At 41.5% G+C, this 120663-nt stretch overlaps 3 protein-coding genes across 3 annotated transcripts; 1 reads left to right on the forward strand and 2 right to left on the reverse strand.

Moving 5' to 3' along the window:
* Positions 1–8035: 8035 nt before the first annotated feature.
* HPSE (heparanase) lies at positions 8036–56340 on the reverse strand. The gene is made up of 12 exons (XM_063425343.1): positions 55789–56340; positions 49367–49512; positions 40092–40220; positions 37574–37747; positions 36176–36347; positions 17315–17362; positions 14652–14745; positions 14188–14294; positions 11960–12074; positions 11142–11269; positions 9829–9972; positions 8036–8363 (listed from the first exon to the last, which is right to left on the reverse strand). The coding sequence occupies exons 1-12, from the start codon at positions 55977–55979 to the stop codon at positions 8204–8206; spliced, it is 1608 nt and encodes a 535-aa protein (XP_063281413.1). The 5' UTR covers positions 55980–56340; the 3' UTR covers positions 8036–8203.
* Positions 56341–66221: 9881 nt separating this feature from the next.
* Positions 66222–109782, reverse strand: HELQ (helicase, POLQ like). The gene is made up of 19 exons (XM_063458743.1): positions 109673–109782; positions 98991–99503; positions 96266–97088; positions 92117–92295; positions 91066–91266; positions 89515–89587; positions 88355–88452; positions 86971–87069; positions 84297–84442; positions 81156–81395; positions 80813–80954; positions 79823–79927; positions 79119–79332; positions 73724–73881; positions 73197–73295; positions 70389–70562; positions 69794–69907; positions 68645–68779; positions 66222–66425 (listed from the first exon to the last, which is right to left on the reverse strand). Exons 2-19 carry the CDS (start codon positions 99162–99164, stop codon positions 66315–66317), a joined length of 3285 nt encoding a protein of 1094 aa, XP_063314813.1. The 5' UTR covers positions 99165–99503; positions 109673–109782; the 3' UTR covers positions 66222–66314.
* Positions 109783–110270: 488 nt separating this feature from the next.
* On the forward strand, positions 110271–118587 carry MRPS18C (mitochondrial ribosomal protein S18C). Its single transcript, XM_063425344.1, has 6 exons — positions 110271–110475; positions 110859–110905; positions 111517–111600; positions 115467–115524; positions 118335–118394; positions 118477–118587. The coding sequence occupies exons 1-6, from the start codon at positions 110373–110375 to the stop codon at positions 118539–118541; spliced, it is 417 nt and encodes a 138-aa protein (XP_063281414.1). The 5' UTR covers positions 110271–110372; the 3' UTR covers positions 118542–118587.
* Positions 118588–120663: the final 2076 nt, after the last annotated feature.

Genomic DNA, 120663 nt, shown 5'->3' on the forward strand with positions numbered 1-120663 from the left:
TCTGCTTACAAAGATGTGCTGTGTTTATAGTGAATGAAGACTTGGTGGCAACAGGCACTGAGGTTCCAGTGAGAATAGTAAGGTGAATACTAAACTCAGAAGATTTCCATGCCAGAACTCCAAGACGTACAACACTACTGACTCAAAAGCACAAGAAACGTCGGCTCCAATATGCTCAAAATCATATAAATAAGCCACAGCAGTTTGGGGATTCTGTTCTGTGGAGCGATAAAACAAAACTGGAACTTTTCATTCAAATGGATCAGTGGTATGTCTGGTGGAAGAGGAATGGAGCATACACTGAAAAGAACACTCTGCCTATAGTTAAAAGATACTTTAGGCACCCAGGCCACTTCAGCTCATTGAAGTGGTCTGGGTGCAGTGTCTCAGGTCCTTTAACCCCTTAAGGACCAAACTTCTGGAATAAAAGGGAATCATGACATGTCATGTGTCCTTAAGTGGTTAACCCTGCAAAAGGTCATAAATGCAGTTTTTAACCCCTTCAGGACCGGCCTGTTTTTGCGATGTTTGTACGTTAAGGACCAGAGCAGTTTTAACACCTTTGTGGTGTTTGTGTTTAGCTGTAATTTTCCGCTCTCTCATTTACGGTTCCCATACAAGTTATATATTGTTTTTTTCACGACAAGAAGGGCTTTCTTTACATACCAGTATTTATATTATGTCATATATTGTATTTAAAAAAAATAATGAAATATAGTGAAAAAAAAAAAAAAAAAACATGTTTTTGGACTTTTACTTGAAAAATCTTTTACTTATCTACAAAAGCTAATGAAAAAAACTGCTAAATAGATTCAAAATTTTGTCCCGAGTTTAAAAACACCCAGTGTTTACATGCTTTATTGCTTTTTTTTGCAAGTTATAGGCCTATAAATACAAGTAGGAAATTGCTGTTTCAATATATATATATTTTAAATGTATCAATAGTGACCTTGTAACACCGTTATCTATCATAAATCCCTGAAACACACCTAACATGTACATATTTTTTTAAAGTAGACAACCCAGGGTATTCAAAATTGGGTATGTCCAGTTTTTTTTAGTAGCCACTTAGTCACAAACACTGGCCAAAGTTAGCATTTATATTTGTTTGTGTGTTAAAAATGCAAGAAACGCTAACTTTGGCCGGTGTTTGTGACTAAGTGGCTACTAAAAAAGGCTGAACATACCCCATTTGCAATACCTTGGGTTGTCTTCTTTTGTAAATGGTATGCCATCATGGGGCTAATTCTCATTCCTTGGCTACCATACGCTGTCAAAGGCAACCTAACCAATCTGACAAATTTCAATAAAAAAAATCAAGCCTTATATTTGACCCTGTAACTTTCACAAACACTATAAAACCTCTACATGTGGGGTACTGTTATACTCAGGAGACTTCGCTGAACACAAATATTAGTGTATCAGAACAGTAAAATATATCACAGCAATAATATCCTCAGTGAAAGAGCTGTTTGTGTGTGAAAAATGCAAAAAACTTCACTTTCACTGACAATATCATCGCTGTGATATGTTTTACTGTTTTGAAACACTAATATTTGTGTTCAGCGAAGTCTCCCGAGTAAAACAGTACCCCCATGTACAGGATTTAGGGTGTCATAGAAAGTTACAGGGTTAAGCACAGTGCTAGCAAATTAAATTATCTGGACTTTTGGCCTGGGTTGGCAGGCAGGTCCCTCAAATTGCAATCATTAAAATTACTTAATTAGGTAAAAATATTACATAAATATGCACGTAGAATTTTAATATATATACATATTTATATATTTGACGTCTACGTGTATATTTATGAAATTATTAATGTAATTTTGTATGTGGACATATGTATATTTCGTATTATTTTTATTTATTTATTTATACATAGATATATATATCATTACATTCTAAGTGTATTTTGATATAAATATATATATATCAATATCAAAATACTGTTAGAATAAAATTGAATATATATATATAATTTTTTTTTAATTATTAAAAATTATTTTTATTTTTTGTTATTTATTTTTATTAACATATTATTTGTATTTTATAATAATATATATATACCATATATATAGTTATTATATATATTGTATATATTCGTGTGTAATTTAAATATAAGTGTATTTTTATATTAATATACGTATATATAAATATAAAAATACACTTAGTGTGACATTATATATATGATACATATACATATATTATATATAGATATAATACATGTATATATATCATATATATATACACATATTATAATTTTTTTTACACTGATTTTTTTGTTTTACACTTTATTTAATGATTTTTTACTTGCAGGGAGACTGCCTGTCAGCACAGACAGTCCCCCTGCAGGCAGATACACAGACCCCTATTGCGGTCATGTGATCGAGTGATCACATGGCCGTGGGGTCCTGATCTGCCGAGGGGGGACTGCCCGGGCAGACAGGCAGTCCCCCTGGACCGGGAGGAGAGCTGATCGCCGCCGTGGGACCGACGGCGATCAGGTAAGTAGCCCAAAACCGTTATGACGGTTCAGGACCGTCAGCGGTCCAAACGCACGTTTTACCGCTGACGGTCCTGAACCGTCAGCGGTCCTGAAGGGGTTAATAAATTGCAATAATTATATTTGATGGTTGACTCCACCTCTAGTGGCTGTCTACTAGACTTCATTGTGGTTAGGCGACTTTTGGTCAACTGGCGCTAAACGTCCTAACGCTATGCATAAGGACATCCAGCGTCATGGAAAACCCCATAGAAAAGCATTATACATGCTTTCCTATGGGGAAAACAATAATGCAAGCGCGACCATCGCCGTGAGGAGCGGAGGCGGATCCTGAACCATGGTCAAGGGACATCAGCTCTGGAATCAGGTAAGTGACAGAAGGTACAACGAAGGGGGGCATTATAGTTTCCCTTTAATCATGGTGGTGGCTCGGTAATGCTCTGGAGCTACTTTGCATCCTCTGGCACTGGAAACCTGCAGCGTGTGGAAGGCAATTCATTGAAGTATCAGGAGATTCTCTGAGAAAATGTCATGCCGTCTATGAGGAAGCTGAAGCTTGGGCACCATTGGACCTTCCAACAAGACAATGATCCAAAGCATATATCAAATGCCATAAAGGCTTTTGCAGAAGTAGTCCTGGAAAATTCTACAGTGGCCATCACAGTTACCTAACTTGATCCCCATAGAAAATCTCTGGTGGGATTTAAAGAAGGAAATTGCAGCATGCAAACCAAAGAATATTACTGAAGATTAGTGAAGATTCCTCAGAAGCGCTGCTGGAAGCTGGTGTCTGGCTATGCATCTCGTTTGCAACACGTCAGAAATGTAAAAGGGTGCTCTACGGCGATGCTTGCCATGAAGGGAATAAATAATTTTGAGACTGGAGAAGTCATAAGTTACATTTTCAGGTGAATCTGAGGAAATACATTTGTTGTGTTGAGCTATTTCATTTGCTTTTGTTTGATTGTTCATTGCAAACAGCTAAAAGTCTGTAAATTTTGACAATAAACCTGATTTTCAATGAGGTTTGAATAATTTTGATTACAACTGTATATGGAGAGGAGGCAAGATGTCTTGTCACCCATAGAATTTGAAAAAGGAGCTCTTTGCCCAATAAATGGTGCGATACACATTAATGCTTCTTAAAGGACCACTATAGTGCCAGGAAAACATACTCGTTTTCCTGGCACTATAGTGCTCTGAGGGTGCCCCCACCCGCCCGGCTCTGGAAAGGGGAAAAGGGGTAAAACGTACCTTTTTCCAGCGCTGGGCGGGGAGCTTTCCTCCTCCTCTTCTCCGCCCCGTCGGCTGAATGCGCACGCGCGGCAAGAGCTGCGCGCGCATTCAGCCGGTCGCATAGGAAAGCATTTACAATGCTTTCCAATGGACGCTTGCGTGCTCTCACTGTGATTTTCACAGTGAGAATCACGCAAGTGCCTCTAGCGGCTGTCAGTGAGACAGCCACTAGAGGATTAGGGGGAAGGCCTTAACCAATTTATAAACATAGCAGTTTCTCTGAAACTGCTATGTTTATAAAAAAAAAATGGGTTAACCCTAGCTGGACCTGGCACCCAGACCACTTCATTAAGCTGAAGTGGTCTGGGTGCCTAGAGTGGTCCTTTAAAAATGTGAAAGTTAATCTTGGTATGATGCAATATGTCCAACAACCCAATTCAGCAGACACCAATAGCAAACATTATATGGAAAAATGTCACCCATAGATTTTTTCAAAAGGAGCTCTTTGCCCAATAAATATTGACATATTCATTAATGCTTCTTAAAACACACAGGTGCACACTCTCAATGACAGACACACAGTCTCACTGATTTGAAACACATACACTGACAGACACTAACACACTGACAGATACAGACATTTATACACACTAACAAAAAATTTGTATTTATTTTTTTAGGCCCATCCAGCCTTCTGTCACACATTATGTAGGAGAGCTGGTGACAGTTCTCTCCCTGGGAGCCAGTGGTGATATTCCCCATGCAGCATTCCAGTTCCTCACTGCTCCATTCGTCCATACATCATATTCTAGCATCACTAGAGAGGGAGCAGTGAGGAACTGAAAACACCATGGCGCTCTCTTTTCCCGAAATATTTCAGGCGGAGTAGGCACCTGCCATCTGGGGTAAGCAGGTGCCAACTCTACATTACTGAATAAGTGCAGTTTCAGGGGTGTCCTAAGGTGGCCAACTGGCCACCTCTTGAGCCCCCTGTGACAGGCCATTGTCCCCCTCCTCGCGGCACCACCTTCTGGCTCTAGGGCATGGTGTACCCCATGCACCCACCTAGGACCGGTCATGCCAGCTGGTGAAAAGTTGTTTTTCAAAACAGTAAATAAAAAAAATTAAAAAGGCAAATAACCGGTGTGCAAATTCTTACCTTATGTACGCTCCTTAAAAAATGTGTGTGCACTCGCACAACCGTACACCTTAGAAGGAACAGTGCCTCCTACTATACCAATTGAATGTTAAGTTAGATGGGCTACAGCAGAAGATTACTAAACACAGGTAAATGAGGCTACATTAAAACAAAGGTACAGAGTGTGCGATCAGAAATTGGCATGAACTGCATGAAACCATGGAGTCTGGTTCCCCTGACCTTAGTTTGTCGATGTAGCGTTACCTGGTCCTTCCTCCCAAACTCACTTCATGAGAGTTTAAGCTGTGGGTCATACTGCATTTATTTCTGCTGTTGACCACTATAACAAGATGCCGTTTTTTTGTTTATCAGTAACGGCATAATTTTTGCAAGGCACTTACTGTGACCCCATTCTGGCAACAACATTCACTCTGTCACGTGGGTTAAGATGGAAGTTCGGAATGCAGGACACTGGGAAATAAAGGGCAAACCTGAAGGCAAAGTCCATTCAAAGGCCAAAAGTCCAAGTGGCAACTTTCAAATACATTTAAACAGGCAAGAGGTCAAAGATTCAAAAGGGCAGTATGTCCGATGTGAATATACACAGGGTCAAATCTAAAATACACAGGCATGGGGAAAAAGGCCAAAGGTAATAACAGGAATATAGCACAGAATACACTTGAAACACACTGGAAGTAACAGAATGACTGAGCAACTTGCTTAGATCATCCTGTGCTTGAGCCCCTGTTTAGGCAACACCTCCTCCCACCAGACTTCATGTACTACCCCGAACTCTCAGCGTGAGCTGGGATTGAGGCCATGCCCAAGGTGGCAGAGAATGCACCAATCTGTGTGCATGCTCAAGCTTCACCACTTTGTGACAACTAGGACTCTGCTGCCCTGGATGGAGTAAGGGATCGCCACAAAGCTTTTATCTGAGCTCTGTGTGTAGGAATGTGACAGTTCTTGAATACAGTTTCTCTCCTCTTTGAAGGTCCTCGTGTCAAAGCCACTATGAGGGCTAGCAATAGACCTACCGGTACTCTTACTTTGTATTTTCTTATTTCGTATTTAGTAAACAGTTTTTAGACTCTTGGAATCAGGACACTGATGCCATCGTGAATAGAGGTGTGAAAGCTTATTGTTATAATGGGCAACTATTATACATCCATTTGCATTAGGAATACAAATCTGTATTCCTAACACTATAGTGCCCTCTGCCCCACCCCCTATGGCACATAAGGGGTTAAATAACCTATTATTTACTCACTCAATTCAAGTGCCGATCTCCCTCTAAGCTGGGTCGGTGCTCCGCATCCGCCAACTTAATCTGATGGAGGACCTAATATGCACGCACGGCGAATGCATTAGTCCCTTCCCGTAAGAAAGCATTCAATCAATTAGAGGTATTTAGGGGCCCAGAGTCTAGTAAACTCCAGGAAGCATCTCTAGTGGCTGTGTGGTAGAGAGCCACTAGAGGCTGTCATAGTAGTTAAAAAAAAAAAAAAGATAATGCATTGTTTTACATAACTGGACTAAGGGGGGCAGGGACAGTGCACCCAGACAACTTCAATAAGATGAAAGAGGTCTGGGTACCTATAGTGTTTCCTTTCTTTTACTGATCCAAGCTTCTGCTGTATTTAAGCAGAAGACTGAAGGAGGTGTGGTTCTAAAATTGTTTGGTGCCGAGGCTTTCTGGGCACCATAACCACTACAGTGGACTGTAGTGGTTACGGTGGTTGGAGTGTTCTTTTAAGAAACATTTGTAACCACTCCTGTAGCATCACGTGTGTCCGTGTTGCAAAATGATGAATTTGTTATTTGTTATATCCATATTGGAGTATGGTCACTTACCTTTCTGGATGAAAATGGCTATTCATAAAGACCCCTTTACTTTCTGATCATGGAACACGTTGCTAGGAAAGTTCTACGGTATGCACACATTTTTCACACAGACTCTGGAGACTTAAAATGAACACTCACCTTTTTGTATGTGACAATACCATGATCATGAGATTTAACGGTTAAATTAATGGCATTTGTTAGAATACATTTGCAAGAATCAACTAAATTCCTTAAATTTTGAGAATCACCATAATTTTTATTTCCTTTATTGGTAATCATTATATTCCACATTCTTGGCCTGATTGTCCATTTTTGTATAAAGTAAAGTACATGTAACAGAGAAGAGTTATTAGTCATCATTACACTGCAGAAGTACCATAAATACATGTAAACTGTCTGAAGGAGAAACTCTGGAATGCATGTTAGGAAAAAAACAACACACCATAGCACAAATCATTGGGCAATTTGCTGTTTAAGATTAAAAAAAAGAAAAAGAAAAAAAAAGAACAATGCAGCCATGCCTCTGTTTAGTATAACACACTATTTAATAGTTAACCTCCCTTCCAGTAGCCCCCTGCAGCCAGCACCTTTAAACCTTGTTCCTTCATAATTAATCACCTGCAGTGATACTTCCAGAATTTGTTTTGCTATTAGTTTTCAGTTGTCCCTGTACAAACTGCATCCTTGTATTCTTCAATAATTCTATATCAAATTACTTGCTCAGAAACAGGCATCCTTTTTTCTGACTTCTCACACTATATCAGTCCAACAAAATGAAGGATGGAAGCAGTCCACACAGTGTATCCTCCTTTAGGATTAGAATATCCCAGATGTGCATTGGGATTCATGATAAAAGAAAAACAAACTAGTGAACTGCAGCCTGGAATCAGATTCTGGTTTGTGGAAAGGACAATATACCACATCCAAACAGCAAAACTATAACTAGTGTTCGGACAAATCTATCGAAACACTTGATAAATTGGCCTCTTCAATTCATGGAGTTCCTTAAATCTAGTGCAGTCTATTATTCCCCACACCAAACATCCTCCACACTTGCAGCGGTTATCAGTGGCACCAAAAAGATCAAGATGAGCATACTAAAAGTGGGCACAGGTTTCTGGATGCCTGTAGGGCATAAACCCCTGTACATGTTTATATTATTGCCCATATCAAAATAACTGCAACCCTGATTTGCCTGTACGTCAAACTCTCTGATCAAAAGCTTTGAAATAATATTTATGGATAGCAGGTTTTTTTTGTTTTTTTTTTTCAATCTCATTATTTAGAAGAAGATTAGAGGAATGCTTTATGGATTTAAAGTTACAATGTTGCCACTGTAATGAAGGTGGGATCTTCCAGTTGATTTAAAGCTTGCACCCTGGCATATTTTCTGATATCTCCTGATTTCGTCCAGATGAGGACCATATCAATGTGATATGGTTTGCAGTGATATTTTCATTGTAACAGACTTTCTGAATCCCCTATAGGCATGCGCTTGCTTTGGCGTTCTTCACAACAAAGAAACCAAAGCTGAGAGGAGGAAGGACAAGCTGTGAGCCAGGCTTTAGTGGTTTTCCATTTAATGCAGGAAGTGTTCTGTCATCAACCATCTGCAACACTTCTCCATTCAGCAAGACCGATCTGAAGAAGACATTTTTTAAATATTTTTTTTTAATAAATCATGTGTACATTAGTCATTCTATCATCATTCCTCTTCTGTCTTTCCATCACCATCCAGACATTAAATACCTTCTAATCTCCCATACCCTGGCATGTAACATGAAGAAAGTGAGGAATTCTGGTGTATCACAACTGCAAACTACCAAGTCTAATATACCTTCACATGAAAATGTCTAATTGGAAACATTGAAACAGTGTGTAAAGTGCCAAAATCGGAAAATATATAGGAAAAATAGCCACGGTGATTTCCTGTGTCGACTAATTAAAATCAAAACAGTAAATGTGATGATTAAACAACAATTTTGATTTATATAAAATATGGAACTCAAAGCCCAAACTGTAAAACGAGACTGGTCTTTTCACAAATAGTGGTGGAGCTGCAGAGAAGATACAAATGGAGTAAAGGGACAAAGCCTATAACACAGTGTAAATCAAAATGTTGTCTGTCCCATTCTCTCAGCTGAAACATATTTTAGATATCTGCTAGTTTTATTGCCCGGAAATGTCTCATTTTGGTATGTTTAGGCTGTAGGAAGCGTGTTTTTAACTTTGTTTCTGTATATAATAATTAAAATACATTACATCTGCATTATTATATACATATTTGTATTTTTATCCATGGTTTATTCATGAAGATATAGTTGTGTTTGTTTCAAGGATTTAAGTTTATTTCCCATTCTTGTTCCAGACCATTACCTTTTATCTCAGGACGAAGACCCCAGCCTACTTTAACATTTCTTATCGCCTACACTACAACCTTTGATTTCCCCTCTTACCATCCAAACACATCTTCTACATGACAATCAATCTATTTTCCCAAAATCTTGGCTGTCACTTGTGAGATCAATGCGAACAAAAATGTGCTTGATAGAGTATATAATACCATCCAGTCTTCTTGAGAAGGTGAAAAGGATTATATAATTAAAAGAAGTTCTAGATTGATAAATACATAAACATCATGAATGATTAGATGGACAATTTGACAAACCATTTTAAATGTAATTAAAGGAATACTTTCAGCACCATAACCACTACATTATGCTGTAGTGATCATGGTTGCAAGAGTACACTGTCACCACTCTCCCCCTCCCCCCCCCATTGAAAGCAGTCAAACTGTTTTAGGACGGTATTACTTCTTACTTTGGGGCCACTCTTTGCCTCTGCTATTAATCAGCATGCCTGTAGCTTTCTGTCTGAGTCAAGCCTGACACTCTCAGCCAATGAGCTGGTCTTGCACTACACAGAGAGCTAGTGGAAGCTTCCAAGCAGGAGCCTCCAGCTCTTTGTGGGAAGCAGTGTAGGCAGGGAGCAGCACCCAGTGTATCCCAGGTAAGAGGTCAAGTCATTCTAAAATCTAAACTACGAACAATGGTGGTACTCTTGGTACCATAACCACTACACAGCACTCAGATTAAATTATACTTACGTAGAAAGTAGCCCTTCTTCTCCAGGTAAAAGCATATATTCATCCACACCCTTTCCAGATAAGATACTTGGCAGTATCATGTGCTGTGCGCCATTGTGCAAATTAATGGCAAACAGAGTAACATCACCTCCTGTGTACGTTGGGCTGTGGGGAAGGGCAGAAGCAAATTTTAGTATTAAAATGTAAAATTATTTTAATTTCATATGACCAATCTTGAAGTAAACACAAATTATTTTGATTGAATAAAAAGGGATTTAATGCAGAAGCGCATCATGGTTATGATGTGACATTGCTGTCACAAAAGAGCTTTATGATTCCTATTGTACTCATGGTGCTAAGGTTTTAAGGCGGATGCTAGAAGGAAGAGGTGCTATAAATTTTGCTTGTGCAAAAAAACAAAAAACTAAAACACAAAAGAGCACTGCTTGTCTAAAAAACAACACCAGCTGAGCTATGCACTGTGTGAGACCATCGCAAAGAGCGCTATGAAAGGTCATGCTTGGAATATATTAAAACACTGATGTCTCATGATAAAGACCAATGGAACCCTAAACCGAAGGTCTTCCACCGTTTGGCAGAGCTGATCTATAGATTATCTGACTCTGCTAGCATAAACATAATATTTCCAGAAGATTATTTTCATCTAACCAATCCATAGTAATATGTAGCTGGAATTACTGCTTGAGCATATGGCATGTTCTGAGGACCGATCTAGCCATCTTGAAAGTAAATCACAATGTACCAACCCATAGAAGCAGTTGGTTATAAAATAAAGAAATCTAAATTATTAAGTGCTGAACATGTGAATCTGTGGTTTCCTCAATTAAGCTATAAACTTGCATCATCCCATTGTGCATGTTAGTGAAATACAGTGCATAGGTGCCTACAATTCAGATTTTGCCAGGACAGCCGCATTTTGAGGCGGTCTCAGCAAAAAAAAAAATTGGACCACATTCTCTACATTCTCAAATCTGCCCAGCAGCTTCAGCTGTGCCCATGCATGGTCTGCCTTGCGGGTGGAATGCATCAGTTAGAGGCGGTCCCATTACTTTACAGGTAGATACGCCCTTTCCACAGGTGATCTGACCCCTTGCAGGCAAGGTAGCAGCCTGTTAATTTGCCTGTTCACCTCCAGGTAATATTGGAAGGTATGGTAGTATTTGAATTGCTGGACAGGAGATGGCTTGCTATTTCTGGCCTTGAGGGGCTCATGGTCACATGCATTTCGTGATGCTGCGAAGAAAATGTCTAGTGGTAGAAGCAATACTATACTGATGTTGATACAAACAGGTAATGTCTGACAATAAGCTTACTTGTCAGTGTTTGTGCAATGCATGTACACTCGAAGCATCCGGTCATAGTTATTCCTAGGACTGCTTAACTGGGCATTCAGAACAACGGGTCCAACCAGCTTCTTAAACAGCAGTGATAGCCAATAATCCTAATTAAAACACAAACCTTTGTTAACATTTAATGTAATTAATTTACATTTCTTTATAACATAGGTTTCCATTGTGTTAGCCAAATATTACATTTTGGTTTCTATATGTATGCAAAAAAAAAAATCTAACTCTGTATATCTGTGATTTAGCTCACTTGTTCTGTGTTCAGTGATGCATTTATTACAGACATGCAAAACAATAGAAATGGAAAACCAGCACTCAGAACTTCCAAAAATGTCCTGAATCCAGCAGATGGACTTTCTCAATATAGAACGTATGACCTACTTTTACTAAAATGTACAGTATAAACACTGAATATGTACACAAACACACAAGAATATCTAAAGCAGGGATAGGCAGTCTTTGGCAATCCAGATATTGTGGACTACATTTCCCCTGATGCTTTCCCAGTAATATGGCTGTAAGAACATTGTTGGAAATTGAACGCACTAAGAATATGCAAACATGGATGCCAAAAATTCCAATCACAGGGATCAGCCAAGTATGTATTTGTGCACCTCGCCAAAACTCTTCCTTTGGGGAAAATAAACAAGCCTCCTGTGAATCCCAGTATTAGGAAACTGGGACATTAGGAAATTATACACACATTACACCAAAGACATGTTCAATAGTTAGTATATTTACATCATCTAATGTCACTTTACATCAACGTTTCTGTAGTAACTCACAGGTAAAGGCTCGAAATTGGAATCCACCAGATTATATGATCCTGCTCCAAATAGTGCCTGCCTCATGACCACATCAATTCCAAGCTGAGCAGATACTCCCAGTTTATCTAGCCACCTAATGAATTAGAAAATGAAAGTCTGATAGTGCAGTTACATCTTACATTGAGACACAAGACTACATTGTTCAAACTACAAAGGTTACACTCTCTACAAGGAGAAGGCCAATACAAGGATAGCAGTTCTTAATTTGGACCTGCAATAAATAGTGAATGGCCCTTAAAAGAAAATAGTCATGATTTTTTTTATTATAAATAAAAAATTATATACATTATAGTCTCTGTATGTATTTTGTAATGCATACATATACTGCTCTCTAGCTCTTCTTCTAGCTTAGCCTTGCTTATGGGGTCAGCCATCTTGCTTATCTGCATGCAGCTAATGAAGAGCTAGTATGTGTTCATGGTTGAAGTCATCCTGCCAAAGTGCCAGGCACCTCAAAAATGCACTGTCTGAAACTTTCAGACCTTCAAATTGTGCAAAGTTTTAGAAAACAAGAGGAATTAGTGTAGCATTAACCAAAGTGGCTGATACTCATCGGCACAGAGAAAAGTTATATAAACTAAAAAGAGTCGTTAACAAAATGTATTCATTACAAAATACTATTTAACAAGGCTATAGACCACACAATATTTTATTTTCAGAAACACAAAAAACGACAACAGTCTTCCTACAATGACGTGTATATATGTGTGGGCTTTGCTCTACTCATGTTTTCTGGGTATGGGCCTGCGTAGCCTCAGAACGCTAGGAGTGTTGTGATGACTCCTGTCAACTGCCAAAAGTACCTTCAATGGTGATGTGAGTGTCAGAACTGGACCATGGAGCAACAGAAGAAGGTTGCCTGTTCTGATTAATCATTTTTTCTGTTATATTAGGTGGATGGCCAGGTGCGTGTGCGTCATTAACCTAAGAAAGAGATAGTAGCAGGATGCACTATTGGATAAAGGCAGATTTGTGGAGGCAGTGTTATGTTCTGACCAATATTCTGGTGGGAAACCTTGGGTCCTGGCATTCATATGGATGCGACTTTGACACGTACTACCTACCTAAAGATTTGTGTAGACCATCTACACCACTTCATGACAAAGGTGTTCCCTGTTAGCAGTGTCCTCTTTCAGCATGATAATGCACCCTGCCACACTTCAAAAATTGTTCAGGAATGGTTTGAGGAACATGACGAAGAGTTCAAGGTGCTGCCCTGGCCTCCAAATTCCCAGGATGTCAATCTGACTGAGAGCCTCCCTCCTCTGGCAGTCCCTACATTGACTTCCCGTAAAATATAGGACTTAATTTAAGATCCTGATACTTGATGACGAATATCTACACAATGCTGCTCCAACTTACGTATCCTCATTAACACATAAATATCTAGGCCCCTCCTCTGCTGGAGATATATGTCTAACCTCTGTTCGAACTCCTACCTCTGATGCTCGCCTTAAAGACTTCTATAGGACTGCACCGTTCCTATGGTACGCCCTTCTCTTCTCTGTTAGACTTTCATTCAGTCTCCACTCCTTCAAAAAAATCTTTGAAAACATACTTCTTCAGGAGACTTTTCAATTAAACTGTGAACAGCTGTTCCTCCCCGCAGCCTGATTCCTCTCCTGCAACTGTCATCAAAACAAAAAACTAAGCCCTCAGTGAATACTTTCCTAGCAACCTACTTTTCTACCCTCCTCTTACCTTTTGTGTCACTATACCCCACTCTCTCTAGCATGTAAGCTCCGTCCCTATGTTCTTGTGTGTCAAACTCGTCTGGTTACAAACACGTGTCTGTTAGTCCACCCATTGTACAGCGCTACGGAATTTGTTGGTGCTTTTTAAATAATAATAATAATAATAATAATAATAATAATAATAATAATAATAATGTGCTGGAAAACCATATCCATGGATGACAAAGTAATTTAAAGTATCAGCTGCTAATGTCTTCGTGCCAGATATGACACGACATGTTCAGAGGCCTAGTTGAGCCTACGCCTTAACTCATCAGAGCGGTTTTGGCAGCATGAGAAGGACCTACACGCTATTAGGCATGTGGCTGATTAGTGTATAAATACATTCACACACACACACACACAAACCTCTGTACATATAGCTTCTGCTCTGACACAGGTATTATTAATGTTTTTTTAGATTTAAGTATTACACTGTGAAGTTGCACTTACATGAAGCCATCAATATATGTATTAGACAATCCAGGAGACCCGCCACCATAGGCTGAACTGGTTTCTCCCAACCATACACGTTTTCCAGGAACAGTTTCATTAACAATCTGTAGAAAACAAAGTGTAGAATAACATGAAGGTACATTTTAGGCACCATAACCACTACAGTGCTCTATAGGGTGGCTTGACTTCTTACCTGGTCTCCAGCAGGTGCCGTTCCTTGCCCCGTCTACAGCCCAGTGAAAGCCGAAAGCTCCTAAAAGCTCTCCTAAGCCAAGCTATCAACCAATGAGGTAATCCTCTGCACCGTCTGGCTTAGTTCAGCGATGAGAGAGTCTGGCTCTCACTAAGCTGTATTGCAGATTGGTAGCGGCACCTGGCAGAAACCAGTTAAAAACTAGTCTAAACTATTCTAAAACGGATAGAGTACGTACTTGAAAATAAATAAAACAAAAATAAAATACCTTGAATACATCTTGTATTTCAGAGATGAGAGAGTCCAGTATATTTGCACTGAGAAAGTCGCTCTTGGAAGCAGTTCGTCCATCAACATAATAACTGTGTATTGCAGAGGTGAAAAATGAATAAAGCAAATGCTTCTTAATGTTTATTACATGAGTAAAACAGTTTGCAAGCAACAAGTCTCTCCGGTTCACTGCAGGATATTAGTTTAACTGGTAGAGTAATAAAATAATCAAACTTTCTATAAAACTGTAGCTCCTCAGATGATGTAGAGCTTCCGCCTGCTGCTCACATCAAAGTAAGACTGTATAAGGGGCGCTTTAATTTATGACTGTGTAAGTGGTGTAATAATTCAGGACCAAGTCATACCATAGCCAGCCCTACAACTATTTTACAGTTTACCCTAGCATAAAAATAGCAAGAGGAGATAAATGTGTGCAGAGCGAAATCCACACACTATTCCAGTCCAGCTCAATTATATATTGCTAGGGATTCTGGTCCATCGCTACTTGGGGGAAGGAAAGAGTTGGACAGGAGAGGTAATGGATGCCAAGCACCGAAATCTGTTTCATGGGGAAGGAGGTAAAATACAAATAAGCCTGTATTTTCTATGTATGGAATTCAGATACTGATAACATATGCAATTATATTTAAAAAAACAAACAAACCTGAGTTGCCATTATTTTTATTAGTTTAAGGAGATCGTAAAACACGATAAGTACCTGCAAATGAAATATCTATTTCATCTATTCATGTTCATTATCATGTTGTTATATGTCTGCAATAAGTTAATAAAATGACAAAAAAAATGAATTTAGGAATATCTGTCAATTTTAGCAGATATACCTATATAGCTTAGTAAATGTAATCGCAGTTGTGATAAAAGGTTTGAGGACATGGTTCTGCCTAGTGCAGCAAAAAAAAAAACTCTATATATATTCCACGATCCTGCACTCACATTTGTAGTATAAGTGCCATGGTGCTCATTCAGCCAAATCAACATAAATCTCCATGAAGAAATACACACGCTGGGCTTTTTGAAGAAAATTATTCGTCTTTATTCATAACACACGGGTTACAGCAAATCAACGTTTCAGTCCATCATAGGACTTTTATCATAACACCCGTGTGTTCTGAATAAAGACAAATAATTTTCTCCAAAAAGCCCAGCATGTGCCTTTCTTCGTGGAGATATATATATATATGTCACTGTGCATAAATGTGTATGTCTCATTCAGTATCTCTGTCCACATGGGTATGCAGTTGCTCTTTGTGTGGATTAATGTGTCTATATGTATTGCGCTTCAGTGTTTTTATAAGTCTACTGATGTGAATGAAGGTGAATGTATGTGTATCAGTCTGTGCATGAGTGAATGTTCATTTGATTTGTTCATTTTTGTGTATGTCTGCAAGAATATGTCTTTGTGATTGTTCATAGGTCTCAGTATGACTATGTATATATACACACACCTTTGTACGAGGGTCTCTGCATTATTTATTTTAGGGATTAAAGGAACACTCCAATCACTGCAGCATGCCAGAAGTGCCCTGACGTTCCCTCCCCCACTCGAAGTAGTCAAACCATTTTGTAATCGATTGATTTTTTATGTGGGATCTGCTGGACACTGCTCCCCGGCTCCAATACAGATAATGAAGCAGGAGCTTCTGTTAGCTCTCCTGATTGAAGTTCTGCAGCAGTGTGTGTATACATACAGATGTAAAAAACAGATACAATTCCCACAGTCCTGCCGCCCCTCCACCACACCTGAGCTGGATCAAGGAAAACCACCGACCACCAAATAAACGGCAGCTGTAGAGTCTAGCATCCCACACCAAGTTACACCCCACACCCCAAGCACTAAAACCAAGACAGAGACAGAAAGCCGAGGGGAACCATGACAGAAGCCAAAACCGCAGACCCAAATCTCATTACGATACATACCAAGCACCACAACAAACAGTGGGTCCGACAACCCAACAAGTAACACCTGCTTCTGCGCAAGTCCTATATATGCAACAATTTGACGAACTACTGTCTATCTGCCTGTACCCCACCCTTTTCTTTCTGTACCCCATTCACATTGATGACTACCAAAAATAAAGAATGTTTAAAAAAAAAAAAAAAAAAAAACAATTTGTATCTTGTAATATCTTGTAATAAAACTGAATTTTTTAATGACAAGCTTTCAGGAGAACCTCCCTTTCAAGTCTGAAGCATTTCTGAGCAAAATTAAAGTGTACCATTTTCTGCAGTCTGCTTGTTTGTTTTTTTTTTTCTCCCTCTCCCCCCTCACTCTGATCTTCAGAAAGATATTTATGACCCTTTGCAAGAATGTCGTCTATTTTCTATCAAACCTATGTCTTATCTGCACTCATGTTGCTTAAACCCCTGTATCACAACTCAACTTTGAATTCTATGTGTCATCTTGCTCAGAAATGCTCCAGACTTGAGAAAGGCAGGTTCTCCCAAAAGCTTGTTAAATTCTGTTAGTCCGATAAAAAATATATTACAAGACACGAATTGCATCAGTTTTTTACATCTACATCACTGGACTAATATGGCTACAATCTCTACTTACATACATATAATTATACACACGCTATACAGCTCTTCAGAATACGCTAACATGACAAAATAATAAAATAGCATACTATAAATACTTACTGGTGCCAGGTCACAGAATCTATTATTTTACCTCCCGTTCTTAAAAAGCTGCAAAGAAATAAACAAAGAGGGATGTAAATGACAGAAATGTGAGCACCATATTGTCCTACTTTTAATAATGAGGGATTGTCACACAGCTAATGTTTTGGGAATAATACAATATGTGTCCATGGGGGAAAGTTTTGTTAAACATACAAAGTGATCACATTTAAGCTGTAAAGAGCAATCAAATATGCAATCTTTTACAAGTATAGTAGGTTCACATAATGATTCAGTAAAGGAGCACTATAGACACCTCAATATTAATTAGAAAATAAAAGGTTGTTGAAATAGCAGGGTTGGGCGTTTTAGATTACAGGTCTGGGCCCCCTTTACATTTCATTAAATAACTCTTTACACACGTCAAATCCAGTACCAAGACAGTCTCTTCTGAGCAACCCAATCCGCCTCTCTGATGTCTTAAGACTTTTTGACATTTGTCCATTAAATGCTTCTCAGAGGCTAGTATTCCAAATAACAGCAACTCCCGTAATGCATCAATTAAAAGCTTTTTACAGAGAATTGAATCTATTGCTTCTCTGTGAAATGCATGATTGAATGTTCAAAGTCCTCATGCAATGTGTGGGGACATCAAGAACTGAGCCCAACTTGTTTCTTACAGGGGAAGCAGCACCTAATGGCTGCCAGTGTAACAGCCACTAGAGGTGTGTTGAGCCCCTCAATGTAAACGCTGCTGTATCTCCTAAACTTCGTCTCACCTTATAATGGTTCTTATGTAGAATATTATTATTTTTAGAATGTCACAACAGACTTTAATACAACTTTGAGAAACTGGCACTTGTAACTCTGATACAACTGTAAAACTATTTAAAGGGACACTCCACTACTCTAAAGCACTTCAGTTTGGTGAAGAACTTTTGAGGTTAATTTCATGTCCCTCAAGGCTTATTTTATTAAAATAAAAAAAGAAATCACTTTTAAATCTTCTTAGTAACATCACCTGGCTGTCAAGTAGATAACCTTGTAGGGTTTCCTCCCTCCCTCCCTTTGAATTGTAGTAAAGTGATGTAATTGACGGCTTCTCATAGAGAGGCAACTGACTAGCCACAAATCACTAATAATTTTACACATACCTGCAATCAGGAAGGTGGAAATGGTCATGAAAACAAAGGGATGACATCCTGGTTGGCCGATCTCTTACTGACAGGACCATGGGGAAAGAGCTGCTGAAGACCATTCTGCATGACCCTAGTGTCTCCTTCACAGTGCAAGTCCATCTGATGATGTGTTTATGCTGTCATGCCCCTGTCTCTGGACAGTTCCCTGGCGTCCCTGGATGTGGGACACCAGGAAACTACATTGTTGGCTGTGGGGTGCAGTAATCTAAAATAAACCCTTAAATAACATCATATACTTATTTTAAATAGAGTGTCCCTCTAATCAAAGCGAACATTTACACCCCATCTCCATCTATTTATTTTGATGGAAAGGACTAGACACAGGGCCGGATTAACATAGGGGCTGATGGAGCTCCAGGCCCAGGCCCAGGCGCATGGAATAGGCCCATTGATTTTTTTTTCCCAAAATCAATTATTATTATTATTTTATTTTTTTTACACACTACCTGGGTGGTATTTGAGACTGCCTGGCCGTGCCGAATATGATGTCATATTCCAGCTCCCGGCATCACTCTGGGTGGTGCGCGAGGGAGCTGAGCAGAGCGCTCAGGGGAAAGTGCTCCCCCGCCAGCGCCGCCCACCCTGCAGCCCCACGGAGAGGGAGAAACCCCCCCCCCCCCAGCATTCCTAAAGGTAAGGAGGCTGGGGGGTTAAATAAAAAAAAAAAAAAGAGAGTGTGTGTCTGTTAGTGTGTGTCAGTTAGTGTGTTTGAGTGTGCTTGCCTGTTAGTGTGTGCGTCTGTTAGTGAGTGGGTGTGTGTCTGTTAGTGAGTGGGTGTGTGTCTGTTAGTGAGTATGTGTGTGTATTTAGAATGCAGGGCAGGGGGGTGGGGGTGGCGCCAGAGTTTTGTCCTGCCTAGGGCAGCATAAAACCAGGATACACCACTGACTGAGACTCTGTGATACATAGGGAGAGTGTGATACATAGCCTCAGTGTCCTCATGTCTCACAGTGTCCCCTAGTAACATGGGGACACTGGGAGACATGGGGACACTGGGAGACAGAGATACTGGGAGCAATCCATCTATACAGCAGAATCAAACTGTAAGTAGTTTTAGGTGATTTCACTGAATTTTCTCTACTCCTTGTGAGTTACATAATGTGATGTCATGCATACATAATTAGTTATGCAAATTAGTAAGGGCTGTATTTTTTCCAAGAAATGTGGCAACCCTAACTACTCTTCACATTCTCTTGCTTAAGAATGGAAACTTAAGAGGGATATATGTGTAACGGGGTTTTGGGGATGCCCCCTAGTATCTTTGGGGTCCTTAAACCTAGTTAATTCACTATGCCTGACAGGCGGATCCTGAGCCTCCGCTATCTGGGAGCTGGGGTACATGTCTGCGGCAGCGCCTCCACCCAGTGGAACATCTGGGGTAGGGATGTGGGGTCCCACTGGGAACATACTTGGTGCAATAAGACTGACACAGCCTAACTGGAACTAACTTTATATGGTAAATAGCAATTGAACCGACACACATAGGAAAATACAATGGCGTAACAGATAACAATGCAAATGTGGATTTTCCCCACTCACCCACCAGCACACCTGTGTCCCACCCCCTGATCTTCGCCCTAGCGGCCGTTGGTGCACATAGGAGAGTTGGGGCCCTAATAAGTCCTGCTCCACAGAGTCACTGACACAGCCTCAGATGTGTAATGTCTGTACGGGACCTCAGAGTCTTTACTGTGAGTGAGAAGACAGGTGCCCTGTGGTGATACAGGGAGAGGTTTGGCTTACCCTCACAACACAATTAACCAGGTAGTCAGTAGCAGTCTCCTCTCACTGGATTCACCAAACGTCTGGGCTCAATGCTTGTCTTTGCCAGCAGGTCCCTCTCTCATCTGGTGTGATCTTGGGTGAAACAAGTTCTCTCTGCCAGGTTGCATCTCTTTTTACAGTCTCTCACATGTCCTCCATTTCAGCTCAGCATGTCAGCCTTCTAGAATCCTTTTAGGCCCTCCTTCCCCAGAGCTGTGCAGGAAAACCTCCCAGGAACTGATGATGCCACACTCCTCCCACTGATTTCAGCAAGTCATGTGATCAATGCTCAATGTTTTATTAACAACATACTGGGGCCATGTGCCATCTACTGGGCATTTCAGATAATGCAGTCTGTGTAACTTCACAGGGTTACATGCTCCCCCTTGAAAATACTTGCCTTCCACTGGCAAGTCCAAGCCAGGGAGCTTAACAAAAATTCAACAGAGAAAGGTTTAGCATACCTACAGTACAGTTAGCACAGTAACATCCTAGCTAGCTAGTTATTTAGGGTAAAGAGTCACTAACATTTACCACTTCAGCTAGTGCATGTAGGAAAATGGCCATTTTAGATGCGGCTTGTGTCAGCGGGGCATAACTGGGCTCTCCTATATTGTCATAAACTAGGGTCCTAGGGGGTTGCCGCACTCTGGTGCTGTGTCTCAGTTCTCGCTGGGGGAGAGGATCTTGGGACATCAACTGTGGAACTTCGACTCCTGCCCTCGAAGTAGAGTCTCTAAGGGAAGTTCCAGGCACAAAACATGGACTTTCTGGATTCAACCTTGGAGAACTTAGTGACCCAGGAGAGGTTCCGGGACTTTGTGAAACCACAGGAGTTAAAGGAGGCAATTGCTCTGTTTCTTCAGCGGGTGATGACCACCACTGATCCTCTGCACTGGGAGTCCCCGGGGGCTCCTCTGCCCCATTTCTAGGACTCTCTGTTGGGTTTTCCTCCAGTTCTTCACTACTCTCTTCCTCTTCATCAGCATACACAACTGGAAGCAGATGGTTTCTATGCCAAGCCTTTATTCGGCCCCCCGGGCCCCTAATGTTGTACAATGGTAGTCCTTCCAGTTTGGACACAACCTCAAACAGGGTATCCTTCCATCTGTCAGCCAGTTTTTGTTTTCCAGGCACACCTAGATTCCGGAGAAGAACTTTATCCCCTGCTTGAATCTCCCGATATCTCACCTTAGCATCATATCTTCTTTTGTTCCATTCTTCCATTTTTGCTGCTGCTTGGGTGGCCAACTCAAAGGCCCGATGAAGGTTTTGTTTGAGGTTCCTCACATATTGAAAGTGTGAAGTTGAATCTGTTCCATCAGGAGACACTCCCAAACGGACATCTATCGGCAATCGAGCTTCTCTTCCGAACATTAGGAAATAGGGTGAGAACCCTGTAGATTCATGCCTTGTACAGTTGTATGCGTGGACCATGGCTTCCACATGTTTACTCCAAGACCGCTTCTCGACTTGCTTGAGAGTCCCTAGCATATCTAGGAGGGTCCTATTGAACCGTTCTGGCTGTGCATCACCCTCCGGATGATAAGGTGTGGTTCTGGACTTCTGCACATGCCCAACAGCTCCTTGATCAACTTACTCTCAAAGTCTCTACCTTGATCAGAGTGTATCCGATTGGGTAATCCATAGTGAATAAAATACTTCTGCCAAAGGACTTTGGCTACAGTCACAGCCTTTTGATCTAGTGGGGAAGGCTTGAGCATATCTGGTGAAATGGTCCGTTACCACCAGCACATTTCCAATTCCCGCTGTATCGTTCTCAATGCAGAGATAGTCCATGCACACAAGATCCATGGGTCCCGCACTTTTCAGATGACCCATAGGGGCAGCTCTCACAGGCAGGGTCTTCCTCTGGATACACCTCCTGCATGTCTTTACATGTTGCTCGACATGTTCCCTCATGCGAGGCCAATAGAACCGATCTTGTACTAGGCCATAGGTCTTGTCCACCCCGAGATGCCCATGTTGATCGTGGAGAGCTCTCAGGACCATGCCACGGTATCTGTGCGGTAGTACCAATTGTTTTCTATCGGGTGATCATGATACTTCACGACCCTATAGAGTACTCCATCTTCGAGATGTAGTCGGCTCCATTCTCTTCGGTATAATTCTCTTTGACTCACAGGTAGAGAAGTCAGCAATTTAGGATTCTCAGTCTTTATTGCTCTGATAACTATCCCAATATACCAGTCCTGCGCTTGAGCCTTCCTCTTGTCTTCTGTGGTTATACTGGGCCACTGTTGAAGCATGATTGGAGCATGGAACACCTCAGGCACAGCTTCTGGAGAGTGGCTAATGGAGTCTATCCCCCTTAGCTCGGCAAATTCTTCTTGACTCTCGGCCACCACATACATCTGACAAAAGGCTCCTTCCCCCGGCCCAGGGATCTCTTCCCACTCCTCTTCTTCTTGGTGAGGAGGGAGTCTAGGTCTGCGGGACAGGGCATCTGCGCTGGTATTCTTGGGCCCAGGCTTGTACTTCAGGCAGAAACTGTAGCTTGACAAGGCAGCCAACCACCTATGTCCTGTGGCATCCAGCTTAGCTGTAGTCTGGATGTAGGTAAGTGGATTGTTGTCAGTCCTTACTTCGAATGTTGCTCCATACAAATAGTCATGCAGCTTATCCACGATGGCCCACTTGAGTGCCAGAAATTCCAATTTATGGACTGGATAGTTTTTCTCAGCACCTGTAAGACTTCTACTTATGTAAGCCACCGGCCTCAATCCTTCTGGATAACTTTGGTGCAGTACACCCCCTAGGCCTTCCATGCTGGCATCCACATGGAGGATATATGGTTTCTCAGGGTCTGCATAGGCTAAGACAGGAGCTTCTGTAAGTCTCTTCTTCAGTATCAGAAAGGCATCTTCACATCCTGAAGTCCATTTCTCTCCAAAGGGGTCTTTAGGATATGGTGCCTTAACACCCTTTACGTCAGAGGTAATCTTCAGCAGGTCAGGTAACTCTCGAGCAATCTTTGAGTAGTCTTTCACGAACCTTCGGTAGTAACCACAGAATCCGAGAAAGGACCACAACTCACTGATGTTATTTGGTCTTGGCCAATTCAACACTGCTTCAATTTTAGCAGGATCTGTGGCTACTCCTTCAGCGGAGACTATGTGCCCCACATAAGTGACAGAGTTCTGGGCAAATCGGCATTTGTCCACTGATAGATTCAGGCCTTCAGCTTGCAGTCGATCCAACACCTTTAGCAATCTTTGTTCATGCTCCTCTGGTGTCTTCCCGAAAACAATTAGGTCATCTAGATACACTAAACACTCTTTGGGATTCATATCCCCCACAGTTTTCTCCATCAGCCTCTGAAAAGTAGCAGGAGCTCCTGTGATTCCCTGTGGCATTCTGGTAAACTGGAAGAACCCCAAGGGGCAGATGAAAGCTGTCTTTTCCTGATCCTCCTTCTTCATAGGTACCTGATAATATCCAGACCTCAAGTCAAGCACACTGAACCACTGGCTGCCAGATAGGGCGTTCAGAAGATCCTCTATCCGGGGCAAAGTGTACTGATCTGGCACAGTTCTCTTGTTCAGAGTACGGTAGTCCACACATAGCCGAACTGAACCATTCTTTTTCCTCACTACCACAATAGGTGAGGCATAGGGGCTCCGGGACTCTGTGATGATGCCTGCTCCTTCCATCTGTTGGAGTATGTCCCGGACATCTTCCACATCTCGAGGGGGTATTCTTCTTGACCTTTCTCTGAAGGGAGTAGGATCAGCAAGTCTTATAGCATGGGTGGCACTCTTAGAACACCCCACGTCCATCTCTGCTCTGGAGAACACTCCCTCTCGGGTGGCCAGTTTTGAACGAAGGCTGTCTTTCCACTGCTGTGGTAGGGGAGAATCTTCTAGATCAAAATCTAAAGGTGCTTTCACATAATCCTTCTGTTCTGCACTCACAGACATGATGGACGAAACTTGATCTAAAAGGTGTATTACACCAATCGTTTGATGACGATCAATCCGGATTTCCGTGGGGGTTAAATTCTGTACCATCACAGGAAAGCTCCGACACCACCTTTTTCGCCAATCTTTTATCTCAGGTATGAGAGTCCACCCCTTCTTCTGATCCTCTTCAGGCAGAGACTCAATAAGGTATTGTCCAGTTCCCCCCAACATTTCATGGTGCATTGAGGCTATGGCTCGTAAGGTTTTAGTCTCACCAGGCTTCACAAATGCAGGTTCTGTTCCTGAATAGTGGCACAACCCTGGTTTTGTTTCAAGGGCTAGTCGTCGACACTCTTTTCCTAGGACAGGGCTGACCTCCATCAGTCGGTCTAGGGAGACATCTCCCACTTCTGTCAGATAGGCCCTGAATACATCCTGTACCATCTTTGCATTAGTACCCAATATTATTGGGGCACACACTTTCTTGGCTGCAGGGCATATCAAAGCTTCCAGCTCCATAGGACATATCATCCCGGTATTTAACTGGGGAATAGTTATGGTCACTTTTATGCATCTCTCCACAGGTTGAGCTTGCGACCCAACGCCCCATAGCTGAAACTCTCCTGCAGGTTCCATAGGAATGTGTTTCAAATGACGTTCATAGAAGTCTCTGTAGATAATGGTGACTTGAGAACCTGTATCTAGCAATGCTGAAGCATGAATTCCTTCCACTTGTATGTGTATCAAAGATTTAGGCCCAATCTTGGCCCCTACAGATAGACTATGTGTAGGCCGGGTCTTCCTTCGCTTGTAAGACCTGGTCATTTGAGTCTCCACGAGCTCGGTTGCCAGCACCTCCACATCCACCTCCATGGAATTCGCAGGGCACTCCCGCTGAAAATGCCCTGACTTTCCACATTTAAAGCAGTCCCCTCGGCGGGGTGAATCCTCAGGAAACAGCTTTTTCTGAGTCTTCCTGTGTTGCCCCCCACTTCCAGGGGGTAAAACTGCTCTCTCTGGTGGTGATTTGCATAAGAGCTCCAATTCAGCCACCTTCTTCCTAAGAGCTGACAGTTCTGTATCCTCTTTCTCCTTCTGTAGGGGTGGACACGTCTGGTCTTCCATTCTCCTAGCTGTATTTATTAATGTGGAATAAGGCAGAACTTTATCATCCAATTTGGCTCTCAGCAGAATCATAACTGGATTATTGGTCAAACCACCTCTCTGAATTTGCTTAGATAGCCGAGCATCCAACTCAGGGGCAGTGACTGCTCCTTTATGGAATAACTTTCCAAGCGATAGTTGTAACCGGTTGATATAGTCAGTGGCTTTTTCATGCTCCTTCTGCTTAGTGGCTAGGAACTTAACCAACAGATCATCCAAATCTTCTGATTTCCCATAAGCATCCTGTAAAACTTGTAGATAGTCGTGCACAGTAGCTTGCCCATTTACTCCCTTGTACAGTCTTATCATGTCTGTAGCGGGAAAACGAAGACTCTCCACCAACCGCTGTTTCTTTATGGTATCCGTACAAGACCATTCCTCCAACAACTGCATAGCATTATCCTTCCAGACCTCAAAAGGTTCTTCTCCTGCAGGAACAGGCTGATTCCCAGAAAACACCTTTAGTTTGCGGTAACTATGGGTGTGGTTTGCCGTCACTATGGCTTCTGAGAGTTTCTGTAGTATGTCCGATACATCACTACCTCCTGTAGGCAGGGTGTGTACTTCAGGGTTGTCTGGTTTCAGTAATGCTGTAGGTGGATGAGATTCTACTTTAGGAGTAATCATCCCCTGCCCTCTAGGAGGATGGGCAGCTTGTTTAGGAATGGCTCCGGCCTTTCCGGAGATGGGGGTCAGGAGCTTAGAATAATTTTCTGTGACATAATCTTTCCGTTCTAATTTAAAGGGTTGTTGCAGTGAGGCCTTTTCTTTCTTATCAAGGAGAGCGTACACTAAGGAGCATCCTTCATCCGGGGCTCCATATAAATGAATGTTGGTAGGCATCTCGTGGTCTCCCAAGTCCGTATGACAATATATTAACATGTAAGTTTGGCCTTCAGAATCCTGCAGGATATCCCTGACGGTCGCCATTTCTATTCCCAGTCGAATTTCTATACACAAGATGACGTGATTCATCTCACAGCAGGATGGGACTTTGCATAACATCACAGCTTGCTGTAATGGTACATTTCTTTTCTGGGCCCACTCTTTTGCAAAGTAGGGAGTGGCCTGAGGACTTAACCTATTCTCACTGGTTGTACCCCAATTCATCTCAGCAGCGCCTCCATATGTAACGGGGTTTTGGGGATGCCCCCTAGTGTCTTTGGGGTCCTTAAACCTAGTTAATTCACTATGCCTGACAGGCGGATCCTGAGCCTCCGCTATCTGGGAGCTGGGGTACATGTCTGCGGCAGCGCCTCCACCCAGTGGAACATCCGGGGTAGGGATGTGGGGTCCCACTGGGAACATACTTGGTGCAATAAGACTGACACAGCCTAACTGGAACTAACTTTATATGGTAAATAGCAATTGAACCGACACACATAGGAAAATACAATGGCGTAACAGATAACAATGCAAATGTGGATTTTCCCCACTCACCCACCAGCACACCTGTGTCCCACCCCCTGATCTTCGCCCTAGCGGCCGTTGGTGCACGTAGGAGAGTTGGGGCCCTAATAAGTCCTGCTCCACAGAGTCACTGACACAGCCTCAGATGTGTAATGTCTGTACGGGACCTCAGAGTCTTTACTGTGAGTGAGAAGACAGGTGCCCTGTGGTGATACAGGGAGAGGTTTGGCTTACCCTCACAACACAATTAACCAGGTAGTCAGTAGCAGTCTCCTCTCACTGGATTCACCAAACGTCTGGGCTCAATGCTTGTCTTTGCCAGCAGGTCCCTCTCTCATCTGGTGTGATCTTGGGTGAAACAAGTTTTCTCTGCCAGGTTGCATCTCTTTTTACAGTCTCTCACATGTCCTCCATTTCAGCTCAGCATGTCATCCTTCTAGAATCCTTTTAGGCCCTCCTTCCCCAGAGCTGTGCAGGAAAACCTCCCAGGAACTGATGATGCCACACTCCTCCCACTGATTTCAGCAAGTCATGTGATCAATGCTCAATGTTTTATTAACAACATACTGGGGCCATGTGCCATCTACTGGGCATTTCAGATAATGCAGTCTGTGTAACTTCACAGGGTTACATATGGAAACAAAACTTGTGTGAAATTGCTGAAATGAAATTAGTTAAGGTAATGCTGACTTTGGTCTCTCCAACACTGTAGCATATTCCCTTTCTTCTACACTTACTACACCCACCTTTTCTCTGTCTCAGACTGTATACCAGGAGCTTCTGCTGCTAGTAAGAAGGTAAGGAGACATGTGAGTGCTAGGGGACAGTCCTTAGATAGCATGAAGCGAGCACATCATTAGATGCATTTATGCAAAGCTCAGGATGCTGTTGGCCAGCATGCATTATTGGCAGGCAGCCTGACATGCATTCATGCCAGGCTAGACTTCCAATTCTTTGAACAGACACGCCTCTTTTTTGGGCATGTTCGTCCCTTTCGGACGTTCTGGTTACATGATGCGCGTCAGTGGCCCACCCTTTTACACCGCCCATTGACTTCCTGCTTAACTGGACACTGCTGTTTGGGGGTATGGATTTACTTGAAAGATGAAAGCATGAATTAGAGAGAGATTATCATATTTTAAGAGAATCTGAGTTTTCTTATAGTTGCATCTTATTAGTTTCTCTCTGGCAACATCTCCACCAGATACATAACGCTTGAGAGGTACACTGTTTTAGTGTTTTTGGTCGATAAGATTCTGTAGTTAGGCCCCTCTTAATTGTCAGCATTAGGCCCACTGGGCTCTTAATCTGGCCCTGCACGTAGGTTACGTGGAGAAGGAATGTGACACCAAAATTGCAAGACTAAAAGCTTAGGTATTCTACTGGAATTTTGCATATTTATCCTGGTGGGGAACTTACTGTACTTTATACCCACTCAGGCTGCCTTTTGCTACCTCTAGTTACTTTGTTGCACCTGCTGCTACTTTGAAGTCTGAATTTTTTACAAAGGGGTGGGGACAGTAATTTTTTCTGCTCTCCCATACCCTATATTTGCACATTCTTTCTGTATTTTATTTGGGTTTTAGCAATTCCTAAGCTTCGATGGGGAGCATTCATATTTACATCTTTCTTACCCATGTAAGCTTTGAGTGCTATCCCTAGATACTGTAGTGTGCAGTCTTTCTAACCCCTTTTACTAGACACTGTACCCCTAAAAGCTGGCCATTTTCTTGCCAACCTATATATCTACTCCATACCTATACAACTTTATATTACCTATATAGATCGTCTGCCTATAGTTTTATTTTGACCTGACCTATATCATCAAATATTGTCTTTATAGTCACAAGTGTAGCTTCAACATATGGCTACCTCATTAATAACTGGAGCATTTGCTCCATTATTTGGATATTTGTCTAAAAACTATACTTAAGACATATCAGGCAGGCTTCATAAAGACCCGTACCGTTTGTAGCACTTTTTCCACAGTTTATATTTAGATTTATTTGTTTGTATCACTAGGTCACACATTAGTATTAAGAGCCTTACATTATTATAGACTATTTTAGTGCTTAAACATTAAAGACAATTTTTTAACCATTGTAACTTTATACACTTATCTCTGAGTTTTTTATTTCATACATGGGTAAAACCTTTTGCCAGTTTTTGAGAGCTAGTATCTGAGCAAGACTTTGGTTCGCTCTCTCTATATACACGCTTTAAAGATTTTTCTCTCTTTATAAACAACTCAAACTAATTGGTAAAGTCACAAATACTTAATCTTTATTATACAAATAGCATTAGGCAAAAAACGACACATGCACGGTGCAACAACTAAAATAGTGAAAAAACAAAGTGTGGGTGGAAAATTAGAAAAGGAGAAGTCTACATAGCTTGCTTAGTCTGTCCTATATATACCAAGATCGGAACCCTCTAATATGAGAAAAAAGCAGACACTCTAATGCCTTATGGAAGTAACAATGTTAATTAAATAAATGTATAAATATAGCTATTGGAACAATGTTGCAACAATCTATGGGGGTCCAGTAAGAACAGAAAGGTAGGATACAGGTTTAAAAAAACCTTCAATGTATTCATAGGTAGAGATGTCGCGAATATAAAATTTTCTGTTCGCGAATGGCGAACGCGAATTTCCGCAAATGTTCGCGAACGGGCGAACCGCCATAGACTTCAATAGGCAGGCGAATTTTAAAACCCACAGGGACTCTTTCTGCCCACAATAGTGATGGAAAAGTTGTTTCAAGGGGACTAACACCTGGACTGTGGCATGCCGGAGGGGGATCCATGGCAAAACTCCCATGGAAAATTACATAGTTGAGGCAGAGTCTGGTTTTAATCCATAAAGGGCATAAATCACCCAACATTCCTAAATTGTTTGGAATAACGTGCTTTAAAACATCAGGTATGATGTTGTATTGAACAGGTAGTGTAAGGGTTACGCCCGCTTCACAGTGACAGACCAAACTCCCCGTTTAACGCACCGCAAACACCGTAAATTGTTGTCAGAGGCAGACACACCAAAAAAATGCCACACTGCTGAGCTCTGCAATGACGGCATTCTGGTGGTGGCAACAGCATGCGTTGATTGGCGTGCTGTCTGGCTGACCCCGGGTGCCGATGAATGCTGTCTGACTGTGCCACTAGCTCCTTGCGACGGCCTCCCCCTGCTTCCAACTCGTCTCCTCCTCCTCCTCTCTGTCTCCCCATCTGAACTTTCCCCCTGTTCTTCTCTTCTAGCGGGCACCCACGTGACATCCACGGACGCATCGTCATCATCAACCGCTTCACTTGTATCTGACAACTCAGCAAAGGAAGCAGCAGCAGGTACAACATCATCATCACACCGTACGTCCATGTGTGTAATGCTGCCTGACTGAGACATATCCCTGTTATCTACATCCTCTGGCAATAATGGTTGCGCATCACTCATTTCTTCCAACTGATGTGTAAATAACTCCTTTGTCAGATCAAGTGAAGCGGCTGTGGTGCTAGTGTTGGTGGTGGCGGCAGGCGGGCGAGTGGTAACTTGAGAGGTGCCCGAAGCTAAGCTGGAGGAGGATGGTGCGTCAAGGTTCCGAGCGGAAGCTGTAGAAGATTGGGTGTCCTGTGTTAGCCAGTCAACTATGTCCTCAGAACTTTTCGAGTTCAGGGTAAGTGGCCTCTGAACACTGGGCATTATTCTAGGGCCAAAGAGCATCACAGCACCACCACCATGACGGCCCCTGCGGGGTGGCCTGCCTCTGCCTGTCATTTTTTTTTCGATTAGTGGTACTATGCGTGCAAGCTACTGTGACAACAGATATGAGTGGCACTGTGCACTGGCAGAAGTTGGCAGAGTAGACGCTGTAGACCTGACACACACGCTTGCAGACAACTAACTGCTATTCAATTTATTACAGTAAATTTTTTTTTTTTTTTTTTAAATGTACACTACTGTTACACGAGATATGAGTTGCACTGGTGTGACACTGTGCCCTGGCAGGCCCTGAAACGCACACGTGTGAAGGAAACTGACTGCTATTATATTAAAGTCAAAAAAAGTTTTGTTTTTTTTTAAATGCAAGCTATTGTGACACCAGATATGAGTGGTGGCATTGGGCAAGTGGGGCAAGTGGGCACAGTATACGCTGTGAGCCTGACACACACGCTGGCAGGCAGGCAACTGCAATTAGATTACACAGGAAAAAAAAAAAGCAGACTGATGTTCTAGCACTAAAAATGGCTTTTTGGGGTGCTGTCCTTACAGCAGAGATCAGATGAGTCCTTCAGGACTGTAGTGGACACTGAATACACTAGCCTAGCTATTGATTTCCCTATTAAATCAGCAGCAGCTACACTGTCCCTCCTCTCACTAAGAATGCAGCTTCCGGGGGGCAGGGCCTAGCTGTCATGGAGGAAAGACGCACTTCGTGTGAGCTCCCTCAATATCTCACTTTAAGCAGCTATCAACAAGCAAATTTCACCCCAGAAGGGGATGACCCAGCAATGTTGCTCCTACCTGACTGACCCGACATGCTTAATAGCGGTCAGCAACTCGACAGAGTCTTACTTACCTCCGCATGGCAAGTGTGGCCTGGTGCTCACCGGGCTGGAAAGGCGGCCGATCTCCCGATCCTGGGATGCCCAGGAGCAGCTACTTCCCGGCAGGAGCCCCGGTTCCCCCCCCCCCCCCCCGGACCGGTTGGGGGTTATCCCGGTCCACCCCTGAGAGGCTGTCTGGAGCTAATGGACGCACAGAGCACAGCCGCCCAGGCTGACATACTCATCTGCGACTCTCCCAATACGGCGGCAGCCGTGTGTCCTCCTGGTACCAGCAAAGCATGGCAGGATCTTGAGTCTAAGCTGGACAGACTCTTTAATCAATTTTGGAAGCAAAAAACAAGCAGGAAGCCCCAACAAGCTCCACCACAGCTAAGCGAAGCAGTCCCCATTAAAATCCACCAACGCAAAAGGCGTTGAAGATGGGACCGGAGGCACAAACAGAAATGCAGAGCGTGCCCCATGTCAAGCACTCGCCTCCACCTTAAGCCACCACAATCCCGCACCGGACGTGAAGCACAACCGGGACAGATCCGACCACCCGACAAAACAAGCTTCCACCACCTCAAGCCGCGAACCCTGCACTCAGCCAGAGACTTGCCTTTGTTGTTTCAGGTATCAGGGTCTCCCAGGGTCTGCACCTGGCACCCAGAAGGGATCAGATGAGCACAAGCAGTAAACGGCAGCCTGCCAAGCATGTCCCACTATAGCCGATCCTCCACACCATGCCTTTGATCACACGAACTGCTCTCTGCACATTAACTAATCGTAAAGTAGCAAGCGTTTAAACATGTCATTATTTCACCTCCTAAAGAGTTTATTGTCGTAGTTCCTTACATGCATTATGTTATTCACTAGTCTCATCTCATCTCATGGGGCGACTCACACTTGATTTATAACTAGTGGTGGAGCTGCTGATATAAATACACAGTTGATAACGTGCAAGCTACACCCTAAACATGACAGCCATCTTTCACAACAATGTACTGCTATATACTCATACCCTCAGTGCAACTAGCCATGATATATGCACGTTCAGCCTAGCATGCTCAAATATAACACACTACTGTCTAAAAAAAAAATGCAGCTTCCGAATGAATCTAAAATGGATGCTGTCCAGGAAGTGGGAGGAAGGGTCTGCTGCTGATTGGCTGGAATGTGTCTTCTGACTGTGAGGTACAGGGTCAAAGATTACTCAATGATGATGAATAGGGGGCGGACCGAACATCACATATGTTCACCGTCCGTGGCGAACAAGCTATGTTCGCCAGGAACTATTCGGGACATCTCTATTCATAGGATAATAAAATATCCAGTATAGGTGTAGGGAAAAAGGTAGGTATGGGAAAGGGAGGTGGGTATTAGTGTTGAGACAAAAACAATTGCTTGAGAAAGATTCCAGCCAGTTATGGTAAATTGAATAATCTGATTAAAGGGAACACAATGAGGGTAAAGAGCAGTAGTAATTTACCCACCTCCACCTTATTAATCAAATAACTAACCATTCAGAAATTAAGAGGTGAGGGTAAAAATGTCCCTCGAGTACTAAATTGATGTAGATAAAGTATCTGGGATTAGTGCAGGCAGCACAAAGTCTAAAATTAGTGCTGTATCTAGGGAGCACCCTAATCAGGATGGAAGCATGCCCCAGCCACTTCACTATTAAGATACCGGTTGATAAGATTACACATAAAGCTATCCTCCCATAAGCGAGAGAGTATACGAATGTCCCAGTCAGTCCCAAATCTGCTAATGGAAAGCAATGTAGCCAATAGATAAACCCTGCCTCCCTATACCTTACCCTACTTCGAGGCAGCTTCAAAGTAAGGCTACATAGAAGACCCTATTTAAAAGGTAAAACAGCCTAACTGCGGCGCTATGGTGTGCCTTTGTCAAGAGGGTTGTATTGAGAAGATCCCGCCGGGTATTTAAATGGTAATGGTCTGCCCCTCAGATGATGTCATACGGCCAATCCGATGCCACAATGTCAGAGGAGGTGGAGATAGCTCACAAACAGGGGGGGTGGAGCGGCAGGCACTGTTTAAGCCTGCATGTTAGAACAGAATTAACCCCACGTGATTTAAAAGCAATAGATGAGTGATTCACATTGTACCCGGAAAGAAGCTCAAAATATTAAAGAATAGTATGAAAAAGACCATATTGAAAAGATGAGCATTGAATAAGACTCTGGGCACTACTACGGAAAGAGCCTACTTAAAAGTACAGGAACACAAGACCACAAGGGTATACTGTAGCAGGAACACAAGACCACAAGGGTATACTGTAGCAGGAACACAAGACCACAAGGGTATACTGTGCTAGGAATAAAACACAAGTTGGTTAGATGATATGTGCCGAGAAAGTCAAATAAAATAATAATTTGCACACATCGCAGTAAATGTTATGTGCACTTGTTGGGTAGTTTAAACTCAACAGGATAAATTAGAACTAAAGCAAAACATATCCCAAGATGTATAAATTTGTAATAGGTAGAGGTCCCGCCTTGTGATTAATAATGGTAACTAGAGATCTGAGAACAGAAGTACCATTATATTTAAATCAATAGAATATGATAGATCATGGTCCTGCCCAAAGGTCTTAACAGATATGGCATTCCATTTCATTTGAGTCAATAACTTACAAATTGATCAGGTTTAGATAGAATTGATAGTTAAGAAAAATATACAATTAATTTATTTTCATTGTTATTTTGTTTTTCACACGGAAGGAATAGAAACTACTGAAAGAGGTATTGAGGAGCGTTAGAGAAAGGGGGAGAAGGAGAAAACTTAATTAAGTCCTTTTGGACTCAGTGTTTTCAGTCTATAAATCCCAAACCACTCTTGTTGCCATTCTCCTATATCAGGGATAGGCAACCTTCGGCTCTCCAGATGTTTTGGACTACACCTCCCATGATGCTTTGCCAGCATTATGTGTGTAAGAGCATTATGGGGGATGTAGTCCACAACATCTGGAGAGCCGAAGGTTGCCTATCCCTGTCCTATATTATAGTGGTCTATTCTGAGATTCCAACATATTGTGTTACCAATAATGACTAATACTTAAAAAAAAATGTAAATAGAAACAATTTTATTTTGGTGATGTTATCTGTAACTGATTGTTATTGTTTTGCTGTTTGCATAATACCATGCCTGCCTTGATAGTCATCACGTATGACGACTGCCATGATGCATTTCCTGCCATATTTCCTTTTATGCACTAATTATCAATAAATGTGAATTTTTGCAACATATTCATTCCCTCATTTATTTGCATAGAAATCTTTTTTTTCTGTGTATTACAGGGGTTTATCCCCGGATGCGGACCATAACTTTATTCTTTATTAAACGTTTTGCAAACCCTCCCCTTCTAACCAAGCACAGAATTCACAATGTAGCTCAATAAGAATTCCTTGCAATACAGGTGCTATGGGCAACTACTGCCTCTCGAGTTTATCTCCAGAGAGCTAACCAAACTAGGAAGTAACATGAAGACACTCTTCACACAAAGTGCTTTAGGGTCTGTGGTGTCCCTTTAACTAAAATTCACAATTGGGTTTGCAATTCACTACTATATGGTGTTTAGTGAATAAACTCCATATATATTTGGTAATATAACATTACAGTATCTTCCTGTTACACAATACACGAGAGCAAATTGTTAAGAAATTATAAGGAGGGAGTTCCTCAGATTGAGGAAGCTCAATTGTAAAAATTACTTTGGGAATTAATTCTTTGTTGGAAATTAAATGTTTTACATCCTTGCAACCACATAGCTAATAAATACATAGAATATTGAGTTTACACAATCAATATCAATTTCTAATTTGCATCAGTTATTTTTAAAATACCAAAATAATTATTTTGTATTTTATAGACCCAAGACAACTTAAAACATATTCCTGGTATATTAGTGGTTTAATGAGATCAGCAAAATTCAGCTGTATTTGCATCTCTGCTATTTTTTTTTTTTTTTTTACAAATTTGCCATTTGCTTGCCACTTCTCCACGATTTCCTATTTAAAGGAACACTATAGTCACCTAAATTACTTTAGCTAAATAAAGCAGTTTTAGTGTATAGATCATTCCCCTGCAATTTCACTGCTCAATTCACTGTCATTTAGGAGTTAAATCACTTTGTTTCTATTTATGCAGCCCTAGCCACACCTCCCCTGGCTATGATTGACAGAGCCTGCATGAAAAAAAAAACTGGTTTCACTGTCAAACAGATGTAATTTACCTTAAATAATTGTATCTCAATCTCTAAATTGAACTTTAATCACATACAGGAGGCTCTTGCAGGGTCTAGCAAGCTATTAACATAGCAGGGGATAAGAAAATCTTAATTAAACAGAACTTGCAATAAAGAAAGCCTAAATAGGGCTCTCTTTACAGGAAGTGTTTATGGAAGGCTGTGCAAGTCACATGTAGGGAGGTGTGATTAGGGTTCAAAAAACAAATGGATTTAACTCCTAAATGGCAGAGGATTGAGCAGTGAGGCTGCAGGGGCATGTTCTATACACCAAAACTGCTTCATTAAACTAAAGTTGTTCAGGTGACTATAGTGTCCATTTAAGTAAATACATATGAAGTATATTTTTCCCTATTTGCACACTAGAGGCCTCCCAACAGTTCTGATTTTGAATGGACAGTCTATTTTTGAGTCCTGTCCTGCTGTCCAGGATTTGTTCCCTGGTGTCCTGCTTTCGGAACACCAAGGAACTATCCTCACAAAAGCATAGTACTAGAGCATCATCAGATGCACTCGCACTACGCCAAGTGCACTTGGACCATGCAGAGAGTGCTGTAACAGATATCTATCCATCCATAATATTAAATAACACTTTGATAAACACATTGTACCTTTTAAGCATCATCTGTGACTGTTTTTTAGGCTGTCCAATGTCAGGACCATATACCCCAGCGTTCCTGTATTTGCTGTACTTTTTGAGAAGGTCATGTAAATTGACAAAGTCTTTGCCAAGTTGGGAACCATCAACATAAATTCCAGATTTCTTCCTGAAGGAATTTGGTTCTGGAAACATAAAAGAAGCATGCTAACAATTGTCGATAAACTAAAACACCACCACCAAGGAAGATAGCTTTCCATATTTAAAGTTTTTGCAGATTTGATCTCTGCAGTACACTTCATTTACAAAAATAGAATGATGACACACAGTTATTCTGTAAAGTGTGTGAATTTAAAATAGGTCATAATAGATCATCTGGAAAGATTCTCTCTGAATCAGCTCTGTTTCCAGTTTGACTACTTTGACCTTAAAATGTTAAATTATCCTCATGTAAATTAATAATGTCAACAGTGTACTGGGTACAAAACATCACAAAAAAAAAAATTATATATATATATATATATATATATATATATATATAAAGTTTTCCGCTTTGTGCCACATGAGGGTAAAAGGAGGTGGAAACGATTTTGAATAATATAATCAACATCCATTTGAGTCCATGGTTTCCAAAGCTCGGAAGAGTGATTTCTTTGGTCTAGAACCCAGTCTTGTGTAATGGACATCACTGATCTAGTCATCTGGGTGGTCAAAACCACAGGATATTATTGCTTGGAGGGAAGTCAGGGATTTACAATTGTTTAAATGGAGAACGTGGGATTAGACCAATAAAGTGTTTTATGTGTTGGTGTCCAGGGTGTTTGAGGATCCCTGACTACAGGCTGTGAAGTTGGTTTGAGAAGGAAGGAATGGGATTAACAACTACAGCTTAATTGTTCTGGTGAGTATAATCATTGTCAGGCATTTTCATGCAAACACTGCCTTTTTAGAGAGATGGCCTCAGATGGCCACTGGAGGTGTTTCCTGGAGCAGTGGTGCACAGTAGGCAGCACTGTTGTTCAACAAGATCTTCATAAAGATCCATCTCTATGAGGAGGTGCCGATTAGACAAAATGGTGTTTGGTCCCTTGCCGATTTCAGCCAATCCAATGCTTTCCCTATGGGAAACGATTGGGTTGGATAAAACTCGTAAATTCTGATGATGTAACCAAAGAGGCGGATCTGGGGCGCGGCCAGCGCTGGCAGACCCTGGAAAGAAGGATAGTTTTCACCTTTTCTAAGATGGCTAAGGGAGGAGGGGGGGGGGGGGGGGGCAAGCCACCTAAATGGTGGATTAAACACATGTTTGTGTTCCTGACCCTATAGTGTTCTATTGACATAGCAGAAACTGGAGTTAAGCATGCGACATTCATAAATAGAAAAAAAAACTACTTTGCAATAATCCTCTTACCATTGCCAAGCTCCCATGACAAGTTATAATTCTTAGAGGAGCAATAATCAATGAGAAGCTTTGCATTTGTGCTGTTCCACACGTCATTTTCCTTTCTCAATAAAGCATTTAATCCAAAAATTAGATGTAATCCTGAGCAATTTGCAAACCGGTACAGTAGGTCTAAAGTACTTCCTGTGGAGACACAACATCAAAGGGTTAAAGGCCAAAAACAGTTACAGCAGGTTTGATTTACTTAAGAAGAAATCATGGGCGCTGGCAAGAGTAGGTGGGGCTAAAAAAAAAAAAAAATTTACTTTATGTCCCCAGGTCAACTATTTTTTATTCTTGACTATTTTGGCTCAAAAATTGCAATTTTCTTGTACATTTCCCACTATGGCAAGTTCAGGGAGTACTCCCCACAACGATAGGCTGAGGATGTGTTACTTTTCTTTTAAATTGTAGAATTAAAATAGTACATGAAATATGCAAATATGTGTCATAAAATAGTATAGTGTAATAAGGCGGTTAAAAAAAAAGAAACTAATTTAAATGTATAAAAAAAAAATGTAAACTGTGAGCTGGTCAAAATTACTCGAGATATATCCCTTAATCTCTTAAAATGTATATGGTAAAAAGAGTTGAGTGCTTAGATGATATAGTGAATATAGAAAATGACAGTGATTTTGTAAGATTCTTGTAATAAAATGATAACTATAAAGTGCTAATAAACCATATGGTTAAAGTAAAAAATCAGCAATGTTGCAATAAGTGTGCAAACAATACAATATATACCATTAGGATAATATCCAAAATAGTTACAAACAATACAATATACCCTTACAATACAATACACAAAATACCATTCATTAAAAAAAAATAAAAAAAAGGTTCTGTATATCATTGGAGGCAGATGAGGGGGAGGGAAGAGGGAAGGTATAGCCCTAAAATAGGTGTTCGCTTTACAAACAGAACCTACAGAAAAAGGCTCTTTTGCGTATGAGTGTATTACCCTTTTCTGATAATTTGGTTTTAAAAGGCATACTACACCATTTTGCATTTTTCCTACCGTATTTCTTCCATATACTTACATCAAGTGAAACACAAGAAGGCTCTTGAGAGGAGCGAGACTCCACAGGCTGTCAAGACTGAGCCACTTTTAGGGGCTCTTTATTTGTGAGTTGGCAATCCTACCATTATCTCATCTTTTATCCCTAATATTAAGACTGTCGGCACCATGATGTTCTTGTTTTCTATTTGAGGTATTTTGAATGCCACAAGAAAATTCGGAAGTATCAACCATTTAGTATATTTTTGCTTTAATTGGATATTGGATATTATCCTATGGGAATATTGTACTGTTTGCACACGGCACACTTATTGCAATATTTCAGATTTTTACTTGCACCATATGGTTTATTAGAACTTTATTTACATAACACTGTATATTCAGCATTTTATTATACAGTTTGTACAAAGTCACTGCTGTGTAATCTTATATATTCATTGTGTCACTTAAGCGCTCATCAACTTCTCAGTAATTCCATTAAATTTTACAGAAAATGTTTTTACTTCAAAAAATCTCTCATATGTTTTTGATATAATTTGCATTTAATGCTAATTCAGCAATGAACACTGTAAATCCTGTTAAATTGATTATTAAATCCTCTGTATTTCTCCTTACTATAGAGGTAAATAAATTAAAGGGACACTATAGTCACCCAGACCACTTCAGCTTAATGAAGTGGTCTGGGTGCCAGGTCCCTCAGGTTTTAACCCTGCATATGTAAACATAGCAGTTTCAGATAAACTGCTATGTTTACATTGCAGGGTTAAGCTAGCCTCCAGTGGCTGTCTTCTGGACAGCCACTAGAGGCGCATCTGCGATGCTGGAGGCATATTATGCCTCCATCCTGCAGAGCGTCCATAGGAAAGCACTGAAAAATGGGCATGCGCATTCGGCTCTGCTGACGTCGGCAGAGAGAGCTGACATCAGCGGGGGAGGAGTGGTCACCAGCGCCGAGGGAGCCCAGCACTGGAATAAGGTAAGCTGCTGAAGGGGTTCTAACCCTTTCAGCGCCACGGGAGGGGGACCCTGAGGGTGGGGGCACCCTCAGGGCACTATAGTGTCAGGAAAACCACTTTGTTTTCCTGACACAATAGTGATCCTTTAACTTCCATTTCTATTGACGTCACCAGTAGTGTAAATAAACGTTTCCTGATTTCTCTTATGAAATAAATTAAACCTCAACATGACAGTTTTTCACTAAAATGTGAATTGTTAGAGAGTTTCACAGTAAATTTCAAATCTATAAAATTCTCCAAGCCCAGTAATACTTTGTGTTGTCATTTTAGCCTAAATTATTTGAATTCATTGTGAATTCCCAACAATCTACATTTTAGTGACTAACCGTTGTAATATGTTGTTGAACAGTGAATTAGCAAGAGTATTAGTAGTATTAGTAGGTGCCAAGTGAAAAAGTACTCTAAACGACCCATTTAATGATTGCAAGCTAAAAGTCATATAATGTAAACTTACTTGTGATAGTAGAGTTTTGGTATTTTTCTTTGTTTTCCTCTTGCTGGATTAGTCTTTCTTCAGAAGGCCACTGATACTGCAGATTCTGCTCCACAACATGGGGAAGGTCTCTTCCATCACACAAATTTTCTGCCATAAAATTCAGATTTAGTGTTTTCATTAGCATACAGCCAGAACAGAATATTTTTATTTTCAAGGAACAATCCTAGCGCCATAGCCACTATAGTATGTTGTAGTTATGGTACTAGGTGTACCCTGGTGCCCTCGCAGTGTAAATAATCAAGCCATTTGCGAATGGTATGACAACTTGTAACAACGCAGTGCACATTTTGTAACATAAAAGCATGCCTGAATTTGTCCGTCGAGGGTCCACACCTCTGTGACAAGTAACAAAATGTCCCCGTTTGAGTGAAGATGTTGGGAGCATCAGCTCAGGATTTGCTGTACTAAAGCCTTCTTACAGCACCTCCAGTATGGGTGGTGTTCAGGATGTAATAAAGGCTAGACAGTGTGTAGTGGTAGGGGACTCCATTATTTAGTGAGTAAAAAGGATAATCTGTTTGTCTCAGACAGTTTGCCGTTTCCCAGGTACTCCAGTGCAGCATGTTGCTGACAGAGTGGATAGATTATTGGGAGGGGCTGAGGATGACATGACTCTCATGGGCCATATTGGTACCAATGACAAAATTAGAGGAAATGAAGGATCCTAAAGAATGAGTTCTGGAAATTAGGAAGTATTGGTGCTGTTCTCACTACCCTTTAGCTAGATTCTGAGCAGAAATAGTGGTTTGTTTAAACCAAGACTGAGTTTAATTCTGTGGTTAGCTTAATAAAATGGCTATAAAAATGGCTTAATAAAATGGCTATAAAACGGAAACATGGTTTGATGAGAGACATAACTGAACAGTTAACGTAAAAGGACACTATGGTACAACTACAGCTTATTGAATTTGTTCTGGTGAGTAGAATCATTACCTTCAGGCTTTTTGCTGTAAACACTGTCTTTTCACAGAAAATGCAGTGTTTACATTACAGCCAGTGGCGTACATACCAGGGTCGCAGGGGTCGCGGCTGCGACCGGGCCCGGCCCACCAGGGGGCCCGGCCACCCCTGCGACCCGGTATGTACCCACAGGGCCAGCCTCTTCTGCTGGGGGGCCCAGGAGCCGGCCACCTCCGGGCCCCCCGAGGCTGGCCCTGCTGTCACCCGGCTGGCGGGCGCGCGAGGGAGCACTGTCCCCTGGGTGCTCCCTCTTCAGCTCCCTCGCGCGCCGCACTGAAACCGGAGCCGGAAGATGACGTCATCTTCCGGCTCCGGTATCAGTACGCGGCGCGCGAGGGAGCTGAAGAGGGAGCACCCAGGGGACAGTGCTCCCTCGCGCGCGCCCGCCGGGTGACCAGCAACACCACTGGACCCCAGGGAATCCCCCCAGCTCTCACACAGGTAAGGAGGCTGGGGGGATTAAATTAAAAAAAAAAAACAGAAAAAACGTGTGTGTGTGTTAGTGAGTGTGTTAGTGAGTGTGTTAGTGAGTGTGTTAGTGAGTGTGTTAGTGAGTGTGTTAGTGAGTGTGTGTGTGTTAGTGTTAGTGAGTGTGTTAGTGAGAGTGGTAGTTAGTGAGTGTGTTAGTGAGTGTGTTAATGTGAGTGTGTTAGTGTTAGTGAGTGTGTTAGTGAGTGTGTTAGTGTGAGTGTGTTAGTGTTAGTGAGTGTGTTAATGTGAGTGTGTTAGTGAGTGTGTTAATGTGAGTGTGTTAGTGTTAGTGAGTGTGTTAGTGTTAGTGAGTGTGTTAGTGTTAGTGAGTGTGTTAGTGTTAGTGAGTGTGTTAGTGTTAGTTTGTGTGAGAGTGTGTTAGTGAGAGAGTGTGTTAGTGAGTGTGTTAGTGTTAGTGGTAGTGTGTTAGTGGTAGTGTGTTAGTGGTAGTGTGTTAGTGGTAGTGTGTTAGTGGTAGTGTGTTAGTGGTAGTGTGTTAGTGGTAGTGTGTTAGTGGTAGTGTGTTAGTGGTAGTGTGTTAGTGGTAGTGTGTTAGTGGTAGTGTGTTAGTGGTAGTGTGAGTGTGTTAGTGTGAGTGTGTTAGTGTGAGTGTGTTAGTGTGAGTGTGTTAGTGTGAGTGTGTTAGTGTGAGTGATTGTGTTAGTGAGTGTGTTAGTGTGTGTTAGTGAGTGTGTTAGTGTTAGTTTGTGTTAGTTTGTATGTGTGTTAGTGAGTGAGTGTGTTAGTGAGTGAGTGTGTGTTAGTGAGTGTGTTAGTTTTAGAGTGTGTGTCTGTTACTGAGTATGTTTGTGTGCGTCTGTCACTGAGTGTGTGTCTGTCAGTAAATGTGTGCGTCTGTTCATGAGAGTGTGTGTGTGTGTGTCTAAAGCACTTACCTTTCTCCAGCGCCGGGCTCCCTTGGCGCTGGGGATCTCTCCGTCCCGATCCGCCTCTCAGCTCCGAATGCACATGCGTGGCAAGAGCCACGCGCGCATTCAAATCGCCCATATAGGAAAGCATTACTCAATGCTTTCCTATGGACGTTCAGCGTCTTCTCACTGTGATTTTCACAGTGAGAATCGCAGAAAATCCTCTAGCGGCTGTCAATGAGACAGCCACTAGAGATGGATTAACCCTCAGTGAAACATAGCAGTTTCTCTGAAACTGCTGTTTTCAGCTGCAGGGTTAAAACTAGAGAGACCTGGCACCCAGACCACTTCATTGAGCTGATTTGATCTGGGTGTCTGTAGTGGTCCTTTAAGTGTATGTGTTTATGCATGCACTGGCGTACATACCGCGGTCGCACGGGTCGCAGCCCTGCGACCAGGTGCCCGCCCGCCATGTGTTGCGGCCCCAGCCCGCGCAGAGTAAGCGGGGGGGGGGGGGGCCCACAGATCAGTTTTCGCACCGGGGCCCCATGGGTTGTGTGTACGCCACTGATTACAGCCTAGTGATAACTTCACTGGCCACTCCTCAGATAGCTGTTAGAGATCCTTCCTGGTCATGGCGGCCTAAAATGCATCCAAACATTTAGTATCTCCACCATAGGCGTGCGCACGGGGTGTGCCGGGTGTGCCTAGGCACACCCTAATCCCCGCGGCACGCCTGTGAGTCCTGCAGGAACGCGTGGGAACAATGTTCCCACTGTTCCTGCAGGCACTCTGCCACCCCCAAATGCCCTCCGAGTTCCCCCTGTCTTGGGGGGGGGGGGGAGAAGGGGGGAGGCAAGAGGTAATGGACCTCCCCCTGCCGGTCTCCATCTCAACCGCGGCGAGAGAGCTGTGTGCTCTCTGCTTCCTCTCGCCTCGCGCTGTTTGCTTATGCCGGGAGCCGGAATATGACGTCATATTCCGGCTCCCAGCTACAGCAGACAGCCCGCGCGGCGAGAGGGAGCGTCTGTGTGTGTGTGTCTAAGTATGTCTGTGTGTGTGTGTGTGTGTGTGTCTAAGTATGTCTGTGAGACGTCGGCGTATGCTGCCACTCGGTGTTCCTGTCTGCCTATGCGGAGCCCCGTGATTCCTCCATCTCGCCGGACCGCTTCAAGAAAGGGTTCAAGGGTGAGCGCAAATAGCAGGGGTGACATGGGGCAGCCCTGGCGCGTCCCGTTGCGTATGTCAAAGGAGTCCGTTAGTGCTCCATTGACTCGTATCCGTGCAGACGGTGTGGTGTATAATGCTGCAATCCAGGATCGTAGGTGCGGCCCAAAGCCCATGTGTCTCAGCGTCTCCGCCATGAAGGTCCAGTCTACCCGGTCGAACGCCTTTTCAGCGTCAGTGGACAGCAATAACATGTCCCGGTCTTCCGCCATAGCCAGGTGGATGATGTTAAGGGCTCGGATGGTATTGTCCCTGGCTTCTCTCCCTGGTATGAATCCGACCTGGTCTGGGTGTACCAGTTCCGGGAGTACTAGGGTTAACCGAAGGGCCATAGCTTTGGCGAAGAGTTTTAAGTCCGCGTTCAGCAGTGAGATCGGCCGGTAGCTGGCACAGTTCGACGGGTCTTTGCCGTCCTTTGGAATGATAGTGATTGTCGCCCTTAGGGTGTCGGTGGGGAATTGACCTCCGGTTCGTATGGAGTTGATGCCCATCAGGAGTCTGGGCAGGAGGATGTCCTTGAAGGTGCGTATGTAGGAGACTGGGAGTCCATCTGGTCCCGGGGCTCTATGCGGCTTTGTGTGTTTCAGTGCTGCCGCTAGTTCTTCGAGCTCCAGGGGCAGTTCTAGGTCGGCTTCCTGTTCTGGGGTGAGCTTGCGTTGAACATATTCCTCCAGGTATGAGGCTATCCGCTCCTGGTGTTGTCCAGCCGCCTGCCTTGTTCGGTTCTGTGTCTGGTCATAGAGGGTCGTGTAGTAGTCCCGGAACGATTTTAATATACCCTCAGGGAGTCGTGTCATGGCATCCCCGGTCGTGCGGATCTTATGGATGTGCTGTGTCCTCCTCTTCTCCCTCAGCATCTTCGCTAGTAATCTGCCACTTTTATCAGAGTGTTCATAGTAAAATCTGGATGTTTTCCTTGCGGTGTGGAGCAGGTTTTGGGACAGTATTCCCCTGAGTTCTCTGCGTTTCTCGGTGAGGCGGAGGAACGTGCCCTCGTCTAGAGTATTCTTGTGGTCCCTCTCTAAGTCTGCTATTTGTTTCGTCAGGTCAGTGATGTGCCTCCTCCGATTTTTCTTGCGGGTGGTTCCCGCTGCAATAAGGTGTCCCCTGATGACACATTTGTGTGCCTCCCACAGAGTTAACGGTGGGGTATCTGGGTTGTCATTAGTGGAGAAGTATTCAGTTAGGGTGTTAGTAACCGCGGTGGTGAGTTCCAGGTCATCTAGTAGGGATTCGTTCAGTTTCCACTGTCTTTCTCGTGGCTTGTAGAGTGGTGAGCTGGTGCGCATCAGGACTGGTGCGTGGTCGGAGAAGTCCATCAAACCTATATCTGCTGTGAGCAGTAAGTTGAGATATTCCTGGGCCATGAATATGTAATCTATACGACTGTAGTTTGTGTGGACCGCTGAGTAGTGGGTATAGTCTCGAGCGTCCGGGTGGTATGCCCTCCAACAGTCCACGAGTCCCGACTTGTGTAGGGAGCGTTGTATATCACGTAGACAGTGTGAGGGGATCGCGCTCTGGCCCCTGGAGGTATCCACTCGGGGCTCCATGGGAATGTTTAGGTCCCCGGCCACCACCAGCAGGCCTTCCCTGAACCTCTCGAGCTTGGTCAGGATCCGGCTCAGGAAGACGTGCTGTTTTTTATTTGGTCCGTAAAAGCATGCAAAGGTGTATACGTGGTCCGCTATCGTGCCCTTGAGGAAGAGGTATCGTCCGTTGGGGTCTGTCAGGGTGTCCGTGCATTGGAATGGGGTCGTGTGAGCGAAAAGGATCGCAACCCCAGCTCTCTTGGCTTCGGCATGATTTGCGTAAAATCCCAGTGGGAAGCGCCGATTCTCCAGTTTGGGTGCGTCTCGACCTCTGAGGTGGGTCTCCTGCAGGAACGCCACGGATGCTCCCGCTGTCCATAGTCCCCGGTGCTAGTGTGAGCGCTTTTCCGGCGTGTTGAATCCCTGGACGTTGTTGGACCAATATGTCAACTGCGCTGGGATAAAACCCTGTCCGGCAACCATCTCGAGGAAGGAGGGGGGTGCTCCCCGCGCCGCGGCTCCGACTGGAAAAGAGAAGGGAGAGGGAAGGGCGCGGGGGGGGGGGAGAGAGGGGAGTAGTTGTCGTCGCGTCTGTAAGGGTCTAGGGGGGAGTTAAGGTAGTTCGGTTCTAGAGTAGGTTGTCGTGCGGGTGGTGTTATGGGTGTGACTGCGACCCTGTACCGGGTGTCTTCGTTCCTGGGGTCAGTGGTGTGCCTGTCCCGTGGAACCCCGGTCGTAATTACAGTATGGGTCTGTCCCAGTGAGGTCAGTGGTGTTACCTTCGGTAGTGTGGTGTTCTCGTCCTGTGGTCAGGTGTCTCCCGGTCCGTCCGTCGGCACCCAACCTGTCTGAGTTGTACATTGTAGTTGTTACGGTGGCTGCTAAGTTGGGGGTGTAGTCCGGTATCCTTTTACCTTAGTCCCTATTGTCGTCCTATGGCTCGGTTGCGAATCATCATGTCGTCGTGAGTTAATCCGTTCCTCTCGGTTGTCTCCCAGCTCGGGCATCACCCACGGTCCTCTAGGGCTGCGCACCTCTAGAGTAATCTGGTGTCGGCTAAGCCTGAGTCAGTCTGGCCACTGTCTTCCATTACCGTGACCCCTCCCAAGGTCTGTCCCATGGGATTCTGTATGGTATGCGTCAGTGTTTCCAGTCGTCGTGGCTTTTGTGGAGGTCCGTGGGGGGGGCCCTGTCTCTACGGTGTGTTCCCTCTGTTGTGTGGCTAGTGTGTGGCCAATGTATAGGGTGCGTCTTTCTATAGCGGGGTGCCTGGCATGTGGGGTCTCGTGTTTACGCAGCGGGTTTTTTGTTGGGATGTCAGTGTAGGCGGTCAGTATCTTTCTCGGTGGTTCTACCCCCGTCTGAAGCCCTGAATGTGTAGTGTGCGCTGTTGTGGTTAATGTAGTGCGGGTGGCCGATGTTCTCGGTGTGTGCGCCGTGCTCTCTTGTGGTATAGGGTGTGTGGATGTAGGGGGCGCACGCCCACTGGGTGTTCTCCATATGTTGCGTCGCACCACCCGCACCTTGTTGGCTATGTTCTCTCACATTCAGTCACTGTTTGGAAACCTGTCTATATTATCCCTTGGCGATGACCCAGTTGGGCCCGCCCTCTGATTCCCTTGTAGTCCAAGTCCCCCATCCAGCCCCATCTCCTCGGCTCTCTGTGTTACATAGGATATTGGGTTTAGGCCGTCGGTTCCTTGTCTGTGTACATAGCGTGTGTGCAGCGAATGTGAGTGGGCCGTAGGGGGGCGTTCTCACCCATATGGTCACCTCACTTGGACAACATCAATAAACAAATTCAATAAAACCATGTACAGCAAGGTGGTCCAGTATGGCACTCAATTCCACAGCCCTACCCTCCTCGGCCCCCCTCCCCTCCCACCCCACCACCTCCAGAGTCCAATTTCCCCCAGAACAGTTCACAGGTGTTATCGTGATTCTCAGGATAGTGGCTGTGAGCGGTCATCCGTGGTGGGCCTATAGGGCAGTGGTCAGAGACTTCCCGTTCGCCCCTCAACCACAATAAGGCAGTGGCCAGAAACGTCCCGGTCCCCCCCTCAACCACAACTCCTCCCAACCTCAGGTGGCTCCCTTGTCCTCTTTAGGTGTAATAGGGGAACTCCCGGTGGGCCTCAATTACCTCAGGTGCCCCCGCCATGCTGAACTTCCCTCTCCACCTATCCAGGTCCCCTCCAGGCTGTGTGACTAAGCATCTCGGGCAGTTTGTTGGGAACTTATAAACCCCAGTCCCGGCCTACCGTTATGTTGTCTGAGTCTGTGGGTCGGCAGATCTCCAAAGGGTCATGGACCTTGAGTGTGAGGGGTGGGACCGGTTCGGTGGCCAGGGCCTCCCAGCCTACTCCTCGGGGTTCTCTGGGCCTCCTCTGCGGCGTTGTGGGACCGGGTCCGTCCGAAGATTATGTGCCACCTCCGTTGGTCCTGTTGCTCGGGCGGGAGGTCCTTCCAGGATCCAATTCGGGATCTGAACTGCGGGTAAGTTGACTGCTGTCAGGAAGCGGGGTACATCATTTGGCCAACGAATAGTGTGCCACATGTTGCCAACTCTTGCTTGCAGGCTGAATGGGAACCCCCATTTGTAGGGTATCCTTCTCTCTTGCAGCATCCGTGTCAGTGGTCTCAGGGCCCGGCGTGCATCCAGTGTAATGGTGGACAGGTCCTGATAGAGTGAGATCTGGGAATCTAAATAGGAGATCCGTTGCTGCGTCCTCGCCGCTTGCATCAGGGTTTCTTTAAGTGGGAAGGACGTTAGGGAACAGATGACGTCTCTTGGTAATCCATCTCTCCTAGGGGCCCGCAGGGCACGGTGTGCTCTTTCGATACCAAAGTCATTGGGGGCTGCGTCCCCTAGGAGGTGCGTGAACAGGCCCACAAGGACCTCGTGGGGGTCCTTACCTTCAGCTTCAGGGAGGCCCCGGATTCTGATGTTCCTCCGGCGGCCTATGTTATCGAGGTCTTCGACCTGTCTGCGCAGGTCTAGGAGCATATTGCCTTGCCTCCCTGCTGCCAGATCTGTTGTTTGCCGGTATTGGGCATTCTGGAGGCGGTCCTCCTCGAGTTCATCCACGCGGTGTTCTAGCTCCGTTAGATCTCTGCGGGCCGCCATGATTTCCTCTTTGACGGCAGCTCTCAGCTCCGCGACCATTTCCACCTTGTCTTTTCGAGTGAGCATATTTGCAGTTATTCTCGCTAGGTCCGCCGATATTTGGGCTAGCGTGGAGGTCGCTGGGGAGTTCTGGCTGGAATGTGCCGTGTTGGGGCTTGGTGAGGACGGTGTATTGGAGGCTGCGTCGTCCATGCCATATAGGCCCTGCGGTACTGTGAGGAAGTCATCCATCGGGCCAGGGTTTTGCCTCGCTGGGGTTGCACCGGAGGTACCTGCCATGACTGTTCGCTTGGTTTTCCCCATTATTAGGGGTTAAAGGATCGCTTTGTGTCGGGGTGTATCAGGTTGGGGCCTAGGAGCTCAGGTCGAGTCCGTCTCACTCCATCGGCAGTCAGGCCACGCCTCCTCCAATAATTTTTTATTATTATTATTTAATTTAATTATTATTTATTTTCTTTTATTATTATTTAATTTTTTTCCATCCCCCCTCCCTGCTTGATACATGGCAGGGAGGGGGGCTCTCACTCCCTGGTGGTCCAGTGGATGGGCACTGTGTAGGAGGGGGCTGGCAGGAAGCACATACCTCTCCTGCAGCTCCTGTCAGCTCCCTCCTCCGCGCCGGTCCGGTCAGCTCCCTCTGCCAGCTCACACTGTAAGTCTCGCTGCAGCACTATGACCCCGCGGCTCTCGCGAGACTTACACTGGGAGCTGACAGAGGTGCTGAACGGACCGGCGCGGAGGAGGAGGGAGCTGACAGGAGCTGCAGGAGAGGTAAGTAAACGCTCCCTGCCAGCCCCCCACCTACACAGCCCCCAGTCTGTATTATGGCAATGTAAGTTGCCATAATACAGACACTCACTCAAGCATAAGCCGAGTTGGGGTTTTTCAGCACAAAAAATGTGCTGAAAAACTCGGCTTATACTCGAGTATATACGGTAAGTCCAGAGAGACGGGGACTTTGCAAGTTCAGACTATAGGGAAGCTCTGTATAACATAGGACAAATAAAAATCAGAATCTCCAGTAACAAAATAAAATTTTTACCTCACCTTGGTTTGGTTTTTGGTCCCAGTATATATTTTCCTCCACAGATCCATAGCTGAATGGGTCAAATAACAGAAAGTCTGACTTTGTTCCTCCAAATCTAAGGTATGCAGGTGATAGCCCTCTGGTTAAGGTGATTAACTTTTGAGACCTATAACGAGCAAGATAGCAGTTTTGATTCCGTGACGCAGATTAAAAAAAAAACAAAAAAAAAACAACACCTCCAAACAAACAAAAACCTATATATAGAAATTTTATTCATTTTCAGGGAGGAATTGCTTTAACTTAACCCAATTATGTTTTTTTTATTGTTTATTTGTTTTTAGAATTTGATTATTAACCGAGAATATATAATTCAGTCTCCTTATGAGTTTGTTGATCTGGTCTTCCCGGTTACCAACAACATCACCTTTCACAAAGTATATTGGTTTTCTTCTCCATGCCACCACTGGGAGATGATAGTTTAAAATAACCAAAGAAAGTTATTATTTTTTTTGACTTGTTTAGCCAACAGTGTACATTTCATAAATCAGATGTCCAACACAAATGATACCACACTATGCAACATGTTTCTCAATAAAAGAGCGGTCAGTCAAATTTCGCTGCTTTATGGATTGTCAGGTAGATAATCTCTCACAAATTGGGATATCCTAGGATGTATTTAAACTAGGAGGGGGGGCAAAAGGGTGATAAAACATCAATCCAATTGTCCCCCAAAACAAGGACAGAAGGTGCCTGTAGCAAGTGTGTTAAAAAATGATAAGCTTAGAGTCATGTCTACAAATGCTCGCAGTTTAGGGAATAAGATGCATGAACTTGTGGCAATAATGGCAACTGATAGTGTAGATTTAGTCGCTGTTACCGAGACATGGTATAATGAGAAAAATGACTGGGACATAGCAATACCAGGGTACTCTTTATATAGAAAAGACAGGGAAGGCAAGAAAGGGGGAGGGGTGGCCCTGTATGTGAAGGATAGCATAAAATCTAGCCTAATAAAGGTTAGTGAGGCGAACATAGAGTCTGTTTGGGTTACGTTAGAATTTGGTAATCACACAGTAACTCGTGTAGGTGTGATTTATAGGCCCCTAGGACAAATTGAAGAGTTAGATAATCTACTAGTTGAAGAAATAGCTAAAATGACAATGAAGGGGGAAGTTATCATCATGGGTGACTTTAATCTTCCTGATGTGAATTGGAAAACAAAAATAGCTACTTGTGCCAGGAGCACACATATTCTAAACTCCCTACTGGGATTGTCTCTAAAACAAGTCGTTGAGGAGCCAACTCGTAAAGAGGCCATACTAGATTTAGTGTTAACAAATGGAGATTTGGTATCAGATATTACTGTAGGTGAAAGTTTAGGATCCAGTGATCATCAGTCAGTGTGGTTTATTATAAGAAGTCCCACCACACAAAAACAAAAGTTTTAGACTTTAGAAAAACAGACTTTTCTAAAATTAGAATATGTGTAAAGGAGTCTTTATCAGACTGGAACAATTTAAATGGAGTTCAAGAGAAATGGGATTATTTAAAAGTTGCACTACGGAAAGCAACAGAAAATTGCATTAGGCTTGTCAGTAAAAGCAAAAAATTCAAGAAACCAATGTGGTACTCCGCAGATGTGGCCAAAATAGTAAAAAAACTAAAAGTTAGCATTTAGTAATTATAAAAAAAAACAGAGTGAGGAAGACAGAATGACCTATAAGATTAGGCAGAAAGAGGCTAAGCAAGTTAGAAGAGCTTCCAAATCACACACAGAAGAGAAAATAGCACAGTCAGTAAAAAAAAGGGGGACAAAATATTTTTTAGATACATAAATGAGAAAAGAAAAGTAAAACAAGGATTAGTTAGATTAAAAACAAAAGAAGGAAGGTATGTAGATGAGGATAAAGGTCTAGCTGACTGCCTCAATTAATATTTTTGTTCGGTATTTACAGATGAAAATGAAGGAAAGGGACCTCAGTTAACAAAAAGGATAAATTAGTCATTTATTACACGTGAGTTTACAGAGGAAGAGGTTCTATTTCAACTGTCAAAAGTAAAGACAAATAAGTCAATGGGACCTGATGGAATACACCCAAAGCTATTAAAAGAGCTTAGTGGTGTACTAGCAAAACCATTAACAGATTTATTTAACCAATCATTGTCAACAGGAGTAGTCCCAGAAGATTGGAAGTTAGCGAATGTTGTGCCCATTCACAAGAAAGGTAATAGGGAGGAGTCGGGCAACTATAGGCCAGTAAGCCTTACTTCAGTAGTGGGGAAAGTGATGGAAACCATGTTAAAAGATAGGATTGTTGAACATCTAAAAACACATGGATTTCAAGATCAGAGACAACATATGGTTACTTCAGGGAGATAATGCCAAACTAATCTTATTGATTTTTTTGATTGGGTAACTAAAATTATAGATCATGGTGGTGCAGTAGACATTGCTTACCTAGATTTCAGTAAGGCTATTGACACTGTTGCACATAGAAGGCTTATCAATAAACTGCAATCTTTGAGTTTGGATTCCAATATTGTTGAATGGGTAAGGCAGTGGCTGAGTGACAGGCAACAGAGGGTTGTAGTCAATGGAGTATATTCAAAGCTTGGGCTTGTCACCAGTGGGGTACCTCAGGGATCTGTACTTGGACCCATTCTCTTTAATATTTTTATTAGTGATATTGCAGAAGGTCTTGATGGTAAGGTGTGTCTTTTTGCGGATGACACTAAGATATGTAACAGGGTTGATGTTCCAGGAGGGATAAGCCAAATGGCAAATGATTTAGGTAAACTAGAAAAATGGTCAGAGTTGTGGCAACTGACATTTAATGTGGATAAGTGCAAAATAGAGCATCTTGGACGTAAAAACCCAAGGGCAGAGTACAGAATATTTGATATATTAGAATATTTGAGTCCTAACCTCAACATCTGAGGAAAGGGATTTAGGGGTGATTATTTCTGATGACTTAAAGGTAGGCAGACAATGTAATAGAGCAGCAGGAAATGCTAGCAGAATGCTTGGTTGTATAGGGAGAGGTATTAGCAGTAGAAAAAGAGGGAAGTGCTCATGCCATTGTACAGAACACTGGTGAGACCTCACTTGGAGTACTGTACACAGTACTGGAGACCATATCTTCAGAAGGATATTGATACCTTAGAGAGAGTTCAAAGAAGGGCTACTAAACTGGTTCATGGATTGCAGGATAAAACTTACCAGGAAAGGTTAAAGGATCTTAACATGTATAGCTTGGAGGAAAGACGAGACAGGGGGATATGATAGAAACATTTAAATACATAAAGGGAATCAACACAGTAAAGGAGGAGACTATATTTAAAAGAAGAAAAACTACCACAACAAGAGGACATAGTCTTAAATTAGAGGGACAAAGGTTTAAAAATAATATCAGGAAGTATTACTTTACTGAGAGGGTAGTGGATGCATGGAATAGCCTTCCAGCTGAAGTGGTAGAGGTTAACACAGTAAAGGAGTTTACGCATGCGTGGGATAGGCATAAGGCTATCCTAACTATAAGATAATGCCAGGGACTAATGAAAGTATTTAGAAAACTGGGCAGACTAGATGGGCCGAATGGTTCTTATCTGCCATCACATTCTATGTTTCTATGTTTCTGTTTCTATCCTGATGCAATGGACGCGTCCACCACCCTGAACCTTGATGAGATTCACAGTGTGCCATTGAAGATCTGGCAAAGACCTGCAAAACCTTACACACTTTGCACTGACACCATTAATACCGTTAATCTTTATCACAGTACTAGTTTAGGTTCATAGTAGTTTCCAGCCTTGCAGGCCATTTGAGACAGACTGACAAGTTGTCAAACCATTTGTATGTATTCCATGTAATATCATTGAGCTCTCTAATATTTGATCCATTTTTATCTTTGCATACCTTTTTCTCATACATATTTTAAACTATTAAGCTATAAAGAGCTTCCACCTTTTTAAAAGTCTTTCTGGAAACAGGACAGCTTCTTTAAAGGGACACTGTAGGCACCCAGATCACTTCAGCTCATCGAAGTGGGCTTGTTGCCAACTCCCATCACCCTTAACCCTGGAAGTGTAATTATTGCAGTTTTTATAAACTGCAATAATTACCTTGTAGAGTTAGGTCCCCCTCTAGTGGCAGTCTACCAGACAGCCACTAGATGGACTTCCGGCTTCTTAGACTTTTGGTCATCTAAATGACGCTGGACGTCCTCATGCTATGCATGAGCACCTCCAGTGTCACCAGAATCCCCATAGGAAAGCATTGAATAATGCTTTCCTATGGTGAGGTCTAATGCGCACGCCCGGCCATTGCCTCGCATGCGCATTACGTCTCCCCTGCCACAGACGTGGGCAGAGCCTGACCCAGCGCTGAGGGACATCAGCGCTGGATTCAGGTAAGTGTCTGAAGGGGTTTAGTGTTTTCCTGGCACTAGAGAATCCCTTTATTTCTGTCTCTTTCTTGTTCACCACTGGTAAAAAAAATTTTTTTTTAAAAAATAAAGTATTTTATGGAATCTTGAAACCCCAGCTTATCAGTTAATCTCTATTCTGTGTGGCACAATGATCTTAATGTGATCTTTGTTGGTAACCAGGTATTAGCACATTAGGGTTAGTTTCTGAGATCTTTTAGACCAGTTTAAAAACAAAATAAAAATGCACCTTTATTTCTTTTAAGGAAACACTGCGTTTCTGACTGTGTGCACAATGCAAAATGGAAATCAAGAGCTCTTGTTATTGTTTTTAGCACGAATTGATGGATTTTAAAGTAGCACTAGACTTTATTGTTAGAGAATACGGGAAAATTAAAACATGAGAATTTGAGAAGAATTTGAGAAGACACTATAGGCACCCAAACCACTTCAGCTTTTTGAAGTGGTCTGGGTGCCGTATCCCTATTCCAGAGAAACTGCAATGTTTACATTGCAGCACTAAGCCTACCTCCAGTGGCTCTCTCTCTGCATGAGGACAATGCTTTTCTATGGGGAGGTCTAAGCCGCGCGCGACATTTGAAATGCATGCACATTAATGCCTACTCATCGCAGGATGTTGGATAAGGTGGAGCAACGACCCAGCCCCCGAGGGACATCAATGCTGGGATAAGTTAAGTAAATAAAGGGTTCTAACCCTTTATTCACATGGGCTGTGGGTGCAAGGGGGAGGGGGGGAGTATAGGAAGCTATAGTACCAGGAATACAGCTTTGTATTCTTGGCACTTTAGTATTCCTTTAAAAGGACTACTATAGAGTTAGGAATACAATCCTGATAACCTCAGCCAATCCCCTAGGGTCTTTAGGTCCCCCCCACCCTCATGCGGAAGCGGAAGTGAGACAGCCACTTGAGGCTGGATTAACCCTATTGTAAACATAGCAAATTATCTGGAGATACTTAAAGGACCACTATAGTGCCAGGAAAACAAACTTGTTTTCCTGGCACTATAGGGTCTTTAGGTTTCCCCCCACTCTCATGGCCTCCCGCCGGGCTGAAGGGGTTAAACACTTACCTTTCTCCAGCGCCGGGGAACTCTCCCTTGGCGCTGGGGAACTCTCCTCCCTCTCCCAACGTCAGCTTTGAATGCGCATAGCAGATTCTCTTAAAGTGCTATGTTTACAGCTGCAGGGTTAACACTAGATGGACCTGGCACCCAGACCACTTCATTAAGCTGAAGTGGTCTGGGTGCCTATAGTGGTCCTTTAACATCAGTCCTGCAATCTTACATGACCAAACCCAGAAAGTTCCTCTAGTGGCTGCCTCTAGAAGTTGCTTTAGGCAGCAGTGTAAATACTATATTTTCTCAGAATAAGGTTTACATTGCTTAGCCTGCTTGGACAGGCTCTATGCCCAATATCCATTACATGAAGCTGTAGTGCTTCTGGTACCTATAATGTGCCTTTAAGAAGCAACCTTGACCCATATATATCAAAAATTGCTTGCACAGTTCAAGAATTATTCAAAATAAAATCTCTATGGGGTAATGGTTTTCCTGTTAACTTGTATGTGAAACAAATTGAACTAGGAAGCAAATATATGGGTAAATACATTTTAATAGAGCCATGCATTATACATTTATATTAAAACCTTAAGGACTAATGAGGGTCTGGCTGCACTGAAAATGCTTTAGGCAGAAAGCGCACATGATTTTGAAATGCAGTGGACCATTGCAATATAATGAGCGTTAGGTCAGATAATGGACAATCCAACCAAAGGTGCATAAATAGGTCAGAAAAAGGGAGTGGGAAAGGTGGGCAAGTGATTTCTTCAAAAATTCAACTTTCCATGAATTAAAAATAATGATGAGATGGAATATTATAAATATAATAAGAAAAAAAATAGTTGTGTTCCTTTAACAGCCGACTGCGTATAGGATGCAAATAGAATATTCACCATTGTTGAGAATACATTCTATTTCACAAACATTAACATGACTTACCCAAGAAATGCGATGTACTTCGGTCTTGATGCCAGGCTAGCATCAATTGTCACAGAAAGAAATCTCTGGTTTAAGGAAACCCTACTCCGGCTTTTCAGATCCAGCGTAAGTTCTACAGTTTCTCCAGTAAAGCCAGCATTTGCCTTTATCAGATCTCCAGACAATAACACTAAACACAGTGCCAGCAGCATCACACAGATACCTTACCAGCGCAACAACGCTTTTAAAACTTTGGAAGAAAACAAAAAAAAAAAACCTCCGAAAATACACAGATGAATCTGTTACACAGAAATACTGCTGAAACAAACTACAAGGAGGAAGAAAGCATTTCCTCTATGGGCATGCTAAAAAGCAAAACTAACCTTTAAAAAGAAACCCCCATCCAAACACTATTTAGCTTTCTGCTTGGATTGCAAATATTTACACTCTGCTGCCTTAATGAGTCAAAGGCCAACCTCAACTTCTCTTTAGCCTTTTCATAAACACATGCTATAAAAAGGAAGAAAAAAAAACAGTTTTCCTTGCTTACAAAACATACAGTGTTAAGGAAGGAAGGGGACAGTCTGTGTATTACTAACCATCCCTCCAAGCAGTCAGGTGATTTCTCCCAGGTAAGGGGAGGAGATTAGCACACAGGTGAAAATGTTAAAGTAACAGTGCTCACCTACTTTTAAACTTTTAAGTAGCATGCAAGCCAAGTAACATTTTGTAATTTATTAGTACATTTCGCCATTATATTACTGTAAAGCTCTGCAGAATAATTTGGTGCTATACAAATGTCAATAAGAATAATTTTATCTATTTTTTTTTTTACTTTCCCTAATCGCTTCCTCTTCTCTCCCTCTCTCGGGATCTTTTCTTTGTTTCTCCCTATTTAATCTAGTTTTCTTTAAAACATAAGACAAAGTAGGGACTTTGGGAAGTATTTTTCCTATACTTGACCCGCGCTGACCCACTTCTTGTGGGTCAAATACATTTTTACACAATTCTCACGTTTCCTCCGTGATCTCACAATACCTGCTTTCACTATTCCCAAACATCCTGTCATATAGACAGTACGCCAGCAAAACGACCAAATTTCAGCCGAACAGAATGAGAACAGTTTGTCCATTCATGTTAGGACGCAATTCGGTAGTTTTAGGTCGGTTCAAAATTTCATTTGAATTAATGATATTCCGATCCGTGCTGCGGCTGCATGTTGCAGCCATCTAATATATAGCTCCCTAATTCCCATGGTATCAGGGAGCTATCTAACAAATGGCTAAAGACCAAGATTGGTCTTTCAGCCAACTTTACTAATACTAAGTCAAATGTATTTAGTATTAGTAAATAAGGGAGACTGTATGTGGCTGTTCCCCCCTCCAATAAATGGCCCCATGGTGGGGCATCTATTAACTAGCGGGTTGAGTCCCCAAGCCCGTATTCACCCCTTCCACCATAAAAAAATAAAATAAAGCCCTTACTACTATTTACTAGGTAAATAGTGAGCATTACAGGTAACCAATCAGGTAAGGCTCACTATTTACCTATCAGAGCACTCTTATTGGTTGGTTTAACGCAACCAATCAGAGCACTCTGAGTCAAATTGCAGGGCGTGGGAAGGCTTTATAAGCCTTTCCCCACCCTGCGGAGCTCAGTCTGCACGATGCCCCTGCTGGGTGAAGATGGATTCTTTTTTAAGTGTCGGGAAATTTATCAGCGCCATTTTTTTTTTAAAAATATAAGTTCGACAGGCTTAATGGAACTGTTCATGGGTGGGGGCCGAGGGGGACAATAGGTCCCCCCTATTGTCAAGAGCAAAAAAACTAGTCGCAAGACTGCACTGAGGACGGACAGCAGCTGGAATAGCCTTCCCTTCGGTGCGTCCCCGCTCAGCTGGTTCTAGCTCATCTTACAGAGAGAATATCTCTGAAGCATATCAGACTGGTCCCACCCGTACGGGCAGTCTAGATCCGAAATGCCTGCAAGTTCCCGCTGCACGAGAGATACAGCAACCACAGATAATCGTTTCAACCTTGTTAGGCATCATCAGTGAAGCATAGCTGATATCTCTCTAGGCACAGTGAGCCCCATTAATTGTATTTTATGGCCCCCACCTGCCACTTATAGTTGGGGACCGGGGAGGTAAATAGGTCCCCCCTATTGTCATTTAAGGACCCCACCCACTGCTCATGGGTGGGTGCCAGGGGGGCACTAGGTCCCCCCCATTGTCATTTAGGACCCCACCCGCCCACTGAGTGGGGGCTCAGAGGGGCCACTAGTGGTACCACCCACTAGTTAATAGATGCCCCACCATGGGGCCAAGTATTAGAAAGAGCCACAGGCTATGCCACGAGTAGGGGCATTTAAATCTCCCTTATGCTAATATGGGGGTCATATTGACCCCCATAGAGTGAGGGTGGGCATGGGGTGCTTATGAAGTGGTGGGGAGCACAGCTCCCTGCCGCTTCTATTTTTATATATTACAAGGAGGGAGCTGTGAGCCGGTAGCTCCCTCCTTGTAATTAACTGAACGAACAAATAAACGAACACCGACATTCGGTGTTTGTTCGTCTGAAATTTCTATTAATTCGTCTTTCTGACGAATGAATAGACGAAATTCTAGTGTTTAACTGGGCATGCGCGGGAATTTCATAGCGCTATCTAGTATAGGCAGATGACGTGTCCCACAGGGCGCTCATCTGCCCACACAAAGATGGTGGCGCCCAGAACCTAGGTCCGAGCACAAAATAAAGATTAAAAAATAGGTAATATGGGGGGCTTAGGGGTATTTGTGATTACTAGGAGGCCAATTAGAGGTAGTGGAGTCGGGAGGGGGGTTAAAAAAAAACAAAACGGATGCAGCCATGACAGTGCTGCATTAATGTACTATTCAGCATTCTCACAGTAATTTGTCTTTAAACTCCGATAAATATATTCACAATCAGCCTGTGTAAATAAACGACATTGTTCTCATTATAAACTATATTTATTTGCATAAGTTGTTCTTAGTAAGTCACCTAAAATTTCCAAGAACAGCCCGCCCCGGGCCATACCCACACTCCCACCTAAAGTGAAAGCATCCCTGTTTGTCCATATTTGAAATTGTGAGAGGCAGGCATCAGTAATGCAGTAATTACATTTATTGCTCAGAACATTTGCCTTTAATTGTTACATTAACTTTCTCATATTTTAATTTGATCACCTGTGGCCGCATCCTGCTGCAGTAGCGATTCCTTTTGTTGGGTCACTGAGTATCTCAACTCTTTCTTCACCTGGGGCTGAACAGGCTGCAGGCCTGCCCCAACTTTTTGAAATTCAATTTATTTCCATTTTTGTACATGGATTTAGTGTTCTAATCCTCATATTACATAGCTGAGAAGGACATGTATGCAGGATGCTTGCGTCAAAGAACAAAATATTGCCCCCTTTGGCCCATCAAGACCCTACCTTCTAGTGACATGCCCACACAGACCACCTCCCACACCAATTACAAAGGTCCCCATTCAGTTATCTGCTGCCTGTCAAAATGTATATCCCACTTCCCCATATCTCCTTATTTTATATCCCTATGTGCTTCAACTGATCTCTAACATTCTTAGTCCCACAGATTATGTACAGATTACAGTGCCCACTGACTCTGAACACTCACCTTGCATCCACACTATGCTTCCTCAATAGTGCCCCCATTGTATATTCCATCAGTGCATTTTCTCTAGTGCCAATTCATTATTTTCCCTGTAATATTCCTCAGTTCTTGTCCTCCGGGCCATTTCCCTTGATACTTTTTTGCCCTTTGTGGCCCCAACCCTTTTGCCCTCTTTATCCTTCTTCATATCCTTCTTCTTACTTATGCTTTCCACACATAGATACTTCCCTCCCTGTGTGTATAGTACCATCTACAGAAAATAGTTTGGGAATCTGTTCACAAAGGGTTACCTAGTCATATTTTTTTTAGTAATATTTTTCTTACTGTAATAACCCTAACATATTGAAAGGGTTCATAATAGGAATGTTGAGTAGACTCTGCAGTAGGGGTCCATATTTATCATACCAATGTACCACTCTTAGTACTGTTCTTGCTTTGTTGTAGTATAGCCCAGATTTTTGTCATTTACTGGTATGGATAGTGGACCCTGTATTTGCATAACCAAGACAACACGAGTTAAAGCGGCACTGTCATGGCTGAATCCTATTTTTTTTTTTAACCCCTCTCCCGACTCCACTACATCTAACTGATATTACCTATTTTTATTCTTTATTTTCTGCCCCAATCTATATTCAGGGCGCCGCCATCTTTGTGTGGGTAGATGAAGTCCCTGTGGGACACATCATCTGCCCACACTAGATAGCGCTATGAAATTCCCGCACTTGGACATGCGAACAGGAATTTCATCTATTCATTCATTCGTCAGAAAGACGAATGAATGAATGAATAGCATTGTCAGACGAACAAACAAACACTGGGTATCAGTGTTCGTTTGTTCGTGCAGTTTATTACAAGGAGGGAGCTACCGGGGTGCAGCTCCCTCCTTGTAATATGTAAAGATAGAAGCGGCAGGGAGCAGTGCTCCCCGCCACTTCCTAAACCCCCCATGTCCTGCCTCACTCTATGGGGGTCAATATGATCCCCATAATAGCATAAGGGAGATTAAAATCTCCCCAATGCCCCTACTTGCTATACCGCGAGTAGGGGCATGTCTACTAAACAGTAGGTCCCCCATTGTAATTTATGGCCCCCACCCACCGCGCAGGGGTGGGGGCCAGTAGGGGGAGGACAGTAGGTCCCCCCCCCATTATCTTTATGGCCCCCACCCACCGCCCAGGCGTGGGTGCCGGGGGGGGAGGACTGTAGGTGCCACCCCCTATTATCTTTATGGCCCCCACCCACTGCCCAGGGGTGGGTGCCGGGGGGGAGGACTGTAGGTCCCCCCCTCATTATCTTTATGGCCCCCACCCACCGCTCAAGGGTGGGGGCTGGGGGGGAGGACAGTAGGTCCTCCCCCATTGTAATTTATGCCCCCCACCCACACGCAGGGGTGGGGGCCGGTGGGGGGAGGACAGTAGGTCCCCCCCATTATCTTTATGGCCCTCACCCACCGCCCAGGGGAGGGGGCCAGGGGGGAGGACTGTAGGTCCCCCCTCATTATCTTAATGGCCCCCACCCACCGCCCAGGGGAGGGGGCCGGGGGGAGGACTGTAGGTCCCCCCTCATTATCTTTATGGCCCCCACCCACCGCTCAAGGGTGGGGGCTGGGGGGGAGGACAGTAGGTCTCCCCTCCATTGTAATTTATGGCCCACACCCACCACGCAGGGGTGGGGGCCGGGGGGAGGACAGCAGGGAGGACAGTAGGTCCCCCCACTCATTATCTTTATGGCCCCCACCCACCGCTCAAGGGTGGGGGCCGGGGGGAGGACAGTAGGTCACCCCCATTGTAATTTATGGCCCCCACCCACCGCGCAGGGGAGGGGGGCCAGGGGGAGGACAATAGGTCCCCCCTTATTGTTATTTAGGGCCCCCACCCGCCGCACAGTAGTTTTTTTTGTTTTGTTTTGTTTTTTTACAGTGAGCAGCCCCTGGCTGCTCACTGTTTACTAGACATGCCCCTACTCGCGGTATAGCGAGTAGGGGCAGATCATTTACTAATACTAAGTAATCTTTACTTAGTATTAGTAAATGTGGCTGAAAGACCAATTTAGGTCTTTCAGCCTTTTGGAAGATAACTCCCTAATACCGTGGGAATTAGGGAGTTATCTACTAAGCGGCTGCAAGATGCAGCTGCAGCACAAATTGAATCGGAGTTTCATTCATTCAAATGAAATTCCGATCCGAACAAAGTGTCGATTTGAGTTCTAAAATAAATTAACATACTGTTCTCATTCAGTTAGAACGCAATTCAGCAGTTTTGTCTAAAATGACAGGAAGCATCGCGAGATCACAGAGGAAAGTTAAGAATTATGGGAAAATTGCTCTGACCAGTGGAAATGAAGCACACTTTGCTCCTCCGCTTATCAACGCTGGTCAAGCGGAGGAAACCTCCATAAGGCAAAGAGTCCCTACTAAAGAAGACAGCAAGCAAAGAAGAACAGATCCTGAGAGAGGGGGAGAAGAGGAAGAGATTTAGGAAAGGTAAGTTCGGCATGACAGTGCCGCTTTAAGTAGATTAGTAGCCCTCTCTCCTTGAAACCAAGGTCAGAATTCATGTACTCCTTGTGTTCTATTCTCTCCCCCCCCCCCCTGCTTTTGAGTTAGACATTATACTGGCAAGCAGTAACAGGAGAGTGGTTACCCTGAACGTGCTGTAAACATACTGGGGTAGTTACCAAGGCAGTTCTTGTTTTCTCTTCTCCACTCTTTAACCCACTAACTCTTGTCTCTCTCCAAACTCTTATTTGTATCTCACTAATATCTGACCTCTGACAGTCCCCATGTCCCCCCAATGCGTTTTCTCTGCCCACATACCCCTTACAGCTCTTCGTACCAACCACCTACCATTATGTCTTAACTTTTGCTACTCTACTCATATGTTTTCTATTTCTCGACTCTCTATAATACACCACAAAGTGTCACAGTGGCACTGTGGACAGATATGGCTGGAATGATTTAACTCCATACTGTGCAAAACACTGTCAAGTTAAAAATACATCTGTATTTTTGGGTAAGAATACATTGCTGATACCCTGCGGCTAGTGTTAATGCCAGAACTCAGCTGATAAGTAGCAAGCATAGAAAGGAAAAAAAAATATACATCCCCATAACAGGGGGAGAAAAGTGATCATATCCAAGCGTATTCTGCATCTAAAGGATCCACTAGAACCCCTATAGGGCAGCCCTGCGTATGTTTATGCTCTGAAAACCTTAGCAGACCAAAATAAAATAGTGTCATGGAATTCCCAAGTTCCTTTCATACTATGAAACCATCATAACCAATAGTTAAGTGCTCTATCTTGTTGAAGCACAAGCTTTAGTTCACCCTACATGATGACTATGTAATGGGCCACGTTACTAGCTTGCTCTCATCTAGAGCAACCCAGCCATAACTTCAGGATATATTATGAGGACATATGAGTCTTTTGACACTGTTACTTCCATAGCTTTTCTAGTTTTTTTACTCTAACCCTGAACTAGATACTTTCTTCACTTTCTGAAGTTCTTTTACCAATTTTGCTGGTTCCTTAAACTTTTGCTGCTACTACTAAAATCTATATATCATAATTTCTTCATCGCTCTTTTGGATGGTTTGCAAAAGCCTAGGAAGAAGACCTTTTACTATTGACCCATGAGTCCACCACCTCTATCGATTACCTAGAGACTGGGTTCAAAATTTTAACATGATCATATGACAATCAAGCAGACTGGCTGCATTCTATAGACATGGGGATTCCCATCTATAAAGAAATTCTAAATTGTTCCAAAAATCTATCCCTTCAGGAAACCAACCAATATTTCTTCAACACCTATTCTTTATATCCCTGAACCTCTTCTTTATTGCTTTTCCTCTCAACTAATGTTGCCAGAGGCCTTATCTCTAGCTTCTGGCAACTGAGGTATGTTCTGAAAGACAATAAAGGAGCATATTCTAATGAAGAGTAGAGACGATCAATGTGTGGCTAAATTACCTAATCTCAACTTCCCCAACAGTGTAGCTGGCAGTAGAGGCATTGCTAAAGAAAGCAATGTGGGAACCACAGCTCTCTCTGGACTACTGCATTTCAAAGTAAGTGCTTAGTCAAAAACAAAATTGTGTTTGGATATAATATGAAAAGGGCACACACTCACCTGCCTGTACATTTGTTTATATTTTTTAACTCTCTGCTATTGCACCTTTCAATGTTTTCTTTTAATAATTCATATTTAACCCTGCGGTAGTGCTAAATTGCTCAAAAAGAGACAAAATCCTTGTTTAGGATTATAAATCATTCGATCCTCCAAAGACAGCTATTCTAAGGTTCTCTCTTAACAGATGGATAACCTCAACATGGTCCATTTATTGTATGATGTGTGGTAAGGGTTCTTGGGCCTTATTAAAAATCTGTCAAGGTTGAGCTCCCCAACACGCAAACTAAAGGACAAGAGAGGCAACCCCAGATAGAAGTATTACCGGTCCTTTAAATGGCCGGACTTAACGTTAAGAGAATAGAAACGTCAGACAAGCCAAGATCAGGGTGTGAGAAGGAAGAGTAAGCGGTAAACAAAGCCAAGGGTCAAGGGAGCCAGAGATACTGATAACCAGAAAACAAGCCAAAGTCAGATACCAAAGAAAGACACGTTAACAGAACGCACTCGGGCTACAAGTAACCACGACAGGGCAAGGAAGTGATGTAAAAAGGAGGTATAAATATAGCTTGGTGATATCTGATAGGCTAAGGATATAATAGGGCAGTATATAAATAGAGTGCTATTTAACATGGTACGGTCTCTTTAACCCCTTAATGACCAAACTTCTGGAATAAAAGGGAATCATGACATGTCACACATGTCGTGTGTCCTTAAGGGGTTAAGGATCCCGGGACAAGCCGCGCGCGCCCCTGTCGGCAACAGCATGTGCACGCCCCTGGATGCACTACCAGATGCGCGCGACCCCGACCAGAGGTCCGCACAGCCCGGCAGAACAGGATGGACGGCGGGAATGGAGCGGCGCGGGTCGCGAGGAGGTATGACAAAATCATAGGAGAGAGTAGTCACCTCTGCCTCTTCCATGTGAAGAGAGAATAAGTAAATTTGTTAGCCGTGACACATGAATCAGGGTTTAAATACAGTGTTTTAAATACATTTTTTAAAATCCTTCCTAAAAAAATTTACCTTGAAGTTATCTCTATAAAATCCAGTTGCAGGACTTTTCCACATTGCAGCTAATAACCAAGCTGGCAAACGACTTATATTGTTTACTCACGATAATGGCATAAATGGCTTTCCAAACATTTATGGCATAATGTCCAGACATAAGAACACCTGTCTGGGCCAGACATATTCATTTTTCAAAAGAATTTTGAAGGCTGTGTGCCATTATTTTGGTACTTTTAAGTCTATATTAAGCAATGGGATTGGCCTATTTGAAAATACAAGCTTCAGATCACCATCAAAAATCAGCACATGGGTTTGATTAAATTATCATGGAGGGTGTTGACCCCTTAACAGAACTACAGAGCGTGGAGCAAGCAAAGATGCAATAATCTTATATTATTCTGCTCAAAAAGCATTGGAACATGGAGACTTTCCTACTTTTAATGAAGAAATCACTTTAAAGACATCTTGTTCAAATGTTGGATTAAAAGTGTCTCTACCCTTGAGAGTAAGTTTATTGAGATTTGCATGTTTGAGGATGTATGTCAGGGCACTGACTGTAAATAGATTCAAGTACTATCTGAATAACTTTGTAATAACACTTGCCAGAAATGATTTAGTGAGTACAAAAAACATATTGCAATGGCAATAGAATAATAAGTTTATCACTTCTGCTGTTTTGTGATACACTACAAGTAATAGAATGTATCCGAGCATATGGAGAACATGAACCTAAAAGTAACAGAAAAATGTCAAGGCAGTTCAAGAAATGCCTCGAACCATAAATGAACCTGGGATTTCTGGGCATGATGGATTTTCATTGCGAATTCTCCAGTGGATTGACCGACATATCTGAGCCACAGAAGCAGGACACACAAAGATGCACTATGGAAATGGACACATTTACATCAACCACCTTTCTATTCCATAAAGCAATCAATGGTACAAACCAACACTATTATAACCCAAGAGAGAACATTGGTTTAAAATGTAAAGCCACTGGGAGAAAAAAAAATCAACAACAAAAAAACATAGTTGTGCCACTTACAGGAACAAGAGAATATACTTTGAGCACTCTTTGAGACTGAACGGTTAGCTGCATTGTTTAGGATGAAAGATATTAATCAATATACAAGGAGCAATGCATTTAAATCTCAAATAAAGCATTGCTTAAAAACCTAACAGTTTTTAAATTAGGCTACAAAGACTTCAGAAATATGACATCAATCGGTCAAGGCAAAGGTATATTCCTTTTGCCCTTGGTATGGCTTACCAGGTAGTGTATGGCTTGTAAACTTGTTTTGGAAGGACCCTCTTCGTCTACTGTTCTCACAAGTCAAATGTTCTTTGTTCAAATGAATTGTCTTGGTTTATCTATTGTATAGTACTGCAGAATATGTTGGAGCTATCACTGCTATGTTCAGTGTTGGGCTGTTAGCGTGCAGATTTTTTTTTCTATTTTTATGCTTCCTGGCCTCACATGAAACCCCACCTCATTTTCTCACACAGGTTTGAGCAGCAAGTCTTATAGACATAACCATGAGTTTATGTGCGGCAAACAAAGTAGCTTTTTGTAAAATTGAAAATGCAATAATTTCTATTTTGGAAGATTTTTTTCTTGGTAACACCTAGTTCATTTGAGGTTTCAGAATTTAATGAAAAACTTAATTAATTGGTTAAAATTGAATTTATTGAATAGGTGTTTACTTAATTTTAGTGTTTCGTAGACATCTTCAATATAGATCATTTACATACATTCATTCATTTTTTATCAGGATTTCCAGTTTCATTAAGTACTGGGAGATCTGTTGGTAAGCGCAGAAGATCTTCAACTTCTTCTTGAAGGGCTTCAGCTTTTTCATTCAGAAGCATCTGTAAGGAAATAATGAGTTAAAAATGTCTGAAATGTGCAAAATATTTACAAATCAATACTTAAGTGACAGACATTAATACATAGAATATTAAGCAAATTGTGGCAAATTAAAATCCAAATGGCAAAATGTATATTAAAAAAAAATAATTTTGGGGGCGGGGCTTGAGCCTCATGGCGGCTGGACGTGCTTTGGCTGAGCTCCGGGCTTGATCTCCCTTCTAAGCTAACTTTCATGATAAACAGCCCACTTCAAAGCCTAAAACCGGGACTTACCCGTCCCAGGAGCCGGTAGCTGAATCCTGAGCCGGCCGATCTGCTATTGTTCCATGCTCATCGCGGCAATATAGGAGAGGCCTGGTGGAGTTACTCGGCGGGAAGAGGTGGCCGCTCTCCCGACCTGAGGACCGCTGCGCCTTCAAGCATTAACCTCACAGCCCCGTTTCCCCCCCCTCTGGACCGGGGGGGTTATCCCGGCCCCCACTGGCAAGGAGCTTGCACCATCGCAGCGGCAACACTCACTAAGCCCCAAAAGGCACTATCACGCAAGATGGCGTCTGAACTCAGCACCACTCTGCCAAAGCCTTCATCTGTCCTGGGACACTCGCATGCCGCAGATTACCTCATGCAAAGGCTCGACGACATCTTTGAGCGCTTCTGGAAAACATTGGAGGCACGCCAGTCAGCTACTGCACAACAGAACCTAAAAGGGAACAGGAGAAACGAGAGACCGGCGGTATGTGGGCCCCTTCAGGGTGATCACCCTAATCGAACAGACATACTTACAACCACATGCCACACTCTCATTTCTCACCCGCAGGACTCTGCTACACTGCACCATAAGAGTACACAGTTGACAGCCAGACAAAAGGTGAGCAGATCCCCCTCAGGCAGAACCCTCAACACGGGAACCACCTTCACATACAGCAGCCCACCTGGGCCGAGGGCCGCCAGGGGCACAACCCTACAGCATCACCCGCCCAGACGAAGGGCTGTCCGCCGCAAAAGGCACAGGATTAACAAGGCACTCCGTACCCCCCGAAAGGGGAAGTCCTGGGACTCTAGAGGCCTCCATGCCCGCGGCCAGCAGATACCGGCCCATATGGAATCCTCCGACCAACGAAGCACAATCCCGCACTCACGGTCGCATGCAGGCAGCCACGAAGCTCACCGGGAGGCAGCACAGATTCCTACCAGTGAAAGACGCAGGCTGAGAGCCCCCTCAGGGCCCATCGGAGATGGAATCTTACCGAGGCACCAGCTCTGCTACTACCCCTGGCCCACCTGTCAAGCCTCCAGAGCCGGCATCGGCTGATCAGAGTGGACTGAATGTTTGATACCTCATGTTCTTTTGTTTCTTTTTGGTTGCACATGATTTCTCTTACTACTTGTTGCCTTCACAACCCAACGGCATTATTATTTGTTGCCTTTATGACCCAGTGGCATTAAGCTCAGGCACACTGACACAGCCTGTATATTCTGAATGTGTACAGCTTACAACATATAGAGCCTGAACACCTATCTTATAACAAAAAAGCATATCCCATGTTAGATTAGTACACACCCAAGGCTGCACTAAAAACGTAGAAATGTATAAGTTTGTGCCTAGACATTATCTCAGCGTATTCAAAAATTGAGCAAGCTTGTTTAGTATCTGCGAGCACTTCTATAGTCTCTCTCAGGACTTAAGCGCAGACCTATGATTCCGCCTGTTTAAATATAAAATATAAAAAAATGTGCTGTATGCTGACATTTCCTAACCACTATACGCTTATGCAATGTTTATACTTATACTCTTGTGGAATGTCATTATCTAGCTAATTGTTATGCTATGCACTATCAAAAATAAAGAATATAAAAAAAAAAAAAAAAAAATAATTTTAATTATTTTTTCCAAACAATATTCACAGCTTGGCTATGTTAGCCAAAACTTTGCCATTTGGATTTTAATCTACTATGATTCACAGTTAAGTGAAAAATTCAGAAAACCTGTCATAAAACAAATCAAACTGCACAAAATATAAACTTTTAAACCAAAATGAATAAAGATATTATTTTAGACTTTTCCTTTTTTTGTAACAATAAAAAAAATGTGGCTTTTCTATCCTGCTTCTCTATTTTAGAAACTTGTTTCTAATTCCAACCCTGGCACCAAACTTCTAATGTTAATTTACTTTTTGCGCATTTCTCCCTGCACTCAAAGCATTTTGTGAGAGCTAACCTTTGCAGAGAAAACAATCTGTTTTGCCTGACGCTTGGAGAGGTGTTCAATATTCTTGACCATTACGTCTGGGTCAGCATTGGCAAGATGGGCCAGAGTGGTAAATCCTGCATTATAAAGCTGCTTAGCTCGAGCCTTAAAAATTGGAAGAAAAAAAATATATATAACAAACTGAAATTATGATAAATGTAAATGTTTAAATAATACAAAAGACAAAACTGTCAAAACTTTGCAAAGAGAGGAAAATTAAAAAAAATACTGCAAAATATACTTGTAGGAATTATTTTTCACATTGGCAGTTGAGCATTATTGAGAAGTATTTATGCATCACCATGATTTAAAAAGGCTGCTTCTGCAAAGATAAGAGGAGCACTGAAGAAAAAAAAAAAATGAAATGAACAGCTGGCAGCTGTTTTTGTGCACAAGAGTTTCTCATCAATGTTTTTAAATGAACTGGACTTTGTGATTATCTCAGTTTTGCATACACATGCTTCTCCAAAACAAATCTACATTTCCTCTACAAACCTGTGCTCCATAAATTCTTCTGAAATAAAAATGTTCCAAATGATATTGTTGCTGGTAAAATAGAATAGGAAAGTAGCTTTAAATGCACAATATAAATAACTTTGCGTGCTTATCCCGCAGTGTGAATTGGTATGGTATAAAGACTCAGGTACTTTCCTTGAAGAAACTAAATGTCCTATGGGAATGCCGATAAAACAGCACAATCCCACACAGAGATGCCTTTGAATTAAAAAAATATTTGTCCGCATGCAATACAGGAAGAGAGAGGAACTACATAAAGACGCTTGCACATAAGTACATTAAAGGTAGGGGAGATGTTCCACTTATACAGACAATCATAACCTACATGATTATGTATGTTAATGTAATGTTTATAGCTGTATATTTGTTGCAGGTCACTCTGTAAGGAAAAGCAACATTGTGCATAAAACATATTTTTGGATTTAATAGCATCATAAGCTTTATAAGTACTTTATGAGCTGTTTTGTTGATGTCCCTGTTGGTGACATGGCTTACAATTGATGACTGTAGTGTAAAAGTATGACACCGTTGATACTTAGGATTTTCTTTGAAAGAAAATGAAATATTTCACCTGCATAGTTAATTGGAAAAAGGTCTACTAACCTCCAAAACACCAGTCACTTCCATAAGAGGGATAAGTTCTGCCTTCACACAGTAACTCAGTCTCTTTGTTACCTCTTGGAGAAGGGTCTTATATGCCCAGAATTCATCCAACTCCTATACAAAATAACACAAATCTGGAAATACTGAAAATATAAAAAAATATCTAAACTTCAAAATCAAAGTTTAATTGAATGAATAATCAATGTGAAAAGGTCGCTTTTGAAAGATGTCTTAGAAAAAAATTGCACATCTCAAGAAACTCAATTTCTTCACCATGATGTAGACTAGTGCATGAAGAATGCTACCCTGCAGAATTAACAATTAACATGCTGTGGGAAGAATATAATTAATATTTCAATTAATTTGACCGTGAAGTTTGCAAAGAGTTATTTCATATATGTCCAAGCTAACAGAGTGAATCTTGCAAATCAAATCATGAGATATGAGTTCAGTACACCTTAGTAGCTATAAATTTAGGTATAGATGGTATATATTCCTCAAGATATTTGGTATTTCCTAAGAACACATGACATTAGATTATCAGACTGCAGTACATCGCTGATAAAGACTTTAATGTCTACTTACTAAACCTTACCTCACAGAAATGAAGCACACAAGAAGAAAAAGAAGCAGATGAATTGAGTAAATTTTGGACAGTTCCTCTTGGCATGTTGAATTTTGTAGATACAATCCATAAATCGGTTTCTTTTAGCAGGTTGTATAAAACAAAGGAAAGGTACAGCCTATTTACCACTCTGTTATCGACACTCTGAAAAATGAAAATCCATTGACACTTCATTAATGTATCTAGATTACTTTATCTGGAAAATTAGCAATTTGAGGATCATTTAATTCCGGTTCATTGTTAGCTAGATTTGCTATACTCATGTTAAATTGCTACTGCCAACAAAATCTGTTCAGCTCAAGACATTGATACAAAATGTAGGAGTCAGGTTTCTGACAATATGCAATAGGAATAGGTGATTCTATTGCGAAATTGAACAGAAAAGGGGGAATTGGAGGAAGAAAAATAGTAAGTATTATAAATTTAAGCTGGAGAAAAGGGCATGAACCCCCACAGAAAATGGAATGAACAAAACGATTTGAAAAGCAATCCAGGCCAAAAATATTTAAAACTTAACTTTTATTATGGATACCCTAAAATAAAATGCATAGATACAAGTATAATCATGAAATAACCTTAGACTGAAGTTTATAGATTAGAATTGAAGGGACACTCCAGGCACCCAGACCACTTCTGCCCATTGGAGTGGTCTGGGTGCCAACTCTCACTACTCTTAACCCTGCAAGTGTAATTATTGCAGATTTTTATAAACTGCAATAATTACCTTGCAGGGTTAACTCCACCTCTAGTGGCTGTCTAGTAGACAGCCACTAGAGGTCACGTCCTGCTCTACAGCACAGAAAACCTGTGCTAGTGCGTCGCTGGACATCCTCACCCTGTGTGAGGACCTCCAGCGTCGCTCAAATCCCCATAGGAAAGCGTTGAAAATCTTTTCAATGCTTTCCTATGGGGAGACCTAATGCGCATGCGGGATCAGTCTCGCCCACCGGAAAATGTTACTTAATTAATTTTTTTTTTATAATTCTTTATTTTTGTTGTGCATGGTATAACATTAGACTTGCTTAGCCACAATAGCAGTCGCAATCAGAGTAAGTACAAGCGTTATGGACATGAGATGGCGTACAGATATACAGCACAATTTTTTGTTTATAACTATAGGATGATAAGACAGTGGAAAGGCAAAGCGTAGTCAGAGGATACAGGCTTTTCTTACTGTCTGTGGAAATAATGGAGGCTAAGTTTCCACGTTTAGACTACATGCTAGACTATCCTATTATTTAATAAATATATATATGCACGCTTAAACTTATGGCATTGCAGGCAAGGTCATCGCTCAGTACGCTACTACCCATTATTGCAGTTCTCTCTCCCTCACATTTTGCTATATGACATGCTTGCGCCGATATGTGGATGGCTACAGTACAGTTGCAGGGTGCGCAGTGGGATGTGATGTGCCTTTTTTGATTTGTTAGTGGAAAAGAAAAGCTACCTTGGGGCGTATGACTTGTGGCAGCGCTATTTTGCCTTGGCGCCTAGCCCGCCAGTATTATCAAGTTGGCAAGTGGCGTTAGCTCCGCCATGCGGAGCAGTGGCGGGAGAGACTAGGGTGTGGTTTATGTAAGTGGTATGAGGTTGTACCCCTACCTCTCTTAGGCAGCGTAATATGGGTGTTAGAGTGAACAAAGTAAGGCAGGTTGTCAACACACAATATTATAAAGGAAAAATTAAACCATATAACATAACGATCGTCACTTGTGTGCCCCTGGATCTGTTGCATCTCAGGCGAGAGTCCCAGGCGGATGTGGCTTGCATGACAGCCAGCTACTATAGTTTGGGAGTCGGCCGATGCCTTGGCTGGGCGCTCCGCTTCCATGTGTGTACAGTCCAGCAACAAATGTCACGTCGTGGCTTGAAAGAGTAGTCCATCGCTTCTGGACCCGTGGCTGGTGAGATGGTTGCAAGGTAGTGGAGCGGTGTGGCTTCTTGGGTCTCTGCTGTGCTGCCGCCCTCAGGGGGCTTTGCGAGGCCCCACCGCAGACCGTACGACGTAGTGACGGGCGTCTTCGTCTGTGTTGGCTGTGAGGGGATGTGCGGCTCTCCCGGAGTGGTGTGCAGCGCTTCATGTGGGAGACCCTCCTGCGTATCCGAGGGGTGAGTCTTGCTGGCCTTTTGCCTTTAGTGTTCATTTTGCTGCGGGTCCTGCCCTGGGGTTGGTGCAGAGGTACAGTAGGGCGTCTCAGGAGGCTGATGTCGTGCCAGGGCCCCTTGATGTGATTTAACCTCCAGGTGTTGCAGGTAGTGGGCTAGCTTGTGTCTGTGGGCGCTTTGTGTTGCCAGTGTTGTGTTGTTGCCGGCCCTCACAATGCCGTTAGCACACGTGGCGTCCGCTTAATTATTTGTTTTATTCATTTCCATAGTAAGCACCGTTACAAAGAAATACTTTTCACCGAGTGAATGAGCATATCTAAACTCATTACGTTTCTCAATCCCACCATAATTTCCACCAGGACTTCATTATGAGAATCAACTGTGTACAAATTAAATTAATTTTACCTCCTATTATCTGGATCACAGACTAAGCATTGCCACACTAGCAGTACTGAAATCTCAGTGTGGCTATTGAGGATAAAATAAAGATGTTTCAATAAAGAACATGGAAGGCTATTAGCTTTGGCTTCTGTTTTATAACCAAGATGTTGACAACAGTACATTTCAAGGCCTAATCAAAGTTATATTACTATTTCTAAGCACTGTCATCTGCATTGCTGAGTTAGCCAGGTACCTCACATCCCTGACAATATGGTTATATTTACTTACATTTTTTATAGTTTGACCTGAAACCTTGCGAGCCAGGAAACTTTCTGGTACCCCCACACTTGCGACTACTTTCTGTTCCGTGGGATTCAGCTGGTTAAACTGAAACAAGTTGAAAACAGACATGTGAATATAACACATAGAAGGAATGACAGAGTTTGGTGCACAGACCAATATAGAACCATAAATTGGGATAATATAATAACATCAGCTTTGTTACACTTTATATTATGTCTGTTACACTACTTTCTATGAGGCACATCCTGATCTGCAGATATGTCATGGCACTCAATAAATCTTTTTAATATGCATTTATTTGACTACAAGAGGGATATCCACTGGGGCATTCTTCTGGTGATCTCGATTATAGTTAACCTAAAAGTCTGTACCACACTGTACAAATCAAGCACAAGGTAAATGAGGGTTAAAATCTTAAATTACTGTAATATGTAAAAGTACAACATCAATTAGCAATTATATATTGATAATGGATCCAAATTCAACATGAAACAGACACTAATAAACCTCACCTGTCTGAAGTATATCATCCAGTCTGGGCTGCAATTGGAAAGCATGTCATATGGGGTCACCAGGTATAGGAGATGGAGGAAACTCTCCAGAACCAGTCCTTCCAGACCTTTTTTCAAGTCGCAGTAGAGCGCACCACTGTAATCCAAATCAATGGAACCTAAAATTTGGAGGAGGATTCATTTGTATATTTGCTGTAATAGATCAACATTGAACAATGCTGCACAGAATAACTCAAGCTTAAAGTAGCTGATCGGAAAGCATAGCTGTCTTACAGAATGCTTCCAGTTCTGCTATTTTTACTTTGCATTTGAATTTACTTTGAATTCTCATTTTTTGGGAATAACCCTGTATATGTAGACTGATACATATACACAGAGACTTTTTATTTACAATTTAAAGAGATTTCTTGCCCAATGGGGCTCCTTTATTTTTGGCTACTACATTACTTTTGTATGCTGATCATTAGCTTATTAGAACTATATGTAGTATTGGGATGACTTTGGTGGCCAGTTTAGGTATGGAAGGCAATTAATAATTGATACGATTAGTCTGCAGCCAGTTAGTCTAGTATTTTTTTTGTTCTGCAGCTTAGGGGCCCTCGAAGGCACAGTGGTTAGGTGGTAGATACACCTAAACACTGTGGTAGTATATTTTCAACAACGTCTAGCTTCATTATAGCATTACTCGTCAGATGAGTAATGCAGATGAGATACTTCTAAGGGAAGTAATTACAGACCCGCTGGTGTGATATGTTGCTGCTATATATTTTCTTGTTACATTGTTACTATGTAGCAGTTACATAGGGTCACCCTATTGACATCAATCTGTTTTGAGAGGGTGTGATATACTTTTTCTGGCTGTATTTATGTATTTTGACAGTTAGTTTATCCTATGTGCTTATTGTATTATTCCATTTTAATATATAATTAAAAGTTACGTATTTTCTTATCGAGTAGCTAAACTGGTTTTAGGACTATTTTTTTTTTTATTCTTTATTTTACTTGTGCATAAAAATAACAAGCATAGACAATGTGCCACAATAGCACGCATTCAGGTAACATCAGTGGATCGTATTGGGCACTGAGTGGGCTGCACAATTTTTTTATTTTTCTTTTTTACAGAAAAGTGAAAACAGAAAACATCTGTCAAACTGACATTTCTACCTAGTCTTCAACTTGGTGTTAACTCTTTATGTTTTTGTGCGGAGAGAAGAAGCATTGGCAGACAGTGTCATTGGTAGGTCTCTCATTGCGGGTGTATGGACAAATCAGTGGGACCTGTAGCTCTACAGCAGTTTAAGTAATTGTGGTGTACTCATGGGTCACCATTGTCTTGCGTCCAGTGGGGGTTTAAAAAGACCTGCGGTCGTCATGCGTGTGGTGGAGTGCCCCTCTGGGTGGGGGGGGGGGGGGGGGAGGGGGTTGTCTTTGTTCAGTCTATGTTTAGTCGGGGCTCTGGGCAAGTGCTGAGAGTCTATGGAGGTTGCCTGTGGGTAAGAGTTTGTGCTTTGCATATGAAAGTGAAAGTAGGGCTACTTCAGAGGTTCTCGTCAGGGCCCGCAGCCGTGGGGGTTAAACAGTGTCGGTCAGTATAAAGTGTGGTTGGCCTCTAGAGGGTGATGTCTCATCCCTATTCTGCCCCCCCAGGCTCCCGCGGGGAGTATGGCACCTCCAGGCCCGACCTGGAACAGAGTTGCGTGACCAGTGTCTATGTATGGGAAGCCATGAGTCTACCTGTAGGTACACGGGGAAGAGGGGTGTGGTCATTGGTCTCAGTCTCTCGTTCCTTTTTGCTGTCTACGTTAATTTTACTTCTAGGCCTTTCCGGTGAGAGAGACCTTGCATAGAATTCAAATTAACATCAGAGTAGAGAGGTGAAAATAGAGAAAAACATAACCGAGTGTAAAAACATAAAGCAACATATGAAAGGATAATTAGAGCATTTAAACGTTAGTTGTTGGAGTTGTCACCAGTCCTAGTATCAGCTGGACTCTGCTGGGTGTCCGTGGCCATTCAAGTGGTTACCGCCACATAGGCATCTGGCCTTGTCTCCCGAGGTACAAAAGGGAGTACTGTGTCCGGATTCCATGTGTGGGTCGCCGGGACCGTGGTAAGCGGTTTAGCTGATTTCAAAGCGTCCTTAGACAGTCCCAAGGCTGGCAACAGGTCTCTCGCTTCCTGTAAGTCCCGGATAGGGTGTGTTGTGGTGCCATGTTGGACCTCTAAAGTGTGTTGTAATCTCCACCGATACAAGATGCCTTTGGCTCGGAGCAGGGTTGTGAAGGCCTGTAGAGATCTTCTCCAAGCCATGGTGTATCCTGATAAGTCCGTGTAGAACGAGAGCTGCATTCCTTCAAAGGCGTAGGGGGAGTGATTCCGGACAGCTCCCATAACCGCTGATCTATCTTTGCTGCTCTGAAATTTCACTAGTAGGTCTCTTGGTGCTGAGCTCGGTGCTTTCGTCGATTTTTGCAGGCGGAACATCCCCTCCAGGCCCACCTTTTTTGCCTGCCTGGGTGGCAGTAGTGCTGCGAGGAGGCGCCGCAGCAGATGTGGTGTCTCATTCTCCGGAGTCTCCTCCGATATACCTCTTATCTTGAGGTTTAGGCTGCGCCTTTAGTCCTCTGCCACTGCCATCTTCTGATCTGTTTTGGCTTGTTGTGCCTGCAGGTCCAGTACAGCCCTCTGGAGTTGGGTTGTTTGTTGGGTATTTTTGCGGGCATCGGTTTCTAGGACTTCCATGTGGTTCGTTAGGCCTCGAACCTCTTGTCGGATTTGGGCCATATCGGCCTGGAGGTTCCGTTCTGCAAGGAGCCCTCTCATGATAGTCGGCGTTACCGGGGCAGAGTCCGGTGGGGAGATGGAGGGTATGGTGCTTTGCGGCTCCACTGTATTCCCCTCTGACAGTCCCATGCAGTAATCCTCCGATATTTCTGTGTCTGCGTCTGAGCAGTCGGCCATCTTGGGCCTCGCTCCACTCCGGGCCTGGCGCCACAGGTCGCCGATACTCATGCCCATATGCGGTTTTTCGGATTTTTGTTTTTTGTTTTTCTTTCCCATGGCTTGTGGGTCAGGGCTTGGGGTGATTTGCCGGCGGTTTGGGGTGTTGTAGGCCCGATTTTGCGTCTATAAAGGCGTCCGTCGGCTCTGAGCTTCAGTAACATGTGGCCGCTCGGTTCAGTGGCTTGGCTCCGCCCCCTTTAGGACTATTTTCATTGTTTATTTAATAGGATTACATTATGTGAAAACAAAGAAAATAAACATATCGTGGGGGGAAAAAAAAGAAAAAAAAAGTGAACCATGTATAAAAATTACACATTTGGGAATTTTATGTGCATCACATTTCATAGGAACAGGGCCGGCGCTCCCTATAGGTCAACTAGGCGGCCGTCTAGTGTGCTGCTGAAGGGGGTGGGGGCACCAGCACTGACTTTATGTGCAGGTTTGCTCTGCGGCAACCCTGGTGTTATTTCGAATGTGCCGCCGGCCATGTTACCGGGCACTAGGGAGCACTTACATTGCTGCTCACTAGCGCCCAGTAGAACACCGGTACGGCGGCATCCACGTCAGTCCTCAGAGCCAGGCACCCAATTCTGAAGTAGTGCAAGGGAGCTTTAATTGCTTGCTCCCGCCCCTTCCCCTGTGCGTGGGGGCAAGTGGGCGGGAGGATAGCAGAGGCAGGGCTGAGACAGAAAGTGATGGGCCACCAAGCGCAGGCAACATAGGTACAGCAATGGAGGTAAGATGTGTGTCAGAGAAAGTGTGATAGTCTGCTTCAGTCAGTATGTTTTTGTATGTCAGTCTGTATGGGTTAGTGTGTATCCTTATGGGTCAGTGTGTGTCTGTATAGGTCATTGTGTGTCTGTATGGGTCATTGTTTGTGTCGCATGGGTCAGTGTGTCTGTATGGGTAAGTGTGTGTGTGTGTGTGTGTCTGCATGGGTCAGTGTGTGTCTGCATGGGTCAGTGTATGTGTTTGCATGGGTCAGTGTATGTGTTTGCATGGGTCAGTGTATGTGTTTGCATGGGTCAGTGTATGTGTTTGCATGGGTCAGTGTATGTGTTTGCATGGGTCAGTGTATGTGTTTGCATGGGTCAGTGTTTGTGTCGCATAGGTCAGTGTGTCTGTATGGGTAAGTGTGTGTGTGTCTGCATGGATCAGTGTGTGTGTCTGCATGGGTCAGTGTGTGTGTTTGCATGGGTCAGTGTATGTGTTTGCATGGGTCAGTGTATGTGTTTGCATGGGTCAGTGTATGTGTTTGCATGGGTCAGTGTATGTGTTTGCATGGGTCAGTGTATGTGTTTGCATGGGTCAGTGTTTGTGTCTGCATGGGTCAGTGTTTGTGTCTGCATGGGTCAGTGTTTGTGTCTGCATGGGTCAGTGTTTGTGTCTGCATGGGTCAGTGTTTGTGTCTGCATGGGTCAGTGTTTGTGTCTGCATGGGTCAGTGTTTGTGTCTGCATGGGTCAGTGTTTGTGTCTGCATGGGTCAGTATTTGTGTCTGCATGGTTCATTGTGTGTTTCTGCATGGGTCAGTTTGTGTCTCTATGTGTGTCTCTGCATGGATCAGTGTGTGTATATGGGTCAGTGCGTGTGCGTTAGTTTGCATGGATCAGTGTGTGTTTATACTCGAGTCATTGTGTGTGTTAGTCTGCATGAGTGGTGGCGGCAAAATATTTTTTGCCTAAGGCGGCAAAATATTTTTTGCCTAAGGCGGCAAAAATGCTTGCAACGGCCCTGCTTAGGAATGAGCGGATCCCACTGTAATTTATTTGTTCAATAAAGTGATTTTAAACAATAGGCATTTTACTTAACCTAATGGGAGTATATGCTTTTAGTTAGTTTCAGGAGACATTTCAGCCTTTTCCAGTAACTCTCATGTATTGCGGAGCCTACTGTGATGATGTGAAAAGGTGTGTGGAAGGAGGCAGTATTGTGACCCAACAGCATATTCATGCAAGTCTTAAACAGCCAAATACATGTACTAACACACTCCAACTAGGTTGCAAAAGAGTTGTAATGCTCCGCTGTTATTAGTAGCCATGTTTGGTCAGATTCTACTGTTAACTGACCAACTGCGGCTCAGCCTATGTTGCCTGGTACTGCGATTGCTCTATGTGAAACTGCAGCAGCAGACGAGTTAGGTTGAGCAGCATTTGGTTAGATAACAGTGAACTCTGACCCAACATGGCTGCTCAGCCAGATAAAAAAAGTGACCTTTACTTTAAAAAGAAAACAAAATCTGAAAATGTATAAAATAATTTAGGGCTAAATTAGGTTTTCATTAGGGCTGTTATGGCCTAAAATTTGAAATGCTCTTTAAATTTCACTTACATTCCTCTAAAATTTACACTTTAGTGAATAATCTCTCTAATCACATTCTCCATAAATCTCACCTTTAAATGTGGCTAGACCTAGCTTTGAGACTTCAAATATAATCTGTTGGGATTCACTGCATGTTTTGCTGTATATGAGACCGTTATTTGTGAGACCCTGTAGAGACTCCTTTGTAATATCCCACAAGCTCTTTTCTGTACAAAAATGTGCACCTTGTACACCAAATAACGTGTAGCAAATAAAACCGTAGATGTCCTCAGTAGTTCTTGCCACCTAAAAGCACGAAAAAAACCCAAAACATTTGCTTAAAATCAGAGAGATTAACCACAGTGCAAGGCAATGCTGGCAATAACTTAGTGCCCAAACCATTCATTTTCTGAATTCCAACATGTTCATTAATTATTATTATTTTTATTTTCAAGCTTTCATCTTTGTCACATTATTTTTTTATTTTTTTTTTATTGGCATGCTAAGTGGTTCTCAATGAATATAGAAATATACGACAAAGGCCTGCTCAAAACAAAGAGGAAGAACATTAGAGATAGTGCAGACAAAATAAATTAATCTAACTTCTTATGCTATCCATTCTATACACAGTGAAGATATTTGCAGTTTTAGTTTTGTGTATATGTTTACGTGGCATAATTCTGCCTTTCTAACAACCTAAATCTATCAATATAGAAAAACAAATCTGCAAAATAAATACATACACATTATGAGTTGCTCAATGTCAGATAGGGCATCAAAACAAATAAACAAATACCTTTAACCCGATAAGTGAAAGTAAAAGACTTTTGAACCCTTTCCCAGAGTCATGCATGAGATTGCTATAGCAGTTCTCCATTGGTTTGCTTATTAAGTCTCGCACCTAGGAGGAAAAAAAAAAAAAAAAAAAGAAACTCAGTGAATAATTTAGCGTTTACAAATTCACATTTGGATCAGTTAGGAGATAAGCAAGTGGCAGATGATATTCAATGTTGGAGAATTTAAAACAAAGCACTTTTGGTGGGATTAGAACCACAAAAAACAATTTATACTCCAAATTGGGTACAGTTATGGATAATACAAAAGTGCATTTGGCCTCATAATCATGCTGCATTTTCTGCACATTCAAATCTCTTTAGTTTTTCTAAAAAAATAAAAAATAAAGAATTAAAGTAATTTAACTTTCTGTAGTGTAACTCTGTCCCCCTTTGCCATGAGCCCTCGTTACACAAAGCAACTTCCTTATTATAGGTACTTTTAAGTAGCATTCAGACCAGCCAAAGAGAGATAAGTGTGAGCCGAGTTGCTGACATAACTCCACCCCTACAGCCATTGTCCTCTTATTATCCGCTTGGTTTACCATTAGCACGGTTTTGATTTAAAGGCAAGAGAAGGACAGTGACTGGGTGTGGGGAAGAGTCAAGTCATCCGCTCAGCTCACACTGATCTTTCATTGGCTGAGCTACACTGTTTACTTTTCAATTTGAAAGACACGAGGAGGTGTGGCTAATGGGTGAAGTTATCCTGCAGATATCTCCAATCCATTTGTTTTCAGGCAAATCTATAAAGAACCGAACATGGAGAAAAAAAATAAAATGAATATAAGGCCAAAACCTGCACGTATGTGTTGCTGCTCACAGTGTTCCTTTAAACTGTTTTGTAATAGATGGCTTTGATAATTATTCTTCTATTTTTATGTTAATTGGAATATTCTCATTATCTGAGATTTGCAATATTGACCAAATATTTAGTGTAACAGGCAGCTCACCAATAGCCTGTCTTTTTCCTGTATTATGAGGATACTCTCTCCAGCACTGTCAATACCAGCTCGACCAGCCCTGCCAACCATCTGTTTGTACTGGGCTCTCTTGAGGAAATCTCTGGCAACGTAAGGTGCTCGCAAAATAACCCTAAAGAAAGAAGCAATATTGCTGAGAGTCTTAGTAAGACTATTAAATTATTAAACATTTACTTTTTAATAACAGTTCTCCATATGCTTTAACTCAGATCTAAATATCAAAGACACTGATTTATTCAAAAATGTGTCTAATATTAATTAATAAAATCAGAGCAGCACAGCAGCTATGTTTATCAAAATTGCACAGACTGACCTTCGAGCTGGTAGATTAACTCCTGCTGCTAATGTTGAGGTGCATGCAAGGAGGCAGAGGGTCCCAGCTGAGTAAGCTTCCTCCACCAGTTTCCGCTCGTCATTAGTTAATCCACTGTGATGGTAAGCAATGCCAAATTTAATTGTGCGTTTCAGGATAGAGCACATTGTTCCATTCCCTGTGCTTTTCAGATCTTTAATTAATTGGTTTTTTTCTGCTTCTCGGTGACCCAAGAATTCTCTTTAACAGAGAAAGGAAACAATATTAATTGACACACAGCCTAATTTTGACTATATGGAGAAAATCTGAATATTAAAGAAGCTAGCCAAATCTAGCATGCAGTTCTTATTGCTGATGTTAGGGTGCTACTTTACAGCCACACTATATCTAGATCAAGATCGATTAAATACGTTCTCACATGCAGTATATAGCATTAGCATATTGAAATCGGCAGATCATGCTTAATTTCAGGATCAGTTGAGAGGAATAGTTGTATGAGATTTCTAATAGGTTGCAGGGTTGTCACCTTTCTGATCGTGAATAACGTTATACATGGACTTTCAAAATCGACCCACTTAATGTAACAAGTTGCTCCTGTTAACACTAGGTGGCCATTTTTATCTCAACTCCAAACACCTTAAAGGATAATTGACTTTAAGAAGATATTTCTATTGCATTTTTATTTTTAGCATGTCCCTTCGCAGTTCAACTTTAAAGCAGCTTTATGGCCATTGATATATACTGCAATATATATCAGTTGTTCCCAACAAATAAAACCCCCATTTCCTTTTTTTTTTATTAGAGGTTATACAAAAAGTGCACTACTTCACCACTGTATGAGATATACAATGAAACGGTTAATCAAAACATCACACATGGGTACGAGGCAACAAACAAGGCATCAGGTAATATAACTTTAAGTGGCAGAATATAAAGTAGAACAATCTAGATCACATTGCTCTATGTGCTAAAAACAAATTGCTTATTGTTATTGTCAAACTGTCATCACTTTAATCAAATAGTATTTAGGTGGGGGACACTTTTATCCAAAGACAGTAAAGCTGACTTATAGGAACAAAAATGTTAAAACTAACGCAAACAAAAATCGAAAACTATGTAGATTGACAGTGGTAGCGACAGTAATGTCTACTGCAGAGGTGTCAGCGGTTCACCGACACGTAGATGACCATCTATAGTTTTGCTGCTCAGTCAGCTTGCAGTAATGTTCAAGTCTACTTTCTCAGAAGTATTCCTTTGTTGCTGAAGGCCTTCTGGCTTGTCATCGGAGTCGTGGGTATGAGAGACAGGGCTAATTTCTGAAGGAGCATCTCCGTTCGTCAGCAGAGGAAAAGGTGAATGTAGCTGCACCTCACAGGACAACAAGGGAGCTTTCACCACTGCAGCGGTACCAAATAGAGCTTTCCCTCAGTCTTCTGGCTACTGGTGCCAGTTGCTGTCTTTCAGTTAATATGGAGAACGGGAGATCACTGTATATAGCCACTTCACATCCCTCAAAGTTTACAGTCCGCAAGGTCTGGAACAAGTCATAATGGCAGTTCTCACTGCTATGTGCCTAGTAGTGGCTATGATGTCCCTGGGGCAACCCCTGGTGCTGCTGCTGATTTGCGCAAACTAAAAGTGGATAGAATTAACAGTATGTCACCATCATATTTAAGACCCATAGAGGTAATAAGTCTTCACTTCCCACCATCTCAGGTATGCCTCTCAGGCATATATTGCGGCAACAGTGTCTAGACTCCAGGAGGCTACTGTTTTATGCAGGTTCCTGATCTGTGTGGTGAGTCCATCTACTTGGGCTTTGATGTAGGTTGTGTCTCAACTTCTCCCTCTCCTCTCTATTTTGCACCTTTTTCTGGAGGATCCTCAATTCTGCTTGTGTTTCTTGCAGGTTGGCTTCCCATACGTGTCGCAGGTTCACAAGCAGCCTCTTAATGTTCACTTTTGTGTATTGGGATGAATTTAATCTGATTCAGATCTGCGGTGGACTTAGCCGGATCATGGTGAGGTAAGGGATTCCATCTCCTCCTGTGATGCCTCGGGCTTACTCTGGAGTTCCCACGCCATCTTGGCAGGCCTTGGAAGAACAGGCCTCTCAAATCCCATCCTGATGTTGGGTGTTGCGGGTCGCTCTGCGTAGAATTGCCTTTGGTGCTTGCGCCCCATGATTTCGCTGATGGGGTACCAAGTATTTCTCACGCTTTTATAGCTATTTTCTGCGGGTAGTGTCTCTTATTTGCGGGGCCCCAATGGAGCTCCACAAGCACAGCTTTTCGGTTAGCCACCCCCCCCCCTTTTTTTTAGCCTTTACAAAGACTTTGGAGACTCTGGGTGTTAACTGCTAGTACTTATTTTGGTACTTTTATAGCGGTGTACAGCTACTTTTGAAGAAGCACATCGGGCACCATAATAACATCTTAATTAAGTTGAATTGTGCCAGGAGGTCCTAAACACTGTCCTACCTTAAAGGGTTAAACCACTAACAATAGTTTAACCCCAAGGTTGTGGAGATGGTGTCTGTCTTCTTGTAGTGATAGCATGCGCTCAGTCTATCATTGGTTCTTCATTCACAAACCAGTGTGAGAATGGTATATACCTTTATCACACACTACTGTGAATGGGGAGTTATTGATAGGCTGAGTGTGTCAGCTGACACACTCAGGCTTTAAGCTGTGCCCAGTGCAAGGTGTCCTCAATGAAGCCTTGGATCATCACTTTAAGGAGAGGATCATAGCGGACAGGCACCATCTTTGCAACTTTGGGATTTCTATAGACTGTAAGCTCGGGCAGGGTCCTCTTCAACCTATCGTTCCTGTAAGTTTTCTTGTAATTGTCCTATTTATAGTTAAATCCCCCCTTTCACAATATTGTAAAGTGCTATGCAATCTGTTGGCGCTATATAAATGGCAATAATAATAATAAACAGTTTTAAATGGTTTAACCCCTTAAGGTAAGATGGTGCCCGGGAACCATAATGTTCATACTAAAACACTGCACATAAAGACTCCAGGACCCATCACCACTTCAAATCACTTCAATTCCATTATGTAACCCTTTAATTCAATTATGCAGTATTAAAGAAAACCAAAACAAGAAAAAAAACAAAAAACTGTTTTTACCTACTTATTCAAGAATTTAGAAATCATCTCGGCTACGTTTTCACAATTCTTCTTTGTGGGGCAAAAGACCAGACAGGATTTCTTTGGAATGACTTCTGTCACTAAAGCAATTATATGGTCAGGATCCATCTTCAGCAAACTACTAGAATACTAAATCAAAGCAAAATATTCAGTCAGCAGCATATCTGAAGCAGTGCATTAGTAATATGTACTACACTACTTGAAGTTATTTGCAGACCCCACGTGTCAGTGACATATACCAATTGACCGTGTTCCTAACAGGCATAAAAGACAAAATCAGCATTAGTTATGGGGTTTGTTGGTATAAAATGACATAATGCATTCAAATGTGCTATATGAAGCTAAATCAACTGTATAAATGGACATTAACGGTAAATTTTCAAAAACAAGAACGGTAAAACCAAGAGTTCCCAAGAAGCACCCATATAATGGCAAAGTCTTGCCCATAAAAGTCTAATCATTCTTGAAGTTTTAAAAGGACATACTTTTTCTTTAAAAATCATTGTGGCAGAAAAACATTACAGCCATGGATCTTGTAAATTGAACATATGTTGACTGTATTTTACAAATTCTCACCTTAAAGGAATACTGTGAGCATCATAACCACTACAGTGTGCTGTAGTCCCTGGCACCCACCATTCTAAGTAATCAAACTGTTTTAGAACAAGGTTGTCTTCTTACCTGAGGTCTAATGGGTGCCGCTCCCTGTCTACAGAACCTCTGACCGATATTCAGAAGCTCTCTAAGATAATGAGATACCCCTGAGAAAGCTTGGGGAGATAAGCAAACCCTGTCATGGGTGACGGCAGATATCTGAACCAGGACTGATGAGAGTACGGAGATGTTGTGACTAAGGAGGTCTGTGAACTATGCTTTATGCTGCAATCTACTGTATACATTTGTAACAGACTGAGTGACACTTGAGAGCTTTGTAGCCTCTAAGGCTGACTCAACTTGCCCTCTGGTAACGATTTTAGGACTCTCATGTTAAAGGACCACTAAAGGCACCCAGACCAGTGCAATGGAGACATTGAACACTTTTTAAAAGGTAATTGATCCTCCTATGGCAGCAATACCCTCAACCAAGTGTTTCCAGTAACTGCGGATTAGACCTGCACAACATTCAGGAACTTTGGACTACTCTTCTTTACAGCTTTAACTGCTTTAGATCAGCCATGTTCGTAGGTAGTTTAGTTTGAACAGCTTGCTTTAGTTGATTCCATTTCAAATGTTTTTTTAAGCTATTCTGTAGTGGATTTACTTTGATGTTTAGGATCATTATCCTGCTGCATCACCCAACCTCTACTGAGCTTCAGCAGGCGCACACCCTGATATTATAATGTAGGATAAACTTGGGACTTAATTGTTCTCATGATGATGGCAACTGGTCCAGCCCCAAATTATGATGCTCCCTCCACTGTGCCATCAAGAGGTTGCCTTGAAGATTTAACTAAGAACCGTAGTGGGTATTTAACAGTCCTTATTTTGGATATATGTGAGCACCACCCATTGGCCAAAATACATATTACATACACTTATATATATATATATATATATATATATATATATATATATATATATATATATATATCTTTCTTTTACATTGAAAAAAATATTTTGGCTGCACATTTTGTATATTGTTTTTCCAGTATTTCTTTTAATTAAGACTAGTTAAACGGTATCCAGTGTTAAAAAGTATTGATGCTCTATTAGTATATTTTAGTGCTGTATTGCACCTTTCTATTTCTAATTAGCTTTTGTTGAAGTAATTGCTTTTTCCAACCTATACTGTGGATATTTGAATGACAAATATTGTTAATATGTCAATATTGTCCATATGTACAATAACAATATTATTTTTGTGTTATGAAACTGCTTGTGTTTGATTTTTGTAACATAGATGAACAGGTTTACATACTTTTTTTTTTCTTTTCTTCAATAGTGCAAATATTATTAAAGTGCTAATACAATTATGGGTTAGATATTTCACAGTCAATTCAAATTCAAAATATTGTAGTTCACTATTCATGCAGTTCCCATATGTGCTCAACATGCAAACTGGTCAAAATCCAAAAATGTGTAATATGGTGCACAAATAAATGCAATGTATATACATGTATATATTTTTCTACAAACCGGTAATACTTTTCATTACACTGCCTTAATGAGAGGGCCACTACACTCAGACAACTTCATTAAGATGAAGTGGTCATAATGAAAAGGACATCCCATTGCCCAAATAAAATAAATAAATCATGATTTAGTAGATATGCCCCCGCTGAAAACATGTGGTTTATTAGATAATTACATAAATTCTGTCCCAATCGACGTTTCGACCAAGATCTTGAGGAAGACCCATTGGGGTTGAAATGTTGATCGGGACAGAATTTATGTAATTATCTAATAAACCACATTGAAAAGACCTGGAGAGTGCACCCTTCTTCCTTCAAACTATCTAATCTAATCTAATCTAATCTAATCTATCTATATATATACACACACACACATATACACACACACATGCTAGAATTACTTGTATGCATAAAAGATTTTTCACTAATTGCACATACCACAAATATGAATATATGAAGCACTTCCACTCTCTATTCCAATATGTGCAATACACTACAGGCTACAGGAGATCTAATATAATCTACCTTGTAGTTGAGAAGTCGTGCAAATGTAAAGTTGTCCTCTGCTTTGTTGTCAACTTCATAAATACTGTCACGGATTTTAACATATTCCTTTAATTCTACCTAGATTCAAATAAATGAAACACTTGTCACACGTACAACGAATGTATGCCATAAATGCAAATAATGGAAAATATATACTTATTTGCAATGTGTTGCCAACATTTCAGTCATGTTTAATATTTTTTCTTTGTTTTAGGTTAACTGGGTTATTTTCTTGTTATTAAATGGGAAGAACACAAAAAAACAAAACAGCTTGGAATCTAAATACAGCAGTGTCACAAATCTCCAGTAAAACACAAAAATAATTGTAGATGACAAATCCTTATTCATTTTAATATTTATTTAAATGGACACTATAGTCACCAGAACAACTACAGCTTAATGTAGATGTTCTGGTGAGTATAGCCTGCCCTTGCAGTCTTTTTGCTTTAAATGCTGCCTTTTCAGAGAAAAGACAGTGTTTACTTTAAAGCCTAGGGGTACCTCCAGTGGCCACTCCTCAGATAGCCACTAGAGGTGTTTCCTATGTGCAGCGCTGATGTTCACATCTCCACGCTCTGCATGGAGACACTGTACTTTCCACATATAGATGCATTGATTTCATGCATCTCTATGAGGAGATGCTGAATGGCCAGACCGGCATTTGGCCCCACTCCACGTCTTGAACGATCTCAGCCAATCCAATGCTCTTTCTATGGGAAAGCATTGGATTCGCTGGAATCATCAGTTTTGATACTTTGAGCCATGGAGGCGGATCAGAGGCAGGGCTAGTGCTAGTGGACCTGCGTGGCACTGGAAATAATTACTGCTTTTTTTTTTTTTTTTTTTTACCTGTTAAGGGGGGCAAGCCCCCTAAATGGTGGTTTTCGCACTATAGGGTCAGGAATACATGTTTGTGTTCCTGACCCAATAGTATTCCTGTAATCAACAGAGTGCTGGTGAAACTGCCTATGACCAAAGAGCGGACAAAAACAGGGTTTTTACACTAATCAATTTGCAATATTGAAAACCAAAATTCAAAAATGAAAGGTTAAAATAGCCAAGTTGGGACTATTATCATTTTTTCCTCATACTTTTTTTAAATTTTTTTTGCTATTCAGTTTACAATTTACTACACTTCAGTTTAGTGAATAAACCTCACAATGTTAGATAGGTTAATCATAGAAAATGCAACTCTAACAACGAAAACACTATAAGGATGGTATGCTAAAGGTTCAATTATCACTGCAATGGCAAAATGACATGGACTGGCTTGGAGTGAATTTCAAACCCAATCTGAGAAGTATACAAAGACTGAATCAACTTCAAGGGCCGTTGCCTTTAAACAATATTTAGAAATACTTACAGGTCTGAAGTTATTGGTATAATACTCCGCCTTAAGAAACTTCTGCAGGTCACCAACATTGTTTAAGGTGGCACTCATTCCAATGATTTGCGTGTTTTCTGAAGAAGAAGAAAGAAATCATGTAAACGAATGAGGTTTTTGCTTGTGTTTGTGCAAACACTGTTTGTTAATTAATATCAATTAGTTGAATTTCGGTATTTGAACTGTTTTTGTCTGCAAATGAAACACTGTTGCCAGTCATTCATCCGCTAATGTTTTGTAAATCTCCAGACACCTTCATCACACTACATGAACAAACAAACCTTTTTACTGACTGTTCATAGCACAACATAAAAAATACAAAATATTTCCTTAGAGGCAGTGCAACAAGAGGGACATCTGCATTTCCATTCAGCAGAAAAGGCAGGCAGAATTAAAAAAAATTTCTGCCTGTCAACTTTGGCTTTGCAAACAAGAAAAAGTAGTCCTTAGTTTATCTTAGAATATCTTTCAATGCCAATGCTGAGTAACCAATACAAATAAAAATAATATATATTTTTTTTAATGAAACACCAAGCATCGACATGAAGTGACATAACTATATTAAATCTCAAGTTTTCTTTTTCTTTGAAGGGACTTTTTTTGTCATAAGAGATAATACAATAAGTACCGTATTTATCGGCGTATAACACGCACTTTTTTCCCCTGAAAATAGGGGAAAAATCGTGGGTGCGTGTTATACGCCGATATCCCATAATTACTTACCTGTCCTGAAGCGTGGGCCGGCTTCACAGCGCGCACCGCGGTACAGGAACTTTAATTTCAGGTTCCGGTTTCCGGCAGGACTGAAAGGACTTAGAAACTGAATAATTCATTTTTTTATTTTTTGCCTTTAAGGGATGGGCCCACTTGCTTTGAAGGTTGAATAAAAAACCACAGCCAGCCCCGGGGCTGGCATAATTGCTGGGTAGATATGGTAGGCTGACATTTTACAGTAGGAAAAAGTTTCCAAAATAATACATCTCACTAATGTGAGAGAAATATATGGTATGCAGTAAAACTAGCCATTTCGTCATTCAAGCAAAATGGACATGTAGCTTGTATATTTATGTACAAGGTGATAATTAACAATTCATAAACATTATACACATAATTAAACTAAATATATGAAAGTGACTTACCACTAGTGTAGATAACTTTGGCAAGAGTCATTTCCAAAATAGCCCCTCGACTTCCTTCACCCAACATGTGCAACTTTGAGAATTAAAGAAAAATATTGGGGAAGGTATAAATTATATTTTCAAGAATGTATGCATAAACTCATTAAATTATGGTTTCATTTGATTAGTCTGAATAGACCACTTGTGACCAATTTATTTAAAAGAACACTCTAAGGTAACAGACCAACTACAGACTAATGTAGTGGTTTTGTTCAAAATAGACTGTCTTTGCAATATAACAATTGCTGAATTGTGAAAAGGCAGGATTGACTGTTTGGGGTTTTTATGCCCTGAGCCCGAGGAAGATGCTGGACACTGCACACAGAGATGCATTAGTATAATGCCTCTCTATGAGGGGATGCTGATTGACACAGCACAGCAGGACGCCAATGCTTTTTTTATGGGAAAGTTTTGGATTGACTAAGATTATCAGTAATCTCAGCCAGGGAAGGAGTTGCAGCCATGGTGCAATGTGTGATAGAAGGCAAGTAAAAGGTTTTATTTTATAGTTTGGAAGGAGGGGGGGGGTTAGTCTAATTAGGCATGTCCAATGCTAGAAACATTTCCAATGTTAGAATGCTCCTTTAATCTTTCTCCCTGTGAGATTACAGCATTGGGACCTATGAATGATCCCACAAGACCCTCCATGGACACTTCCAATTCTCTGCAGCTATCACTGTGGACAGCTTTTCAGGACTGTCACTTAGAGTTTGCCCTGAGTCTAAGCAAGCAAGACTGAGGCAGAGTCAAAATGAGAATTTAATAAAGAGTATGTGTAGCGGACCACGGGTATCCCGGTTACCTCCGCTATTTCCCTTCCGTCAGCTGAATAGGAACCATTAAGGATATAGAGAGAACCATTTCCCCCCAATAACTGGATGACACACAGTTCTGGAGGTACAACAACACTTTATTGGCCACACACAGCTTTTATGCATAGCCCCATGCAAAGTGCTGACCACACAACATACAAGGAAACCTCCCCTGATCCTCCCCCTCCCTGGGATCCTACCACGGGAAGGGACTCTGTTCACTTTGTCCCCAAAGCCTGCCACTTGAACCCCCAGGGTCCCACATTAGCTGCCAGGGGTCTTCTTCCTTGGAGCCTCTGTGCCTGGGAGTGCAGGCGTGGGAAAAAGGGACTGTCCCTTTGTCTCCCAGGCACCGAAAAGCCCTCCTGCGAGAAAAGAGCTGGTCGCTTTGTCCCTGCGGGCACCGAAAAGCCCGCCAAACTCGCCAGTGGCCCAGAAGCGTCCACACCAACCTCAGGAACCCTCACAATGGCCTCTGAAGTGAACTGCCTCCATTCGCTGGGTACCTGTGTGGAAACCAGGCAAGAGAAGCATCTCCTTTCGGGATACGAATGCTCCCCCTGGGTGCCGTTCACCTTTATGAAATGGTGGCCACACGGGGTAGCACTCATTAATTACTTCTGTTGCTGCGAGTGCGAACATTCTAATGGGGAACTGGGGAGTATTTCTTTGGATGAGTAGTTGGACAAACAAATGTTACCTCATCAACTACAAGAAGACCCAGTTCATTGATCCGTCCATTTTCAATCAAGGAGTTTACAAGGCTGTGTCCCTTCTCAATAGTTGCAATGTAGAGGGACTTTTTTTTCCTTCTTTTAATGGGAGGGAATCTTCCTTTACTACCAGCATATTCTTCTATCAAGAAATCCAACTCCACTCCAAAACTGGATAGGCCCCGAACCTAGAAATTAGGCATGATAATGTGACATATAGTATAAGTTGGAAATCTAACAAAAAATTATGAAATAGACAATGCTTCAATGCTAGTTACTGTAATAAAACATGGAATAAATAATGACAAGGATGGATTAGATCTTACTAAAAGGACACTACAGTTACCAAAACAACTTAACAAAGCAGTTTTGTGTATAGGCGATGCTTCTGAAGTATCACTCCTCAATTCTCTGCCATTTAGGAGTTAAACCACTTTTGTTTCTGTTTATTCAGCCCTAACCACACCTCCCCTGGCTGAGACTGACAGAGCCTGCTCTGCATGAAAACAAAATGTGTTCATTTTCAGATGTAACTTACTTTTCTTAAGTTGTTTCTTATTTATTTATTTATCATCATCTGCTCTATAAATTAAACTTTAATTACATACATGATACTCCTACATAGTCTAACAAGCTATTACTAGAGCAGGATATGAGAAATTCTAAAATTAAAACAGAATTTGCAATAAAGGAAGTGTAAACATTAGATGACGCTTTACAGGAAGTGTTCAGGGAGGTTGTGTCAGATGCAGGTAGGCGTGCCTAGGGCTACATAAACAAAAGTGATTTAACATCTACATGGCAGAGAGCAGTGAGACTACAGGGGCATGATCTATACACCAATATGGCTTAATTAAACAAAAATGGTTTTGATGACTATAGTGTCCCTTTAAAGTGGTTTCCAATGAACATATCCTTTGAATGTTAGAATTAGTAAGATATATGGTAGATATTCAGAAAATTTAATAAAATCAGTGACATTCTCAGCAGTAAGTGGAGGAGCATATCAAATATTTAACCAAAAGCAATGAGGCTCACCTTCTCTTGCACAATTGCTACATATGGTAAGATCATTAACACATCTTTCTGTCTGCATATAAGTTCTTGAAGAATAAGGATTTCAGCAACTAGTGTTTTCCCTCCACTGGTTGGAAGGGAATAAATCAGATTTTTCTTTTGTTTAAGAGAATCCAAAGTCAAACATGTATGCTGCCAATCTGTAAAGTTTAAATAAAATGCATTATGATAAAAAATGAAGGTTAAGAAGCCAATTTGTACATGATCCAAGCACCATGCCGGCTATAGTTTATTGTAGTGGCAATGATATAATGAGGCTACAGGTAAAATCTCTCTGATTTTATCAAATTTCTAAAGCTTTGACAAAAAACAGATGATTGCTAGTACCAAAGCTCTTTCATCTGCTCATGAGTTGATAATGAGGAAAAATCACTTATTTGTGATTTGTTTTTAATGGAACATCATCTGTCATTTCCCTTACAAGTGGGTTTATAGCATTCATGGTTCCCCTGACTTATCAGATAGTAGATGTATAACATCTAGCAAAAACTCTCTACTTGCAATCTACATGGTTGGGACCTGGTGCTTGTTCACCCTGTTAAATTGAACATTTTGAACGTTTATATAATTTACTGTTAGTATTTGTCAGTGTGCTTACTGACTATACAACTGTAACAAACAGTAATGATTCAACGTTACACAAGTGTGATTGTGCACTTAGCCTCTTTACACGACCTACACAGAGTTTTAGTGATTATCATGCTTAGACAGCCCCTTTAAGACACAGCACATGCTAACGTGCAGTAAATAAAGATTAAACAAATAAAAACAAACAACTCAAAATAAAAACAAACTTGAAAAAAAAATTCTGACAAGACACTCACAAAAGATACAATTTTATATTACTGAGTTATATGTTGTAAGAAAATTAAAAAAATCTGGGTCCAAGTTCTAAAAGTGCAACAATCAACAACATTCCATAGTTTTAAACTTTTCTCATAATTATGATTTATACAGGTCTCATAATGGTTCTAAACAAATAAACTCAACAAACAAGAGATATAAAATACTCAAAATATTCTAATGAGAGTGACAACTTTGAAGTGACCTCAATGTATTATCTTCCAATAGTTTATCTTAAATATGGAGGCCCTCAGTAGAATATGCAACATAGAAACATAAATACTGAGAAGCAATGATAGTGTAGTATATTTTAAACAATTGGACGAATACTTCAGGAAAAATGCCACTCACATTTTATAGATCTTCATAAAAAATCAAATAACATCGGTAAACAGTGGTACAGTTCCCACTTACAGATATACACCTATTGCAAACACTTAATATACTCAGAAAAATTAAGAAACACGATGAACACAAACACCGGAGATCCAGTAATACAATGTATCAAGATACTCATCATATAGCGGTAAAATCCCCACTTAAGGATATGTAGTCAATATTTTTCAAATCAGCAGTCACATACAAAACACAATAAAAAGTGCATATAGCGTTTACTGTATTACTTTAAAATGGGTGAATAAGAGTGCTGCTTAAAATATCCGTATTGGGGGCGGGGCCTGGCTGCTGAGCCGAGTGGATGCCTGTGGACACAGCTCCTGCACTCACTAGCAGATAAAGGGACAAAATCAGCAAATCATTGCGAGTACTCGACTCACAAGGGCCACTGAGCTACTGGTGACACCCGGGCGAATCGACGGGTACTAAACATGCCACAATTGAAGCGAGAATCGCCCGAGTACCGTATGCGGCCTACAAGCATGGCCGGCGCAGAGGAGACGGCCGCTCCTCCGAAGCCATCCTCGCCTGAGCACTCGAAACTGGGCCCTTTTTCCCCCCCCTTTGGACCGGCGGGGGTCATCCCGGTCCCCATCGACGGACAGCAGGTTCTCGCTCACACCCTAAAAGCCTGCACAGACACAGGCCCTACACAATGCGGACCTAGCATGCACACCGCGACACGAATGGCGCCAGGAGATGCGGGCCATGGCGACGACATGATCAAGCGCTCCCTCCGACGCATCGACAAAGCATTCCAGCGCTTCTGGCAGCAATTGGAGCAGCGTATGGTGCAGCAAGCACCGAAGCCTACGCGGGAGGTGAGGGAAGCCGAGCTGAAAGGGCCGAGCGTGTCCCGCTCGGGCAGACCCCAGCCTGGAGCACACACCGCCCAGGATCCCTGCCTACCTGGGCCGAAGGCCAAGAGGGCTAAAGCTGCCTAAACCGACAGCCAGCCAAACCTGTTAACTATGCCTTATATCCAGAGTGCACAGTATGTTTATGCCTTACTACATGATATCTTGCACAACGCATCTGACATCCCTAACACGCTTATTATGGATTGCTAGCCTGTACTATTTTCTAGGGCAACACAAGCCTGCTTATAGATCGAGGACAAGGCAGATGAATACCTAACTTGCTCTACACATGATGCACTAAGCTAGCCTCTTCTCCACCGTGCCTTAGAATAGGAGCAGTAGTCTATCACTATAGCACGCTACAGCTGAGTTTAACCCGTGTGAATATGAATATGTTTAATGTTATTAATTTGTGGTAGAATACAGTTACTTTTCCCAGAGCGTTTGACCTGTCATGCCGTAAGCTACCTTTACTATGTTGACATGTACTGAGCGAGAGCCAGAGCTGCTTAACACGTAGCATGACTAACCTGTTAACTTTTACACATGTCTTTAACAATTGCTTGTAAAACAATGTTTACTCGACGTTTCAAAAAAACTAAAAATATATGGCAGTCCTTTGAAGGAGTGTATTATGTACCATCTTGTTTCCACCAATTGTATTACCCCATACTGCCTCCTCTCTTCATTCTGTACCCCATAACGCAAATGCCATAATAAAAGAAAGATTGACAAAAAAAAAAAAAAAAAATATCCGTATTAATTATTATTATAATTTATATAGCGTCAACATATTCTGTAGCGCTTTTAATAGAATGGGGATAATTGGCATACAAAAATATTAACAGAGACAAGAAATTAGCTCACAACCTATAGTGTTCTACTTGAGAAGCATAGGTAGTATCATCTCCACCAGGAATAAGTGGTCTGAAGATTCTATTGTAGCAATAAATGAACCCCAATCAAGAGTCAGGAGATGTATAATCCAAAAGTAATTATTAAGTAACAAAATGCATAAAAAGTGATAAAGACAAACCAGTAATAAAAAAACAAACACATTTCACCAACTAGCAGGCTTTTTCGAGTGGTTTTACTTGTATTTAGTACACTTTTGTAATTGCTTTTCTGCATTTGTGTTTCTCTGTTACATATCCTATCATGGACTTCCACAATCCATACTCAAGGACAACTATTAGAAGACTTTCTGAGGACATTTGAAAGTTGTCTTTCTCATAAGAGTATTTTAAGTGTTAACATTTGCACATCTTTTTGTGACACAACCTTTTATCATTTGTTTGTTGATGTATACCTATGGGTATTGACGGATTCTGCACACTAAGTGACGTGTCTGTTGCCCACCACTCCTTCATCACGGACACCTAGCCTTTATCCATACTTTTATTTTTCTAAATATACGGATATAAAATATATTTGACTTTTACATTTTACACTTTTAATTTTAACAACGAAGTATAATTTAGAAAATTAAAAGTACATTTCTAAATGTTTATGCTACGTAAGCAATCAAACACCTCCAATACAATTCATGCCATTTTATAAGCAAGCTCATGAAAATACACATTTTTGTGGTTTGAGGAAAAAAATTATACCTTCCAGTTTATAACTTTTTAAAGTTAAAAATTTCCAACAAAACATACAATAATTGATTGGTTAAAAGAATATTGTAAAATAGTTACAAAGTAATACAGGCTGAAAAAAAACCTACATGAAGTTCAACCTTTCACACATATGTATTACTGCTGCTAATCCACAAGAAACCAAAACCCTAAGTTGAAGCAATTTGAAATTTTGCCACACAAGGCAAAACAAATCCCTCGACTTTGAAAGGGATGTCAGACTTCTCCTTGGATCAACAAGAGGTTTCTCCACACGTCAACCTATTCTAACCTAGAATATTCTGTTTTCCCAAAAATGCATACAGATTTTTAAAAGTTGGAGAAAAAGGCGCAGATCATATTAAGAGCAGGACTTGTTATCAAAATTAACATACCATAAAGTTCTTTTATTCCTCTAAACTGATCAATTAGATCACTAACTTTGCTCGGTAATCCATAAAATGGGCCCAAATCGAAATCGGACGAGTTTTCCAAAGTCTTCTTAGCAACATCAATTTCCTCTAAAAGAATGGTTTCTTTGAGCTGCAAAGTCCTGGAGACCTGTGGACTTTGACCTTTGGCATTGCTGGCCAAAGTATTTTTTAGACTATCCTTCAAGCTTTTTCTCCGTCCCTGCTCATGATTTAGCGGAAAATGTTTCGAAGAGTCAATTCCAGGAACTTCAATGGTGTGAGAAGTTTTGTAACAGTCCAATACAGAGGCACCATTAATGTTCTTCAATTTGCCTTGTGCTCCAGCAATATTCAGGCCACTACTGAATAGTTTGTCATTGAGTAAGGTATGTGGATTACTCTTCTCATTAATAGGTCCTCTAATAATAGTCATGTTCCCATTGCAACTGAAATTCTCTTCTGTAAAACTACCAACTGGAAGATCTGTATCTTCACAGAAAAATATTTGTGAGCATGGAATGTCATCTAAGAAATCATCACTTAAGTCTTTATACTCATTTGAGGCTGTTTGCTCAAAAACCTGCTCAGACTTGAGTAGGAAGGCAGATACACATCCAGCTGTATTTTGCACTTCAGGGGTAAATAAATTAGGATTTTCAGGATTTTGTTGTGGGCTTGTATGGGGAAAGATTCTTGCAGAATCCTGCTTACACTGCTCTTCCAAGTTATCCACCTCAGCTAAAATGGAAGGGTCACCAGCAAAGCTGTCATAATCCCCAAATAAGTCTTCCTCACCAGCACTGTCCTGTATAAGAAAACAACATAATACAATCAGATATAAACATCTACATGTTTCTATGATTTATATCAGAAATGGTAGGTTATTAGACCAAGGTAAAGGTTCAAATGGTATCTATAAATTGAAAGCATATAAACAAAAGAAAAAAGTAATAAGAAAAAAAAAGTAATACAAATTAATAAAGTGCTAGCATGAGAATGAGATTTAGAACATGGGTGTTCAAAGAGTGTCCTACATAGTACACTTTCTGTAAGATCCAGTCAACAGCAATCTTCTTATTTTTAAGAATAACTTTCATGGCTTAGTTAAGAGTGCTTCTATCAGATATAGTGCATTTTAGAATCTAGCTAAATGTCATCAAATGAGGACGTGTCAGTGGAGTGGAACACCAATAGCTGTTGTAAAAGCAAATGATATGAAGTTCACTCTAAACAATGCTTACATTGATTATGCTTGGATGTTAAAGTTATTAGAGTACTTGACCAATCAGAATTAATGAGTTAGTGCTTAATATTTCTCATTTCATAGTGATTTCTTTTCAAAGATGATTTATGTAGATTGCTTACATAGTTTTCAATATGTGTGCATACTGTACTCAAAAATATGTTCCATTATTACGTAAATGTTATTTCACATTATAAATATACCGTAATCAGAAGATACATGGGATCTCTTGTAATGGTGTGGGTTAGCACATCCAATGAGAACAGAAGTTTAAAAAAAAAAAATCACAGATCCTGCAGTAAAAATACAAACATGCTTAGGGAAACTACATGGCCATAACGTTCTATTTTTTTTTCAACAACAAAAAAAAAAGGACCATAATCACTAACGTATGCCTCCCCCCCCATTGTATGTAGTCTAACTATTTGCGAACGGTCTGATAACGTACATTGGGTCCGCTGAGCACCTGGCGCTTCCATGCTTAGGGAAACTACATGGCCATAACGTTCTATTTTTTTTTCAACAACAAAAAAAAAAGGACCATAATCACTAACGTATGCCTCCCCCCCCATTGTATGTAGTCTAACTATTTGCGAACGGTCTGATAACGTACATTGGGTCCGCTGAGCACCTGGCGCTTCCTCCGTTGAGAGACGGAGACAGCAACATGGAGCATTTGTTAGCTCTACTGAGCTATGTCCTGCTAAGCTTGGCCATCTCATTAACTAAAAGAATCAGCTGATGGAAAGTGCTTCTGGTTCAATGCATCTTGGGTAAGCTATTAAACCATTAGCAAACTGTTTGACTACTAACATTACAGCATGCTATGGTGCTTGGAATGTTCCTTTAACCCCTTAAGGACTAAACTTCTGGAATAAAATGGAATCATGACAAACATGTCATGTGTCCTTAAGGGGTTAAAAACTCGCAATCCAATGAAACATCAGTATTCTCTATTGCTGCCAATTGTAATTCAATATGTGTCACAAAATTATTTTTCACATATATTTGAATAACACAATAAAATAAATAAATAAAAGGATTATGGCAAACAGACTAGCTAAATGTCAAGTATGGTGAATGGAAAGTCTCTATCTCCCTTAATGTGGGGTGGGGGGTGCAGGGGTATTCACTAAACTCTATAGGAGGCAAAAGGTTGTGACGATTGCAGTGTTGTAGAATTTTTTCAGAAAAGCTTTTTTTTGTCTCAGTTACTCCAATTGGATTTAATTTGTGAAAATTTTGAGTTTTCTTAAAAACGCTATGTCCCGGGTTCTAAGCAGGTGCCCCAATCTGAAATGATTTTTTGTTCCTGTGGAGGTCAGAGTTCTTGAAAAGTGAATGCCGATTCTAAAGGCCCTTTAATCTTTCCACAAAGCCATTTAACAATCTCTTGAGCAATTTGAATAGATTGTACTGGAATATTAAGAATTACAAAAATGTATAATGAAGCAGGAATACTACCTCCATGAATCTTGATAACACAGGGTTCTCATTCAAAATGTCAGAACTTTGAACCAAATCCTCGTCCTCTCTATTTGTTCTCTTCTTTGCTGGAGTGGATCCACTACGGCCAGTAGGTAGACTCCTTTTCCGTACAGAATAACGCCTCCTGACCAGTGGTCCCTCCGATTCCATCACCTAGTCATATAAATGTGGCTCACATTGTATGCACAGCAACAGTTATCAGTTTGTATGAACGTAGAGCTCAAACCAATAACATCTACTTAGACATGCGATGGCAGTAATAATTATGCTACACAGCAATCAATATTGGAAATCCCAAAGTATCTGTCAGTGAATAACGGTTTGTAGACATGAAATCCAATAATATTTCTACAGTCTATAAGGATTGAGGAATAGAGAAAAGTGACCATGTCCATTTAGCTAGGAAATAAAAAATTTAGACTGGTAATTCTTGGCATTGTTTTCATGCTATGGTTTCCAGCAATGTGTGTATTCTTCTTTCATGCATACCTGTAATGAAAAAAAAAAGACAAAACCAAATGTGGTTATATGTATTATAGCCACTCGGCATTAGAATATAAGCAACACACAAAAAAAAAAAAAAAAAAAAAAAAAGAAACATTACAAAAAATATGGTCATATAATATAAACATATTGCAAAATGATTTCCAACATTCTACTTTTGAAAAATGGTCTCAGACTTTTTAATGAACTACATTCATCGCTTTGCAAAGTGATTCTCTCACTAGATCTGGTAGAGAGACCCCCGGGTCTAAACAGACTCTGGAGGTTTTCCCTCCATGCTCCAATGCTATTCTAATCGGTACTGGGCTTTCTGAGTTGCCCATCACCAATTGCAATGCATTTGGCATACTATTTTCAGTATAACAGATATCAGACTGTCATACTGAAAATAGTCAGTAGATGGCAGCAACATATTAAACTTTTTCTTAGCTTAGAATCCCTTTGCATATATAAGCATAGATATAGAATACCTAGATGCCGCATTCTCTGCTGAGCGGCGAGAAATGTGGCAGCCATCCAATGAAGCTATTGAAGAACACTTGGAAAGCCAATCTCACTAAAGGTAAGTGAAGGACTTGGGGGCACTTATAGCCCTTAATGCCCATACCCCTTAGTACCCCTACCCCATGTCATTAATGCCCCTACCCCTAATCCTTAATACCCCTACACACACAGTGTTAATACCCCTATCCCAGCACACATAGTCCTTAATACCCCTACCCCAGCACAGGGGTATTAACACTGTAGGGGTATGGGTATTAACACCATAGGGGTAGAGGTATTAAGGACTAGGGATAGGGGTATTAACACTGTGTGTGTAGGGGTATTAAGGATTAGGGGTAGGGGCATTAATGACATGGGTAGGGGTACTAAGGGGAAGGGGCATTAAGGGCTAAAAGTGCCCCAAGTCCTTCACTTACCTTGAGTGAGATGGGCTTTCCAAGGGTTCTTCAATAGCTTCAGTAGAGCGGCGACCGGTCCAAGATGGCTGCCGCATTTCTCGCCGCTCAGCAGAGAATTCCATAGATGTGCGGCATCTAGGTATTCTATATCTATGAATATAAGTACTGAGGTAAAATTACAATTGATTTGTCACCAAAACTATAGGAACACTATAGTCACCAAAACTATTTTAACTTAATGAAGCAGTTTTGGTGTATAGATCATGCCCCTGCAGTTTCACTGCTCAATTCCTCGCCATTTAGGAGTTAAATCACTTTTGTTTCTGTCCATGCAGCTCTAGCCACGCCTCCTATGGCTGTGACTGACACAGCCTGAACGAAAAAAATGGCTTGATTTTCAATCAGATGTTTTTTATTTCCTGCTCTGTAAATTGAATTTTAAATCACACACAGGAGGCTCTTGTAAGGTCAAGCAAGCTATAAACAGTACAGGAGTTAAGAAATGTTAAATTAAACAGACTATGAAATAAGGTAAATAAAGTATAGACATTAGGTCTCTCTTTACAGAAAGTGTTTAGGAAGGCTGTGAATGTTACATGCAGGGAGGTGTGACTAGGGCTGCATTAACAAAAGTGAGAGCAGAGAATTGAGCGGTAAAACTGCAGGCATCATCTAGACACCAAAACTGCTACTTTAACATAAAGTTGTTTTGGTGACTATAGTGTCCCTTTAAGGATTAAGATTAGGTTTAGAATAAGTGTTGGGTTTATGTTTACGATTAGGTTTATAATTAACTGCAGAATTGGGATTAGGATTCAGATTACAATTAGGGTCAGCAAAGAAATTATTTAGCTGAAATAAGCAAGAGAATTAATTTGCTGATATCAGCAGAGGGAATCCTAACACTAGTTCTATTGTTAAAAATTACACCGCTAAATTGCAATGTGCAAGTCCAAAAATGTGAAAAAAAAATAATACCATAAACTTTGAAAGAATTTGGTGCTAAAATGCCTGTGAAATGGCTCTTTTGGGCAGTCTCATGGCGACTTCTTAGCTCTGTTTGGGCCCAAGAAGATCCTACATGGCATCACTGTGCCTCAGCTCGGAGGTAGAGGTCTTCGGCTACTTGTCACCAGACCGCTCGTACTCACCGGAGCCTCAACGGGATCTCCCTATCACAACCCTACACCCTGAAGAGCCGTCTGCTGGTGCTGGGAATGCCATGGATGCCTCCCTGAAAACGCCAATCCCGGCTCATAAGATCCACCAGCTTGGACTTTTACACCTATTTTCCTGTTGGTCATGGCGGAGGTCGGAATGGACAGTCTCTCACAGAGGACTGTCATGCTTGTGGTACCGTTACAAGGGTATTGCAGCTTCCAGGATAGAAGCAGCTACAAGCGTGTTCCCAGTGACATTATTGTTGTTATTTTTAATTGTATCTTGGACAGTAACCCTTTATTCAGCTTCATCATTATCAACGTTTAGCTCTTATCAAGCAGTAACAGTGCCCCAATTTGTTTAACTGCTGCAGTTGAGCCCAAGCACCCAGCAGCATTTACATTTTGCAACCAATTACAGTTCTAATGTATATATTGTATTTAATGTATTTTCTCCTTCTTTCCCAGTTGATTCAATAGAATTGTGTTTATGTTGTCTATTCTCATTAAATAAAAAAGTGCAGTATTTTTAGATTTCCTGTCATTCCAACATTTTGATATGTATTGGACATCTATTCTCCTTTGAAATGTCTAACCAAGCTTGTATGATATATAATGCACAACAAAAATAAAGAATGTCAAAAACAAAAATGGCTTTATAATAAGGCTAAAATATACCACTGTAGCTTCCTAGGACAGTATGTATTTTGATAAACTGTGCGTCTGACATCTTTCTGGACATGAAAACCTCTTAACTGTTGAAAAATACAGAGGTCCAGGAAGATATCAGTACGGTCATTTGTAACTATTTTTAGGACAATGTCACTACTGAAATCTCTGGTGCTTCCCTATGATAGGCTCATAAAGTGGTCCTGAAAGGCCACTTTATTAATGTCAACACCCATAAAAAGCAAGAGAAAACAAAACTCCTGTCTGACCTCCCAGCAAGCCTTGTGCCAATCTGAGCAGCAGAACAAACAAAAATCCCACCCTATGTTAACAGAGTTACACGCCCTCTGACAGTCCATTAAAGAGGCTTCGCTAAATAATGTTGCTCGTTGTATACAATTTTTTTTACGAAAATTCTAATCAAATGGACAAACCATTAGGCCTCGCCCAGGAATTAAATCAATTTAAGAGATGATAACATACATGCCTAAAACACAAATTTATGGTCCCAAGATTAGGCAATTCTCTATATGGAATAGCACTAGACAGGGGTGCCCTGGAGGGGTTCAGTCCCTGCCAGTACCAGCCACTAGGAAAGTTCTAATCCACCTATGGGCCATTGACAACTTAATTTGGCCAAATAAACAGCACTGGATAGCTCGAGATGTCTTACACAAGAACGGCTTGGGGGCTTCGGTTGCTCCATTAATTCAAATTGTCACCTGGCACTCTCATCGACATCAGAGAAGATAGGTTGGCCTAGAGTTGACATTTACTGGAGCAGATCTACCCCAATTCTACATATGGGCCTATTCTCTGCACTACTTGCATGGAAGTCCTAAATTCTCTTTGAATCTGGAATGCTACCTCACAAAAAAGGAAAAGCTGTAGGAAGCTACTAGTATGTACGCTTAAGAAATATTTTAGGACAGATTTGAGGGGATAACCCTTATGAAAAATTTCAACAACAAAACAAAGGAACATAATCTATCCTAATGAAATCACGAACATAACAAAGTTGACACATAAAATATAACATTTAATAAGTATTATTAAAAAGGTAAAAGAACCTATAAATACGGGGCTACAAGGGAGGGTGAAATAGATACAGAGGATATTGCTCTATATTATAAGTACATTTACTAAGAAAATACTTTTTAATATAAAATAGAAGGGAAAATGACCAACAGTAAATTCTCTAAATATAACCATAAGCAGTTAGATTTTCTTGAGCTGCAGATCATAGAAATAGTTACATTTCAGTAAAGTCCATAACTGGAAACAAGTAACTAACTTCTAAGCATGTAGCGGTCTGTGACAACAAAAAAGTAAATGTATTTAATAGAGCAAGAAATTGTTAATTCAATTAAACATTGTATCTATTTACTGTAATTCGCCAATGCTGTGTTCAGTTGTGGATAAATGGTGTGTAGTTAAATTCTTTGTTTAATCCACGGGGAGTTAATGTCTGAAATACATCAATCCATTTAGATTCTTTCTGTAGTAGACATCTATTAACATTTCCTTTTCTGGGATTTGGAGTGAGTAATAGGATAGTCATAGATAGCTATGGTCAAGGTTAGAAGATAATAGAGCAAATTAATTAACAAGCCAATAGTCAATGAGTACAGAAAATAGAATTAACGAGAAGATAAGTCAAAGTCAAACCAGAAATGAATAGTAAATATAAATGTGCTATTGGGCTACTTAGAACCACAACAGGGCAGCTAAGAGCATACAGATGGGGTTTAAATAAGAGGGACAACAAAGAGCCAAAAGACATGAGAACGGCAGAACAACAAGCCGCACCACTAGTGACATCATTGTAGTGCGCCAGAGTCCCTTCCCTATTCGCATCATAAGAATGTGACCATGGAAGCGGATATAAAAATTTGCTCCTGTGGCCCGCTGCACGAGAAGCACTGCCTGGATGAGCCAGAGTGGGTGTATCAGGAGTACACTGTTGGACTTCACTATACCACTATTAGATCACTGCTAATTATGTTATATCTTTTGTATACTTTATCTTGTTTTGGCTATTAGCCCTTGTTTGTGGTTACATTATTATGTTATTATTTGTATAGCGCCAACAAATTCCGCAGCGCTTTACAGTGGGTGGATGAACAAACATGTAGTTGTAACCAGACAAGTTGGACACACAGGAACAGAGGGGTTGAGGGCCCTGCCCAATGAGCTTACATGCTAGAGGTAATGGAGTAAAGTGACACAAAAGGTAAGGATAGTATTAGACTAATGACAGTTGCAAGAGAGGAATCAGTCAGGAGCTATTAACAGTTTAATTTATACGCTTTTATGAAGAAGTGGGTTTTAAATGATTTTTTGAAGGAGCAGCAGGGAGGATAGATAGGTGGGAGCAGCATTATGTAGAGTTTTTAAAGCAAAAAAAATAATTTAAAATTGAGCCCTATATTTTACAGGAAGCCAATGTAGGGACTGACAGAAGGGTGAGGCGTGGGAGGTGCGGGCGGACAGGAAGATGAGTCTCGCTGCGGCATTCATTGTGGACTGTAACACCACTGAGAAGCAGATTACAGTAGTCAAGGCGAGAAAGGACAGTGGAAAGAACCAGCACCTTAGTCGCATCTGGTGTTAAGTAGGGTCGGATGCGCGCAATGTTTTTGAGATGGAAGCGGCAGGATTTGGCGATAGACTGAACTTGAGGCGTTAAGGAGAGGTCGCAGTCAAAGAGAATACCTAGGCAGCGAGCCTGCGTGGTGGAGCTGATGGTAGCACCGTTTACTTGGAGGGAGACAGACACAGGAGTAACAACACTTGAGGGAGGAAAGACCAGAATTTCAGTTTTGGTCAAGTTGAGTTTAAGGAAGTGAGCAGCCATCCTGTTAGAAATTGCAGAGAGGCAGTCAGAGAAGCTAGTCAAGAGGGACAGGGAGAGATCAGGAGAGGACAGATAGATTTGCTTGTCATCTGCATAGAAATGATATTGGAAGCCAAAGGAGCTCATGAGTTTACCAAGGGAGGAAGTATAGATGGAGAACATTAGGGGACCAAGGACTGAACCTTGGGGGACACCAACAGAGAGGAGTTGGGGAGAAGAAGCAGAGCCAGAGAAAGAAACACTGAAATAGCGCTGGTAGGAGGAGCACCAGGAGAGAGCAATATATTGTAGACCGATATTGCGGAGGATGAGAAGAAGCTGTGGATGATCAACAGTGTCAAAAGCCACATAAAAACTAACGCTTGTACAATGGCTAAAACTCTGTATTTTATGTGCAGCAACAAATAAAAAAAAATGGTATATAATATTTGTTAGTGCAATAAAAGAGAGAGATACAAGTTACAGTTGAACAGAAACAGCAAAAAAATTAAAATAAATGCTAAATTGCTTGTGCTCTGAGGTATAAGGCAAGTTTCTGAAGCTGTGTCCTTAACCCCTTAAGGACGCATGACGGAATATTTCCGTCATGCAGTATTTTTCCAGCAGGGTCTATTACCTTGCTGGTAACTATGAGCCCCAGGTATCATTTGATTCCTGGGGCTCCCCTCTCTCACCTGGGGCCAGAATTAGTGTCCCCAGACTGACTGATGCTCTGTTTGCAGAGCTCAAAGTGAGCGCTGCAAACAAGCATTTAAATGGGGATTTAAATCCCCACTATTACAATTTGGTGTGATCAGGGTTAAATCCCTGCTAACACAAGGGAGTTCCAGGTATCAATGGAAACCTGGGGCTCCCCTCTATCAGCTGGGGCATTTTTAGTGACCCCAGCCTTTTTGATGAGTTACATGCAGTGCTGGAAGTCAGCGCGGCATGTATCTGCTTAAATAGGCATTTAAATGCCTATATCTAGATTGTGGTGTTAGCAGGGTTAAATCCCTGCTCACACCAGGAAACCCAGGTATCATTAGAAACCTGGGTCTCCCCTCTGTCAGTTGGGGTCATTTTTAATGTCCACAGACTGACAGCTGAGCTGCATGCAGAGCTCAAAGTGAGATCGGCATGCAGCTGTTTAAATGGGGATTTAAATCCCCATAGAGCACAATGCAGTGTGAGCAGGGTTAAATCCCTGCTCACACTAGGAAACCCAGGTATCATTAGAAACATGGGGGTCCCCTCTGTCAGCTGGGGCCATTTTTAGTGGCCCCAGGTTTTTTGATGAGCTGCATGCAGAGCTCAAAGTGAGGTCGGCAAGCAGCTCTTTTAATGGGGATTTAAATCCCCATAGACAGCAATGTAGTGTGAGCAGGGTTAAATCCCTGCTCACACTAGGAAACCCAGGTATCATTAGAAACCTGGGGGTCCCCTCTGTCAGTTGGGGCCATTTTTAGTGGCCCCAGGTTTTTTGATGAGCTGCATGCAGAGCTCAAAGTGAGGTCGGCAAGCAGCTCTTTAAATGGGGATTTAAATCCCCATAGACAGCAATGTAGTGAGAGCAGGGTTAAATCCCTGCTCACACTAGGAAACCCAGGTATCATTAGAAACCTGGGGGTCCCCTCTGTCAGTTGGGGCCATTTTTAGTGGCCCCAGACTTTTTGATGAGCTGCATGCAGTGCTGAAAGTTAGCACTGCATGTAGCCATTTAAACCCACAAAGAACACTGCAGCTGAGCGATCAAGCTCAGCTACAGTCATTCTCTCAAGTGATCTGGTGCTTGGGAGACCCCCAGGGTCTGAACAAACCCTGGAGGATCACCCTCTATGCCCAAATGCCATTCTGACCAGTGCTGGGCATTTTTAGTTGCCCAGCACAGATCGCATTGCATTGGGAATAATGTCTTCAATGTAAGAGATGGGAGACTGCAATACTGAAAATAGCCAGTAGATGGCAGCAACATACCACTGTGTTTTAGTTTAAAATCCCTTTACTAATATCAGCACTGATATTAGTAGAGGGAAACCTTTGGGATTAAGATTAAATTAAGGATTACAATTAAGGATTATTATTCAGTTTAGCATAAGTACTAGATTTATTATCAGGTTTATTACTGGGTTTATTATTAAGTTTATGTTTGAGATTAGGTTTATAATTAATTGTAGTATTGGGATTATGTTTCAGATTAGGATTCAGATTATGGTTCAGATTAGGATTATGGTCAGCACGGGCATCCCTTGCTGAATATAGCAAGGGAATTCCTCGGCTGACACCAGCAGGGGGAATCATTTTAACATTATTGCTAAAGGTAGGATTGAGATTTGGATTAAGGTTATAATTAGGGTTACACATGGGATTACGTTATGGGTTAGGATTGTGGTAATGGTTTATTATTAGATTGAGGGTTAGATTTAGGATTAGGATTTGGTTTAGAATTAGGGCTTGGTTTGGGATTAGAGATTTAGATTAATATTAAGATCACTACTTTCCAAAGATATGGGGTATGCATATGGGGTATATTTGTACTGAGAAGATGTTGCTGAGTACAGCTAAGATAATTTTATGACAGTGGGAAACAGGATATTTAAAAAATAATCATCAGAAATACTATGTGTATGTAAAAATTTTAAAATAAAAATGAATACCACAAACTTTGAAACAAAATGGTGACAAAATGTCACTTCAATAAAGCTTATAATATTTTATATGAGGGTCCCCATGTTGTCCACTTTTGTAAATGGTATGCATTGGTGGCGTTATTTAAATATATGAGCGACTAAAATGCCCCAAAATGAAACAATGACCATTCGTCAATTTGTCATTTAAAAAAAACTGTAATGGGCCGGGTATGATTTTAGCCCTGTATTTTTTCACAAAAACCTGGCTAAGGTGTACAAAGGGGGTAATTTTGTACTCAGGAAATATAGCTGAGAATAATTTTGTGATTTAATTTACAGTAACATATATCAAGTTTCCAAAATTAACTACTAAAATACAACATGTGTGTATAAAAATGCAAAAATAAAACAATATGATAACATTTGAAAGTAATTGGTGCTAACATAACTGTATAATAAAGCTCAAAATATACCATATGACATAGCCCGTGGTGTCTACTTTCACAAATGGTATGCATTTATGGAGTAATTTTAACTGTCAAACTGCTACAATGCCCTAAAATGTGATATAGACACACCAAATCCATTTATCAAAATTCTAATTGTAAAAACTGTAATGGTCAGGACTCGTTTAAGGCACTGTAGCTTCACAGGATAGTGTCAAAGACATACATTGGGGGTATTGTTTTATTCAGAAGAGTTTGCTGAGCATAATTATGGGGTTTTGATCACAGTGCCACATACCAGACTTGAAAAATGACCCCCAAAAATGTAATGTGTATGTAAAAAATGCAAAAAAAATATTTTACCACAAAGTTTGACATAAACTGGTGAAAAAATGGCATCACGCTAAGGCACAATATATACCATATGAGATACACTGTAGTGTCTACTTTCACCAATGGTAGGTCATTGAGGGATAAATTCAACAGTTAAACTGCTACAATGCCCCAAAATGAGACTTGCTCCATCAAATTCATCTATCAAAATTATCACTGTGAAAACTGAAATGGTCAGGTCTCTTTTATGGCACTATAACTTCACAGGATAGTGGCAAGGACATAGATTGGGGGTATCATTTTACTCTGTTGATATGGCTGAAAACAATATGGGGTTTTCTACAGCAGTAGTATATATCAACTTAATGAAATACACATTAAAAATCCTTGTTTTATGTGTGTATGTTAGAAATCTGAAAAAAACTCAATTTTACTACACGATTTAGCAGAGATTGGCAGCGAAATGGCTACGTAAAAAGTGTCAGAATACCCTTTGGTAAATAGCCTGTGATGTGTGCTTTATATAAATATATACTTTTGTGCAGAAATTTTGCTTTCTGTGATGGCTATTAAGCTTACAAGACAAACATGCCAAATTCTAAAATTGCTCCACATTAAAAAAAGTTTTTACTCCTTGTATTTTGTGACCTGTAACTTTCAAAATAAGCTGAAATCCTAGACATATTATGTACTCTGAAAATCAGAACAACTAATTGAATATTTTTAAAATTACTTTCCTTAAGCTACACTTATTATACACACGTTATTATTGCCTAAACTGTGAAAAAAAACAATTTATTTAATTTTTGATTTGATTTTTTTAATAAAAAATAAGAATTTATATATGTATATGTCACATCAGATTAAAGCCCTTTTTGTCCTTTAAAAAACGATATATAACATGTGTTGGTGTAATAAATAAGAAAAATGCAAACATAGGTTGAATACAAACAGCAAAAAATTCAAAAAATGCTTGTGTCCTTAAGGGTAAGTCCAGTTTTTGAAGCTGCGTCCTTAAGGGGTTAAGTTGCAACATTTTATTGACAAACATTGGCTCCATGTATCAGCATTGCCTCTCCCATGCCATAGAGTTACAATACGGCGAACTAAAACCCAAGCTGAACACATTTATACTAGTGATCCTATTACACCAGGTGTCACTGGCCTTTCATACTTACTGCATGCAGGTCGCGGGCGGGAACTATTCAAACCCAACATATTCGTTGTTTACATCCTCTGTTTCCAGGCGAGCCAATAATAAAGCGGGCACAGAGACTGCCGGATATGACGTCACTGCCACCGGTAGAGCCATAGAGCACCCTGTCAGAGTCCAGGCCTTAGAGTTCTAATCACTGAGAGATAAAGCTGTCAGGGCGACACCATGTCCACTTAGAACTCTGAAATCTATTTAGAGCACGTGTGTTTGAACTCTGCGGAGTCCTAAATGGGATAAACATTCATGGTCTGCGATAGGTCTTCAGTTACAACACATGGCTACCATGCAGAGATTCAGTGATAAACCCTATGTGTGCCCACCTGCTGTATATTGGCCTCCAAGTGATGGTACTCAGAGTAATGCATACAGTATCTCTATAATAGTGTCTAAAGCTAAGAACAACAACACTGGTAGACAGGGAGTACATTCATGTCACACAGGGTATGGAGGGAACACATTTACAGTTTGGGCGAAATATAAAATAAATGTATTTATTTTTGAATAAGCATGTGTGTGTGTTTTCCTATCTTTCTGTGTATGTGGAACATATGTTCAGAGTGTGCAGTTCCCAGCCGGAGCAGTGTGCTGGTTGCACTTGCAGGAAACCATGTGATGTCTTCATTCACCCTGCTGCAGGTCACAGGAGAAGTTTTTAAAAGAAGATGCTGGTTTTGAGGCTGCTTTTCAATGCTGCCTGCAGGAGGCAACCCCCTGCAAAGCTGGCCTGCCCCTTAGCATTGTCTTTACCTGGGAGGACCACTACAAGTAGGTGCCTATACAGTTAGATCATTATTATAAAAGGTACATGCTGCATGGTTTGAGCAATGTCAGTGTACATTAACAGTAAGCTTACCCCCACAATTAAAAAAGTACTGTCTCAAAATGAATAGTAGATTTGTAGAATGGAGTGGCTGGATTAAACTGTTTTTTACTTGCAATGTTTGCATGGAGGTTACTGGCCAATCAATACAGGTTTGGCATATAGATCATTTAAGAAAAATATTACTGTTTGCAAGGGCTAAATTTGCAGTTTGTTTTTGTTGTTTTTTTTTTTTTAACATGTACTGTATTACTTTACAAGATTTTAGATGACCCATGGGGATTTTTTTTTTTTTTAATTTACTGTTTTATTTATTTTTTGTTTGTAGTAATACAGCTGAGAAACCAAACTTCACAAAATATGCATGAAGATATGGTAAGAAGTAGCACTAGAAGTGTTGTTTTATTATATTATGGCTTAGAGAATCAATAAGTGCAATAGTGATTTAGAAATTAAAATTGGTCTACAGTGCATATATAGATTTAGAAATCATTGCCCCTTTTGAGATTGCTAGTAATGAGAGTACACACATTTTAGTTTGCAGCTGATCAGTATACAATGTTTACTGAAATCTTGATAATCAAAATTGAGAATATAGCTGAGTACCCAGTGGTTACTTTAAAATGTAGAATCCTTAGGGGGGAGGGGGCAGATGGTTTGGAAGGTAAACGTAGTTAATGAAGAAAACTCTACATCTCTTGCAAGCATTATATATAAATGTGCAGTTTGGTGTAACATGATTTCCAGCATTGGCACTATAGTCCCTATAACTGTGGTTTCCACGCAATGTAATTTGATTAACTGCCTCTGGCAGAAAGAAGATGGCAATAATCAAAGAGTATTGGTGAAGCAGTAGCTTGCCATACATAAGTATACACTCTGAACATTTAATTGCTTAGATTGTGCTTCTAAGGACATCTTAATTTATTAATTACTTGCTTGACATGCTTTTCCGTTTTATTTATCTCTATCCATTGCGATTACAGCCACAGCAGATGGAGAATCCGTATAAAGAGCCTCCTAAGAAATGCGTGTTGTGTGGGGTCACTGTAGATTACAAGAATACACAGGTAGTCTTTTTCAGAAGTTAAAATGCAAATAATTTTGAAACCCGATGAAAATTATTTTTATTGCTATTGGTGGCAGACATGTAACTTCTCTATGCTGATGGGCAACACCTTGCTTTGTTTGTGAGTATTTAGGAACTTAAGCTATTGTTTTTTTTTTTTTTTTTTATTATTCTTTATTTTCTGTTGTGCGTGATATAACAATAGGCTTACTCAGCCACAATAGCAGTCGTAAGCAGTAACAGGCATAACAATTCAAACATGGCATATGAATACACGGCACAATTGTTTACATTTTGTTGAGAAAATTGTTTTAATATGATTTGAATGTCCTATGGTATTGGCAAGGCCTAAAAGTGAGGTATCCCTGTAAAACTCCTATTTCAGTGTGATCACTGCAAATGGACAGGGCAGTAGCATATGCAGCATCTTTACCCACAAATGACGTTTGCAGGTTCCTTGAGTTCCTAGCTTGTGTGTTCACGCACACTAAGAATTGCAGGGTATTTTGTGCAGCAGATTAAATATTTCATACTGGTAATTTGTATAGCTACAGCTGTGACATAAACTTGGAATAACGTATGCGCTTTACATTAGCAAGTACTTTGGCCTGCCCTATGTAAAAATGTAAAAATCATTTTTTCTAAACAAAGAGAACTTAAAAGCAGATTGAGGGTTAGTAAGGTTAAAGGAGACAGAGTTGTTAAAGGGCTGATAGTCAGAGACCACGCTTGGTACGTAAGGAGTTAGAGTAAGTGCCTATAATATGAAAGTGAAGTGAGGAGACTGGTACATTGATGTCACTGTGAAGATTACAGACTGGCTAGAAGGTTTAAACTAGTTTCAGTGCTTTAAATTCATTTTTTTGTCCTTACGGTACTGTGGAGTTGTGCAGCTCCTGTGCACTCCCAGAAGTGGAAAGAAATCTTACTAGTCACTGTCAAAGTATCTACCATGTGGCAGGAGAAGAAGAAGCAAGAGGGGGGCATAAGTGCCTGAAACTGTTATCTATTCTGAAAATATGCCGCTGCCCCGTCCCAGAGTGTTATCCCACTCATGACAGATGCATATATTGTCTTTATGGCCACTTTTGCAATAAACTACAGCTTTAAAACCGCACCTGGGATCCTCACAGGCGACTGACCAATGTCTAGTAGGTGAGTGGATAGTTGAGGGCTGGCTTTATGATCCTAAATGATCAGTGACCAGAAACCAGCCATGCACTGCAGTTTCAACCTTGTGGATCTCATTAGCATTGCAATGGTTCTATTCTGGAAATTGAAGCCTGCAGAGAATATAGTTGGTATCAAAAAGATTGTGGTGAGACGAAACATAAGTAAATTCCTCACCATACAAACCCCAAATGTACTGTTATACACCACCTGCATATCTCAAGTTGGACTTTGAGAAGTACTTATTGTTCACATAAACACTTGAAATCATATTTCCACACAGGCATTGTGTTTCATACTTCATTTCTGCAGATACTCCTAGCAATGGACTTAAACACAGATTTTTATTTTTATTAAAACAAAGAATGGGCTATGTTCCAAAATGATAAGTAACCAAAAATCTTGTGGATCTCATCAGCATTTTCTTCATTTCTATTTTCTATTGACACTGCCCTACATTCTGTGTTTGCATGTACTGTACTCTACCACTGAGCATACAGTAAACACTACCATATGCACCTAAACAACTTTAGCTTAATGAAGCTGTTTTGGTGTACAGATCATGCCCCTGCTCTAACTGCTCAGTTTGCTGCAATTTAGGAGTTAAATCACTTTGTTTATGCACCCCTAGTCACACCTCCCCTGCATGTGACCTACACTGTCTCCCTACATATTTCCTGTAAAGAGAGATCTAATGTTTAAACATTATTGCACAGTCTGTTTGTTTAATTTATAATTTCTTATCTCCCACTTTAATAGCCAACTAGAGCCTAGGGGGAGCCTTTTTGTGTGTGGGTGGGTGTATGATTAAAGTTGAATTAACAGAGCAGGAGGTCAAACATCTACAGTAAACACACCGTGCTCTTACCACTGATTGAAAATGAAACCATTTTTTTTTCATGGAGGCTGTGTGAGTCACAGCCAGAACAGGTGTGGCTTGGGCTTCATAAACAGAAACAAAAGTGATTTAACTCCTGATTGGCAGATAATTGAGCAGTGAGGTTGGAGGGACATGTTCTATACACCAAAACGGCTTTATTAAGCTAAAGTTGTTTTGATGCTTAGAGTATTCCTTTTTAATGTGACACTGCCTTTGGAAGTTATCATAAAGTACTTTAAAATGCCTATACCTTGTATTGATATATATTTTTTATATATGTTTATTGCAAATTGTGGACATACAACATAAACAGAGCGCTCAAAAAACATCCAACTAGTCAACAAATCAGTTTCCCAGTTGGATGTCGGAATCACATGTTCTCTACAGCTCCATTCTTTTTGATGATTGTGATGCAATAAAGTGATTTGGTTAGATATAATTAATATTAACATTAAACATTTATTTTATGGAAATCTTTTGAGAGACAGTGCTTTAAATGGACACTTTATGGAACAAAATCGTCTCATCTTAAAGGACCACTCTAGTGCCAGGAAAGCATACTCGTTTTCCTGGCACTAGAGTGCCCTGAGGGTGCCCCCACCCTCAGGGACCCCCTCCCGCCCGGCTCTGGAAAGGGGAAAAGGGGTAAAACTTACCTTTTTCCAGCGCTGGGCGGGGAGCTCTCCTCCTCCTCTCCGCCTCCGTTCCTCCCCGTCGGCTGAATGCGCACGCGCGGCAAGAGCTGCGCGCGCATTCAGCCGGTCACATAGGAAAGCATTCATAATGCTTTCCTATGGACGCTTGCGTGCTCTCACTGTGATTTTCACAGTGAGAATCACGCAAGCGCCTCTAGCGGCTGTCAGTGAGACAGCCACTAGAGGAAATAGGGGAAGGCTTAACTAATTGATAAACATAGCAGTTTCTCTGAAACTGCTATGTTTATAAAACAATTAGTTAACCCTAGCTGGACCTGGCACCCAGACCACTTCATTAAGCTGAAGTGGTCTGGGTGCCTAGAGTGGTCCTTTAATGAAGTAGTTTTGCAGCATAGATAGATATACATTTTACAACCCAATGCCCCTAGTGGCTGTCACTCACATTAAAATAGGTTCAATAACTGAATCTATTTTATATTTGTTGTCAGCATTCCACACACTAGGTGTGTATGCCTAATGCTTATGTATGAAAAGCATTGGATTGCAGCTCATAGAAAAGTATTTAATTGGCAGATTACCATTCATGCATCATATGTCTGCAGTGCTTTTCTGTGAAAAGCATTCAATTCAACACAGACATCAGTCTTAATGGTTTCACAGTAGGCAGATCGAGCTGCAGTGAGGAGCCTGTCCAACACCATATTACAGGTACGTTTACAGGAACATTTGAAAGTTAAAAACAAAAATTTGGTTTTAATGTTTTGAGTGTTCCTTTATTACAATAACTGCCAGGCATTGCCCTCATACATTCCCTTGAAATCTGAATTTTTATGAATTGGGACAAGGGTGACCTCCTTTTAAAACTGGAAGCTGTAGTGTCTCTTTAATGTTATTTTAAAATGGTTTAAAAGGCCCAGTAATCTAGTATAGGGACACATCTACCTAAAATTAAAAAATAATAAAATGCAGTCCTAATTAAATTACACTTTGAGAAAATACTTTGTAATTAATCCTTGGTTATAAACAGCCACTGAAAATAAAATCATGTTTGTTATGAGAAATTGCGGCCCTTTTATCTAATTTGACTCTGTTTATGATTATTTTATATTTGTTTTTATCAATAAAAATGTTTGTATTTACATTATATTTTGTTTTTAAAAGCTGCTGTCTCAGTTTATATCATCGCAGACTGGGCGTATGTATGGCAGACACATAACAGGTATTTATGGAGTTTTGTTTATTATTTGCATTTAGTACACGGTTTCTTGATTGAAATGCAGGCAGTCTTCTGCTGTTGACCTATTGGACGAATATAACATCGGCCACAAGTATCTGTATCTATGTTTGTGTTAATACAATGCATTTTTCATGTATGTTTTTTTTTCTCCTTTTTTTTTTTTTTTTTTTTTTTTTTTATAAAATGCAAAAAAAGCTAATCTGAAAAGAAAATTCTAGTAAGTAGATACACCCCCAAAGAAAACATGCATTTATTTAATTATGCATTTTTACATTGGAGGTATATCTAAAACAGCTTGCCAAAGCTTCAGATCTCTTGTCTGATGCCATTACAGGCAGTGGTGTGTTTTGAAATGGTGCTGTCCTAGGCATGACAGATCTCGGGCATCCCCTAATTTAAATTTACCCGCCCCTTCCTGCCAAGGCCACACATCTTCCTGTTAACTAACACACATTTTGACTGACAGGCACACACTCTCAGATACACTGACATACACACACACAAATACATTCACTGATTTGACACAATCTGACACACATACAATCATTCAGACACACACTGACAGATGTGCCCACTTATTGACACATGCACATCCATTGACAGACAGACAGACACACACACACTCACTGACACACACACACACACACACATTTTCCACCAACACTCACAATTATAATTTTTTGGAAAAGATTTAGATCCACCCAGCCTGCACACAATACCCCAAGTAGCCTCACACAACACCATGCAAAAACTATTAAATAGATGTTAAACTGTGCTTTGAACTCAGAAAGAGACCGTTGCTCTGCAGGGTGTCCCATGGCTTTATCATCCAAAGTACTTCATGTGATAGATGGACTGCAGAGCAATAACTATAATAGTGATCCTAGAGGTTGTCGGTACCTGCCATGTAGTAAGTGGTTGGCGGGAGTACCCAACATTCACTAAATGGTTGGCGGAAAACATGTTTATAGCTCAGTATTGTGGGTTAAGGCGGATCTGTCAGCCAAATCTGCTTCTATCCGCCTCCTCTGCCCAGGCTCCCCCCTGCTCATCACAAATATCCTGCTGTGACTCACCCATTACTGGACGGGCTGGGTTTGGGAGGAAGATGACACTGGGTCCTGACCATCTCTAGGTGCCGAGCAAATGTCTCTGGAGCGCAGTAAATTCCAGAAAGCCCGTCCGCGTCTCCAGCCGCCACCACTGCAGGAGGCCCAGGAGGCGGTGTCCTACCCAGAGTGGATTAGCAAGAGCTAGATGGAGCTCATGAGTCTAAACGAGCCCTCGATGCAGGTGCTGTCCTGGAGGAAGCTCTACCTGTGCCGTGCAAAGCTCGAAACTTCCCTCGTGCACCGCAGAGTGATGCCGGGAGCCGGACTGACGTCATATTCCGGCATCACTGCGGGTTGCGCGAGGGACCTGAGCAGTAAGAGTTCAAGGGAAATTGCTCCCTCACCGCCTGCCAGGGAAACAACTGTCCGCCTGCCAGGGGCCCAAAGGTAGCCCTGGAAAGTGCCGCCCATGGCAAATTCCTTATTTGCCTCACGGTAAAAACAGCCCTGATTAGAGGGCTTCCTCTTCTATCTCAGCCCAGACTTTCTGTGGCTGCCCAATAACAGCGTTCCCAAAGCAGCTCAGTGAGAAGTCATTGCCAGGCAGGTGCTCTATGCAATTGCTGCCACTTGAGTTTAGCTCCACTGAAATGGACTACAATGAAGTAACAGGACCGGTTGTCTGTCTGACCAATTTTTATTGAAACCTGCACTTATTGTAAAATTAAAGGACACATACTTCACACAGAAAGCACTTCAGCAATCCAAAGTGCTTTAGGTGTTTGTAGTGTTCCTTTAAATGGGGATGCAGGTACAGACTGGGTAGACTGATTTGTATACATTCCAATTGCTTCGAATACTGTAGGAATGTCCTTAATTCAGTCATGTCCGACTGCCCTGGGTTTGTTCCCTGCTGTCCTGCCTGTAGGTACATAGGAAATGGTCCTCAGCAAGCACAACACAAGCGCATTCTTAGATTTGCCTATGCTGTGTAAAATGCACTCAGCCTATGGGCAGAGCTCTACGCATGTGTACTACTGAGTCAGTCTAGACAGAGAGTCTATCAATCTGACATGCCCCCTTTTCTGGAAAGAAAGTGCCTCTTATAGACATCACCATTATGCTCACCCTAGTCCTGCTTTTATATTTTCCAGTGTTGGAAATTGTGAAATGTGGGATATTCATTTAGCATTAAAAGCAAAAATGTGTCCTTAAGGGGCTAAATAAGTATCTCTAAGTAAAAAAATAACCCACACATAGATAAAATACTTGAAGAAAAAAATGAGGGTCAGCTACAGATAGAGCATATGCATATTATGTAAACCTAATTTCTGATCTAATTAATTTAATAGAGTTGCAGAATAAGCTGTTACCAAACCCTCCCCCACAAAGGCAAATTCCATTCTAAACATGTTTTGTGCATTAACAGTATTTTCATTTAGTTATGATGAACAGACTGGTGAAACCAGCAGGTGGCATCAGTAATTATTCACATTCAGTGTTCTTATCCACATCAACCATTGTGGTTCCCTGTTATGAGAGGTGCCACTTATATATCAATCACTCAGTGTGTGTATAGTGAGTGGGAGGCTTCCATTGGAACACTCTGTCCAAAGTACCAGTGTGTGTTCAAATTGTCAGCAAGTCATGTTTCTTGCAAACCAGTTGTGAAATGCCAGTTAAGTCATTCTGTATTTCTTGTTATTGAATTCAGCATTAACAACATTAATTTGTTTTCAGGTTTATGTAACAAGAAACAAAAGGCAATTTCAAAAGCCATAAAGAGAGCTCGCATAATGGGTATGAAATGGCATATTAGTCACCTGTGTGTGTGCTGTATGATTGCTTCCATAAATTTAAAAATCCATATTTTGTTTTGCAGGGTATATGCCTGTTGCATACAAGGACCCTGCTTTTCTGAAAGACCCTAAAATATGTGATATTTGACCACCTGTACTAATTATATATTGTTAATAAATATTATTTTGCACTGAGTGTGTACGGTCTCTTGATTGTCATGCTTACAGTAATACTAAAATCATACAAATGGGACCAGTGTTCACCTTCAAAGTACAATTGTTGTAAAGCAAGCATCTCAAGGTAGAACCCTAGTTGTTGTAGAATTTTACTTTCCATGATTCATGACTATGTAGGTCAATACAAAATACTTTTGGCCTCCCCTGTACGAAAGTGTGTTACCTAGTTTATCGACTAATTTACTAGGTTAGCAAACCTTAGTATCATCACACAGCATCATTGTGGAAATTGGACTTCTATTATTGAAATCATGAGATGGACAATATTTGGACCTAGAAGTGGAGATGTAACTATCAAATTTGTGTTTTAATGAGAAAGTACTTAATAAGACTAAACTGGGAAAACTTGAGGGCACCATAGGGTTCTTATTCATAGGCATGATGCCTGACTATGTTGTTCAAATATTTAAAACTTTATTAAAATATCTGCTATTATTGTGGTATTTCTGAGTGGAACTTCCACATCAGAACTGCTATTCCACTTAGAGGATGCCACAACATTTCTCTATAAGTGTTGGTAGTGTGTATATTTAGTGACGGTTTGACTACTTACCAAATCATCCATCCCTGCAACATGAAGGCCATTTTATTTTGAAAACTGCAGCTTTAAAAGGTACAAACAGATGCAGAAGATATTCAACTGGACTTCTTTCATTTTGTTATTTGTTTATTACTTTACTATAATGATACTACCATTGTTACATATAGTTTACTACTGTAATTTTTTTGTACTTGCTGTTACATGTAGTTATTAATAATCTGGCTGTTTAGAATTTTTTGGTTAGCAAATATTTAACTGTTTATAACAAATGGCTGACCTGTTCCATTCCTCCTCCCCCCCTGCTTGCCACTCTCAGCAGTAAATTCCTTTTAAGTAACTGTCTTATCTCTCTTCCTTAGACCCAAACCATTCATCCCTGCAACATGAAGGCCATTTAATTTTACTCGGCTCTACCCACCCACCCTGGTTCCTTCTAACTATATAGCATGCACCGCCAGCTGTTTGGAACCACAGCCAATCACCTCACTATCACCGTCACATGTTATCAGCTGCTGCAGTTCTACCATTAACTCTCTCTGCCATCACATACAAATTCCTCTGCTACCTCTTGTCTCATCTCCACATGTTAACGTTTAGATTGTAAGCTCACCTGTTGTATCGGTCTGTTCTTATTGTGTTTGTCTTTTTCCCAATTGTACAGCGCTGCGGAATTTGTTGGCGCTTTATAAATGCAAGAAATAAATAATACCTGAGATCTGCACGACGCTGCTCCACACCTTTCCTTTGCTGGAAGCTTCTAAGCAGTTAGCGATCCAAAATAGTGCAGGGAGAGCACATTGCCTGAGAGTGTCAGTGGATTGCTCTCAGCCAGCGTGCAATGCCAAAGCAAACTTCTGGGGTTGCTATAGTGGTTATGGTTCTTAAAGGAGCACTATAGGGTCAGGAACACAAACATGTATTCCTGACCTTATAGTGTTAAAACCACTATTTGGCCTCCCTAAAGATAGTAAAATCTTGCTTGTATGCAAGTCTGAAGCTGCTGCACCTGCCTGTGAACTTCCTCTGATATATCAGAAGTGTTGGCCTGATCCAATCACAATGCTTCCCCATAGGATTGGCTGAGACTGACAAGGGAGGCAGATCAGGGGCAGAGCCAGCACAATTCAAACACAGCTCTGGCCAATCAGCATCTCCTCATAGAGATACATTGAATCAATGAATCTCTATGAGGAAAGTTCAGTGTCTGCATGCAGAGGGAGGAGATACTAAATGTTTGGATGCATTTTAGGCAGCCATGATCCAGGAAGGATCTCTAACAGCTATCTGAGGAGTGGCCAGTGAAGTTATCACTAGGCTGTAATGTAAACACTGCATTTTCTCTAAAAAGACAGTGTTTACAGCAAAAAGCCTGAAGGTAATGATTCTACTCACTTCAATAAGCTGTAGTTGTTCTGATGACTATAGTGTCCCTTTAAAGGGATTCTATAGTGTTAGGGATGCAAATCTGTATTCCTAACACTATAGTGCCCTG

Source organism: Pelobates fuscus, chromosome 6 (assembly GCF_036172605.1).
Source record: "Pelobates fuscus isolate aPelFus1 chromosome 6, aPelFus1.pri, whole genome shotgun sequence".
Classification (NCBI taxonomy): domain Eukaryota; kingdom Metazoa; phylum Chordata; class Amphibia; order Anura; family Pelobatidae; genus Pelobates; species Pelobates fuscus.

What these genes read in the sequence shown, in the direction of transcription:
- HPSE (XM_063425343.1), bottom strand. Translation starts at nt 55,979, where the DNA reads ATGCTGCTGGCACTGTGTTTAGTGTTATTGTCTGGAGATCTGATAAAG. An exon ending in CCAAAACTCTACTATCACAA is followed by an intron (nt 37,748 to 40,091) that starts GTAAGTTTACAT and finishes GTGTCTCCACAG; the next exon opens with GAAGTACTTTAGACCTACTG. An exon ending in GATTCTGTGACCTGGCACCA is followed by an intron (nt 14,746 to 17,314) that starts GTAAGTATTTAT and finishes TGCAATACACAG; the next exon opens with TTATTATGTTGATGGACGAA.
- MRPS18C (XM_063425344.1), top strand. Translation starts at nt 110,373, where the DNA reads ATGCTGGTTTTGAGGCTGCTTTTCAATGCTGCCTGCAGGAGGCAACCC. An exon ending in ACCTGGGAGGACCACTACAA is followed by an intron (nt 110,476 to 110,858) that starts GTAGGTGCCTAT and finishes TTTTGTTTGTAG; the next exon opens with TAATACAGCTGAGAAACCAA. An exon ending in TAGATTACAAGAATACACAG is followed by an intron (nt 111,601 to 115,466) that starts GTAGTCTTTTTC and finishes TGTTTTTAAAAG; the next exon opens with CTGCTGTCTCAGTTTATATC.
- HELQ (XM_063458743.1), bottom strand. Translation starts at nt 99,164, where the DNA reads ATGGAATCGGAGGGACCACTGGTCAGGAGGCGTTATTCTGTACGGAAA. An exon ending in TGTTATCAAGATTCATGGAG is followed by an intron (nt 97,089 to 98,990) that starts GTAGTATTCCTG and finishes TTTCTTATACAG; the next exon opens with GACAGTGCTGGTGAGGAAGA. An exon ending in GTGTGCTTCATTTCTGTGAG is followed by an intron (nt 69,908 to 70,388) that starts GTAAGGTTTAGT and finishes TATTTTGTATAG; the next exon opens with GAGTTGGATGAATTCTGGGC.